The 101535-nt window shown below is 38.9% G+C and overlaps 4 protein-coding genes across 7 annotated transcripts; 2 read left to right on the top strand and 2 right to left on the bottom strand.

The window, feature by feature from the left end:
- Window positions 1-1227: 1227 nt before the first annotated feature.
- On the bottom strand, window positions 1228-40043 carry SMC6 (structural maintenance of chromosomes 6). 3 transcript variants are annotated; one of them, XM_066314763.1, is made up of 28 exons: window positions 39917-40043; window positions 36753-36905; window positions 34192-34313; window positions 32141-32258; window positions 30041-30146; window positions 25987-26123; window positions 25365-25426; window positions 24438-24518; window positions 21717-21818; window positions 21406-21525; window positions 21222-21317; window positions 19320-19466; window positions 18858-18946; window positions 18147-18311; window positions 17252-17430; window positions 16056-16257; window positions 15819-15933; window positions 14318-14478; window positions 13187-13322; window positions 12187-12267; window positions 11396-11566; window positions 9117-9254; window positions 8212-8357; window positions 7397-7522; window positions 6706-6811; window positions 4753-4905; window positions 2987-3084; window positions 1228-1669 (listed from the first exon to the last, which is right to left on the bottom strand). In XM_066314763.1, exons 3-28 carry the CDS (start codon window positions 34306-34308, stop codon window positions 1561-1563), a joined length of 3261 nt encoding a protein of 1086 aa, XP_066170860.1. In that variant the 5' UTR covers window positions 34309-34313; window positions 36753-36905; window positions 39917-40043; the 3' UTR covers window positions 1228-1560. The 3 variants fall into 3 exon arrangements, with proteins under 3 accessions (XP_066170860.1, XP_066170861.1, XP_066170862.1); XM_066314764.1 differs by lacking the exon at window positions 39917-40043 and adding an exon at window positions 39461-39695; XM_066314765.1 differs by lacking the exon at window positions 39917-40043 and adding an exon at window positions 38955-38970.
- Window positions 40044-42665: 2622 nt separating this feature from the next.
- On the top strand, window positions 42666-61287 carry GEN1 (GEN1 Holliday junction 5' flap endonuclease). The gene is given in 17 exon segments (XM_066314762.1): window positions 42666-43399; window positions 45568-45754; window positions 47104-47280; window positions 50821-50931; window positions 51271-51291; window positions 52961-53011; window positions 53487-53580; window positions 54386-54536; window positions 54653-54689; window positions 54791-54871; window positions 55622-55752; window positions 58529-58590; window positions 59126-59269; window positions 59508-60602; window positions 60605-60643; window positions 60646-60743; window positions 60745-61287. Coding segments are annotated over 17 exon segments (2811 nt in total). The 5' UTR covers window positions 42666-43238; the 3' UTR covers window positions 60916-61287.
- Window positions 61288-79153: 17866 nt separating this feature from the next.
- On the top strand, window positions 79154-79672 carry MSGN1 (mesogenin 1). Its single transcript, XM_066314302.1, has one exon. The coding sequence runs from the start codon at window positions 79154-79156 to the stop codon at window positions 79670-79672; it is 519 nt and encodes a 172-aa protein (XP_066170399.1).
- Window positions 79673-87614: 7942 nt separating this feature from the next.
- LOC136358763 (zona pellucida sperm-binding protein 2-like) lies at window positions 87615-101202 on the bottom strand. 2 transcript variants are annotated; one of them, XM_066314761.1, is made up of 22 exons: window positions 101145-101202; window positions 100843-100895; window positions 98636-98728; window positions 97318-97445; window positions 96490-96633; window positions 95819-95902; window positions 95083-95250; window positions 94917-95013; window positions 94602-94825; window positions 93700-93853; window positions 93416-93624; window positions 93211-93328; window positions 92859-93064; window positions 92269-92386; window positions 91583-91752; window positions 90705-90778; window positions 90499-90626; window positions 89497-89686; window positions 88937-89078; window positions 88279-88375; window positions 88065-88137; window positions 87615-87972 (listed from the first exon to the last, which is right to left on the bottom strand). In XM_066314761.1, the coding sequence occupies exons 1-22, from the start codon at window positions 101165-101167 to the stop codon at window positions 87969-87971; spliced, it is 2697 nt and encodes an 898-aa protein (XP_066170858.1). In that variant the 5' UTR covers window positions 101168-101202; the 3' UTR covers window positions 87615-87968. The 2 variants fall into 2 exon arrangements, with proteins under 2 accessions (XP_066170858.1, XP_066170857.1); XM_066314760.1 differs by lacking the exons at window positions 92269-92386; window positions 92859-93064; window positions 93211-93328; window positions 93416-93624.
- Between the last annotated feature and the right edge of the window lie 333 nt (window positions 101203-101535).

The raw sequence follows: 101535 nt of genomic DNA, 5'->3' as shown, positions 1-101535 counted from the left end.
CTAAGGGACACTTCCACCTCAACTGCCCTTCTCCTTACTTGCGACTTCAACCTGCCAGAAGTCAACTGGGCATATCATGCAGCTGATGGGACCCTTCCAACTCAGCATATTTTATGGTTCCACGATTCCACAGGGTGTGTTTCCTTCAAGTCTTACCTAGCATCCATATTTTAAAGAAACCTGCAAGTTTAATACCGTGCTGTGACTGAAAACAAATTACGCTACAAAGTCAAGTTAAAACTCACACTGGTTTATTACACTGTAATAAGTGTTTATTGAGGAACTGCTATTCAGTAAAAAAGTGCAGAAACTGCTGAACGTTGTTCTCAGTAGTCTCAATAGCTTTTGTAGCCACGTATCAGCAAACAGCAACAAAAAATCCCCCAAAACAACAACAAAAAAGAAATGCAGCTAAACTCTAAGAAGTGTTTTTTTTTTTTTTGAAGAATTGCCAAAAATTTCAAGGCCCTGGAGTAAAAATGAACAGGAGAGGAAAAAAAGGTTAATTTGAGTGAGTTTGAAAAATCTGGTTCTTCTTTCTCCCTCTAATGCCCAATAAATGCTTGTGATATCTAAACAAATCAAGTTCTCTAGTCCCAGGAAAACGTGGGAGGGGAGGGAGGGCAGGGACACACAACAAAACACAGATCTACAATGTTGTAGAAAAGTTACTGTATTATTTCCCCAAATTCTTATTCTACTCCATTCCTGTATATTGGAAAGACTTGTGTCTCTTTAGCTCATTATAATAAAATTATTATTTAGACTTACTCTATACTTGCAAACTCAAGAGTGTGTAAGAACCAGTTCACTGGAATTAAGAATCTAGGTTTATAAAGACACAGCTTGCCAGGTTTTGTAAGCTCATGTCCAAAGACACTTAAACGCTTTAGGAAAAGAATGAAAGAACTATTTTCTTGCTAAAATAATATGCTACATATAAATTTTTTCTAATGATGAAAGTGTAAGTTCTAATAGTTTTTCATGCTGTGGTTTCACTGGAAAAGAAACAAACATTTAATAATAAAACAAATAATTAATAATTCTTTAATATTATAAATTAAGTTTATAATAAAATAATAATGATTAAATAAAACAAACATTTTATTGCATGTATTAATTACCTGCCACACATTTAAGAAAAAAAGCATAGCAAGGAAGAAAACAGTATTTTTAAGTTAATGCTAATTTTAAGTGTGTTGAGACACTAAAACATTACCACAAGTATCAGTTCAAACGGTTTATTAAAATATTTTATAGTTATACAAAATATATTTTAACTTTTCCAGAAGAAATAATCAGAACAACAGATAAAAAATTCTGTAGTTGGTAGCTAAAAATATCAACAGAACATTCAAAATTTTCTCCTTGTCCAAACTGTGCTTATTCTTGTTCTGTGCACACACAGTAATCCTTTAAAAAATAATTAATAATAATACAGAAATATCTTCCTGAGAGTATCTAACAAATCATCATCTTTTTCAGCATCAGGAAGAAATAATTTTACATATATTATTCCACATTTGTCTTCAATATTATACCATATTCATACAGAGCTACTTATTGATCTTCATCTCTGTCATTACTATTTTGGAAATTCAGTGTTCTTTGGCCTCTTGGAGGGTCTGGCATGCGGAGGATTCGAATATGGGGACTCGTAGGCAGAGAACTAAAAATAAAGGATGCATCATTTAAACAGTGTTTCTTCTCCAAGAATTTTAGTATTTTCACTTGATTCTTTACATTACGTATTTTCCTTTAAATAACTGCACCTTTTTTCTTTGACAGTTTTAAAAGCAGTAACATGGGGTGAAGTTCAGGCTTCACTGAACTGATCCTGGGCCAAATTTCAATAAAAGCTTTAGGTAAAGACAAGCACTCATTTCAATTTCATGTGATTTCTAACAAATAGACTTTAGTGAACTAAAGAAAAGGTTCTTTTACAAAAACCTCCAAATGAACAAATGAGGAAATAAAAGTAAGGAATTGCCTTAGAGATCCTGAAGCAGCACACACCATACACACATCTAATCAATCTCAAGATACCACGAATGAGCAAAGTTACTAAACATAAGTTTACACAGGCTTCTCCACTTATTACTCTAAATGGATTTTTCCTGAAGATGCCCTCACATTTTCGTTAAATTTAATGATTGCTGAACATGAAACATGGAACAATATAACCAATTCAAACTGAACTTGAATTATTAATTTTTTCAACAGTAACCATACAAAAAATTTCTGGGTATTTTTTAGTCTCAGAAAATCTCTACAAAAGCATTTCCACTGAAATAACAATAGGTACCACTACTCTACTTTTTATACACTTTAGTGAGGGAAGACAAAAACTTCTTTTTGTAGACTGCTTTAATTTCCCTCTCAGGCTTCACTGGTTACACTGGGTTAATCGAGAGGAGGCGGCTGCACAATGTTAGAGACATGATTGTCCCCTTAAACTGGGAATGGCTCTACCACAGTTTTATATAAAAGTTTTGAAAGAATTTTGAACTACTAGATCAAAAATTTAAAAAATGGTGTAAGTTATGAGTCTCTAGATCAGTAACATTAAAACCCAGAAAATAAAAATAACTAAAATGACAAATCCCTTGAAAGAAGTGTAGTATTAACAAAAAAAAATTCCCAAGTCTTTTGTTATTTTTGGGAGGGGAGAAGGACATACAAAGCTAAGCTAAGGAGAGCCTGTTTGAACAAAATAAAACATTTCTAAAAGTTGTTTTATTTCAGATAAACTGATTCAAGTCGCACTGAATTACCATTATATAAGGAAGAGTAAAAAAAGGTATAAAAAACATTAAATTCACAGAACCATCAGCAATGAACTTGTTGAACTACTCAACTGTTAATATTCTCCTGCTGCAAACAGCAACATTTCTTTCTCCTCATATTCAACTTTTTCAAGTTATACTCCTTGCAAGAGAACTCCCTGCCAATTCTTGTATCCTGAAATAAACCACAAGAGTATTACCTCATGCTCAGGGGGGTGAACAAAATGAACTGTCGATGCCGCTGGAAGTCAGCCCTCTCCAGAATCATATCGATGGCAATTCTTCTGTTAAGCATATCCTAAAGACAAAAGATTTGTCAGGTAGAGGCACTGAGAGCAATAAATACATGATTCTAGAAAACCTACCAGGAATAACTGCTACAGAGTCAGGGTTGGCTAAAGAAAATATCTAAGTAAGACTAAAAAAAACTAAAGAAAACTGGAGAAACATTAGGGTAAAAATCTGAAAACTACAAATGACAGCCTGGGAAATTCTTAGACTGTACTTTTTAGTATACATGGGCAATAGAAAGCTTCTATCAGAAAAATCACAGACACATCTACTTATAGTGTTTTTCTATCATCTTTGATGTACATACAGTACTTCTTACTTTATTGATATGCTGAGATGAACTGTACTTTAGCAGAATAATGTTTCCTGCAAAAAATTCTGCCTGCAAAATCACCTGAAAAGATTTAAGGGCTCCATGAAACCTATGATACTATTGTATCATGGAGCTTGTTTTTATTAGGATTATTATTGTTATCATTATTATTATTTTGAATGCAACCTTAGGCATTAGGCTCACCGCAAAGGATGTTATTAGCAGGGACTAACAAAGCTCTGCAGCTGTGCACTGCTCCTCATGAAAGCAGAGATCTCCCACAAAAACACACCGTGGTGTCCTCACGTGGTGGGGCTGCCTGACTACACCAAGAGTAACTACAGAACGTGTGGACAGCAGGGCTGCACTAACTGGCACTGCCACAGAAAGATTAATTGTGTGAAAGAATTTATGGAAGAGATGACATGCAAGTTCTTTGCAAGGCCTACAGCTCTGAGTATCCACCTTTTTCCAGAGAGATGGATAACCTTCTGCACAACTAACTTTTGAAAGAAGATCTAAGATTTGAAAATTGACTGAAAAACAGCTGTTTCACTACCTTAGATTCATACTGTCCTTTTTGAAATTCTTTAATATAAATTGTATTACCTTTGTTCTCTCTAGGTGATTCCTAGTAAATAAATGATTGATGAGGAAGAGACACTGAAGCAAAAACTAAATGAGCTACTATCAAATCCTTGTCTCACAGAAGTAAATATTTTCTCAAACTCATACCACCCTGCCTATTAATAAGTAGGAAATAAATCTTAAAAAATAAAAATAGGTTAGTGGACTGTCCAGGGAAGCTGTACACAAAAATATAATTTATCAGTTTTAGCTAACATTAATATTTACTGTTTGCTATTCTGCACTTCAACATCTTGGAAACATGCTCCTAGCTAAGTATGAGTTTCTATAAAATGAGTAGCAACAGTGAACCCAACTGCTACATTTGTTCTGAAAAAAACCCCACATTGATCTCAAAATTAGCAGAAATCAAAGCACATGCCAAGCCCAGAATGTCTCAGCAACATGCAGAGTCAGCCTCTGACAAACACAGTAACAGCTGATTTTATTATTTTTGTGCTGAGCAAAGGTTTGAGCACATAAATTAACAGAAATGCTCATATTTCTGGATACTAACTTCAGAAACAAAATAAGCTTCAAAAGTCACCAAACAAAGTGAACAAGATCACTAACAAATTTTGTTTTGGGGGATTTTGATTTTGGTTTGGGGGCTTTTTATAATTTACTATATTTTATAATTTGACTATAGTGGTTTTAAATCCAACCAAATAAACAAACTATTTCACAAATTTATACAAATCAGAATGGGAGACATAGTTTAAGTTTAAACTATACCATGTAGACATCAAATTCATCCATGCATCTGAAAGGAGATTCAGTAATGTTCCACAGAGAAAGAATGAAACAAACTGTGGAGAAGGAACGTTCACCTCCTGATAAGGATCTCAGATCACAGTGGGCAGCTTTCTCTTCCTCTCGAGGCTGAACCTTGAAGTAAAAATATTGGAGCAATTTTTAAATCTGAGATGAAGACATACTAACAGAATCATAATTTCAACAGCAAACACATTATACATGGACACACAGATATCACTTGAAAACAATTTTCTACATTTCACTGCAACTGCCATTCTGGAATGGGATGGCTCCTAACCATTTAGTAACACATTTCTAGGATCACTGCAACTTCCTCTATCACAGTCATACACAGTGAACAGATTGAATTACTCTGCCAGATTTTTGTTATTCAAATCTCTATTTTTAATAGTTGTTAAACTGCTTAATAAATGGCAACATAAATGTTTACATAATAGTAAAATCCCCATGGTTACCAGGTACAATAGAAAAGCAGGAAATTGATTTACAGAAGACTTTTAAATGAGGAAGGGATTCTTTACATGGAATACATGAAACATTGTGAACAGCCATTCGGTTGCGTTGATTATGATGACATCTTGTGGCATTCTTCCTGTAAGATGAAACTTGGGCATATTCTTGCCCTACTAATTGCCTTGCCTTGAACAAGTTAAGCAGCCAAATAAATACTTTTTTTTTCAGTTTTATTTTTTGCAACTTACACTCCTTGACTCAACACAGATCTCTTTTGTGAGATATCTCAGATATCAACTATTATAAAAATATATTCTGATAAAGTAATGACTTGATATTTTATGGACTGAGTTTAGTTCCTCAGATACATGTGCTTCACCTGTCTAATTAGGACTCTGCCACGTATTTATGTTGCCACTGTATATTTTTCCCCTTAATCCCTAAAACTGAAGTCTCCCACAGAAACAAAAATAAATAAATCCATGATAAAACTTTTTGGGATGTATGTTAAAAGGTAGACAGAAAAAAAACCCTATTGAAGCTTTCCTGAATTAAGTTATTTAAATAACAACTAGAGCCACTATACAATCACACAAATACTGGTGAACTTCCTATCAGTGAACCAAGAATGAGTTATTTTGAAAGACTGGATGACCAATCCAAATTTATTTCTTGTAATCTAGTAACTTGCCCATTTAAAATGGAAATGTTTTTTTGTCTTTGCTTATTTTCAACAACATCCTGCTGTCACCAAATTGGATGAAAGAAACTTATCCAACACCAATTTGATGTGATTAAGCAGACACTTCTTCACTCAGGCTTTTGGAAAATTCTCCAATGTGTCCTGCTCAATTGACAAAATCCTGTCATTTTTACATACTTTTTCTGCCGACTCATTGTTACATAAGTTCTTTTACACACTATGCATAATATGCTCACTCTTAAATTTAACCTCTGCAATGACTGATTTTTGTTAATCAATATTCTTTTGTTAATCAATATTTTGTTAATCAATATTCTTATCCTAAAACAATCATTGGTCATCTCTACTGAGGTCTACTGATTGAAATCATTGATATTCAAAACAAGTTGGGAAGGGTAGGGGGGTTCCCAAGCAGCATAATCGGTGTGTATGTCTCCAGAGTTCCTTAACCAAAACACAGAAGTCCAGCAACTTCTTGGTGAGGTTTCTATGGCTGCATATTTCAAGCACAACACTCCTAACATTTCTATACCTTTATACTTCATAATTTTCTACTTGTAATCATAGCTAACTCTTTTATATGATTAAATTGATTACTTGTTCTGAATATTTGTAACACTACAACTTAGTGTATCACATTTTGGAGAGGGAAAAATAATTTACTCCATCATTTGCAATGCATTTCTAGCATCTGAGACTAAAACAAATAATAATTCATTATGTATTATGCTAATTGAAGTAATATAATAACTTACTGTTATGGAAAGTGTCTCATTCTTGTGATCAAAAATTATATGTCCAGAGCAACCTCGAAGACGTAATAATTGCTCAAAGTGGAGTTTGCATTGCATAGAAAGGCTCCTTAAATCAAGCAAACAAACATTAGAGGAGTAGGTTTTTAAATACATGAAAAAGTGACAACAGATATTCATCAACAGTTTCACATAATTAAGTACTAAGCCCTCCTCAAATAACAACATTCTCTCAAAATCAACTGCACTCTCAAGTGGGCAACATTAGACTGACTGCAGAGAATCCTTCTGAAGGAAGGCAACGACAATCTTCATGGACAACTATACGATATTAAGAGACTGAAGCAAGAAAGAAGGGGTGCACACAGTAATAGAGAAGAAGCTGTCAAATTAGAGAATCTGAATCAAGATCTTCAATGTTTTTAGCACAGAACAGAGGAGAAGTGTTTGGACCACAATGAAATTACAGGAGCTTAGCATCACTGATTATAATCAATAAAAATGAATGGCAGGCCAGATTATTTGAAGTCCTAGTATGTTGCTGACATTTTACTGATCAAAATATAGGCTCCACTATCTCACTGCTTTTCCAGCTTTCAGTCCAGGCTGCCTCTAAACTCTCAGGCATGATAGGACTGAAACTGGGAGTAAACTTAGGTTAAAAAAATTGTTGTGACCACTGTGTTAAACTCACCTTAGGAACTGCCGATACACTTTGAGCCTCTCTGTCATTACTTCGTCCAGCTTTGCAATAAATCTCCTTGAATTCTTTAATTTACTGCTTGCATCTTCATACCTTTCCTTTGCATAATGAAATTGCCTATTTTAATAAACAGAAAGGTTAGGAGTAATATGCTTTACATTAAAACTGAACTATTGTTGTAAATGCTGAAAATCATTTTGATAATCAAAACATTCAAATGTAAATTTTCTTGTGAGGATTTATGTGAAAGCTAAAAGCATTTAAGTCAAATAAGACACCATTCACAAATGAAACAAGGACAAAAATTACATCTTAATTCTATTTTTAATTCTTTTGAAAATAAATTCTTTCACCAAGGAGAATGAATGATTGATTTCCCCATTCTCAAGAATATCTGAGAGGAGTGCTTCCTTGGAATACACTGAAGTCAAAACTTCAAGGAGCTGCCCAGCTTGTGCAATCGTTACTCAAACGAGAATTATGCTTAATACTCAATGCATCACAAAATAATGGTGAGTTAAATTCATGCAGTAATAACTGGGATACTTCAACACACTGAGAGGGTATCTGATTATTGGTAACATCATATATATAGCACAGATGCTGCTTAAAATCACTGGAAGGTGTTTCAGGACTCTTAAATCTGTTCCATACTGGGAGAATCAGTACAATGCACTTCTACACCTTCATACATATCTGAAGTACCAAAACCACACATAAACATAGAGTAAGACAGTAAGAAAACTCTTCTTTCCCCTCTCTTTTCCATCCTACCTGAACTGTTTTAGACAGTAAAGATGACTTACTGGATTATTTCTTCTCTGTTTCCACGGTGACTGCTTTCTGAATTTATCTTTTCCCTCAAGCGATTCATTTCTGCATCAAGACTTTTAACAGTTCTGCTGACCTTGATGCGCTCTGAGAAGATTTGTCTCGCTTTTGCCATTTTTTCCTAAAGGAATATTTAAAACTCAAGTAACTCTCATATTTTTCAAAAATCTGTTTAGTCTTCACAACAAGTATTTTATGCTATGGAAAAACACGAACTTCAAGAAAGAACAGTATTTTTTTGTTTTCTTTCTGTTTTCATTACAGCAAATCCAGTTAACAATTTTATTGACAACATTTATAAATGGGTAGTTATTTCAGTGCCAAGAACTGTATCCAAGATTTTTAATACAATCACAGTTATTCAGCTAATGCAGATAAATAAGGAACCAAAATCACCATATTTAATTAGGGCAGTCTTCCAAAAGTCTTCGTGGATGTGACTTCAGAGTTAGTTAATAAAGCTTGATTAGGTAAGTCTTCAAAAGACAGATATGGGGCCTGTACAAGGAAAAACGTACCATCCAAGGAACCAAAACAATATTATTCAATTTAACTTAAGCCATAAATTTTAAGTGATTTTAATTCTTTAATTGCAAAAGAAGGAAGAAATGGTCTTAGATGGATGAACCCAAATTTATCTGTCAAGACAGAAATGGTGTCGTGTCAGAAAAAAAGGCCTCGATTCACTTACACAAAATTACTTTACTTGCTTTACACAGTCAGCACAGGACATAGCTGAGAAAATACTCAGGGTAGCTGAGTATAATAATATAATCTGTCTGTTATACAAGTGGAATGATTTATTATTAAATATCACAAGAATCATGACCATCTGACTTCAACAGCTTAAAAAAAAAAAAAAAAACACCACCACACGTACCTCTAATTCCTTTCCTTTAGAAACTAGTAAATCTTTGTGCTTATTTATGCAAGCCACATGTTCTCTCTGTTTGTCTTCATAGTGCTGCAAATGGCGTTTACTGTTTTCCACTTCTGATTCAGCCTGGTTTAATTCAGCCTGTTTGGAACAAATCACAATGTGAGATGTTTGATGTAGATTCCTGAGACTCTCTCTAGTGTTTACTGACTTCTCACAGGTTATTCTAACTTATTCTGCTTTCAGTAACACTACTTCTAGAGTCTGGGAGCTTTAACTACAGTTTATGAGAAAATCTATGCTTAATTTTGACAAGGAATAAATGCATGCAATGATTTTAGGAATTATATCTTGTGGTGATGTTTTCATCTTAAAAAAAAAAAGCTATGCTTTCTCCTAAAGCTCAAAACTGCATTTATTTTTTACACTACGTTCTATGTGGAACTTCTGATGCCTGTGTAACATCACCCAGAACTGCATTTTTGTGTGAAAATTCAGTGTCCTGCTATACCTGTAATATAAAATCATAGAATCATAGCATAGTTAAGGTCAGAATAAAACTTTAAGAACATTAAGTAGAACCATCAACCCAAAACCACCAGCATATACACCACAAACTTCTGACTTCAGTACACAGCCACACATTTCTGAATGCTTCCAGGGATGGTAATTCCACCACTTATCTGGGAAGTTTGTTCCAACGGTTTACAACTCCTTCTATGAAAATTTTTCTCCCCATATCTAAACAAAACTTCGCCTGGAGCAATTTGAGGCCATTTCCTCTCCTGTCACTTGTTACCCAGGGGAAGAGACCAATTCCTACCTCACTACAACCTCCTTTCTGGTGGTTTTAGGGACTGGTAAGGTCCCTTTAGAGCCTCCTTTTCTCCAGGCTAAACAGCCCTAGCTCCTCCCTCAGCTACTCCTCACAGAAATTCTGCTCCAGACCCTTTACCAGCAATTTCTGTAAGTACTGATACTGTTGAAGTGATGTATCTTTCCAGAGAAGCAAAGAGGTATAAAGAATTACATAAATTACAGCATCCTTTTCTTCCATATTCCTGTCAACTAGATGGCTTGTCTTAACAAACAAAAATAAAAAACACCAAACTAAACAACTCAAAACCAACACAACAACACAACAAAAAAACTCAAAAACAACACAACAACAAACAGGAAAATCAACCATCACCAAGAATAACAGATGTTCTTACTTTTTTCCAATCCTTTCTTAAAACCACAACTTGCTATATGTCAACAGTTCATTAAACAACTGCAGAACACTTAACATATCTGATTTAAAACCTTTTCAGGAATTTCAGTGCTTCTTTCGATTGTGTTCTGTACTCTAAATAACAAGCAATAATGTTTTAATATTTTGAATAAATCTCTTTTCAGACAGAGTGGTTCTTTTAAAATATATCATATCTCTAGAATTTCCATATTAGATATATTAGAACTAATACATTTACCTGTTGCTTTTCTGATCTGTTTCCCTACTGGTTTTGTTTGTTCTTTCAATTTGGGCTGGATACACAGCAATTTGCAGTTCAAGTGAGACATGTAAGAGATTCCCATAGTTATCTTCTAAGTTTTCTTCAGTCCATCCTTCTTCCAACTTCTACAAGTTTACAGTACTATAAATGTCCCCAACTCTTACTTCTGTTTTCTATTTTCAAACTGTAAGTTCTTAGTGCCAATGTGAGACTGCCTTCCATTTGACAATATCAAATTTTGTATGTCACCATTCTGTTCTTTATCTTAAATCTTGCTATTTCTCTGCCATTTCCAGGTGCCTTCTGTAGTCTTGAATAATTAAAACTATATACTGGTACCTTCTGTGATTATGTAATTTCATGAAATAACAACCACTTCATATAGAACTTCAAATGCTATTTTGAGAAATGAACAGTTATGAACATTCTTAGCTAGGGTTTCTTAGGAATAAACAAGCAAAAACAACAAATGTGAGGCACGGGAAAGAAAATCAAGGAAACTGTTTTTCTTTCCTTTTCACTCCATGACTAAAGATTATCTGGAAATGAACTATCTTTAAACAAAAAACACTACAGTGACTACATGTAACAATCAACATTACCTTCAGAATATTGCCAAGCTTATTTTCCAACATGCATAAATGGAATGCTCCATTTACATTTTCTAGGTAGACCTTAAGTACATCAGGCAACAAGTTCTTTCCTCCTCCCTCACCTCTTATTAACCTCATTCACCTTGACACACAAATGGAACAAATCAAAAATGCAATATAAAATTATTGTTACCTTAATTGGACCAGCAATTTCTTCTACTTGATGAATTTTTTCTTTCACTTCTTCTAATTTTTTCTCAGCTGCTTCGAGATTATTTTTCAGTTCTTCCACTTTTCTGCTTTGTAGCTGCATGTCTTGTTTTACACATTCCATCCTACTCTTATTTTCTTCAGCTTCGTCTTCCTGCCAAAATGTAATAAAGTTAAGAATAATAAAATAGGACACATTTGTAAACTACTGTACCATATTTTTATTTTACTATCACTACTGATGTACAGTATGATATTAAGTACTAACTCTAGTAAGAATAGAAGCAGCTCAATGTAATTGTCACTAAAGCCCAAAGGAACAGACTGACAGATCTTGTAGGAGACCACAAAGTCTAACTGCAAATAAAAGTTCATATTTATGTGACTGAAAATTAAGAGGATTTTATTTGGGAGTTGTGATGAAAGACTGAAAAGAACAAGGTAACTTCCCTCTGGATCTGTGGCCAACATACATCCAATATACAATGCAATGGAGGAAGAGTAAGTGGATTGTTGTTGTCTCCTAGAAAACAACTCTATTCCTAATAAATTATCATCATAAATGCTTTCTGATTCAAAACAGAAAATATTGCAAAACCTGGGGAAAAAAATTAAATCACCAAACATAAATAGTCACTCAATTTAAAGAAATATTTAGAATTATGGCAAGTGTTACATTCTTCACCATCCAACTTTGCTTATTTCAAAACAACGTCAACATTAAAATACATTATTTGTATGCTGATTAAACATAATTGGATAATCTATTCTTACTAATATATGGACGTCTGCTGACTGGTGCTCTTCCACGTTTTCAAGATCTGCTATCTCTGCATTTGCTGTTCTTACTTTTACCTGAGAAGAAAAAGAAAATAGATGCTCTGAAGTTTAACTAAAGAGAAAAGTTCATATTTGTTCATTTAAGTCATCACAGGAAAGAAGATACTTGTATTTATTAGTTTCATTAGTGGCTAACAAGAGACACAACTCTTCACCCACCTGTGGAATTAATTTTCATGAGATATAACTTGTTCTGAAAGTCATGTGCTTTAATTCATTAGGTTAACATATTTCCAGTCAATATGACAATTGAATGAAATACATTTGATTTTTTTTCCAAGTATCTTCAGCATTTCACACTACATGACAGGGATTTTTTTCTGCTTCTTACTTATAATTTACTGAATATAACCTTATATAGTATGCATTAGCTTACACTGCCTATCTGGAGCACCACTGGCCACCACAAATACATATCCTGTCTAGAAGTACCAGAGACCACAGAAAGGAGGCTAACAGCTGTAAAATGGTTTAAAAAGAAATTAAAATTAAGAAAACTTAATGAAGAAATATTCAGCATATCAAGATGGGTTAAGAATTTACCAGAAGAACATGAAGATAAACAAGATTTTGGGAATGAAGATGCAAGGCCCAATAGAAATAAAGGAGGGAGAAGCATTATATGATGCAAGAGTCTTTTCTTTGCAAAAACTTACTATTAGTGTCAAATAGAGCAGTAGAAATTTGTAACATTTAGCACAAGGGGAGAAAGATACCAAACAGAAACAACATCATATGCTAGGATTGATGTGGCCTCTATCATTCTGTCTTTAATTACAAGAACATATTACAAAAATAAAAAACATGAAAGCAAACAACAAAAGGAAGGATTAAAATTAAAAACTGTCAAGCACTCCAAACAGATTACGGAAGTCAAAATGAAGCAGGGAAAGACTGAGGAAATTCTAAAAACTAACACTGTATCTATTTTTACCTGTAGTTGTTTTTGGTGTCGCTGATGAGCATAGAGATGATCTTTATTCTGCCTAATCTCATTTTCAATGGAATATAAGCGTTGCTGAGACGCTGCCAACTGTGCCTTTTTGTTTTCAATTTCTTTATCCAAGTGACTTTATAAACAAAGTGATATTGAGATGTTGTTACATACTACACAGATATTATTTGTGACAAACACATACAGAAAAACACAAATAAAAATTACATGCATGACAAGACAAATGGTAAAAATGCACTCCTTTTTAACTAGCCTACATCATTCCCTCATAGCAAAACTGCTAATGGAATGCCTTTGAAAGTTAAGATAATTTTTGAGTGAAATTCATTATATACTGATATGAACAAACTACAGTTAACTGACATATTTGAAACCTTTGAGTTTATAGAAATAAATTTTAACATTCAATTCAGTTTATACTATGAGCTATTAATACTAAAATTACCTAATATATCTTTAATATAATATAAGCCTCAGAATGGAAGTATTTAATTGTCACTAATTTCCTTGGTGACAAGTTCAAGTTTGTAATCTTTGAAGTACATTTCACTTTTTCAACTACCATTTTGAAAGCAGTGAGAGAAAAAACTCCTAAAAATATAAAAGGTGAGGGAATTCTCAGAGATACCTACCATGAATGAAATCAAAAGCCTGAGGAAACACAGATGCAAAGTTTGAAACCAGTAGGAGGATGTGTGCTAACAACTTTAGTTTGAATAGTCAGGCCTCCCTTGCAGTAAGCTATGACACCACTGTTCAAATTTTATATATTTTTAAAGAAACAACTTTGACTCCACACTCTTTCTGACCAAGCATAAAAAAGAAGGTAGCTGGATTTCCTGGAGTATTGAACACTGAAAATCCTTCCTTGGTGAGTAGGGTGCCACAAGCTGAAAGACTGAAAGATTGAAAGATACAATGCAAGTTTGTCCCTATCACAGAAAGGCACTGAAACTACTGAAGATTTCCTAGAATTCCCAAAAGGAAATGTAAATCTCAGAAAGAAAATGGAGAAACTAGATAGTAGTGTACATGCAAACAGACAAATACTCAATTCCACAATTCATGCCAACAGGAGCACTTTTCCCAAACATGTTACACGATGCTAACCTGATTTCTGCTTCAACATCTTGACTTAGGAACTTGGGTCTGACATAACTGGAGGAGTAATACCGTCGTTCAAATACTTGATCACCCTCAGCAGTGAAAGCTTCTTTACAGTTTTTTGGGGGCCGATTGCACTGCATCACTTCACGAGCCCTACGGCTACTCTGAAAAACAAAATGGCCTTCTAGTATAAGCAGAAGAGCAACCATAATTAAAGATAAGAATTTAGAAGTTGTCTAGATGTTTTAACCCAGAAATAATTTCAATTCTTAATGAAAAAATACACAGTAATGAAAGAATGTGAAAATTATCTATAATGTCAGGAATCTACTTTTCTTGAGTATGACATTTATGTTCTCAAGAACCCACTAAGTTTAATTGGTCATTCATTTGTGAATTTGGTAGTCTAATCAGTCCCTCATAATTTGCCTTGGGGGAAAAAAATTATTAACCAGAAGGTCACCATGCACAGATATATTCAACTGTCAAAAGTAGAATAAATATAGAGGAAACAAGCTTTCAAAGCAAGGTATGAAGGACATCAAACAATATTCAAATAAAGTTCAGGGAAACATGTTGGTAAAAAAATCCCAACATTGACACTGGCAGACGAAGTGGTCGCAAGGTTCCTTTGTCCAAGGCAACCATGTTATCCATTCCAATATATCCATTTTTCCACAGAATACTTCTTTCAGATTCAGCTGAAATTGTTCAGGTAGGGCCCAAAGATAATAATGTTATGAAAATCACTGGTTAGTTCAGGCAGATGGGGAAGAACAATCCCAACATTCCTGTCATGAGAAATGAGAAAAGCCTTCAAAGTTCAGCTGTTATGTAACCCATTCAGTGACAGCCATGCTCGATAAACAGTCAGCTCTGCTTTAGACAGAGCATGAACTCTTTCCAGTAAGAATGTCAGAGAATAAACTAGGACAAGAGATTTTGGAGAAAAATAAAATTTGCAAAAATAAGGATCATTAGTTCTGCTTAATAGAAAGCAGAGAATACCCTGCTGTCTCTACATAAAAACATATACACCTTATTTTATCTTTGCACATTTTACCTGTAATCTTATCTGCAGGAGCTGGTATTTCAGTGCTAACAGAAAACCAAAAGTCAATTAATATCAGAAATCAGATAGTGTCAGAAAACTTAGCTACCAGCTGCTAGGTAGGAGTGGGTTGCAAATTCTGGTAACTCCCTGACTACCCAAAACTGGCACATCCTGAACCCATCAATTAACACACAGACACGAGACAGAGCCAGCAGTTAGGAGGTTGATTACACACACATAGGCTATTTAGACTGGGAAACTATACTTAAAGACCCAGAAAGGTAGTGGCAAAGAACCCAGAAACAAACAGGGAAAGTCCTGAAACACATGGGGCAGAGAGGGGAGCATAACTTCCTCTACCCGATTTATCCACTATAGACACTACTAGTGAAGGTGTCAAAAATGTTCCACACGTTTCTTTAAAGATCAACAGGGAGCATAAAGCCTTACTTTAATCAGCAGGACTGTTTCTATACCCCTCATATCGATCAAACAATTGGCAACCACTGGATTATCTATTTCCAATGCTGTCAGAACTGATGGGAATTCTGGATGATGAACAGCTCTGAATAAAAGAAAGGAAAACATTGTTCATAAAACTCACATGAGATTCTTCAAAAAAAAAAAAATTACAAATAGTTCTTTTCAACCATCAAGGCTAAGCAATAAGATTCAAAACATACTTACTTCTGACTAGTATCATAAATTTTATTCTGAAATTTATTTACAATTATTTGAGGTCTATGTCCACGTGCATAATGTTTTGACATCAGGAACTGAAGAGTTCTTTCATCACTATGATTATCACAGCAAAATGCCTGAAGTAGGCCTTTTAAACAGGATTCGATAGCCAAGATCAGTTCAGGATCTTTAGGATGAATCAAAGCACCTAAAAAAACATAAGAAGCAAGGCTTTAGGTGCTTGTTCCATGATAGAACGTTCAGTAGAACATTTTTACCATTCAAGGTTCTTGATTTGTTATATTGCAGGGCTTTTTAGGAGTCTAAAATAAACCCTTCCTACAGGTAGAAAAAAAATATTAAGAGGTTGACTAAAAGTTAAAAGACTCTACAACAGACCTGAGAACACAAACATATAATTTCTCCGCCTAGAGACACCTACACATAGTTGGAGGCCTATGTTTTCTTCCATCAGGGTACCAATTTTATGGTAGCTTAGCAGAAATGTATCAAGGCAAAGATAGCTTATCAACAAGTTAATGCTTTAAGGATGAAGGCAGTGGAACAACTATACTGCAAATTAGACAAACATGAAGATTTCCATTGTATCACCTGTCTTCAGCAGCCATGTTTTCACATTCTTACCTTGCAGTAAATGCCATGTACTTTACATCCAGAATATGCTGAAACCTTTCCTCCCATTCATAAACTGAAAATATCAGCCAGTGTCAGAGCAGGACAGAAGCCAGCTTCCCAAGAAAATCTCAGTTGGGTCTGTCTGACTTGTTCCATGCAAAACATATCTCAAGTCTGACAAACCCACAAGTCAGCCACTAGACATTTTGAACAAAATCTGTCCAAAATTTGGACAGTCCTATCCACTGAGGGACAAGTAGTCAAAGCACAGTTCTCTGATGCTTTGAGGGTGTGGGGGAATCAGAAGGATGTACTGAAAGTTTAACACTGTAAAATAGCTCAACAAAAACAGCTGGAAAATGAGGAAAGCCAGCAGCTGTTAGTGAGTGCATGACAGAAGCAAAAGATGATAACCTACCAGGACAAAGCCTTTAGTCCAGCAAGTACAGAAGAAAAAGATATATCTGAAGCTCCTTAAAGAATAAAATTTTCTTTAAAGACCACTATTTACATTAGCAGCCATACCAAAATATCCCACGAGAAAATGTTTCAGCAATTATTCTTACCTAAAGGTCCAAGAGGCTTCTTTCTGAAGCGTCCTTGTTTATAGGCTAATTCAATTGCTTCAAGAAATGCTGGTATATGTGGTCCAAATCTTTTCAAAGTGTTTGTTTTACTACCTTTCATGTCTCTCAGCTGTTTCTGCTGGGCATCCAGTGCTTGTTGCACTTCACTTCTTTCTCTCCTAAGATAACAGATTTTTTTTCTCAGTACTTATAGAGTCTAAAGTGCCCTAAAGTAATTATAAAGCCTTGTTTTTCAATTACTAATAGTATTGTGTATTAAGATGTCAGTAGTTCAATGTAAAGGTAGGTACACATATGCAATAATATTTTTCTAACTTCATGAAACATGAGGAAAAAAAAGCAAGAGAAAATTACTAGTTTGCAACTGTTCTACAAGACTTTTATTTCTAACAAATTACAATAAATTTATTTTATTTCTAATTATATGCTTCAATTTCACTGTCTTCAAAGATCTTCAACAAAATATGCAGTAAGCACTGGTTACAATAATTGATAAGAGGAGTTTAAACTAAAACACCAGGTGCAATAAGGAACAATTCTCAAATCCTTTAAGACAGTAACTGACATTGCCATAATCCTCTCCAATAATCATTGTTCAAGTTCAGGTTTCCAAATCAAAGCCAGAGTGCTTTTTTTTTTCTATCTTGGGCTAAATTAGTATTTGAACCACTCAGCCTCAAAGCCTCTGTGAATCTGCCTTAACTACAGAAGCAGTAATTACTGCTAAGTGTATATATTTTCTTATAATGTGAAAAGGAAACTGAAGCTTAACAGCTCACGGATCACAGATCCATAAGAAGGGATACATAAAAGAAGGTATTTTTCTCTAACTTGGAACAGAGGTAAACAATTACATTCAAAAAGCATAACTTACCCAAGTCTAGAATGTTCTTCCCAACACTTAGATATAGCCTGCTGAAACTGATCCACCTGCTGACCAATCATTATTTCCTCATCATGGAATGCCTTTAACTGTTCCCTAAGGTATGCAATTCTCCTTTGTCTTTCCAATTTCTCAGGCTCTGAAACCTGATTAGCACTAGAAAAGAACATACGTCCATATTTTACAACCATACTGAGGCTTTACAACAGACACAGATTTTATAACTCATAGCGTGCAGAAGAATTACTCACCAGTTACATTTAGGATTCTGTTAACTTGCAAGATCTACATAGCAATAATGCCAACTTAAAATATTTTTTTTAAATTTCTAATCACATGCACTTCCCACCAGTTACATTCTTATCACATTTAGTTTAAGACATTTGTTTTGTACTACCATGGAAGCTAGAGAATATCTATTATCACCAAAACAAAACAACCCCAAACCAAACAAATACCCAACCAACTAAAACAAAAGAAGAACTTTTGCTACCCAGTTGCCTTTTCTTTTGACATTCTAGTCAAAATTCTGGTATGTAAAGAAGAAGGATCAGAAATATTCAGGTATTTAACTGTACCCTGCTAAAGAATAAATAAATATTTTCTATTACTGCAGGTTTTCTCATTAATCAGAAAAGCTCACTTCTTTTCCACCTAGATCTTATAATAAACACACATCATAATCACTGTATCTGTATTTACCAGTTTTTCAGTTCTTCAATTCGTTTGGACAGCTGTTGACTGTCTTTTTCCAGACGTTTTAACTCTGTTTTGGAACGATTATAAATGATCTATCAAGGAAATAGGACACAGTAGTTTAAGAAATAGAAGAAATAATTTCGGAAAGAACTACAGTTTTGAGTAAATACTGAACTGCACCAAACCAGACAAACGTAACTCGATTTTTAAATATTACATCTATTTATTTATTTAGAGTTAAGCTTAACACTGTTTAGCAACTACGTAAAGACATAAACACCAGGAGCCCCCCATAAGATACTACTTCCCAGTCAGGCAGGAAATTTCACCTACTCTGAACTGCACTAGGGATTCAAAAAGCCAAGACACAGGTGTAGAATTACAGATGAGTAGAGCATGGACAAATTTAAAGCTCTAGATTGGTATGAACTTTGAAAGGTTTTATTTTTTTTTCTTTTTGCCTACCTCAGTTTCATGGACTGCTTTTCTTTTTGCCTGCACTTCAGCCTTCAAAGTAATACACTGAGGATGAAGGGCTTGTGCTTCTTCACTTACTGATATCAATTTGTCTTGTATTGCTTTGTACCTTTTTTCTGCTTCATTAACTTTTACCTTTGGTGAAAAAACAACAAAACAAGTAGTAATGGAACAAAATTTTCTTCAAAAACCTCCTAATGTTACAGGACAAATGTCTCTCAAAACATCCCAATTGTCTGAATTTTGTTGTGTTTAAAAAAATAAAGCAAGTCATTGCCACTATGGATATGCTAAGATGAAAATTCATAAATACTCATTCTTGGGAAATCAACAGACTACCAAATCTGTGATGCAGACAGCAACCCCTTTTTCTGTCTCAAGGTTTACTCAAACACAGGACTCAATACAGTTAGATCAAGTGTCATGACATCAAAAGAAAAGAAACCAGCATCTAGACAATGTTCCTTCATTGCTACACAGATATGATCAACTATCCCAGCTGGTAGATGGGGTCCGCCGTTTGGGACCCAGAGAGCCACAGCCACCCCAAAGGATGTCTCGCTAAAGACAACTCCTTGGGGGGTCAGGGCGCTCCTCAGCTGGCAGAGGGGCTTCTCAGCATCAGGCAGAGCAGTGATTTTTCAGCTCAGTGATTTCAGCTCTCAGTGATTTCAGCTCAGTGCTCTCAGCTCATGCCCTTGTGAGTTTGCCCCTCTTTTAGCCGGCCGTGGCGAGAGAGAGAGAGAGAGAGGTCTCGTATGGAATTTCCGCAGGTGGTACTTTATTGAGAGGGTACCAGCGAAAGGGGTCCAGGGACGAGGAACCTCTGCCAACCAGAGGAAACCCAGAGTTTTTTATGGGACACCAGGGTGGGAGGAAAAGGGTACAAAACCAATCAATTGTAACAGATTACATAAAATCCCGAGGGGGCTTGTGGGTCTCCGGACAAGTCACCGTAACTAGAAAGTCTTTTGTCTTAAGGGCTCTGGGTGAAGTTGCGAAATTCTTTCTTAACTCCTCAGCTTGGCCCTCTCCAGGGCAAAGCAGCCGGGGCTCCGCCCACTCCCACAATGAACAAAAGTAAAAATGCCTCAATTGTGAAACAAATACTTTCTAAAAGAAGGAAAAAAACCCTAAAAACATTTTTTTTAAAAAAGGAAAATAAGTGCTAGAAAAGAAAGCTTGGATGAGTTTTAACAGACTGAAAAGTTTGGACTGCTCAGCCTGGAGAAGTGGAGGCTGCATGAAGACCTCATAGCAGCCTTTTGGTATCTGTAGCCAGCCTATAAGGCAGCTGGAGAGGGACTCCTCGTTATCTGTATTGATACGACAAGGAATAATGGGTTAAAACTTTATTTAAAGTCTAAATAAGTTTAAACTTACTTAAAGAGGGGAAATTTAGGTTACATATATGGAACAAATGCTTTACTGTGACGGTAGTGAGGCAATGGCACAGGCTGCCCAGAGAAGTTATGGATGTCCCAAATCTCTGGAACTGTCCAGTGCCAGGTGGGATGGAGCTTTGAGCAGCCTGATCCAGAGGAACATGTCCCTGCCCATGGCAGGGGGGCTGGACCTGGATGATCTTTAAGGTCTCTTTCCATCCACACTATTCTATGATTCTAGATTCAAACTAGTAATGCCTGTTTCTCTGCACAAAATGTGTTTCATATGCAAATGACATATGACAAAATGCAAATTTCATATGACAAAATTATTCTTTCTTGCTACTTACAGAAGTCTTAAGAACCATCCCAAAACTTCCATAGGTCTCCTGAAATCACTGATCTTTTCTAAAGGCAATGATACCCAAGAAAACCTTCACAACAGATTTCTGACTTGGGGGTTAACTACATCTAGAGTGATAAATGGTTCAGACCATATACGTACCTGGCATTCTTCTACCTTCTGAAGGAACTCCGTATTTCCTTCTTCAGCTCTGACACCTTCTTCGAGCACTTCTATTTCTTTTTCCATCTCACTCACCTAAAGAGAAGTCTGTATTAGCATATCCACAGCAGACTGGGAATGAAGCACATTTCACTTAACAAACACATTTTAGCAAGACATGTACCACTGCCCACGCCATTTGATGTTTCAAATCTTTGAGACGACTTTGCATGTCATTCACAAATGCGATGCTTTTGAAAATTTCCTTCTTTTCCAAATAAAGCTTCTTAAGTTCTTCAAGACGCTTAAAAAAAAAAAAACAGAGGTTCAATGACTGCAAAAAGATGTGATATAATATTAAATTTTAGAAGGATTTGTGTTTTTTTTAAATGTAATGACACTGAGAGCTAATAAAACAAAAACTTATGCAGTTTAGCTTCCACACTTCCTTCACTGCTCAGATCTGTTCTAATAATTATTTTAACTTTTACATACCTCTTCCCCTTGTTCTATCTGAACATGGATATTTTTTTTAGTTTTTCCAATGACTGAATAATCTTCTTTCATTTGTTCCAGCTGAGTTGCCTTCATAAAAAACTAAAAAAGGAGTAAAAAGATGTAGATACGAGATCAGCATCATATCTAATTATCTGCAATAATTACAACAGAAATACCATTCATCCCAACATCCCTGCATGCTGAATAATATCCAAAGAAAAACCTAGTCAGGTTGTGATGGTACAACTTCCATCCTCTCCTCAGGTTGCAATGTGATATTTGAAATGTCTTTTAGGCTCCAGCCTTAATGAATAGAAGCTGGGCTTCTATTCATTATCATAAGCTTCTCTGGAGTTTATGATAAACACTCTCTACTCCCCAGAACTCCTACTGTCTGACAAGCTCCTCTTCCTTATAAAGAGACTTTGAAACTTGAAACTTTCCTGCCTAACAACCCAAATGGAACAACATTTTTGTTAGTGAGTTTTCAAAGAAAGTTAGTGACCTCAATTGTGGTCAGGACAGCAAATTACTATGACTGAAGCCCACTCTCTTGTGATTCCTATAAACAATGGTCCCAAGTGAGACCCACTGAGCTCTCCTGGACTGCAGTGGGCTGTGACAGCATCTCCCTCTCAGTGAGACACCACTGTGAGCCAGAGAACTCTCAAGTTTACTTGGAGGACAGCTGTCAAAAGCTGACAGAGCCTGGGCTGATACCCCCACTCCTCAAGGATCAACCTTCACACTCAGAGAAGATCCAAATGCATTTGCCGTGAGTACTTCTCTGAGCTCCAGGAGAATTTTTCACAGGTACTTGTACATACTCTTTAGGTATGTTTACATACAAGTGTGCATATGATATAGCAACTTTATTATGAATATTTCTTAAGATTCTTAAGTACATAGATTAGAGAGAAAATTAGACCTACAAGTGAGTTACCATTGTGCTGTTGCAAACTCAATAAGAATCTTCTACTAAATTGTTTAAATCAGGCTACTAATTAAGTACTGTTACGTCAAAGCACTGTCAAAACCTTTAGGCCTAAACTGTGGTCAAGATCAGAGCTAAGTTTGGCAAGGGGATCCATTCTGAACCTTGTGGGAAGGTCTCTCTTACTCTGATTTAGCCCTAGCTTGTTCCCATTCCAACCTTCATGTAGACCCTTTTAGGCTGATTTTGGTATTTGATTGATTTCAGGTTTTAGTCCAATTTCCTTCTTATGCATCTATATAAGTAGGAAAGTGAGCCTTGCCAACAAACTAAGCCACATGTTCACTTTAATATTAAACCTGCTTTTGCTGATACCTGTGCCATTGGTTTTTGGGTGACTTAAAACATGCATTTCCAAATACAGGGGTATTTCTGAATAATGAACTAACTCAGCAGTCCCCTAAAATTTAAATTTATCCATCTCTACAGAGAGATGAAGCTTCAAAAATATTGTTTGTGCAAGTGGATGACTGGTGCAATCAGACAGTGCACTGCCTCTGGTTAGGATGGAGTTAAAGTTTCCTCACAGCAACTGTTACTCTTGTATTTTAGATGTGTGATCAAAACACTACTGACTACACTTATATTTTAGCTGTTGCACTGAGGCCTCCTGTTTCTCTCTCTGCCCTCCCAGTGAATAAACTAGCACAGTGTGCAAGACATTGGGAGAGATCCAGCCAGGCAGATGATCCCAAGCAGCCAAAGAGAGATGCCACCTCAGAAAATGACATTTTGATGGTTTGGCCCCAGCCACTCACTCAGACATTCACTTTCCTTTGGCATGTGATAGGGAAGAGAATCAGAAAAGTAAAAGCAACAAAGCACATAGGCTGAGATAAAAATAATTTAATAAAGCAAAAGCTGCACATGGAAGCCAAGCAAAACAAGGAATTCATCCATCACTTCCCAGGGCAGGCAGGTGTTCTGCCATTCCCAGGGCTCCACCATGCTTAATGGTGACTTGGGAGGACAAATGCATCATTCAAAACACCCTCCAATTCCTTCTTCTTCCCCCAGCTCTATATGCTGAACATGATGCCATTTGGTCTGAGATATATATATATCCCTTTTGTCAGCTGGGGTCATCTGTCCTGGATGTGACCCCTCCCAACTCCTTGTGCACCCCCAGCCTCCTTGCTAGTGGTGGGAAAAGAAGAAGGAAAAGCCTGGACTCTGTGTAAGCCCTGCTCAGTAGTAATGAAAACATCTCCACATTATCAATACTGTTTTCAGCACAAATCCACAGTGTAGCCCTATACAAGCTGCCATGAAGAAAATGAACTCTAGCCCAGCCCAAACCAGCACAGTCATGCTCAGCAATAAAAACAGATAAGAGCAAGTTTAGGGGAATTAGCCATCTTTTGCTTGGGCATTGGTTGGGCCTCAGACTACCAGTAATACGTGGTGAGTGATTGCCTTTGCATCTTTTATTTTGTTTCATTTTCTTTCTCTCTCCTTCTAGCTTTCTCTTCAGTTATTATACAATTTTTATCTCATCCCTCTAATTTTTTTACTTTTACTCTTCACTTCCCAATGCCCTATCCCAAGCTTGGGGGCAGCACAGAAGGGAAGTGAAAGAGTGGTTGTGTGGTATTTAGGTACTTACCTTAGTTAGCTCAAAACAAGTCATTAAAATTAAGGAATTTGATTTTTTTTTCAAATGCTCTAAAAATTTGCGATCAGGATTTCAATGTTTTATTACTATGTTAAATTGTTTTTCTTACCTTGTACTTGTCACCTTCATTTTTAGTCTGTAAAAACTGTTTGCTCATCTCTTGGGTTAAAATAGACACAGGATTATCTACCTGCAAAAATCAGTAATTTTCATTTTATTTTAATTACAAGTTACCATGTAACTCCAAATCCATGAAAGTGAGCACCCTGTTCCAGTCTTGCAACTTAATAATAAGCTACAGTTTAGAAATCAAGCTTTTTAATCCTCTCAAGTCTTCAAAAACTAAAAAAAAAACCAACAGCAAACAGAAAATTAAAAAACTCAACTATATCAAGTACAAAATAGAACCACAGCAAGGACAACTAAGGAACTGTTTCCAAGAGCATACACGATTCTATAAAAAAGTACCTGTAAGTTCCATTTATTTAACAAAATCACCATTGGAAATTCTTGTTGTATCAAAGTATTGCAATAAATGCAATTAATTGATTCATGTTCTTACAGACATTGCCACAAAATAAAATCAATACATACTAACTGACATTTCTATTATTTGAAATTCTAAGTATGTTGAATATTTTAAATTTCATATGCAGTACCTGATCTTTTATTAATAACTTAGGCAGTAAAATCACACTCAAATTTCTGAAACAGCAAGAACTGAAATTATTAGCAGGAAAAAAACTCTCCAGATACAAAAGAAAATATGTCAAGACTTTTACCAACAGGATACATGACTCACAGGTCAGAGATGACACCAAATACCTATCTGTCTGGGACAGAACCCTATTCTTCATTGCATGCGGTATATATATCTTAATTTTCCTTTTGCTGATGAATTTAATCTTTAAATAATATAGAAGGGGTGAAAACCTCTCCTTTAAGGAACAGTATAATTCTTTCTAATTGAAAAATTATAATATCACATGCCAACATCTCCTTAAATTGCACAGAATTTAAATACTACAACAACTACCTGTATATTAAAGTGATCCAGTATTCCTATGAGTTCCTCTTTCTTTGAAGAAATTATAGTCCCTAGTGGTAAAAAAAGAAAGGAAAAATATCAACAAGTACAATGCCCCAGTCTTTTGTTCACTGTAGAAAACATAAAAAATGAGATCAATCTTTTTGTAACACAGACTTAGGCATAAATAAGCAGCATTGGTTAGGAGTTTTTGCTATTACTATTTTCAATATATTTACATCTGCTCAGAAAGACTTCTAATTGAAGTCCTTCTTTGCCTCATAAATCCTCTGTGACAGAATTTAAATAAACTAGCAAATTCAATAAAAACCTCAAAAAAGACCAAAAAAACTATGTCCAGCCTCCATCACATAAGCAGATTTTTGTAAAAACAAATGCATAATGCAATACCTGACATACTAAATAATACATATCACTAAATTTGTAATACTTTTGACATACTAAAATATTCTTCGTTCAGGATAAAAACAAAAAAAAAAGGACATTTTCCTCATCCTTGAATGATTTTATGAAAATAGAAACATCACCCTTTACAAACATCAAGGCATTCAAAGCCATAAACAAGTTTACAGAACTTCTAAGACTGAGAACAAAGCAAACTACCACCAACCAGATTTGTTTCTCAGCTTGCAAGTTCTGCTTCCATCCTGATTAATGCGCTGATTCACAGTAATAGAGGTACCATACAATTCTGGTTTAAATGCATCTCTTCCTTGGTTTCGCAAAGTTATGGAAATATGTGCAGAACTAAAAAAAAAGTAACAAAAGTAATAAAAAAGACAACTGAAATTAATCTCAAATACAAAACAATGACAAAAAATCAAAGCATTTTAATTTTCCATACAAAGTGTCGTGTCCTACAGGTCACAGCAGCAAGTCAGTCATAGTACCAACCAGAAGAACGTGTATTTATTTGGTTTGAGCCATAACAGCATTAGATACATTGCTGGTTTAAAACCCAGCAGGAAAAGTAAACCCACTCAAGCTGTCCCCTTTCCTCCACCCCCTTCCCATAGCAGAGGAAACAACAGGAGAGATTGTAAGAAAGAATTACAATTTACTGCAAAATCTCAAAATCACAACAATATTAGTAAGAACATACAAAACAGAGAGTGTTTTACCCACAGAAGGGTATTCACCACCAAACAAAAATGTTTCCCCAAGACAGCACATGGCATGGTTTCCCAAAGGCAAAATGCCAACTGGCCCCATGCTGGGCCATGTAGTTAATGCATGAGAAAACAAAGGCACTACGGCAGGGATGCTCGTGGTTTAACTTTCCCCTTCCCTAGCACAAAAGCAGCGGAAAAACAGAGACAAGATAAAACCTGGTGGGACCTGATAGGGCTCTAAAACAGGCCAGAGGAGCCTCTTCCTGGGCCTGACTGTGCACGAGCAGGACTGGAGTGCTTGGCAGTTCTGGCAGCAGCAGTGCTGCACTGCTGCTGCAGTGGCTGCGGTGGCTCCGGTGGCTGCTGCGGTCATGGCGGCTGCGGCTTGTGGTGCTGCTGTTTCCTCTGACATCTTAAGTCCTAGCTTTCATATTTTCCAGATTCTGTACTGCATTGGTATATAACTCTGAACCTCATATAAAGTGTATAAATGTCATAACAAGTTCTCTTAACAGGGTAGTTAGATAAAACCATCTTTTTCCAGCCTGAGAACAAAGCTGTTACAGTGTCAGGCCCAAAAAGTATAAACAACAGGAAACTCAGGAGAGTGATCTTGGGAGAACAGGACTTCAAAACCTGAAGATGTAATTGGACAATTAACCCCAATATGGAAATGGACCATAACGCATGAAAGTGCAAAAACTTGTGACTCATCATCCACCTTGGGTGTAGCCACAGGTGGGCTCCTGTACTACCCAAGGTGTTCCTTTAAAGGCCTTTTAAATAAATATCTACTTTATTCCTTTAACGCTGTCTAGTCTGTGTTCTATGTAGCCTCTTAAGGCATCACCTCCCTTTCCTTTTTCTCTGAGTGGCATCTTGGGCTTTCCAGTGCTGTGTTTCAGCACCAAACCAGAAAAGCCATGGCTTGGAGGAAGAGGAAAGGGGCTGTGTCTTGGGGTGATCTTATGATGATGCTCTATTCCTTACTGTCTGCCTTATGTTCAGAAATGTTTGTTGTGGCTTTAAGGCAGGTCAAGAAGAGGGGCGGGAGCCCTCAGGGGCTCCTATGCAGACTTTGTGTTCAGACTAACTCCCCAGGGTGCTGGGTACAGTGGTTACTTTGTTGCTTAACCAACTCAATTTTTAGTAACTTTATCAAGGTTCCTTTTTCCCCATCCCACCTTTCCAATGGACATCAGCAGCAACCCTTCTGCAGCTTTTCCTTTTCGTTTGTTTTTTCTTGAACTGTCCCAACTTGATTTTGGTCTGAGATCAGATAATCGCCAAGACCGTCAGCGATGGCCACTCCAGCCAGCCCAAAACCTCGGGCAAAGACGAGAACAAGAGAAAGGACCCCAAAATCCACCAGCTTCATCTGCTGCAAGGGGATCAACGTCAAGAGGTTCAACAGGTTCCCACCTGTTTTGCCCAAGCTGCTGCATGAACTTTTTCCTCTTCCCTGAGCAAAAGCCAGCCACCACTTTGTCCCCCCTCTGCCAAGTGGCCAGCCCGTTTATTTCTTTCCCCTGGCATTTTGAGGGTTTTGTTCTGCTGTGGGTGAGGGGGAAGTGTGTGTGTGGGAGGGTAAGGTTCTGAAAGTTGAATACCTAGCATTTATTCAACCTTTCTTTTGTGCTATGCAGGCACTTTGTTAGTTAATAAATGGGTTTTTTTCACTTTTACCCACTGGTATTAATTTTCCCACTGGAAAAAGGGATTACTGAAGCCATTCTCTTTAGAGAAGACACTCATTTCAGAGCATTTTCTCCTAAATTTGTCTCTAAACCAAGAGAGATTGCCCGTGGCAGAGAGGGGCAAAGTCTACTGAGCTGACCCTGAAACCTACACACCCCCTCCCTTGAGCCCAGCAAAAGCAAAAGCGACCCTTCTGCTTTCAGTCCCAGCTTCCTCGTGCTTACACCATGGCCCTGTCATGATGTGGAATCCTACACTGCCAGAAACTCCAGCCCTCTTCTCCATAACCATGACAGACACACTGCTGCCATACACTGACTGCTTGCACCTCCTATGCTTCACCTAAATAATGAGACAAAAGCAAGTATTTGTGAGAGATTTCTTCCATCTTCCCTTCTCATCTGAGAGTGCCCTCATTTTACATTGCAGAATCAAGCTGATTTTTGGTAGTTCTCCTTTTTTCAAATTGGTTTCTGTATAAAACAGTTGTTTGGCTTCTACAGCCTAACCAAAGCAATCTATACCAGAGTGCTTAAGGCATTCTTCTAGAAAAGATGTGATTTCTGTTCGAAATTCCTATTTCCAGTTTCTCAAGTGAGTGCTGAAACCTAATACACATAAGGCAAGTACTATCAACAATTTTACTCTCAAGCACCTCTGAAAGGAAGAGGCTGGCACTCAGAATAACAGCTTCATGGAAATGCGAACTCCTAAACCTTCTATCTTTTTATTGGTTTCCCTAAACACTTTTTCCCCTCTCACAGCAGACATGAATCCACTTCTCACATGTTAAAATATCCAGATGTAAGTCAAGGTCTTTGTACTGTATATTCATTTAACAGAAAGACGGAAAAATAATTAACATCACTGCCTGCAAAATAATGGTAACTAGTCATCTGTGAATTTTTCCAGTGATCTCCATTTTTCTGTAGGATATTCAATTACAGAATGGAAGTAATACATGAGAGCAGGGAATACAGAGGACATCACTATGTTAGCTAGTTCAGTGTCCCAGTTTCAGGTAGGACAGAGTTAAGTTTTTTGCCATTACTAGGAGGGGCAGAGCCCAGAGCCACCTGAGTGTTGTTATTCTATGCCCCACACATCACCCCTGGGGCACAGTTTCAGCCGCAGGAAGAGAAGAAGAACAGGAAGTGGAAGTGACAACACTTTGTTCCTTCATTCCAGGGAAAGCGGATGGCGAGTGAAACAGTGGTGAGGCTCCAGTCTTACCATGGGGTTGGTGTGTCATTGTTTTTCTTGTTTTGGGCTTGGGGAGGGAATTCGGGAGTTTGGGTGCAGATGATTTGTCCACCATTGTTTATTTTTTTCACAGCGTGGGCACAGGCAGTTCCATTTGCCATTTTCTTCTTTTTCTCAGGAGATGCAGGACTCAGGCTATGGTGCAGTCGCCTTGAGTCAGACTCAGTGAGGATTTTTCCTTGTAATCACCCTCTTTCATACACTGTTTAGTATTGTTGCTATTAGTGTTTGTTTTCCTTACATTAGTAATGGCTTTTTTCAGTACATTTTTATTTCAATCTGTAATCTCTACCTTTATCCCTCTCTCACTAGAGAGGAAAGAGACCAGCTGTTCGGAGTTCAATTTCCACTTGGTTTCAAACTACAACATTCAGAAATAATGCTACACTAGTGGCAAAACTTCTGAAGTTTTTTGTTTTCGGGGTTTGGGGTTTTTTTGCAGGGGGAAGGTGTTGTTTAAATATTATGCTTTTTATTCAAGCCTGGTGGACCCCATAAAAAGATGCAGAAAATTAACATAAATAAAAAACTCATAAGCTAACCTCAATCACAATCACTGAACTATATATGTAACTTTAAAGTTTTACTTACGTCTCTCCTTTTTGAATAAACATTTTTAATGCGGAACCTCTGTTAGTTGCAGTGGCTTTTCCACCAAGTCCAACAATTAGTGCTGTTAATACAGAACTTTTTCCACCTGTAATTAAAGCATTGAACTTGTTTTAAAGGGAAGATATTGTAACTTCTACTCTATCCATATTACAGTTTTTTGACTTCTTATATATTCATGCATAAAAAGTCCAAATTCTGTCTTTATTGAACATATAAAATAACAATAATGCTAGTAAAGTATCTGCCATTTTCCAGGTTCTCCCTAAGAAAACCCAACATGCTGAGCCAAACTTCTATTCAGCAATTTGCATTCACCATGTAGATCAGAAGGAAGGAACGTCTCCTTTCTTAGAAGCATACTATAAACATCTACACAACGAAAGTAGTCAAACACATACTACCATTATCTACCTATCAGAAAGGTTTTTAAGCTCTCTTTCAAAATTTATGTTTAATTTTTTAATTCTTTTTCCAGAAGAAATGAGGTCGTATAAAGAGGCATCACTTCCTTTTCCTATAATAGTTTCTATGTGCCCCATATTGCCCTGGGTTAGCTGGGCATAGAGTTCTTTTTTACATAGCAGCTTGTACAAGTGCTTGGGTTCAGCATGAGAGTAATGCCGATAACATGCTTGTGTTTTGATTGTTACTAAGTAGCACAGTCGAGGACCCTTCAGTGTCCCCTGCTCTGCCAGTGAGGAGGTGCACAAGAGGGCAGGAGGGAGTCCAGCCAGGAGAACTGGCCCCAGCTGGCCAAAGGGACATTCCATACAATAGAATGTCATGCCCAGTGCATAAACTGGGGGATGCTGTCCCAGAGCCACTGACAGCTGGTTGAGAACAACTGTTTTATCCATAACTTGTTCCTCTTGGGTTTTATTCCTCTCTTTCTTTCTGCTTTTAATTACAATAATTATTATATTTTATGTTATTTCAATTATTAAGCTGTTCTTACCCCAAACCATAGGTTTTACCTTTTTCCAATTCTCCTTCCCATGCCACTGGGGAAAATGGGGAAGTGAGTGAGTGGCTACATAGTATTTAGCTGCCGAAAGAGATTAAACGACAACAGTACTTTCTAGCACCCAATATGGGGCTCAAAGGGTTGATATAACTGACCAGAGTACGTTAAAATAAATTTGCTGTAAGCTTTCATGATATTAGTTTAATAGTTGCTGATCACAATGCTGCTTTATTTGCAATCAGTTGTGCTGGTTCTCAGAGCTGCGTTATGTAACACCCTCCTCACAACATGCACTCCCTGCTTTGGTGTTTCTCAGCTTCGGGGCCTGGGCTAAGGTTATCATTTTGAAGTACTCTGTAATGCTGGCCGATAAGATATGATATGAAAAATGACATGAAATGACATGACGGAACTGCGAGCTGCGAAACTCGCCTGGTCCACTCTGGCACCACCCCCGGGCTGCGGGAGCCCTCTAGCGGCAACTGCCCACAATTACACCTGTCACCCCGCCGAGCGCCAGCCTAGAGGACACACCTTCCCCTCCTTCTCCCGGCTACAACAGATACAACAGCTTCCACAACAGCTTCTGAGAATTTTGGGTGTCCTCGGGAAGCTGAAAACATCAGGAAGCAGGACGTTGCTGAATGTGGTTCAGATGTAGTTTAGCATTATGCAACTATCAGCAGTACTTCAACCCCCCATTACAAGCAGTGTGGCTCCTCCAAACTCAGTGATGGGCACTGCAGGCACTTGGACAAGTACCGTGCATTTAATTATAAACATGTAAGTACATTTAGTTCAAATAAAAATGATTAATTATTAATTTGTTGGTGATTACATAAATATTAATTTAATATTAAATATTAAATAATTAGCTATTAAGATCTTTATATTCACATTATCTTCTGCAAAAATCTCCAATGTTAAGATCTAATTCACCAGCCTATAACTACTAGGATATACCTGTGTGGTACCTCATTTCAAAAGTGAATCCTTTTCCATGCCTGAAAGATGGCTAGCAACTCTTTTTCAAATAAAAATTACATTAAATTAATTAATTAAAAATTATTAACAGACGTGTTCTTTGACAGAGACACTATGCAATTAGTACTTACTTCCATTGGTTCCAACAACAAAATTGAGATTTGATCCAAACTGAAAAGGCCCCAGATTTGAATGGCACATGAAGTTCTTCAGCTGGATACTTTCAATTATCCCAACTTCACCATCAGGCTAAAGGATGAACAATTAAAACTCAAGTTGCATAGGCATTTTAATGAGATTAAGTTTATGTATTTTAAACGCAGTGGGAATTAAAATTGACAGTATATCAAACATCAGCTGTTACAAGCCGCAAGGAAACAGAAGGGTTTCATGACACTCTGTAAACTCGCTTGCTATAGAGCAATTATGTAGTAAAATAAAAAGAAAAGTTACCAAAGCTCATCCCTCACACATAGTAACTTTCAGTTCTCCCTATTAAGTTCTCCTAACTTATCACCAATACAACATAAAATACTAAGACAACAGATCCACGCAGTTGGCTGACCAAGTCAAAGCATGTTATTAAGGGCATTCATCCAAATGTCTTGTAAATACTGACAGGCTTGGAGCACCGACCACCTCTCTAGGAAGCTGTACTGGCTTTGGGTAGCAGGGGTGGAAGCTGCAGGGGTGGCTTCTGTTAGAACTTGCCAGAAGCTTCCCCATGTCTGACAGAGCCACCCTCAAGACAGATCCACTGCTGGCCACGGCTGAGCCCATCAGCAACAGTGGTAATGCCTCCAGGCTCAGAGTCAGAAAAGGGAAACTGCAACTCCAGCAACAGCAGCCAGACAAGAGAGGAGTGGGAATATGTGAGAGGAACAGCTCTACAGACACCAAGGTCAGTGAAGGAGGGGCAGGAGGTCCTCCAGGCATCAGAGCAGAGATCCACCTGCAGCCCATGAAGAGCCCTATGCTGGAGCAGGTGGATTCCCAAAGGAGGCTGTGACTGTATGGGAAGTCTACCCTGGAACAGGCTCCTGGCAGGATCTTTGGCATATGGAGAGAGGAGCCCATACAGGAACAGGTTTGCTGGCAGCACTTGTGACCCCATGGGGGACCCAGGCTGGAGCAGGCTGTTCCTTAGGGACAGCATCCTGTGAAAGGCATCCTCAGAGCACAGAACAAGTGTGAGTCCTCCCTCTGAAGAGGAAGAAGTGGCAGAGACAACACGTAATGAACAGACCACAGCCCCCACTCCCTGTGCTGTTGTGGGGAGAAGGAAATTGGACTTGAAGATGAGCCAAGGAGGGGTGGAGGAAAGGTGTTTTAAGATTTGGGTTCATTTCTCATTATCTCTCAAACACTGATTTGATTTTATATAAATTCAGTTAATTTCCCAGGCTGAGTCTGTTTTGCCCATGACAGTCACTGGGGAGTGATCTCTCCCTGCACTTATCTCAACCACAAGCCTTTAGTTATATTTTCTCTCCCCTGCCCAGGAGAGGAGGGCAGTGACAGAGTGACAGAGTTGTTTTGGTGCACACCTGGCACCCAGACAGGTTCAACCCGCCCAGAGAAGCCTGGTTCATTGTCTTACGACTCATAAAGAAATGTTTCCTAATGTTTAGTCTAAATACACAGGATAGTATATGCAATCTCAAAAACATTTTTTAAAAATCTTCTATCAAACTAAAATTCAACTACTAAAATGAAAGCAGAAAAAATAATATTCCTGTTTTTAAGCTTATTTTCCATCAAAATTTGCATTTCAAATACTAGATTTTTTTAGACATCTGAAAGTGTCAACTATGCAAAACAAACAAGTATTTGGCACTTCTTTTAGTAAATAATTAGTTTTCCAAATATTTTGTCTGCTTTTACTCCAACCATAAATGAAATATACCATAGTTCTATCAAAATCCATTTCCTTCATTTACTTGACAACTGCAGTAGTATTCCTTCTATCAAATCAGAATATTGTTATTTTTCTGATCAAGTATTATACCTGGAGGACCCACAAGATGTAAGGAAAGAGTAACCCCATGCAAGTCCTCGTCACAGACAGTATCCCTAGTTTCTTTTACCTCTGTTCTACTGATGCCTACATCCAAGACATTTATTTCAATAAGCACTGAACTTTTCTCGTATCTTCGTCTCTATGACTTTTTAAACCACTTACCAACTGTGAAGAGGCACTACTGTCATCAGTATGTATATCTGTGTAATCTGTGTATTCTTTTCTCTGCCTTTTCTGGGACTCAGGATTTGAAACACTTTCTTCCTTTCTCTTACCCATGAGTACTGAAAAACGAAAATAATGAAATATTATAAGTTTCAGTCTTCTAGGTGACAACATACCCGCAGATGATAGCACAGACATACCGAATTATTTACTTTGGTAAAACAAATATTGAAATCACAGCAAACATTGTAACAAATCCTTTTCCAGAACCAAAATCTCAGTAATTTAAGGCTACACTTACTATGAAAGAGTTGCATCAAAACAAAAGAAACACAGACTCATTACTCTAATCAAGCTGAATGTGTTGATCAGAAATAAAATCGACCTTGATTCTGTTTTTCTTGGTACATTAGACTTTGGAATACTTGATAAAATTGTTTTTGGTTAGCAATGGAGTTGAAGATTAGTGATAAAATGTACATAACTAGTGTAATGAGCATCAATACAGGTTTGATTAAAGTCAGCTGCATGGGCAAAGACAAAGCATATTAATAATTTGTGGTTGACAAAAGCTAGGAAAATTAATATGAAGAACAAATGAAAGTAGAATAAAGGAATATTTAGATTCATAGCACTCTTCCTATGCTGTTTCTTACACACAAGGTAGTATAATATGATCACAGTAAACAAAATGCCCCTAATAAAGGATAACTATCCTCTCTATATAGAGAAGACATGTCTAAATCTCCTCTACAAATCAATAAACAACACACAGACTTCCAGCATAATAGGACTGGTGTGAAACAAATCCTGTGAAAGTAACAGGCTTTACTAAAACATATAAAAATTCGTATTTTCTGTAATCATAAGCTTAATGGCATGGTTTTTATTCCCTTAAAAGTACCTATTATGTTCTTCATACCTAAAGACCCAAAGCCCTACACAAAACACAGAACTTGACATACTTGCCCTAAGCAGAAGCAAGGTGGTATTTACACAAATGCAATAGACAATCTTTTTATTTGTCAGTAGCTAAGTCCGCCACCTGTAAGTATCTAAAACAGGCTAAAACTAACATTAGTTGCACAGTTTTCTGACATCAAAACTTTTCTGAAATAGATTATGTTCTCCTACTCAGCTTTGTTTGCTGGAATTTAATCTAGAGCACCCCTCTAAGAAACATGACAACCAACTTTAATGCAAATCACCAGTTCAAGCAAAATTCAGAGGCAATAAATGTACTTAACATTCACTCCTATAGAAAGAGCACTGCATGACATGTGGCCTAAGAATAAGCTGCTTATTTAATTTTTTTCTCTCAAATGTGTGGAGTGCAGGAAAGAATGACCAGCATTAGAGACATAGAGTGCCTGAAGTTGGCAACACGTCTAAACACATTGGGGGCTTAGAGGTCGGAAGACTCCTAGTCATGGATACAGGTGACGACAACAAGCAAGCACTTCGTGTCCCTCAGGACAGGTGGGATGATCCAGGACAGGAGTCATACAGGTCGGCCTAACAGTTCCTAGCTTGATCTCCTGGAGGGAGGTGACATGGTCTGGGAGAGAGCTGGGTGGGGCAGCACACAACCTCAGCCTCACAACCCCAGGGGCTGCCTTGTCAAAGCCCTCAGGCCCTCCCAGAGCTTCTCAGTGAGTCTTGTTCCACATTCTTTCTGTAAATGTTGTAAGATTAGTTACTTGGAGAATCTACAGAGAACTCACTGAAAAAAAGACTGCTGAAGTAAAACTTCATGCTGCCATGGAGAAGAGCAGTCTTTCTTCCCTCTTCTCGTTCTGTCTCACCCCCCTGAGTCTAAGCAGCTCTTTACAAAACAAAATAATAAATCATCTCAAGTCTTTGATTCTAACAAAAAGTAATTCAGGAAAAAACTTATTTCTTTTAACGTTAGTTAGGTGAGCTCCTTAACCACTTCACCATGCAGATCTGTATGCTTGGGTCACTGTGGAGAAAGAGATGCTTCTCTGAGCAGTTTCCTTGTGTCAGCCTAATGTTCTGGTCAAACTATTGCCTGAATTCAACTGACGGGAGGTCAGAGAGCTTATACCACCAAGCGTCACAGAGCATTTATTATAAGTATTTATTACACGAGACATCAAAATTTCCTACATAATTACAAAGAATAGCTCATTTCTAGTCTATATACTTGTTGACTGCTTTATAAAATAGTGTCTTATGATCCTCTCACTAATTTTCTATGACATAGCATCTAAAAGATAAAGAAAAGACAGCAAAAATCCCTTTCCATTATGTGGAATGAGCAAAATTCAAAGCAAATGTAGAAACGCAATAAAGTTCCCATCTGACACTCTTGCAATAATTTTGTATGGTAGGGATTTCTTTATCAAATATAAGAGGAGGAAGAAGATAAGGATGAAAATGCTTATTACTGCTGATTATTATTACTATTATTATTACAGTGATGATCCCCATGAAGTATTTAAAGCAAAACTGTCATATCAACTTTATGTACATAGTTGAATACCACACACAAGGAAATCAAGGAGCAAATACACTTCATCATTCGGCTCACATACCTTTTCTTATGTTACTCTTTGTTTACTACAGAAACATGCCTTCATGCCCAAATTACTCAGACCAGGAAACAGTCACTTGCAAGCTCTTGGCATCCATCCCCCAAATATGAAGACAAGTATTCGCTGAATCTGCTGTTCCATTAAAATCTTCCTCTAAAAAGAAGGGGAAACATAAGCTTTAAATGTTATAATGTTAATAACATCCAAACTGAAGATGAGGGCTATGAGTTCCACTGCTATACTACTTGAACATTTAAGGAAAAGAGAGTGTAACAGCAGAAAACAGAACAAAACAATCTCATGTAATCTAACTATGAGGAAGGCAAAAGACAGAACAGCCTGCACCTCAAAACTGCCGAAGAGCTAGCACTGCAAACAAAATTGAACTGGAGCTACAAGAAAACTGTATTAAGAACCCTCAAAAATTATGACAAATATCAGTGGATGCAGAACTTTCCCTGAGCACAAAAAAGCCAAAAGAAGTGAGAAACTGACCACAACCACAAAGAACCCATTAATAAGAATTTACAAGAAACAGTGTTTTAAAAGGCACAGAAGAAATAATCAACATTTTAAAAAACAAATACACAGAAAATGACACATTTTTAAATTTTATCTTCATATCATCTTGATATTTTTGACAAGAAAAGTTCTTTTTTCTACTGTAATTGCTGCCAAAGCTCTTGCACCAAGGCACCCCGGATTTTTACGTTAAGTTTTTAATTGAAAAAAAATCATTGCTTTCAGTCTCAGCACTACTTACCCTAACTTTAACAACAGTTTGGGAATAACAATTCAAGGCAAAGGAAAGGCAGCTGATCCAACCTATCTGATGGTTATCAAAGTATGCAATACCATACTGGAAACACAGTGGGAAAAGCATCCATCAATATATTTTAAAATATGTAATAGACTACTGAGAAGCCAACAGTGGACATTGCTGACAAATGTTAACAAAAGGATTTTTTTAATGGACCAGGCATCATATTTAAAAACTAAAGTATACAATATACTTAGGTATATTGCAAAATACACTAAGACTGTGGAAATGAAAACTTGTGATGACAAAGTCAAATCAATAATTCAAACAAGAATCCATCTGTCACACAGGAAGAGAAATCAAGAGTACTGATTTAATAAAGAAAATAAATTTCACTATCATGGAATATAGACTATACAGTTAGGAATAAAAACTGGACCTATAACTGGGAGCAAATAAAGGCAAGACAAATTCAACCATAAAAACAATCAAAGCATCACTACAAATTATAACAAGCAATTGTTATGCACATAATGTGAGCAAGAAAGAAAAATGCAAGCCCCAAATGTCCTGTATAAAATGGTAAGGACTGCTACATGTTATAGTAGAAAAGTCCTTTCCCTGTACATATCAAAGCATAGGAAGGCAGAGGCTGCATGCACTGATGCTCACCCATGTTCCAATTTAATCAATGGCCTATCTTTCCACAATATTCACCACAGAGGAGCTCCACAACTTCTTACCTTTTCCCTACCTGGCTGGTCACAGTTTGGCTCATCCAGAGCTGGCACAACCAACCTGCCCTCACCAAACCCACACCACGGCTTTCTAGCAGCCCTTGCTGGCCTGGTATCCATGTAAGACAGGAAGATGTCCCACGTGTTTTGTGGGACATCCACTTTAAACACTCTTGACCCAGCCCAGCTATAACCCTGCCTTTCACCCAGCTGGCAAAACAGAGGTAAAGCAAAGACATCAGAGCAGACCTATGGCAGGATGAACACAAGACATGGGAAGATGCAAAGGGAAGACTAGGAAGAAAATACCTATAGGTATTTTAGGTCTTTAGCTGATGTATAGCACACTACATTAACAGTCACAAAATCAGCAATAAAATTACAAATTAACACCAGCAGTTAATAATAATGAAGGAAGTACAACACTATCTGCTGTACCTAAAGGGAAGTATTTCAGAGAGCTGAAGTCAGAAGCCCAGCCTCAGATAGAGCAGTGGGGTGCTCTACATTTTTGGGATTATCTGAGACAGATGTTCCATGTTAGACTACACGTCTGACATTCACAACTTCTCTCGTAATATATTTGCAGCCAGTGCATAGGAAGCCTATACCACCCCATCTAAACACGGGAAAACCACTGCCTGACCCCCAGAATGACAGAATGGGTAAGGCTGGAAGGGAACAGAGTGAGTCATCTGGTCCAACCTCCCTGCTTAAGCAGGGTCATCCCAGAGCACACAGCACAGGCTGGTGTCCCGGCAGTTTCTGAATATCTCCAGTAATGCTAATCCACAGCCTCCCTGAGGAATCTGTTCCAGCTCGTGTTCACCTGCTCAGTAAAGATATTCCTCCTCACGTTTGGGTGGAATTTCCGGTACATCAGTTTCTGTCCGTTGCCTCTAGTCTTACTGCTCAGCACCACCGAGGAGAGCCCGGTCCTCTTGACACGCTCTCTTTAGACATTTATACAGATTGAGGTCCCCTCTCAGCGGTCTTTTCTCGAAGTTGAACAGGCCAAACTCCCTCAGCCTTCTCCTCCTAAGAGAGATGCTTCAGTCCCTTAATCATCTCTCACAGCCCTCCACTGGACCTCCATCTCTCTCTTGTACTGAGGAGCCCAGAACTGCACTGCGACACAGAGGGGAACTCTGCCTCCGCTATGGAGAGCGAAAACGTAAGAGGGGCAGAAACCCTCTCTTGTTCACCATTACCTGTTGCTTTTCCCAACACCGCAAGACCCGGGAGGATCCCCCACCCCCTAGGAAAGAGACAGGGGTCCCTTGGAAGCCGGAACGCCCGGGCAGCGGCCGCTCCTGCTCTCCGCAGCCAGAGGCGCGAACCCGGGGGAAACGCTCACAGCCGGCGGGGTGCCCACGCTGGGCAGCGGGTGACAAACGCCAGCTCCGACCGCTAACTGGCCCCGCAGAGCCACCTGCGACAGCGACCGCGGCAGCAACCGCGGAAACGGGCCGGAGACAGCGGGAGGAGCGGGCGGCAGCCGTTGCCCCGCCTTGCGACCGCCAGGCCGCCCTCCCCTCCCTCCCTCCTTCCCAGCTGTCCAGAGCGGGGCGCGCCCGGACAGCGTCCGCCAGGATCTTCGTCCGGCACGGATCACCCGCCCCTTCTTTCCCGTCCCTTCGCCCCTCGCCTGCTCCGCGCCCCGTTACCTGGGACAGCTCCCGCTCTCCGCACGGCGGGGCGGGCGGGGCGGGCCGGGCCAGAGCGGGCGGAAGAGCGGCCGCCGTGCGTGCGGCGCCTGCGCGCTCCGCGTCCCGCGGGGCCCGTTTCCGTGTGCGCGCCATTTTCGGGTGTGGGGGGGCGGAGCGCTCGCCGCTCCGGGGCCGGTCAGACCGGGCCCGCCGGGGCTCTCTCGGGGTTGTGCCTGCCTGTTGGTCCCCGCCCGGGCCGACCCGCTCCCGAGCCAAGGCGGACCCGCTCCCGAGCCGAGGCTGGGCAGCCCAAGGGAGCTCGGGCCCGCCTGTTCCTGTGGGCGCGGTGCGCGGGGAGCGCTGGCGCAGCGGGGCGGGAGTTTCAAACGCTGCGTGCGGGGAGCCTGCGCCTCCGGACAGCTGCTCGGGGTGCTTCGTCCAGCGGGAAGGATCCTTGAGGAGGAATCTGCAAAAGCTGGAGTGTCCGGGTGCGCAGGTTTATTGGCAAAGCTGTGCTGGGGTAACGCAGAGAGAGAGAGGGAGAGTTGTTAAAAACGTCTGGGCTTTCGTGTTTCGTCCGCCGTGGTTTTCCTCCTTTTAAAGGCCTCTGGGTGAGACGTGAAATACGTGCTTAGCTGTCTTTGCAAGTTACCTTGGTAATGTGTGAAAGTATCTCTGTATGAACTAAATTTCGGCGTTAAGGGCTTTCTGTAGTTATTTTCAAGTAACTGGCATTTCTGACAGTGTAAAAAATTTAGAGCAGAATCTAGACTTAAAGCACTATGTAAGATATACAGACTTTATAGGTTTAGCACGTTCTGGCCTGAAGAGACATTGAGAAGGTTTTGTACGGGGGTATTTGTGTTTACTGTTAATTCTCTTCCGTGATTTCTAAGCGTATGAAAATAAATTAAGTGCAGTCTTGCTTCTTTGGAAGTAGCCATATCTCTATAGTTGGAGGCTTGTTATAAACAAAGCTCTTAAATAAAATCCAAGTAGACACATTATTCATGTTAAGAGTAGTTGAGCTATTTGTACACTGAATTTAAATATTTTACAAAATGCACTCAGAAAAAGCAAAGACTGGTAGGTTTTGCAGGCTTTCATAACTTGCCCTCAGATATACGTTCAAAGGGATATGAAAAACTGAAGTGCTCAAATAACTATACTTCATTACAATGAAAACGTCGGCGTTTTGTTTTGTTTTCATTTTTTGCACTTTTTTATCATTGTAATCTAACCAAATGTAGGGTTTTTTAGTGTATTTGTCTTTCCTATTAATTACCATGTGATGCTCCATAATAATATTTAAAAACTTACTAACACAGTTGTTTTTTTAAGAAATTATATTGTTACAGACTACCAGAAACCAGATGATAACACCAAAAGGACATTTCCCTTCTTTGTGAGGTGTTCTCTCACTTAAGCTGAATTTTTGTGCTTGTCTTTTGGGAAGGTTGGGGTAATTCCCCTGTGCATTAGAGAAACTGATATCCTGGACTTCAAGAAACTGTGCTATGTCATTGTATGATTAATTTGTATTTTAAACTAATTTTATGTGTTTGACATATAGCAACAAAAGTGATACTTTGTATGCATACAACTAAAATGAGGTTGAATGATTGTAGTAGTTAAGGAAATTGATTAAACACCTAAATTCTGTTGAGAGTAAATCTTAACATGAGAATTTGGTTTAAAAGCAACCTGGAATTGAAGAGCTGCCTTGTTTTAAAACAGAATTAGAATATAAAGGAGTGCACCCTTCAAAGGCAGGCTTGCTGTTCAGGCAGACTGTGGTGTTAAATGTGAAAGACACAGTGGCTTAGCTCCTCAAGTGTCCTAAACAGATCTCCAAGCACTGGTAGGTCATCTAGTCTGATTTATTCAAAGGAGCATTTTAATTTATCTGAGTATACAGTAGTGTCAAAAGCAGAAAGAAATACAAAACATTACAGATTGTATTTGATTTTTATGTTCTAATATTTGGAGAAAAGAGAGAAAATAAATAAGCATGAGAGTTTGTACTGTAAGACATTGCAAGAATAAATTGGTATTGTGAGGGGGAAAGCATATGAGTATATGCTAAAGGCCTCGTATAAAACTGGCAAGGTATGAAAACAGAAGAAAATGACTGGTAATGGGGTATGGAGAGTGATGCTGTGTAAGTAAAGTTACGTAAGACAAAGAATTATACCTTCTAGTGGGTGTATGTTTTTCAACTGGCATGCATTTTTATAGGTAGTGCTAGTCACACAATACCGAAATGGGCACAGTGCAGATACACACTGGTGTGTTTCTGCACGGTCAGTGTTAGAAATGGCCCAACATTTGTTTAAAAGGGAGATTCAGAAGTCATCCTGTTGCGAGCTTAGTAACAAGTTGCTCCAATCCCTTTTAAGGGCTCTGTGATTGCCTGAAGTAGAAAGTTTGGTTCTGTGCCTACCTTAAGTAACAAGTTGATCAGAAATGTAACAATTTTCAGCTGCATGTGGATATCCCTGGCCAAGAATGAAGTGCACCATCTTGAGCCAGGTGTGCTCCTTGGGTGGAGCTACTCCCTAAGCATCCATGGGCAGAATAAAGTAATGCCTTCTTCTTAATACTACATTGCTGTTTTCTTCCCAAATTTCAGTGCCAATCACTGCTGATTCCGTGCTCAGGGAAGTTCCCACCAGCATTGGATTAAAGCAGTAAGGCAGTATGCTGGCTGGATGTTAAGAATGGCTGCAACCTGTGAGCAACCACGGCAGCAATACAATTATTTTTTTTTCGTGAACTCAAACTTGGATTTCCCAAGCCAGACATTCTGGGTATTCACCCTTCTAGTATCATCTTGAAATGCAAGGAAAGTTTAAATTCTGTTGTCATTGTAAATATTCCTCAAATAGCTTTGTGATACTTCTGTTTGAACAGAAGATTTTAATATGAATCCTACCTCAAATCAGGAAGTATTTCCCTTAAGAATCCTGTGGTTTGTTTTTGAATAAAACTTGGATTGTGTTTATGTAAGGCATATGTGAGACTTGGAAATGAATATTTTTTTCTTTTTTTTTCTTTTCCTCAACTAAGTTTGTTTTTGTTTGTGTTCAGCTTATTAGTAATGCAGCTGTTCAGTCCAAAGAAGGTATTTGGTAATAAACCATCTGTGAACTAGAGTCACTATACTTGGAAGACTTGGTTGCGTGTGTTCTTGGCTCATAAAAGTAAAACTGATAATGGCAAATATATTTGTCTTCTGAACCTCTTAGTCATAATACTTCACGTCATATTCTGAAGCTGTTTTATTTTGTTTGGCCTTCACAGTTAAAATCTATCTTCTAACAATAAGGAAGCTGAAACAATGGGAGTGACTTATCTATGGCAAATCCTTGAGCCTGTGAGACAACCTGTCAACCTGAGTAGTCTCAGAGGGAAGACACTTGCTGTTGATTTAAGTTTGTGGGTTTGTGAAGCACAGACCGTTAAAAAGATGGCTGGAGTAGTCACCAAGCCCCATCTCAGGTATGGTATCCATGTAAATTATTTAAGCCAGAAGCCTTGGAGTGTATAATTTAAATGTTACTTATTCAATAGACTTCTAAGAGTAGCTCTGAAATTCATATGAGTGGTGTTTTGATTCAGTTACCACTTATGCTACGTATATAAAGGGTTTGAAGTTAATGCTAAGTAGACCTCCATGGTGAATTGAGTGTGTTTAAATCATTCTTCAGGCCTTTGAACAAACTTGAAGAATGTGTATATATTTTTAATTTAAATGACTTACCTAAGGAATGACTGTGTCTAAGCATCTATAATTTCAAAGCACTGTTTTCTACAAACAGTGCTGACAAAAATGAAAATGTGCACAAATTTTCATCAGTGCTTGTTATTGGTTATCAGTGCAGAGTTACTTAATTACTTAATACTTAATATTAGTTATAACATTAAGTAACTAAGTAACTTAGTTAAATAGTAAATATATTATAGTATATTAAGTTACTTAATATACTATACTATAATATACTTAGTTACTTAATACTGAGTTACTTAATGGTGTTATACACTCCTGTGACTTTTGTTGAGTTCAGCATGATATGAAACATCAGCATGATACAAAATCTCAGCATTTTCTGAGGATAATATCTTAAAATGTTATATACTTACAAGCCCAAATGGATAATTAACTATAAAACTGGCAGCATGACCAAAGTCGTGACATCAATCTGGTAGGATGTCCTGTGTGCAGTAGAATGGAAGCATCAGGCCAGATCTCCAAAGCAAGGCAAAGGGTTTAAAAGATTTCTACCAAAAAATATGTTCTACCGATTTTCATACAGTTGAACATTAAAATTTTTTTGAGAATTTGTATTTTCAAGTAACTTATCGTATGGATCGATTTTTTTACATCATTTGTGAAAGTAGAACTAACCTCAAAAGACATACTTACTGTTTTTTGCCAGTAGTAACTGTACAAAATTAAATCTAGCATAATGGTCTATTCATGTCAGTCAATATTTGAGCTTCTCCTTTTGAAAGATTGATACTGGAATAACTGGTAAAAGTATATGCTGTTTGATATGACTGCTGTTGATTTTACTGTTCTAGTCCAAATATTTACTACTGTAGCCTTGTAAAATTCCACTCCTCAATGGTGCTGATTTGCATATGAAATGCACATGGTAGTGGTATCTATAAGTCGGTCCAATACCACAGCATTCAGTCACTCTGGGTGTACCTGCATTGATAGATTTGGGGTTAATATTTGATATAAACAAATACGTGTTTGGAGGCAGATTTTGGATATTGAATATATTTTTATTAAGCCTTTTAAGTTTGCTTACATCTTTACACCCATAAAAGATCTTTCCTGTCCTTATCTGGGATTTTTTGGGGAATTTTGTAAAGCTGCTACAATTTCATTGTATGACAATTTCAGCCAAAGACAGGAATATAGATCAAAGGTTGTTTAGCTTATGGGCAAGAGAATCATTAGAGTTAAATACTAATGCTACAATTTTTCCAGTGGTAGGGTCAGGAAAATATAAGGGATATAAGTGTGAAAAACGAGATTCACTTCTTTGGTAGATTTTAAGAAATAGGTTTTAATAAAAGATAAGACAATTAGGAGATAAGGAAAAAAAGCAAAGTACGGCCGGCTGTGTGACTTTGCATTTAGCCAAGTCCACAAATTGCTATTTCACGGGCTTTCTTTAAATACCCTTTCTGTTGTATCAGTCTGTTGAATATTCATATTTTTCCATAAACTAGTTTCCATATTCCAGGGACTGTTTTGCATGGCCCCTCCTTGGGTCTGCCTTTTTAGAGCTTGTTTGTTTCTTGGCTGCGTCTTCATTATCACCTCCAGCTTGGGCCTTGGTCCCTGCTTTCTTCAGATGGGAGATGCTGATAGTTGGTGTATCAATAGCAGAGTCTTCTTCACATGTTCACTGGATGTTATCCCGGCCAAAGAGACAGTTTAAGCATACTATATCACTACTACCACTATGCCTAATTTTCTTTACTAACAGCAGAAATAAAAACTTATATCCTTACCACAAAGTTATTAATCATATAGCACACATCTTGTGAAAAGCCAACTTTCTGATAGTCATTTATAACATAAGGAAGATGTCTGAAGAAATCAGTCTTCACAAATAGTTCAGCTTATGGAGCACTTTGCTTTATTGCAGAAACCTTTTTTTTCGGTTCTCTTTCTTTACATCAATGGGAATTAAACTAGTGTTTGTCATGGAAGGAGAGGCCCCCCGGTTGAAAGCAGACACCATGAGCAAGAGGAATGAGATGCGCTATGGGCCTTCAAAGAAACCTGGAGCTGTAAGAACAGGGAGATCTTTATTTAAAGCCATGTTAAAAGAGGTGAGTAACTGAGTGTTAGAGTGTTTTTAATGTGATAGAAATCTTAACCAAATTAAATGCAGGAACTTAAAATAATTGGTAGTTTTTGCTCCAGCCCAGCCTGAAAGGCCAGGTAACTGAGAATCTTGTTATTAGATTCCTTTGGGGTGGATTAGGGTGGAATGGACTGAATGACTGATGTGTACATCTTTCACACCTGAGCCAGTTGTCTAAGTTGGCAAGATAAAAAGCATTATTTCATCTCACAGAATCTATTGATTGCTGGCCTCGCCCAGCCCAAAAACCAACTTGTTTGCTAAACAAAGGCTAGTTTATTGTATCATCCTCTCATGGTGGGTGTGCACCCCCTCTGTCATAGGGATGGAGGTTTTACCAACACACCCAGAAATTCTCCTCCTCTTCCAGCTGGGGGTGAAAACCTGGCCTCAGCAAAGCACCTGCTGCTTTTTTTAAGTGGCCAATTGTTTCAGTCATTAACCCCTAACATTTCAGTCTCTCACAGTTTATACACAACAAATGTAGACAGTATTTGGAGGTTTGAAGGAACGTGCACCTTTGAAGTCAGACCTTACAGCATCTGTTATAGAAGAGAAGTAGTGTCAGAATAATTCTCTCATTTATATGTTCCTGTGCATGTTGTGCTGTTGTGATTGACAACTGTAACTGAGCATTTATTGTAAAATTTATCTTTGGTGTTCTTTTATAGTGTTAGTATCGGTTATTTGTATCCTCGAGCCCCCATTAACCAGTTTTGTCTATTCAAAATTTTATGAAGTAGAATTTATGGACACTCAGGGCTTCACTGGACTATACACACCAATTCATGTTTTATTCTTAAATTCTAAAATAAAATATTTTCTCTGAAGTTTTAAGTATGTATTGGTGTGTCTTGTACAGTGGTCCAGTCTTGTTAGGATGACAGCATTGTACTTTTCTGCTTGATATTCTTGGGGGCTTTAGCACCTGTTGGAAGATGTCTGTTCTGGCTCAGCATTACTGCTTGAGTAAACAGCATTACCTCACAAAGATAAATACTCCTTTGTTACTATTTAGGATGTCTGAAAACATCCTAAATACCTATTTAAAGTGTAAAGATTTTTGTGAAGGTGTGGCCATTAATCATGCTGTGTTCAGGTCTTGTGATTAATACTTAGCTCTTTGTAGATACTTACTTTTCATTGTTACAGGAAATTGTTTTTTGTTAAAGTAGTGCTTTCATTGATGTAGTGTTATATGGCAGAGCAACAGTACTGGTTTTTATATGCACTTGTGTCTGAGAAACTGCATGCTAATAATTGAATTTAATAGCTCAGCATTCAACCTCTTTCCTTCTGTATTCCTTCTTTTAGTGTCTTGAACTGCTGGAGTGTTTAGGTGTCCCTTGGGTTCAAGCAGCTGGAGAAGCAGAGGCTATGTGTGCCTACCTAAATGCTAGAGGGCTTGTTGATGGCTGCATTACCAATGATGGAGATGCTTTCTTGTATGGCGCTGAAACCGTTTATAGGAATTTTGCCATGAACGCTAAGGTAACGTCCTCACCCTGTTCCCACCCTTTCTATAGAGTCTTTACAGAAATGTAAGTAAAATAAGGGACTTGAAAAAAAATTTGTATGTTGTTAAACTTACCTTGTAGTGGTTGGAGTTGTTTAAAATTGTATGTTTAAGACAGGAGCATTTTACATGTTCACTGGTAATTTTTGTTTTAGCTGTGAGAGGAAAACTATTGAGAACAGGGTAATACTGCCTGTGTTTGTAGTACCCTGTGATGTCTCATATAAACCTAAATAGTGTTATAAATGATTAGAAGCCAATTCAAAATAACAGAGTTTATTTAGCAAATTTCCAAAACCACATTAAAAAGCCACAATAAAATTGGACAACATCAATTGAATGCTGGATGGGCAGAGTGACATCAACAACGGTACCATCCAACCTTGGGTCTTGGTGTAGGGTTTTTATACAGTTTATTTATCCTGAGGCTAAGTCCATTGAAAGTCCAAATATTCATGTATTTCTTTAATTCTAAGCGAGATCTTGAAAGGGGTTCCTTTCAAGTATGAAAGTCTGAAAGTATGAGAAAGCGATTCAGGAGCCTTCCTGGATCTCAGTCTTTGGGGTGCTGATTTGATCATCCCCTGGATCCCCATCAAGATTGATATCACATGTCAAGCAGCTGTGAAGTGGAGGCCCATCCCTGATGAATGGGCCATCTCCAGTCCAGCCATGTCATTTCTGTCGCAAATGTTGTGGTTTCACAGCTTGCACCACAGGTCTTGTAATCTCAGAGATGCCCTGGAGTAGCTTTTTAATAGACCAAATATTTGATACACGAATTTATCCATTACATTTACCACAAACTGAAGTGTTCGTTTGTTAAAGAGTACCATTTTCCAGAACTGGTGAAAGGCTACCCCAGTTTTCTATAGCTTTAAATATTCACCTGAAAGACTTGTTGAGAAAATACTTGAGAGATATGAGAAAATAAATAGAACAAAAGAAGTGCACTACACATAATTCTCTCTTTAAAAAAATAATTAGGGTCAATGGAAGCTTATTTGCTTTGGTGATGCCATGTTTGAATTCTTCCTTGATTATAGAAGAATGTATCAAAGAAGGATGTTGGGACAGCAGGCAGCTCTTCAAAATGCTGTTTATTGTATCAAAGATGTTACAGCATTCCTGGGTCCTGGGTGACAGAGCCATGCCTAAAGTTGCCGGCTTCAGCTTTGGCATGCCTGAAGCCACTTTAGCTCTGGTTACAATGCATTATATAGTTTTCTTTACTGAGTATCTTAATACATAAAAAAACATCAGCATCATACACAATGCCTTTACATTTACCTATAGCCTATCACAACTATTATTGTTACCATCTTATGGTTAGTACTATCCAATCACATCAAGTTTGTATGTTGCATTTTAAGTGTAAAGTTGTTTTTCAGTTTTCTTGCAGTGGAAAATTCTTAGACTTTTTTTCTACGAGGTAAAAACATGTTTTTGTTTGCCTAGGTTTTTCTCTTTACTTGGTAAAAGCATGATTTTGTTTGTAGATGACTTATCCTTTGCTCTTAACCATAAAAGTTTTCTTCCAACTCATCTCAACCTTTGTTTAGTAAGAACTAACTGAGTAATCTCTAACTTAAACATTTTTTTATTCTTCTATATCAAAGCTTGCTTTCATTTCTAATGAACCTTCTGCTAAGCATTCATATATCTGTAAGACTTTCCTGTTAAATTTTCATCTTCTCCAACACTTGACCTGATTCTTTCATTTGGCTTCCTTGTATTTATCACCAACAATGAAGGCAAGCTCAATCTTTCAGGTGTACTTAGTTACATGCGTAAGTCAGCATAAAAAATAATTTGTGAGTGTGCGTGTGTTCTAGCAAAATAGATCACTTTGATTTGTTGGCTTTTTGGGGGATTTTTTTTGTCAAGATTGAGGAAGAAGGCAGTGGCTTATGTTTTAATTCATGTTAATCTTGATTCCATTTTGTATCTGAGTCCCTTTAGCTTTCAAATATTCCTTTAGCTTATGCCTAGTATGTTAGGTAACATTTTTATTCTTTTTCTTTTATTTTACTTAAGTAGTACATTGAGATGTTTACATGTATTTTAAAAACTTCACTTCCTGAAATGACTTGCACAGCCACTAGAATTTGATAACGTTAGTTTTGCCACATTTTTCTACAGATAATAAACAATAAAACCACCTACAATTGTAGAATATACTGAGTGGGAAGGGACACATCAGGATCATTGAGTCCAGCTCCTGGCCCTGCACAGGACACCTCAAGAGTCGCACCATGTGCCTGAGAGCATTATCCAAACACTTTTTGAACTCTGTCAGGTGTACCTTGGTGCTGTGACCACTTCTCTGGGGAGCCTGTTCCAGTGCCCAAGTACCCTTTGGGTGAAACATGTTTTCCTGATACTCAACCCAAACCTCCCCTGACACAGCTTCATGCTGCTTCCTTGAGTCCTGTCACTGGTCACCAGAGTGAAAAGATCAGAGATCAGTGTGTGCCCCTCTCCTTCCCCTTGGGAGGATGTTGCAGGCTGCAGTGAGGTCACCCCTCAGTCTCCTCCAGGCTGAACAAACCAAGTGACCTCAGCTACTCCTCACAGGGCTTCCCCTCAAGGCCTTCAGCATCTTTCTTGCCTCTTTTGGATGCTCTCTATTGGCTTAATATTTTTAATATTGTGACACCCAAACCTGCCCCCAGCACTGGAGGTGAGGCTGCCCCAGTGCAGAGCAGAGCAGGACAATCCCCTTTTGCCTGGCTGGCCATGCTGTCCCTGATGTCCCCAGGATAGGGCTGGCCCTCCTGGATGCCAGGACACTGCTGGCTCATGTTCAGTTTGCCACCAGCCAGGACCCCCAGGTCCCTTTCTGCAGCGCTGCTCTCCAGTCTGTGCACACAGCCAGGGTTGCCCCATCCCAGGTGCAGAACCCAGCACTTCCCCTTGTTAAACTCCATAGGATTGGTGAATGTGCATCTCTCTAGTTTGTCTCTCTGCCCTTCAGGGAGTAAACAACTCCTCACAGTTTAGTGTTGTTGGTAAACTTACTTAGTACTCCTTCCAGTCCTGAAATGGAATTAACCCTTTTGCTATTGAGTTCAGGCTGTTAATGAAGATGTTGAGAAGTGGGCTGAGGATAGGAGCCCTGTGGAGCTCCTCTAGTGGGAGGTTGCCAGATTGATTAAACCTCATCTACTGTAACTCTTTGTGCCTGACCTGTGAGCCAGTTGCTCACCCGTCATGTAACATGGTTATCCAGCTGTGTGCTGGACCTCTAAGCTTATTTTAGTTTCTTTCAACAGTTGGTGCCCATACTTGAAGTTCCAGAACTGTAGTTGTTCATGTGGTGTCCATGCATGACATTATAAATTTTAATGGCAGTTTATTTTTTTCTATATGATCTCTCTTTCGGGGTCGACCCCTTTCCTACTGGGTGTGGGTGAATAGGGGTGAGCAAGCAATCCCAACTGAATGCGACTCAGGGCAGTTCCTTCCCTCTAACAGATGTAGCAGAAATAATATGCAATAAATTTCTCTTGCAGGATCCACATCTTGACAGTTACACAATGTCCTCTATTAAAGAGAAACTCGGTTGTGGCAGAGAGTCTTTGATTGGGCTAGCAGTTCTTCTGGGCTGTGATTATCTTCCAAAGGTAAACAATATAACAATATAATTATTTTTTATTTGGTGCTTACACTGTCTTGAAAAACAACAAAGTGTATCAATGGAGATGTGCATATGCAAAGCTTATGCAATGCATGATTACTGAGATTCAGTAGATGTGTAATAAGTTACTGTAAATTCTATTTGTAAAAGGCTAAATATATTCAGGATTGTTCATGAACATTAGTCTTTCTTAGACTGCTTTGTGTTGTTCCAAACCTTTTCTATAATGGAGGTTGAAGGCAAAAGTTTAGATGCTGATTACATTGAGCCAAGGTGTGAGAACTCCATTGTTTATGAGGATTCTTTGTAACAAGTCACATACAAGAGCATCCCTGGCAGAGGAACGGTGGAAAGTGAGAAAAAAATGACTCTGTCTGTGCTCTGTGGAAGACCTAGTAGTGATAGTTTTGAGCTGTAGCTATTAGTAGAGGCAATTCTAGATGCAGTTTGGATGTATTCCTATTCCATTGTTTGTAAATATATAATTTACAAAGAATTAGAAGTGATCTATTTGGAAGAAGTCATTTCTTTGAAAGTCTATCTAATTAATTGAGAGGAATCTCACTTATTGGTACTTCATTTTTTTATTTCCTTTAAACTCTTGAGTTCTTTTTTGAGACTTTGAACAGCCATTGTAATGGCTATTTGAAAGGGAAAAGAAGTGGGATGAAACTTGATTTCCATACAGTTCATCATGTAGTGGCTTCAGGCAAAGGTTGCTACCATTCAGGCTTGGAGTGGATATCTAGTTATTCTTAAATAATTGTCCTTCAATTTGATAAAACTGTCCATTAAATAACTGATAGTGCTGGAAAAAACAAACCTTTCATTATTTTGGTTTTGGTCGTTTTTGTGGGGTTTTTTTGTTTATGTTTTGTTTTTTGGTTTTTTGTTTGTTTGTTTGGGTTTTTTTTTTTGTTTTGTTTTGTTTTTTTAATTTTGTTTCTGCTACAGGAATCTTTAAATAGTTTGTTTTTACTGTGTTAAGAGAGAGAGTGAAAAAAGCAGTGGATAATCAGTGGTTATTTTACCAAAGCAGCTCCTGGAATGTCAAGGTTCTTACATAGTCCTAAAGTGCCACAATAGGTCCTTTGAGTTTTTGCAGCTCAGCAAAGTAGATGAACACAGAAACTTTTAAAGAAAGCTCAATTACAGGAGTGCATTGGGAATGAAGATTGGCAGAACAGGTAAATGAGAATACCATGCTATAATTGCACTTGAATTGTTGAAAATACATCAAAATAATGCTTTCCTTGCAGAAACTGAATATCTGACTTTACTTGGATGTCTGACTGTAGTCCAACAACGACTTGGTTTGAAATGTAGATTTGTTTTATATGGTTGTGTGTATTCAATTGTGCCATTACAGCTGAATAAATATGTATTTCTTTGTAATGATGCTGTAGAAAGTACACTCAATGCAATCTTTATAATCAGATGTATTGATTTTTGGCGCAGTAGGGTAAAGATGGAAAGAACTGGAAAGCAATATGTCTGTCTTAAATCATGGACTGATACAATAGTTTGGGTCAGAAGGGACCTGTGTTCCTAAGTTCCTTTAGTCCAACCCCCCTGCAGTGAGGGACATCTTCAATTAAACCAGGTCACTTAGAGCCCCTTTCCAACCTGACCTTGAATATTTCTGGAATGGGGCAGCTACCAACTCTCTTGGCAACCTGTGCCAGTGTTTCACTACTTCATTGTAACTTCTCTATTCTGAACTCCTTTAGTTTATTATTGCTTTCTACTTACTTCTTTGCCTTGTTTTATCTGAGGTGCTGTTGAGCATAAGAACAGCTTGTGTCTTACACTGGCAGTACAGCTGTAATTTGTCACCTTCTCTGCCCTTAAACTTGGTCAAAAATATATTTCTCAATTTATTCTCAACATCTGGAATCACTTCTTGTCATTTCTCTACACTATGTAATAAAGATTTTTTTGTGAAAATATGAATATTTTGTTTTTAACTAAGTAATATTTCATGTTTCTCTATAGGGGGTTCCAGGAGTTGGAAGGAACAAGCTTTAAAGTTAATTGAGACTCTGAGAGGTCAAAACTACTGCAAAGGTAAAATGGAAATTTATGTAAGTGCTTTTATATTTAAAGACTTAATCTGTAATTCAGCTCCAAGACAATATTTAGGGAGGATATTGCCACATTCCTTACCTTGTATGGAATGCTAAAGAAATTGGGTTTTTGCTAGGCAAGTCTCTTATTTGTTTTAAACATTAGCTGACTCCTACCTCTTGAGCTAGCAGGTATAAATTGATACACTGGAGTGAAAGTTGTAGAGACTGTTAAGACTTGCTGATTTTTAATTGAGTGGTGGATTAGGATTTGAAATACCAAGTGCTTTCTATGTTGTTATCTTAATGTGTGTGTCAGTGCTAGAAATCCAACGTGGTGTACTGCAAAAGAACCCTGTTTCATAAGCTGAAAAACTGTTCCTTGGATAAATGCTTGAGAAGCATAAAGAGATTATTTTCAGTGGTTTAAGTGAAAGCTAAAAATATTTCTTTATCCTTTTAACATTATCCTTTTAGGTTTGAGCAGTGGAAGGAACAATTTCAGCATGATGATAATCCACCTTTGGTCATTAAAAGAGAAATTCACTGTTCAGAGTGCCATCATCCAGGTCAGTGTGAAAAGTGCTGAGCTGTACTTTTAGCCAAAAATGCTTACTTTTATTGTAGGGTGATGGGTTTTGTTATATTGAGTTATGGGTTTTTTCCTACTAGCATTGAAAATGCTTTTCAGTTTCCATTCTCATATTTTCAATATTGTGTACCTGTACTCTTTTTATATAAACACTCTTAAGGCTCAAGACTAATTTTCTTCAAATGTGGAGCTAGTTGACAGCAGATGGAATGTTACCACAATGCTGTTGTGGGATCCCTGGTATTTGCCTTTTTAACATGATCAGTAAAGACAGCATGTTATGCTCTAGACTGCCCAGCAACTATTTCTTTAGTTGCTTGAATTAGTCCTGCATCAAGAGGACAAAAATCTCATCATTGGTGAGGTTTGCAGCAGTGTTTTCTCAAAAAGAAATTAATCCCAAGTACCCTGATTTTGCTATCCTGTTTGATCAGTGAACTCATTCAAATGCATCATTTGGCAAAGGAAAACTTGATTCAAATATATTACTTAAATGTTTTTTCCAGATTATTGCTCATTACTCCTGTAGTTATTAGATAATAAGCTTCCAGATTAAGATCTGAAACTGTTGAGGGAAAAAGTCTTCAGAAAAATGGGAGCCTGCATGCCACCTTCAGTTTTTACTGATCCAGAAATGCAGCTAAGGCGCTCAGATCTGCTTACAGCTGCTGTTCACGTCACATTCATATGTGTTCTGAGCTTTGTATTTGTAATATTGCCTTTATAGATTTGGAGATTTTGGGAACCCCTTTTCTCCTCACTTTGTGTGTCTGTTGCTGTAGGATCTTACAAGGAACATGAGCACAATGGATGTAAATTCTGTGAAAGTGTGAGATGCTGCAAACCCAGTGACTCCAAACACTGCTGCCCTTGTGCATGGCATCGGTGGGAGCGAGTGAAACAAGCAAATGCAGTGGAGGACAGTATCAGAAAGTAGGAATGGCCTGGAAATTTACCTGCTTTTCTCTGCATTCCTATGCAGGGTGAACATTTGGATTCTCCATTTTTTCCCATTTGTCCTCACCTAACACATTTGTTTTTACCTGCAGAAAAGCCAAGAGTTGTGCGGGCTTTCCATTCTCTGAGGTAACAAACAAGCCTACTTAATATCAATTGTTTTAATCAATTAGTTTGCATTTCAGCTTTTTGCCCTCTCTTAAACTGTCTCTTTTATGTTTTATCTCAAGGTTATCCAAGAGTTTCTTGTAAACAAGAATAAATTGATCAGCATAAAGGAATGTCGAAGGCCAAATTTATTGTCCTTTCAGGTATATAACAAAATATTAACTATTCAGCTTTGCAGTCTTTTATTTATTACTAAGGAAGATGTCTGTGATAATTGTGATCTTCATTGGTAATTTTACTTGAAATAGGAATTAAAGAATCTTGCTACATCAAATTGAAGACTTTGGAAAAAATCAATTGCTGTAAATAGGTAGATAAGAAAGCAGAAGAAAGAGAAAGCTAATTTGTCATTGTTTTGTTTTTCATTGTCCAATATTGCTAGATGGGGGTGAGGGTATAAATATATGCACATTAGCATTGTTTTCCAGGAAGGCTTTTTACTTGCTTTTTATTGGCAAAATTAGATCTCTTACAATGTTTCATTTTTTTGTTTGATGACAATGTAAGTATTATGGATAGTAGAATAGACCGCAGTAAGCAATGTGGCTTAAAGAAAATCCATGTTCATTTTTCACATGTGAAATCTGTAACTTTCACAGCTCCTGGTAGAGCTGATGTGAATCTGACAAGGTGTTTAACAACTGTCTTATCCCTGCTGCTGCCACCACACAACTGTTCCCTTGGCTTGTCACTGACAGCTGATGGATGTGCCCTAGGAGGGATGGCTGTTCCCTCCCTCGGCAGTGAGGTATAAATGTATAATTATATTATGCACTCAAGATATTTTAAGTATTTAGCTCAGTCTCCCAACTACATAACTATATAAGCATGATAGCTAACAGAATAAAAAAAGTATTAAAGTCTGGTTTGTTTTTTTTTTATAATACAAACAGCTATTTGCTTCAGAGAAGATGGAATGGACCAAACATTATGCTTGTAAGAAGCTGCTGGCACTTCTGACACGTTATGATATGATCCAGAGAAAATCTGGGTACACAGACTCAAAACAACTGCAGGCAATACGGTAATGTAGCTTGATTTCTTGAACTTAATAACAGATAAAAAGCACAAGGTTTTTCTGAGAAAAAAAAAAAAAAAAAAGGAAATACGGTTTTATTCCATCTTTGTTTCAAGCTTTGTGCTTATTTTTGAATAAAGCTAAAAGTTCAGATCAGTGTGCCAATTCTACCAGTGCTGCACAGAATAATACATAGAGCAGTTTCATTCTGACTGGAAGTGCTTGTGTTCTCGTTCACTTGCTTTTTGTTTCTTTTCCTTGGATCTGCCTAGGTCCTCTGCTCAGGTTCTTAGCAGACGTTGAATTGAATTCTGTTTCTCAAAATAAGAGTTCAGGCTTAGAAATGAGCATCTGCAAATTCAGTCATAGTCTCTGATTGCTTATCAGACCTACCAACTGTCATTGTATTATGTGTCAACATTACTTTTCATTCAAGACTGCTACATTTAGGAATGTAAAAATGGCCAAGTATACTGTTACTAAAAATGAACATGCAGGGAAGAAAAGGCAAGATAAGTATGTAATTACTTTCTCCCAGAATAATTTCCTGCCATCCAGATTTCTGTTACTTAGGCATTTACTAAGCCAGAATTAGTATTTCCTTATTCTATCAGCCCTCAGTGTAATTAATTTTTTTAATGATCTAATCTTTTCTTAAACTTAACTTCTAGAATCTACAGTGTCTGTTGGCAAATCTGGACTTCACTTTGTGGAGAGAATTGTGACTTATTTTAACTTTATCTCATGGTTTTGTTTCCCAAATGAAACCCAAATTCTCCCTGCTTCCCTAATTCTTTTGTTAGAAGATTAGTACTTTTTCTGTGCTAGTCAAGGGGCACAGGAGGATAATCAATAGCAGTGTGATAGTATCACTTCTGGGTTGATGTGTCATAGTCTTGAATTAGTACTTCCAGAGCTGCTGATTTTATTCAGTGTTATCTTTCAAAAGATTGTGTTGGAAAATGCTTTTTAAATAGATTGGCAAGATAAATTACCAGCTTTACCTTGATGAATGAATTCATTAACGTTCCCTGTTTATAACACTTTCTGGAGTTTCAAGAGTTTAAAAGACAGATGGTGTGTGCTCTCAAAGATATTTTTTGTTAACAAGTGTTTAAAAATGCAGTAATGTTTCAGCATAGGAAACTAGGGTGTTGATAGTCTTTTTAGAAAAATCTCATAGTGATTGACAGTCCCTGCTCAGTTCAAGTTCTCTCTCTCCTTATGCTCTCACACAAAGGATATAAATGACCCTGTCTGGTCAGTCAGACAGAATTCAGACTGTCCAGGACAACAGCCTTATCTGGCATTAGTATCTTAAAATCATAGAACCATTTAGTATGGAGAAGTCCAACCGTTAACCTGGCAGTGACAAGTCCACCATTTAAACATGTCCCTCAGTTTCACATCTACACATCTTTTAAATCAAATATCTCCAGGGATGGTGGCTCAGCCACTTCCCTGGACAGTTTGTTCCAATGCTTGACAACCTTTTCTGTGAAGAAATTTTTCTGATATTCAAGCTGGTCCTCCCCTGGTACAGCTTGAGGCCATTTCCTTTCCTTCTTATCACTTGTTACTTAGGAGAAGAGACTGACCCCTCACTGGCTGCAGCCTCCTTTCATGCAGTTGCAGAGAGCCATGAGGTCCTTCCTGGTCTAAACATCCCCAGCTTCCTCAGCTGCTCCTTTCACACTTGTGCTCCACATCTTCATCAGCTCCACTGCCCTTGTCTGGACATGCTCCAGCACATGCAGTATCACCCATTGTGCTGAGGGGCTCAGAAATAGACACAGGTTTTGAGGTGCAGCCTCACCACTGCTGAGTGCAGGTGGGCGATCACTGCCGTGGTCCTGCTGGCCACTTTATTGCTGTTACAGGCCAGGTTCCATTGGCCTTCTTGACCACCTGGGCACACTCTGGCTCATGTTCAGCTGCAGTTGACCAACACCTCCAGGTTGTTTTGCTCTTGACCACTTTCCAGCTGCTCTTCTCTAGCCTGTAGCACTGCAGGGGTTGTTGTGACCCAGGGGCAGGGCCTGGCATTTGGCCTCATTGAACCTCATACAATTGTCCCTCAGCATCAGTCCAGCCTGTCCTGATCCCTCTGCAGAGCCTTCCTGCCCTCCAGCAGATCAACACTCATGCTCAACTTGTGTGTGAACTGAATGAGAGTGCACTTGATCCCCTCATCCAGAGCATTGATAAAGGCATTGAACAGAGCTGGCCCTGGTACTGAGCCCTGGAGAGCCCCATCAGTTACCCCAGCTGGATGTAACTCCACTCACCACCACTCTCTGGGCACTGACCATCCAGACTATCTTTAACCCAGTGCACCTAACCCAGCCATGAGCAGTCAGTTTCCTCAAGAGAAAGCTGTGGGAAATGGCATCAAAGGTTTTACTAAAGGCTAGGCAGAGAACATCCATAGCCTTTCCCTCATCCCCTTGTGTGGGTCACCCTGTTGAAGAAGGAGATCAGGCTGGTCAAGCAGGACCTGTCTTTGGGGCAGGATGTTTGTAGGAGACTGCATTATGTTTGTCTGTTACAGAAGAGCTTTTTTATTTTGCGTAAATGCTTTTCCGAGTGTCAAAAATGTTTCAGTGCTCAAACCTATACTCCAAATTTTACTGTATACAGAGTAGTGTATTTTTAAAACATTTTTTAAATTTCTTTATAAGGTGTAATAACTTCAATTTTATGAGAAAATTCTTTTTCTCTGAATCATTCCAAATTAGAACATTTTAGATTTAAGTCATTTAATGGACTTTCTGTTTTACAGGATTGTTAAGACACGTGTTAAAAATGGAATTCCTTGCTTTGAAATTGAATGGCAAAAACCAGGTGGGTCTGGTTTCTATGTACATTATGGAGCAAAGCAGTTCATAGAAAAAGTTCATATAAATCAAGCTTTAAAGAGGAGAAGAATCTGGCAACACTCTGAGGCAGTGGAATGTGAGTGAGACTGGAAACTGTTCTGTGGAAATAACAGGAAGTGTGCATCAAGTTTCACACACACTGAAATTAAAAACAATACTTTAAAGAAAAAATACCTAGAAAGCAAGGGACTCAGTCTTCAGCCACTTTTTCTGGTACATGTTAATAAGACCTGAACTGTGTATTTCATACCTTATTTCACTATGTACCTGAAACTGTCGCTATTTACTATCCATGCTGCCAGACTCCTCCCCTGTAGTATGTCCATTTGTGCCAGGAGACTGGCTGGAAGAACACAACTTTACTTGTAGATAAATCTCAAATGTCTTACTATTGACTTTTTATGTACCTTCTTCGTACTCAAATCTTTCCTGTTTGGTTTTTCATTCCCTACTTTGACATGTGTATGTTCATATCAAAAGTACATTCATTATTTTTTCAGAACATTATGTTGATCCAGAAGATGAGCCTGTGGAGTTGTTTGTAGTCACAGTAGAAGAAGAGTCTTTGTTTCAGGCTGCTTATCCTGATGTTGTTGCCCTCTATCAAGTGGAAAAGTCAGAAGTTCTTCAGAAGAAACAGAAAAGTAAGTCCAGAAGCTTATTTCTTATGTACATTTATGTGAATTTATGTATCTGGCCAGAATGCAAAAAAGAAAAAAAAAAATTTTCAGTATTGAACAATATCATGCCAAAACAAGATGAGGTCGTGATGCCTCGCAGGGACTGTGCTTCAATCTTACTGTTCTATATTTTTGCACTAAGAAATATGAACTTTGATTTATATGCTATTCAAAGTGCACTTTTTATTATTTTTCTTTTCAGAAAAGAAAGACAGACCAGAAGAAAAGGAATTACCAAATTCTTATGATGAAGTTACGAGTCTTCTGTCTCAAATTAGTTTAAAGCCTATATACAGAATTCTTCCTGTGCAACACTCCATGTCAGACACAAAAGCTCCCCCAGAAGATCAGACACAGCAGAGAAGTACTGGATCAAAAGATGTAGCATTACCTTCAGCTTCCTGCATGACAGCAGTTCACATGTCAGCATCAGCAACTGCTCTTGCTGGCTCATCTGTGTCCTCACAATGCACGAAGTATTCCGGGATAGCATCCTCTTCCTCTGTACCAACTGGTCTGCAACTGAGCAGTGCTGATAGGGAAAGAACCTCCTTCAGCACTTTACCAGCCCATGGAGGGGAAGACCATGATCCAGCAGCTGACTTAACCACGTGCATAAAACACTCACATCCACTACGCCGTGAAACAGTAAGAAATAGCTCAGAATATTCTGATGTTACACAGTCTGATAGGCATTCTGATAGTGAAGATGATTTGTTCTCAAATGATGCTATGGGACAACTGCAGGAGTGGTCTTTGAGCCAGCGAATACTTAAGAAGGCTCCCATTCCATCACAGCTTTTGTCTGAAGATGTAGTGCCACTGGAGTCGCTGAATTGTTTTAAACAAACCAAAGAAACACTGAATCCTGATAGAAATCATGTCTCTTCCTCATGCCAGTTAAATAACCTAGTGAAGGAAAGTAAAAATGTTCTATCAGAAAACTCTGCAAGTGAATCCTGCGTGCATATCTATCAAGATGTGTGCCAAAAAGCTGACACCCTGGCTGAAATGGTGCAAAAAGACCCTTATGTTAGTGGTTCAGCGTCTCTAGCCTTCAGTGGGCAAACAACAAAGTCACTTCATCCTGGGTGTGAGATGCTTCCAGCATCTCAAAAGCCAGCAGATGCAACTGGATGTCACATTAAAGAAGCTTCTATTGAAACTACTTGGAAAGCTTCTTTTAAAAAGAGTGTCTGTCAGAACAGATGCTCTTCTAGTGAAGACAGTGATGATGGGCACATGGATAAAATCCTGGTTTCTGAGCAGCAGAAAAGGCAGCTGAACCCTAGCCAGTTTAAAAATGTTTTACGAAGAAAAAGAGTAGTGTTGTTACTAGCAAAGGACAAACAGTGACTCAGCCCTTATAATTAAAGAGAAGAAGAAAACCACTGATTTAAAGAAAGCTCTTGATAGTTTCTCACTACAGGTGTCTCTAAAAACCATCCTCTGTAGAGGAAGTTAATTGTTCCCGAAGTCCAGAGCAACCAATTGAAAAGTTGAGTTCTGATCCCACACAGCAAGGCAAAAGTACAGTTCTAACTTATGCATCGGCAGACAGTCCCCTTCCCCTGTCTGAAAGACTGAAAAGAAGAATCAAAATCAATTAGGTTCTCCATAAAATAGATTGACAGCAATTAATTATCAGTTAACTATCAGTTAACTGTCAGTTCTTGAAGGCTTCCTTCTCAAGGTTTCTGCAGTATGCTCTATCAATCTTATGTGAACACAGTTTTGACGAATAGGAAGTGCTGAAGTCACTGGAGCTGAAGTTTGGAACTAAAATGTTAACTAAAGTACCAAACAATTATAGGCAAATACCAGTCATTCTGGGTGTGTTTACATTCTGAACTTGATATATAAGCATCAGGATACAGTATGCAAGCATGAGGGAGATTTATTTAAGAAAAGGTTTTTTTTCCCAACCAATTGTGCAGATTTTGTGTACATTTATTAGTACTGCTTATAAAAACACTTAGAATAGTGCCTGCAAAGTGATGCAGAATTTTTTAAACTGAAGTTTCCTCCTTTGGCTCCGATAACTTAATATTCAAGTTTTGAAATGAGTTTTGAAATGCTGTGTTCTGGTTGACCATCTTTGAAGGACCAAATAGAGACACACAGCACACAGGCTCACAGGGTAGCTAAATTTATATCTGCCATGCCCCATAGTAAACATTTCTTTGGGGGTGTGGCCTCTTCTCAAAGAGTGGGATATAAGCCATGTAAGTATACTCTGATGTTGTAGCTGTGATATCTAATATCTAAGGAAATTTGATTACTGTTTCAAGTAAATTTATTTAATTTCTTCTTGGGCATTTTTTCTTAAAGACGGTTGAAATCTCATCTAACATTCACTCCAATTCTAATAGAGTGAAAGATAAGTTACAGAAAATCTAATTATCAGATTGCAACTCTTTGAATATGATGTTTGGAGTTTTTTTTAAAGGGGAAACTGGAGCATAATTGTAGTTTTGCAGGTGCTCTCCTACCTCTATTATAGGAGTAATCTCTGTTCATACACTAGAAAAAGTTGCCTCTTCAACAGTTTGCCTGTTGAAGGAGTGCCTCCTTGCCTGCATCTAGGTGCTTGTAACTCTTTCTGTGCACCAGGCAGAAGGAACACTACTCTTGCCAAGGTAATATTGTTAACAAGAGCTATTTAGAATAGCTCTTGTGAAATATGAAAATGTCAGTTCTTCATAATGGTCGAGGACCAAGTTTGGAAGCTGAAGTCTGGATGTAGTTAAGGAAGACATAGGTAGCCATTAGCTAATACAATCTGTAATTAGCCAAAATGGTAGTTTCTTAGTTTATTCTGTGGGAAGATAGAATTTTTTTTAATTTATAATTGATTTTCCAAATTAGAATATATTCTGGAAATGAGAAAAAAAATTGGAAAAAATACTGGAAAATATATTTTGGTTTTGACGATGGTCTTTGTCTTCTTAAGACTTTTATGCACCCAGCTGATATGAGAGGGTGGCTGGAAGAATACTGTTGTAAAGGAGAATGAGAGTCACCAGGGAATTTTAAGGGAGAGATTCACAGCATGACAGAATTGTTTGAGTTTGAGACCTTAAAATCATCCGTTTCCAACCCCCTGCCATGGGCAGGGAACCACTCCTTATGCAGTGATGGAGGACCTGAGTGGGGGGCGTTTTGTGGAAAAACATTGTTCTTGGTTATGTATGTTTTATGTTTTTTTTTTTCCTTCCTGAGATTTGAATACTGAAAGTTGAAATCAAGCGTTAAATTCTTATTAATAAAAATGCCAACACTGTGTGTGAATGAACTCACTTTTGTTCCCTCCCAGGGCATGGAATGTGCACTTTTGCTGGGAGGATTGTTCAGTTTCACCCACAATGTGTGGATTCAGTAGTTTAGGGCTTTCTTTAGAATGGGGACCAGAGTTGTATTTTGGAGGGAATTTTCTTTGTTTCCCAAATCTGCTTGAGACTGCTATTAATGGATGAGAAGGTGAAAATATTGTCAGAATTTTGTGACTGATCAAAGTCAAAAAGGAGATACAACATATTAAGAACAGCAGAGGAAAAAATATTATGTGATTTTTTTTCCTGCTAATTAATTGGGTTTCACAAGTAAAAGTTCAAGCATGGAATGCAGAAAATTTTCAATTTTTTCATATGTAATGCATCCAGATTTTGTGCCAGTTTTCTGCCACTATTTTAGAAGCACAATAGATGTGGAAAAAAAAAACCCAACTGTGTGAAGTACTCCCTCTATTTAGGCTGTAGCTGTGCACTGCAGTAAATAAAACCAATTATTTTTGGGGTGACTGTTGCTTGAATTAAACTTGTGATTCATTACAGAAGGATAATTGCAGCTTTTTAATTGTTTTGGTTTCTCATCTTTACGTATTTACAATCTAAAGGTTAGAGATGCTTTTTCTTTGGAGCTTTTTATTGAGCTGACTGCTTTGCGGCCTCTCACACTTGTGAGAATGATGTTTAAATAAATTGAGGGGGTCTAACGTAACTTTCTTCTGCAGGGAATGTTTTCTCCAGGATTATGTTAACTGCCTGTAAGAATAAATCAGTTGATTGCATCAACCTCATGAGCCTGCACAGATTTTCATTTGTCATCTGTCCTGATCTGTCTAAATAGGCTCTACCAGGGTGCTTCATACAAAGTAATAAAACTGTACCTACTGTGAAGGTAGGGGCAGGTAAGGGGCTCATTGTTCTTAAAGTAGTTTTCTGAAAAGTTTTCTGCACAACTCCTGTCCCAGCCCAACTACTTTACCTGATCTATCATGCTTGCTGGCATCCTTCTAGCTTGAATAGTGCTCACAGAGATCTAGAGCAGAGCCATAGGTTCTGTCTTAGCAGTGTAAATATTATTTCTACTTATAAACAGTATTAAACATTAAATGCAGCTCATTTCGTCAGCATAGCTTGACAAAGGGAAACATTTACTTTGAATTTCTCACTATTTCATGTCCACAATCAACAAGAACATAAATGCTGTTTACATGGAATACATACATAGAGAGCTAGAAAAAAAAAATTAAAATATCACCTCTCAATGTCTCTATCCCATTGTCATTTTTCCATTGGCAGAGGTTATTGAAATACTTATCCAAGTATGAACCTGCCTAACAAACACAAAAATTTGATGAACGCAATAAATCTTTTGCTAGTTAACCAAAAAAATTCCTAATTTGAGAAGGGATTTATTTAACTTTGCATGTGCACAGCCTCAGCTCTGTGCTCTTGTGTCAAGGGAGATGCTTGGAAATGGAGTGGCAAAGGAGACTAAGGGCAGCTGTTAGTTGAGACAAGATAGTCTTTTCATGTCTAAAAAGGTGTTAGGTCCTGCCATATTAGAGCAGCAGATGAAAGGAAACTGCAGTTAGAATATTACTGGGAGTTGTTGTAAACCCAAGTGCTACTGACGAAACCGTAAACTCAGTGCAAGATTTCGCACTTTTTCCTTCAGGAAACAAAACACTCTAACTGTTTCAAGAAAACAAAATTACGATGGGTGACAGAACCACTCTGCAGTTCTGCTCATGTATCCTGCATTATAGCTACCATCAGTACTGAATCTAATTTAATTTAAGATTATTACATAAGAAACTTTGAAAGTTCTTTAAGCCCAAACCTTGTCTCCACCCCTGCCCCACTTTCCCTTGACCAAGTTGTAGAGATTTTGCCACTTCAGAGACTGAGCACAACTGGAAAAAATCTTGTTCATTAAAAACAGTTAGCCCTACTAAAATTCCTGAGAAATATTTTATTTTCGCTAGCTGCCTGAATGAAAATCAGTTAAGAAAAATAAGTTAATCAGGAATATTTTAAATGCCAACATAGTTTAGAAGTAGCTCTACATTAGTATTTTTTATTTTAATATCTTATTTTAAAATGCAATTGCTCTGCTAGAGCACCTCTTCAGCCAAGTTTGAAGCCCAGCTAGTTGTCTCACCAAATATTTTTCACAAAGATTGGATCTGTGGTAAGTTTTGGGTGTTCTTTGGCACATGGTGGAAGAAACTTTGAGTGTGGCCTGTTTTGGATAATTTCATGGGCAAACTAGATGACCCCTTACATGCTGTCTTAGTCCTCCATCCCAAGATTGCAGTGTTGCCCTGGCAGTGGCACCACATAACAGTCGAGATAAGCCCTAGAAAAAGTCCAAATTTTATCTGCCTCAAAACCATGAAATTTGTGGCCCCCTTTGAGGCCAAATTCAGACGCTTTCCATCCAACATGAATGCCACGTCCCAGAGCAGATTTAGCCTTTAAACCTCTCTGTCTCTCAGCGCACTGCAGTGTGTTCTAAATGTTTTCTTTGAACCTTTTGCATTTGAGAGTTAAATTCACTGTTTGGTCTACAACTGTGTGGGAAAGAGCCCTGAACTCGATCTCAGAATCCCCAAAACCTGGAGTTTAGTGGAACAAAAGGCTTCATGAGTGACAGCCACATGCCTATCTTATGTACAGTGGCTCCATAGGACTATATCTCCAGACTAGAGTGTTGCTGGTTTTTCTAATTATTGAATGGCTTCTTTACCAAAGAAGCCAGATTTGCCAGTTAGAAATGTGGAATAGAGTCTGATTTCTGCTAATTAGTGCCATGCCTTCTTGATGGAAAGAAATCAGCAGTGGCTCTGCTGACAGTCCACTAAGATGTGTTGTGGGGCTGTCTTTGGCTGTCAGTCACATCAAAGGTTAAGGGGAGTACAGGAGGGGTACATGAGGATGTAAAGGCTTTGCCTTTAGAAGTTATCAAAAAACTGAGAAAGGTGATGCTGATATTAGAGAAGCTTAGGAAATACAACAGAAGAGCAGGAAATAGTACAGTGGGGTGGCATAGGGCATATGTGAATCCTGAATTCCTGAGCACTTGTGTTGCCAGATTTGATATCACCTCCTGGGAAAAGCCCAAGGCATGCAGATCAGCATCTCTGCCTTTGTACAAACCCAGCCAAACTCCTGTCCTTGCTGGCTCCTACAACAGCTTTTAGTGAGGCATGCACAGTCCAACTCCTGCTTTTCTGTTACCTTTAAACCTAAAAAATACAAGTTTTTGCATGGTTTCAGGTAGTGATTTGTGTTCTCTGTGTCTGTTATTTATCCTGAGATGTGTGGGATTTGTAGTTGCTCTCCCTATCAATCAGGTGCAAGGGAAGTTGATGGGTTTGTACTCATGCATCTCCAAGCAGAAATAGACCTTTTTTTCTGGCCTCTAATGAAATGCCATCATCAAAGAGGATATAATTTTGTTTCCCTTTCTAAAAATCCCTTTTCTTTATGCAGATGGCTTAGAATTTGCAAGAAAGATATTTGAGAAAAGTTGCAGGCTCATTATTTTTGTTTGTTGTTTTTAAAGAAATACTGTTTTCAGCTGATGGCATATTGTCGTTTTCCCCCACTATTGAAGTCAGTTGCTGACTGCTATGGTTTTTAGTATGGTAATGGTAAAAACTTATACAATATGTTATTCTGCTATTCTGTTTTAAGAATATTCTTTTTAGCAAAACCAGAAGAAAACACTGCAATAATCATAGATAAGGTGTTCTGGATATAATAATGAAAGCAAGCAGGATGAACAGCGACATTTTCTCTTTGGGGTTGGTGGTGGCTTTTTCAGCTTCAAAGGCCAAGTTTCTATTTACCAAACAAACCTTTATTCAGAACCTTCTAATTCAGCACCTTCCACATTGTAATCTCTGGTGTTAGTGTTTTGGAAAGTGGGCTGAAAAATATCCTGTAATCATCAATTGATTTCTGCATAACAACATAGCATATTTAATTTAAAAAAAAATTAAAGGCCATTAATTCTTTACTTGTTCTGTTATCAACAGCTTACTACTGAGGTCTTATAGAGAGAATATTCCTCTCCCCACACTGATAAACTGAAGAATAATTGTGTAAAATGAGCATGTGTCTCTGGCATTGAAGATGTTTGAATTTTCACAGAGAACTGAACGAACCCACCAAGATTATATTCCTTCCAATAATAATGGTGTTATCATACAAAAATTTCTCTGTGATAGTAAATTTACCTTGCAAGATACCAGCAATCTGAGTTTGTGATTTTGTTTTCTTTTCTACTATAAAACCAATCTGCTTGTGCTGGGAGGCTGTAAGTTACAGATGCAGAAAAAATCTCTATCAGCCATCATTGGTGTCTTTCAGTGGCCAGGCCACTCTCACCACAGAAGCCAAAGACTTGGAGCTGCTCTGACATGACAGTGAACAGGGGGACTTCAAAACTCTGGGGTCCTCGTCCATGCGAGTATCCATATGACCTGGTACAGCCCTCCTGTATGGAAATCTTACAACTTTGTTACTTGTGCCTGGGGAGAAGACCCGAGTTTGTATATTGTGATTAACTGGTGGTGTAACTCGGAATATAACCTGGGCAAGTGACTGTGGTGGGATGAATGTTTCAGAGAGGGAATATATTAAAAATCTGACCAACTGAAGAACCAGTGAGGTACAAAGTGTCCATGGTGCAGATAGAAGTTACCAGCACAAGTGTTCTGGGAAGTCCCTCCAGACTCACCCAAGGATACCTTCTGAAGAAGATTGTGGAGCTCAGGGTCCCGACAGCTCCTCCCAGACATTGCCTTGTCTAACCCAACCAAGAGCTTTCTGACAGTAGTCTACCCTCTTTCAAGTTCCAAGTAAAGTTCACTTAACCTTTCTGCAGCTGTTCATTTCATAAAATAACAGTGCTAGGATTTCCCCCTATAAATAAAGTACAGTGCAATTGTGAGGGTTTATAACTCTTGCTTTTCTACTCAATTAAATTGATCAAATGTTCTATTACATCACTTGTAGGGGCATCTGTGGACGGCAGTGACAAGGTAGTCTGCAGACCTGAGATATTCTAGAAACACATGGTTCTATTGCAAGGGTCGTGGGCAAAGAGGGCTCCTTTCAGCCACCAGCCTCGGCTGAAGGGAAGCCACAAAGAGAGAGGGGGTATGAGGTAAGGGAGGTCAAAAAGCTACGAGGGGTAAGAGAGGGAACAAGAGTGCTGAGGTCAGGGCAGTAGGAGAGAGGGAGGTAGAAGAAGCAGAGGGAGAGAGCGGGCAAGAGAAGGGGCGAAGAGGAAAGAGTGCAGAGAGAAGAGAAGAGAAGAGAAGAGAAGAGAAGAGAAGAGAAGAGAAGAGAAGAGAAGAGAAGAGAAGAGAAGAGAAGAGAAGAGAAGAGAAGAGAAGAGAAGAGAAGAGAAGAGAAGAGAAGAGAAGAGAAGAGAAGAGAAGAGAAGAGGAGAAGAGAAGAGAAGAGAAGAGAAGAGAAGAGAAGAGAAGAGAAGAGAAGAGAAGAGAAGAGAAGAGAAGAGAAGAGAAGAGAAGAGAAGAGGAGAAAGAAGAGAAGAGACAAAGGTAAGAGAAAAGAGCGAGGACCTTGTTCCAACACATTATATCTCCTTTTATGTTGAGTATCCTAATTTACAGTGACCAACCAGCGCAAGATACAAAACCTACGAACTTTGCATACAGCCTATGAGAACTGCTAAATTACCATCTCATCCTATATTCTAAACTCTAAAGACTACTCTTCTTATCTACTTTTTCCTTGATGCCTTGGCAGGGTGGAGGTGGGCTGCATCTTTGGGTCCTTTTGTTTTCTGTCCTTCAACCTATCTCCAGTTAATCACCATCTTCCTGCCTGCCATGCCTACATCTCAAAGCTGGCCTTCATTTCTATTTCACTCACAGATTTTATATCTCCCGTATTTCTTACCAGATAATTATATCTATAAACCTTCTTTGTCCCATCTTTCCCAACAATCACTCAAACTATTAATAAAAAAACTTCAAGGCATAGCACCTCTTAGGAAAGTATGTTTGCAGAATGACAAGCCAGTAGTAAGGACGGGTACAGCATCTATCTGGAGAACACACAATTTAGGAAATGCACAGTAAAAAATTCCTCTAAATGTGATTCAAGCTAAAAAGCCAGTTGATAATTGCTATTAAATCAATCACAGTAGCTCATAGTTTGGCAAGGAAAAGGAGTTGCTTATTGTAAGTGCTCTTTTATCAATCTATTGTCACAGATCTCACTTTAATAGCAACATTATGTCATCACATATTTTATTTATGGATCATTTGAAGAATCTGTTATGCAGATATTCAGATTAGTGGGCTATCAAACCATTAGCCAAATAAATCTAAAGGTAATAAAACTCACAGGAAGATAGATGGCTTTCTTTTTCTTGTTCTTTTCAGCTAATTCAGGCTAATTTAAGCCTTTCACAGAATGGTGATAATGAAGGATTTGTTCTCAGCAGCGTTATGGCAGGAGATTTGCATTTGAAAGTTTGACACATTTATATGCCTTTGATCTTTTCCCCTCAGTGCTCGTGCCCCTGCCAGACACCTAAGTGCACATTTTACCAGGTGGAAGTTCTAGGAGCAAAAGTAGCTCTGAGAATCACCCTGAAGACGTACACTAGAAAAAAAAATAATTAAACTATTTATGTCCAGAATTTTTTTTATTGCTGAATTTAAGTGGCCAAATATAACATTAGAAATAAAATATATTGAGACTTCTTTTATTCGAGTTTATTTTAAGTTAGAGAAAGTCCTCGTGAAAAAATTTAAAGAATACAGTCTGATGGCCCACTACCTATAAAGATTGGCTTCTTCTATAGGTTTGAATTTATTACCGAAAGGAACATCTTGATGCAGGACACTTGAAGAATTTTGACACCAAGTGAGAAAAGACAGTGGCAGCCATGTAGCCACTTAATAAATATTATTTAAATTTTTGCTTTGCTAAATAAAAGAAAACAAAAAATAAACTCTCTGGGCAGGAGTGCTATCTTTGGGGTGAGAGAGGAAGCCTTAGAAAAAAGAAAAATCAGCCTGCTCCTGGCACCATGAGCATGTGTGAGCATAATCAAACGCACAAGCCTAGAATATATGCAAAATGTTCTTAGTATTTCCTATCTGATCGCAATATAAGTAGGAAGTTTAAGGATTCAGTAGGAACATAGCAGAGTATTTGAAATAGGAGTATTGTATCCCTCATGATTTTTTAAAATTTCACATAACTAGCTGATTCCTCTGCTGGATCGTAATGATGAATTCCACGTGTGTGAGCCAGTGCCTCATTTCATTCTCATCTCAGATTTGATTCCTAAAGTAGTCTGAGTTCACTAATTAAAAATTCCCTGGATGGAATTCCTTCCTGTACCATTAGCAAGTGATATTTCTACAAACTGAGCTTTTCCTCTGAAAGAATATAAGGCTTGGTAGGTTCCTTGAAGGAGGACAGCCAGTCTGATCTCAGGAAAGCTCCAAGGATGGAGGTGTCTGACCAAATAGCCTCAGGCTCTGGGTTTTATTTGGGAGGATGCGGGTCACCACCCCAGAATACTCGGCCTTTTTAAAAGCTGTGTAATGAGTACTGATTAGCCATTGTCCGGAGTACACTGAAAGTAGCAGGGACTATGTAAATGTTAGCTTACTTTGGATGCACATCAATAGGGAAACCTCAGTCGCCCTTCTGAGTCCCTGGGGCTTTTTTCCTGCATCTCCTTTAAAAGATGTTCCTTCAATCTAAGAGTTAACTTCACGTTGAGTGCACTTGAAAATTCAGTTCCCGGTACATTTTGTTCTTCAAAAGAGAACGCCATCCATCTGTGTTACTTTGCTTTCAACTCATCACAGAATGTCAGATACCAGATAAGAGCGAGACACTGATGAATGCGCATCCCAGCCTGACAGGGCAGGTCAATGTCAGGGAAATCAACGTCATATTTTCTTTTTTTTTTCCCCTTCTTTGTTTTTTTTTTTTTTTTATTTTTATTTTTACTACAACCCATTTGCCAGTATTTACTCAGGAAGATCACTTCTCTGGAAGCTGAACTGGCTTAAAGCAGTATCAACAGGAGAATTTAGATTTAATGGCTATTTCTGTCTCCGTTCTATAGAGTCTTTTAAGCTGACCGCTGTGGCGGGCACTGTAAAGATCTGTGCAGAGGGGTAATCCCTCCCCCGGCACAGCCTGTGTCCAAGGAAGGGAGAGATTTGGGGGAGCAAGAGCAGAAGACACAGCCTCTTTTTAATCATGCAGGACAGTGGCAGGGCTGAGAACGGGGCACTGGTGACCTGATTTCCCGTCCTGATTGTTCTGCCTCTGCAGACAGTGCTTTACTGTTTTCCCTGGATTGCAGCAAACTGGATCCTAAGGGAGAGGAGCTTTAGCCAGGACCAGCTGCCTCCTGGATTTGCATACCTGTTGTTGTGAGATCTACCTGCTTATTCATGCATGCACCGCTTTTACACATCCCAATTACCATTAACTAAGCAGGAACTCAGGCGGGGTGCAAACCAGATGTCTGTGTCTCTTCAGAGTGATGGGGACAGCAGCATACAGCTCAATGGGCTCTCAGAATTAAGGCAAGCTAAGGGTCTGATTGCTAATCCTTTTTTTTCCCTCTAGTTCTACATTTTATCTTCTCTTTGCTTGACCTGATAGATTCATGTTGACTTACTGGCCCATACTTAAATATCCTTTGGTAGAAGTTTAGGTTTTTTACTCTCTTTTGTGTTTAAAATAGAAATTTAAACATAGTTTTCTAAACAGTGGTGGCCTAAAGTTTTTCAACTTTGCAACCTTAACTGGGTCCGTATCTGTAACTAAATACTATAACAATATAGTTAGTTCAACTATTTGATAGGCTGCGCTTAGGACTGCCTAAAAAGCTTGTTCCTAGTGGATAATTAAATGTTTCCTACTCCTAAGTTAACTTTATCCATGCAACTGAGTAGATAAAGGATGTAGGATTTACGTGATCAGGAAATGTCAAGAAAAGCATCATTTTTCTACTGCCAGTACTAAGAAGCACCAAAAAGAGTGAGACACAGAAAACCAAGTAGATGAAACCTTAAAAGAGAGAGAGAGAGATAGAGAGAGATTAAATTAATAAAGAAAAGAGGAATAGGAATATTATTTAGTCATAGAACAAACTAGAAGTAGAAAAATTGAGAAGGGGTGGAAAATAAAAGCTGATCATGAGTGAAAGAAAACGAGTAAGGTCTTCAGTGGTAGAGAACATAGACCTCTGCACTATGGCCTTGTAACCCAAACACAACTGTTCAAAAATATAGTCAGGCAAGAAAAATATCTGTGTCTTCCATCACCAGCAGGAAACCTATAATGCATCACTGAAAGGTCAAGGGTTTTAAGACTCAGAAATTGTGTTTGTTGCCTCTTTCCTGCAGTGTGCAAAGAACTTGGTTGCTCTTCTTTTCACCTCCCAGCAGGTAGCTGCAATTGCAGGCAGTGGTAAGGCCTGAGCCCCCTGGGCAGACCCAGCTCCCTCTGCACACACACCACATTCACTGGTCCCCTGGCCAGCTTGGTGCCCTTTCTCTGGACTTGCTCCAGTGTTTTCACCCCCCAGACTTCCCAGCTCTTTTAAGAAGCTGCTTCCTGGCTTGTCTCCCTGAGCCTGTGCTGCTGCATGGGTTTATCCCAGCCAGCATGGGGATTTGCCTTTGTGTTCTTTGCACATCCCAAAGTTGCTCCCAGGTAGATTTCTCCAATGTCTCTGATAGAAGCTCTGCTCTCCAAGACATTAACCACTACCTACGCTTCAATACCATTTGAAAACCTCTGCATATGCAGCATTACCTATAAAAAGTGTGAACAATTTTAGTCAAATATATTCATGGGACTCTTATAAAGACTGTGTTTAATTTGGTACACAAAATTCATGGATGCACTCTGAGCAAAAGAAATCTCCAAAAGAACATCCCATTCAGATTCATCAGTAGCCTGAAGGACAGACTTGTTTGTTTGTTTGTTTGTTGTTTGGATTGAATGTGATTGAAATTAAGATTTAGCAACTCACCAAAAAATTTATGATTGCGGTTTGAAATCAATGGTCCTTATCCATGGGCTAAACACATGCCCTGAAAGGTAGGTGCTCAAACAGACACAGAGCATTTAATTTCAGAATGTTAAATATGTAAGTGCTAAATAAAAATCTGTAATCTAACACTTGTATGTTGTCTCTCATCCAGACTATTGATCCATTTTATAATTATTAAATGAACTGAGACTTTACCCAGAGAATAACTTCATTTAGCTTGGAGATGGAACATGGTTTCTGTTAGCAGCACTCAGCAATTCTGCACATCAGTGCTAGGATGTGGGGGAAGAAGAAATGAGCAGATACTGATGAGGAGGTTCAGTGGACAAAAAGGAACAGCCTGAGCTGAAATGCAATCACAGAAACTGAAAAACAGCTCCCTTCACAAACACCCAGCTTCAGCTCTGCAGCTTGACTACAACAGTCACAACTGAGCTTTTAATGCAATTTCCTGGCTATTGGAATTTCTTGTAAGATTTACCTAGTTTTGGAAAATCCATCATGTTGAAAAATGAATGCATGAAAGCCCATTTTAATAGCTGGAAAGCAAGAGTACAGGCTCTTGGTGCTATCCCCGTTTTTTAATAAGGCCTATGAAAGCACTGTTACACATGGCAAAAACAATCGTCCTGCTGTACATGGGACAGTAGAAGAAACACTTGGGATAAAATGTAATGTACTTCACAATTTATTAGATTTGAATGTATGCTTTTGGGTAGGAAAGGAGGTACTGCTGATCTTGAAATACTTGCAATAGGTAACCCTCCACATCTCTCATGAAAAACTGAGAATAACCACTCCATTACAGCAGACAAGTTTTTAAAACTAAATGTAAAGCTGATATAATTAGCTGCACCGAGTGATAATAGAGTTTTCCTGCAGAAACAGCTTCTATTATTTTGATAAAATCTATTACTTCTCATTTCTAAGCAAAATTATTAGGCTCTCCTTCCCCCAACTTTGTCCTTTCTTTCTGGCTGAAGTAGCCAGTGGACATTAAAGACCAACCACGTAGTCGAACCTTCTTTCAACTTCTGTTAACAGGGGTATTAAAAAGACATTCTGAAATATCAGCTGAAAACCACTAGGTAATAAACTCTCTACTTAAAAGGTGGGTAGGTGTAAATTCCACACGTAGGGCTTTTCATCTGGGAAGCCAGTTGCTTGGAGATCAGATGTTTTAAATGAATTGCGGAGCTGATGTCACTTGTCAGTCGATGCAGACTGACACTATTTGGAGGATCAAATACTTACATTTGAGGATGTAAAGCAAATAGATAAGTCCTGATCCTGCCAGCCCAACACTAGAGAGATGCTTGCTCACTATGCAAAGCCTTGGAGAAATCAGTGATACTCACTTGACTGTTTCTTCTCTATGAGCAGGGTCCAGTCTGGGTATTTTGGAGTTGCACCCTTGAAAACATGAAAAGTTTTAAATGTGTATGGCAGGATTTTTTAAGCAGCATTAGAGCTAGACTATTTCTGGTCTTACTACAAATTAATTACAACATTTTCTCTTGTGCTAGCCACAGGTTTGCTTGACCGAAGATGGTTTAATAGTCTAATAACAATTAGACATCCAGTTTACATATTATTTTCATTATGGTAAGGGTTTTGGGCTCCCTCTTATAGGGCTGGACTAAGAATTGGTCCTTGTTCTCTTACTGCCTTCTTTCTATCTGAGAATTGTTAGTGGCTATGCATCTACATTCTTTTGCATACTGACCTCAAAAAAAAAACCAAACCCAAATATATGGATTTCTTGACCAGCTTGCTTATTTAGAAGTCTTATTTGTTTCAGTTAAGGTTGGACCCAGATTAAACCTTCTTCCACAAGTAAAAAGGAAGTTTCAGGGTCTAAGAATTCTTTAAAAAAATTTATTCTGTCCAAACTGAGGCAAAGCCTTAAAAGAGAGAAGCATGTCTGGTGGCTAATGTTAGTCTGGATAACAAATGTGGTGGATCCTTTCCTTCCTTTATTGCCAGCTTGGGTGTAAACAGAGGTGTTCAACACTGTTTTTCAGAAGTGTTGAACACCTGCTGCGTCTGCTGAAGTTAGTGAGACCTGCAGCTGCATGCCTCACATTTTATATGTGGCTCTTGGCTCCTCGTGCAGGATGGCCACAGACACCTCCAGAGCGAGCGGGTGGCAGTGCAGCCAGTGCTTGGGGAACCATTTGGAAAAGAGGAGCTGAAGTGACTTTAAAAGCTTTTGGGAGATGTATTTTTTTTTATTTCATATTACAAACTGCAAGATGAGACTGTATCATTTAAGTGCTCTACAAGGATGTTTGTATGATCTGCTTCATGTGAAAAATAAGCCTAGATTTCTGTCCTGATTGTAAAGGGGGTTGATTGTGATTAGTGTTATTTAAACACATTTATCCATGTTTACTCAGTTTCAGCCTACATTCTTCCCAGCCACTATAATTTTTCACTCACTGTCTGTCTCCCACCAAAACAACAGTATGGTGGAAATACATTCTAGTATAGGGGAAAAAAAATATCAGTTGTAAATTACTGTACACAAAAATGAATTTGTTTTACCATATATAATCATGCCATATAATCTGGACTTCTTATTTTAAATTCAAAACCTGAAGGTCTAGAAATTTTCTATGCCATGAGTGGTGTGGGTTTTTTTAAATAGAAAAATTTTTTGCTCCTTCCATGCATCCATGGAATGCATGTGATGAATTAAAAGAATATGAGCAGGGAACATTTCATTTTAAAGGAGATGAAGATTGAGATATCAGCCTTTGTACTGCAGAATAGATTACTGAAATGAAGATCCAAACTACCAGTTGAGAAGAAAATGCCTTATAATTTTTTGTCAGTTCATATTTCATTTGTGTTAGCCTAGTATCTCACTTGCCTTCAATGTTTTGACATTATTAATGGACAAAAAGGAGATTCCTAAAATTTGCAGGAGGTAGAATAAAATAAAGATCGCAAACCTCCTTTCCCTCCGCCTTTTCTTTGTGAATTTACTGTCCAGGAAGAGCCCACCTGAAACACTAGACTTTCTTATTACTTTAATGAGAGCATTCAATTGCCATAGGGTTTAGAAAAATAAGCCTGGTATCCAGGCTGTAGCCTTGCCTTCCTCTGTATGATGCTTTTTAAAGTGTTATAAATAACACAGAGAATTGTTCTACCATTCCCATTGATTTTTGCATGTTATAATTTCCTGTACTTTGCAAGATAATTTCGTAAGTGAGAATTCTCATTCTTGTGGGTGCAAATGTAGCATTGTCCAAAACTAATAAATCCAAGAGCAGCTACATACCACGAGACTCTGCTGACTTACGCAGGCTGTGGATCACACCAGGATCACAGAGAGGTGTTACAGATTCCAAATTCAGCCAAAACTGAGGCACACTTCATTCTAATCTGTTTAGGGAATCTGGGTGCTGTAGCCAGAAAAGGCCTAGTTTTCCAAACAGAACCTCTGTCTGCCATGTGCCAGTGGAGCAAACTCGGCACAGCCCCTTCTCTGGCTCTGAAGATGTGTTGTGGCAACACTTGCTTTAGTCTTGGGAAACTCTTTGCTCACCCCTGTGCCCACGGTGGCCTCTCCTGGACCACAGTCAGGCAGCGGACATAAATAGGTGTGTCCAAGCTAAAACTGTGTCAGGGAGCACAATGGCCACAAAAAGGATGCATAACAACTGCAAGGCATTAGCCCCACATTATCTATTAATACAGAAAAGCCTGTAATTCTTTTCTTGCTTGTGTAACAGTTCACAAGAGCATACCTTACAAGATCCAGTGATTTTTCCTGCAACCAGAGTAGTTGTCTGCATACTCTCATATTCTGCCTTGCTTGCTCTAAACATTTACTCATAGGAGATAAGAAAAGATATAGCTATCGCTATAATTTGCATTCCTCTTCCCTGCTTAATCTCATCTGAATCCCAATATATAAGAACATAGACATGAAATCAGAATGTGTTAATCTGCCATTCACTGCAAAAACCTCTACAAAATCTTGGACACACACCAATTTTTCTCCCCCCTTGGTGTCTGGGCAACACTTCCTATGGTTTACCCATAAATTATCTGGTGGGCTACATTATTTATAGTCAGCAAACACGCGACTTGTTGAAGTGTATGCTTCTAAATTTGATTGCATTAAATTACTATTTGGTTCCAAAATGAAAATTGCTATACAGAACAGTTTATATACATGCTCATTATGTGTATTTTTAATATATTTCTATATTCCATATGCATATATTATGTACATGCAGACATGTATACATGCACATATACATACATATGTTGGGAAACTTCTTTTCCTTTTCACACCTGGACAAAAAAGTTCCTTCTCTTACATCTCCCCCTCCTTATATTTTTGTATTTCTAGTTTTTAAATTGCTGCGTTAACGGGGAAAAAAAAGAAAAAAAAAAGAAAAAAAAAAAAAAAAAGGACATGAAATAAGAGCAGGGGCCCTATTAAATGAAAGAGACACTATAACACAAATATAGGGAGGAAAAAGAGTGGGACAAAACAAATTCCCTATTTATGCACAATTAGCACTTGTGTCTAACTTGTGCCATTATGACCGTTTCTTTGTACTCAATGAAACAATTCAGATCACTGAAGTCACAGAAAATATCTGCCATCTTGTCCTAATTTTAGTTTTTAGCAGTTTCAGCATCTCTGTGCTTCTTAGGACCGTTTCACCTCATTTTCCCTAAAGAGGAAGAGGTCAGAATATGATGAGATACTTATGAAACACGAGGCAATCCTGTCTGTAGGAGCTGTGCCCTGAGTTCTTGTGTGGGGTAGATGTCATAATAGTCAAACTTTCTCAGCCTTGGTTGAAATACAAAAATCCTTCACCTTTTGGTACTTTCTTATTCATCTCAGCATAAAACCAGTAAGTGCCTCCTAACCATAAGATGCCTCCTAATGTTTTGATGTCTAACTCATAAAAACTCACAAAAGCCTTCCCAGTGACTGCACTGAGTACTGGATTGGATTTTTTTCTGTGTGGTTGTAGCGAGGATTTCACAGAAAGAAGTGGCACGTTCCAGAAAACCTCAGCATGCTCTGGCTGTGTGCCATGCTGAGGCATTCCCTGCCTTTGGAGTGGATTATGGAGCACACAGAGATCATTACACAGAAGGAAACTCTAAAATAAATCCTACTATTATTTTTCCTCCAGGTTGACACTCTTTCTCCCCTTCTTTTCATTATAAATTACATTTTGCTTCCATTATGTGCCAACACAAAGTCATGGCTGGCAGCCAGGCTGCTCAGCAGCTGCAGAACTCAGGAGTTTTGGACCATTTTTCTGGCTCTCCTACTGCTTTGCTCTGTGATTTGGGGAAAGTTCCTCCTTGCCTCCACTTATCCATTTCCCCAGAGTAATAGAGAACATTAATCATCACTATAAGCTGCACTGAACTTAGAGATGAAAAGTGCTTTTTATTAATGATATTAATTTGTAAGTTATACATTTTCACTTGAACTGTGTAACATATAACCACTGTTGCATTGAACTGAGGCTGGGAAAAGGGCATTTTTGCCAGAAGAACAAATTCCTAGAGGCAGAAAATTTTACAGAAGTAGCTTCTAGTCTTCTCTAACACATATATAATCTGTATATTACTTTGAATTAAATTTCCATGGAAAACATTTGTCTGGACCCAAAGTTTATACACTGCATATTTTGCTTCCTAGACCTTTCTTTTTAATTACATTTTCCTATTGTTTAATGGGCCGTTGACTTTGTTTACAGTTACAGATTTCCTTTCTAATTTCCCAGTCATGTATTAAAATAGCACATAAAGCTACAAACTGCAGGAGAATGCATTGCAGTTCTTTCCTCTTTTCTCATATTGAAAACCAAAGTGATTGGTTTCTCTTGAGCTGCAATCTCATGAGAGGAGAAATCCACAGAGACCCATAATACACACAAATCCAAACAAACCATCTTTGACTTTCACAATTAACATGCAGATAAGAGACCCAGCAGTCAGCATGGGTCACATATTCACTGCTCTACTGCCACCACATTCAGTTACCAGAAATCAGGGCTCAGTGGCTTAAATTTAGGGTTTGTGTTAGCAACCAATAAATTATAGATTTGTAAATTGTTTTGTAAAATGGCTATTTTTCTTTTTTTCCTCTCTCACCACTTTTCCTTCCAGCCAACACTCAATGTAGATGCGCAGCCTTAATTGGTTTAGTTGCAAGAAGATAATCTTTTTTTCTCCCTTTCTTGCTGTTGCCTGTTAGCTTAAAGGCTTTTTAGCTGAAGGTTGATAATTATCACTGAGAAGAAACTAGCACATCAGGAGTTCATTTTCTATCTTAGCACTTCTGGCGCTCCTTTGAACTCCTCGCACCAAACCCGTGTTCCCACTCTGTCACTTTCCTCCCTCCATCATAAAAAGGTCTCGGCAGCCGGCGGCTCCAGCCTTTGCTGGTGGGCAGAGGACATCGCTTCTCCCGAGTGCTCCTCCAGCATGGACAAACTGCACGAGTCACTGATAACCATGGAAGACGCTTTGGGTTCCGAACACTCCGCCTGCTTGTCATCCTGGGACTGGAAGAGCTCCGCTGGGTCTTTGGAGCTGCACCCCATCTCGCCCCCGCACAGCTTGTCCCCGACGCCCTCCTTCGAATCCTACTCGTCGTCCCCTTGCCCGGCGGCGGCCGAGCCCCCCTACGGCAGCGGTGGCGGCAGCGGCCTGGTGGGATACGGCCTGGTGGACTTCCCCCCCGCCTACCTGCCCAGCCCCGGGCAGGCCCGGCTGCCCAAGGGCACCAAGGTGAGGATGTCTGCCCAGCGCAGGAGGAAGGCCAGCGAGAGGGAGAAGCTGCGCATGAGGACCTTGGCCGACGCGCTCCACACGCTGCGCAACTACCTGCCCCCCGTCTACAGCCAGCGGGGCCAGCCCCTCACCAAAATACAGACCCTGAAGTACACCATCAAGTACATCAGCGAACTGACCGAGCTCCTCAACAGCGTCAAGAGGGTGTAGAGCCAGTGGGAGCGACTGCCCGGCACGCTCAGGGTCTTTACAAACCAAAAAACCATCAAATCTCTTCCTTGTCAGAGTGCGGTGGGGCCTGGTGTGAGAGGAGGACGGTGTGAGGGGAGGGGAGCCACCGCTGTACCTGGGACACAATGCTGGAAGGTGATGTAGGATTGATTACCTGAAAACCTGAGCTGCAGGTTCCTGAGACACAAGTCTTGCTATTTACCTTTTTTTTTTTTTAATTATTTTTTTTGTTTTCCTAAGATTTGAGAAATATTAAACATAGTCTGATATGAAAGTAAAAAAAAAAATCCATCTGATCTTCCTGGGATTTACATATGTATCACTATTCTGACTGAGCTTATTTTATAAGGACGATTGTAAATCCATAGGTGTTAAAATGAATTTTAAAAATGACAACTGCTTCATAAGAATACTAAGTGTATTGATTTGTAGGCACTTTAATCACAGGATGAGGAAGAACATGTATTTAGTTCAAGTATTGTCTATTATCCATGTTTCCACTGTACCTAAAATCAAGAAACTAAGTAATAGTAAGAATATCCTTGCATGTAAACAAATAAATGTGTCATAGTCTGTATCCTGTATTATAAGTCTGAGTGAAAGATAAGTAAAATCTAGTGAAGACTGCTAAATATTGAAAATAAAATATAAGCAAACTGACATTTTATGTAGATAAATTGCTGTTAAGTCCTCTCTTCTTTATTAATATATACAAAAGTATATAATTTTTCTATATTTAATGTGAAAAAAACCCCTTCTTCAATGCCAATAAATGATTGGAAGACATTTTTACATTGTGTTTCTTAAACAAATAAGATTAGTTTGAGATGTCTTACTCTCTGACATGAAATAAATTGATTCAGGTTCACAAAGATGTGAAATTCTATTCTCAAGGTGTACTGAAAGTTAGGAGGGCTTTGGTAATCGTATCCTTTTACTAAAATCCTGACGGCTGATCAGCCATTTCCTACAGCCAGTCACAGTTCTGTAACACATGCACACAAAGATGTAAAAAACAAAAACAACAACAAAACAACTAAGATGTAGTTTTAATCTTTAATTACTTTGACTTTCAACTGATGGGCACCACACCACTTAAAGTATGTGCTACTTTGTTAAATCTCATTGTCTGACTGATTCATAGGATTTGGCATATGAAACAAGCCAGAGAGGAGCAAACCCCAGTTGTGGGAAGCTAATTAAGTCATATTAGCTTTTTCTGCTGGGGGAGCTGTAAGGCATAGAGAGCACAGCAGCTGGAAAGTAATGGGTTTATCTCCCCACACAGCAGCTAGTCTGTGTGGCCTGATGGTTTAGGTTTGTGGATAAATCCTGTAGCAGAGAACCACAAAGCTAAAATTTTGTTCTCTTTTTTTCTTTCCCTCTTTCTGTTTGGAAGGAATTACAAATTATCTTTGTACATTTTTTCCTCCAAGGATCAGCCTAAGCTGATTCAGTGCTCTTCTCACATGGTATGTGCATACTGGATCAATCAGAATGAAATGCAGCACTATCACAAAAAAGCAACTACCCTCAAATTTATGCAGGTACTACTGTCACTTGGATGTAACCACATTTAAGCATATCACATATGCTTCTGTCTGTAACTAACCCATGTTAGATTTGTTACAGGTTTTAGTGCTTCAGCAAGAATATAAGGAAAATACCTTTTTTAAGCCCCGTAAAATTGTCAATTAGATATATGAGGTGGCAACACTGATGTCAAGAGAGTATTTCTCAGTATAAGTCTATGCAGCTGATCCAGATTTGAGCAGATTTGCCACATAGGGAAGGTCAATCTGGGTCTATTTTGCAAAGGATTGGAACTAGACCCTACCCCGGGACTTTGCACAGAACCATAAGTGAAAGCCTGATCCCACATTCTTTCTCAAAGACCTAAAAGGCTATTTGTGGGAAGACTTTTAAATTTGTCTTTTGAATGTTCTACACCTGCTACAGGTGTGAGACTACAGGTAGAGACTGCTCTGTAGAGACTGCTCTCCAGCTATGGAAGCCTATAGGGTCATGGTTAAAGCAGAGAAACAAGGAGTTAGAAGGATCTTCTTTCATTGTTATTTTATTTAGCACCTTGGCTGGTCATCCAGCCTTACTGCCTTAGTTTACCCATCTGCAAACAAAGACTGATAACTCAGAAAGCTGCTGCTCACAAAGCTGAGTGATGCTGTACGGAGAAAGTGTCCCAGGAGGAGGTACCCTGCACCTTGGAGAAATGGCTCAGTCAGCATTCCCCACCACCACAGTGAAACAGGGAGGTAAAGGTCCTGAACTAGCTGAGCTGTTCTTTTTACTTGTCCAGGGAGTTCCTCTGTCTCCTTCTAAGTCCAAGGTGGAGCAACAGCTCATGGGTAACCCATGAGGCAAGGCTCTGAGTCTCAGAAGAGCATGGTACTTTCAGTGAACCAGACCTTGGCTGTGTCTGCTCCCTGGCCCCAGCATTCCAGGGGCCACTGCCCCAGGCTCCAGCATGACCGGGCTGCATCTAAGCTGCCCTTGGGGAAAGAGCTGCACTAAATCACTCCCTGTCCCACACTGGGGCCAAAGCCCACATCCACAAGAGAGACAGTTTATTAAAATACATTGTACTCATGTTCCAGTTAACTTATTTGATCTCCTTTCAGGGGATCTCTCCTTTCACTTGGGGTAGGAAAGGGGGGGAGAATGGGAGGAAGAAGTAGGTTTAGTACCTGCCTGTGACTGAGGTTTCCCAGGATGTGTCAGGTTTGTTCCTTCCCTCCGGAAAGAAATGAATTCTTGTTCTGCCTAACATAAAACATCTCTATAAGCCCCACCTTTTGTAATGCTTCCCTTTGACACACATATTTCACCAATCCAGAGAAAATAATCTGAATTATTGTATTCATAGTACAAGACAGTACAAGGCCTGCTGCTATTAAATGTTGGGTTTTATTGTTCTCAATAAATTTGAATACAGTTAAGGTTCCTCTTCTTTTTGCTATAGGCCCAGGAGTTTAGGATATCCAAGTGAAAGAGAGCAAGTTCCCTACTTACAATTATAAGATCTAACTTTCAGGACTATAAGGTCCATAAAGCTGTATTTAACTTTAACAGCAACATCACAGTAATCTGGAGAAAAGTGGCAAAAATTTGAACCTCAGTCTGAAAAAGTTGCACAACTGACAGAAGCAGAGAACACTTCTCACATATGAGCACCTTCTCTCAACACAATATGTTAAAAATATGCATAGAAATAAATCTAAAATAGTTGAAAGGCCAGGGACAAAAAATTGAAGTATGCTCTGATAGACTTGTTCACCATGCTGAAAAAGATACTGGAGAAGGAACTGGGGTTAATCCTACTTAATTAACTTTTTTTTCCTCAAGGGCTCACCCTTTTGCAGATAAGCATGTCACAAATTCCTTAGTAACTTGCAGAACAGAACATGGATCCTAACGAAAAAAACCCTAAAATATAGTTTTCTACTGTAGTCAATGCTCTCAGGTACATGAAATCATATTTCTTAAGTGGTACTAACCATAAAAATGAAAGGACAGAAGAAAAGTCTTCAAATGCTGAAAAGGAATAAAGTATATTAAAAGATCTTCTACAGAAATTAATTAATTTAAATGGATTTTAGAAGCTCAGGAGAAAGAAGCCTTGAAATACAGAAGGCCTGGCAATTTGGTTGAACTACTCCTTCACTCTCGGTTTACCAATGAGGTGGTTACCATCAGTTGCTGCACACAAGTACATTTTTTTACCTTTTAAACGAGTATTTCTGGGCTTTAAAATACACACTTTTCACTGAGCCAGGGACAAACAGCCCAGAAGCAGGCTGAGGTCAAGAGAAATAAGCAAGTGGCACCAAATCAGGTGAGACAACTGGACCCCATCAGCTGTTCTTCATGCTAAGAGTTGTGCCCCTGCCTCCTCTCTGGGTGAATTGCTGAGGGAGACCAGGTAGAACCACAGACTGCTAAAAGTTTCAGTAGCCAGGGAAAAGAGGGATAGCAGCCCCACATCCATCCCAGCCCTTTTATTAGTGAAGAAAAAGGCAGGGCAAAAGAGGCAGTTAGATACAATAGATTTTATACCAGTTAACTCCTTTGGTGCCATGAGCCAGGCAGTTGGTGCTGCTGGAGGGAGCAGTTGCTGGTACCAACGATATCAAAATAGACTTGGGGTTTCATTTTCTACTTCAGGGACGAGAGGCTGTTCTGGAGCAGCTGGAGGGACATGATAGTGCTCTATTTAGCAGGAGGCACAGCAATGCAAAGGAGGAGGCCTTGCAGGCAGGGCATTAGCCCAGGATTCAGGAGGCTTGCACAGCCTCACTCAGCAGGGCAGGCTTTCCACCTGAATCCAGGAGCAGGGCAACTTCTCTGCCTCCTCTATCCAAAGGATGCAGCAGTGTTGTCTGCCAGCGGCAGCAATACCTAGACATAGACCCTGAGGAGGGCAAGGAGGTCAAATCACTTCTTGAGGGTAAGAATAAGTACCTTGGAGAGAATATTCCCCAGTGGTTAAAGGCTCACACGTGGGAGAAGTTCCCGAGGCAAGCCCCAGCTCGGTAATGCACAGAACTCACCCCCACTCCCCAAAGCAGAGGGGAGCCTGGGGCCGCCCACACACACACAGGGCTTTGAAATTCTATGCTGAGGAGCACCATGTAGGTGCCAAGAGGTTTTATGGTGACACATTTGGGCTGCACATAGGTGTGCTTGGGACAAAGAAAACCTCCTGCAAATGGGCTTCAGCCAGTTCCTTGGGAGAGCTGCTTATCTGGGAGCTGCCATATCCCCTCAGACTGGGGAAGCCAGGAGCTAGCCTTCCAGCTTGGCCTAGCAGTAGCTAAAAAATACTCCACAAAAACATAAATACACCCCCAGCTTCTAAGGGGCCAGTATCTGACTGACTTCTGCTCCCCAACTTATCTGCCATACAACCACAAACCCTCTTATTGTCTTTAACAAGCAGGAAATTCAAAAGAGAATTCACAGATCCAATAAAGCTGTCTGTTTCTAATGAGCTATAGAGGCTGGGTCCTGCTGAACCCCCTTCCCTGATCAAGACCCTCACTTTTTCTTATTTATACACCAACCTCAGCCCAGGCTTGCATTCTTACAGTACTTTATGCGATGATAAGGAGAAAGACTCTCCTTATTTATACTTTGAAGCATTTCTTTCCAAGCACATGTCCTTCCAGCATTCTAGCTAGCACTGTGTTTAGGTGTTTCTGGATCCACAGGCATAAATAGAAGCAGAAATTACATGGAAGTGGCTAAAGACTCAATTAGACTTATGGCAGAAGCCAAGACTTGAACTTCCTTACACTTTCCAAATCAGTAGAACTGTCAGAACATGTTTTCCTTTGGATAGAGGTGCACAGCACTTACTGAAGACTTCAGTATTTAAGAGAAAAAGCAAAGGAATATTCCAGTGAGAGAAAATTAACTGGGACAAAAAAAAGTAAATATCAGTTTTCTTAGTTTTTCAGTATTAATAGGTTGCTGCTACTTTAAGTTACCAAAACAGTGAAGTTTTAAAATACTAGCTGTCATTGAATATAGACTATGGAAAAGATGAGATTTCTGCCCATCAGTGACCAGATATGAGGTTACTTATTAGCAGTGACTTACTAACACTTATTTGAAATGGAAATAACTATCTGCAGTACATTTCTGTTATTGTTCCCATTTTCCTATAAAAACAAATCACAGACTTCTCTTTGCCGTTACACTTTTGTCATTCACCTGCTGAAATTGCAGAAGACGTTAAGCATAAACAAAGAAGATTGATCTGCTTTCAACTTGTGTTAACAGGGATATAAAAATAACACCCCAAATACCAGGGTAAAAGCATGTGGTCATAAAATATCCACTTAAAAGGCAAAGAGGTGTTGATAAAACACTTGAAGATTTTTTTTCTTTTTTATATATATATATAACCAGGAAGGCAGTTCCTGAATTTTAGTATAAACAGACACCTCTGAGCTAGAGCAAGTACTACTATCATGTCTTTAAAAGATTTTACTGATATTCAAATGGATTTTGTGTATCTCACAGAATGTTGGAACATCTGACAAGAAGCTTTATATAATCCTTGTCCAGCCAGCGAGGGAAATGTCCCTGAATTTTCCCACATATCAGAAAGGTTAATAGAGAAGATGATTTTTTTACATACACATCCTTCAAAATGGCACTAAACAAAGCTTTTAGAAGTGCTGAAGTGTAGAGCCACCGTGTACCTGGACATCACCTTGCTTTTCTACAACCCTTAAAAGCCCATCAGCAGATAAAGCATCTCAAGGTGTGAAAGCTTATGAAGCTTTTACGAAGCTTTTATGAAGCTTATGTGTAAGCTTATGAAAATAAATGAAGGTGCCTTAGACTAGATTGTAAATACCACATTTCTCTGCCTCATGATGTCCTTGAGTCTTGGTTTGAAGAAAAATCTGAAAACCCAGGAAACCACAACCAAGACAGAGTTAACAGTACTGAAACAGGCTGCTCAACTGCAGGCATGGTTCTCACAGCAGTCTCTAAATGTTACACTTTTCTCCCCACACAGATGTAAGAAAGAAGGTGCCTCAGGTTGCTCAAGGCAGCCTGTGCTGTGCTGGTAGAGCACTGTGAAGGCAGATGAAGATTGTCACTCACTCAGCTGAAGAAAACACTGCTTACCAATCTCATTTCTTGGGGAAACAGCACAATGTAAGACACAGGGAAGTCACCACACTGCTTAGAGCACCTATAGTTGTGTTCTCTTAGGTGCAAAACCCTGGCAGCACATTAGAGGCATCTCCCTTGATTTCTTAACGGGTTTTGCCTGTGGACTGAGCATTACCCAGTCCTCAGAGCAGAGGGTTAACACAGGGGAAGCACCAAGTCACTGACTTGTCAAACTTGCAGTCAGGCTTAATGTGTTCTGCATTTTCCTGCTGTTCCCGTGTTGCTATTCCTCAATATCACAACTCCATGGCTTTAGTCTCCACCTACAACAGGAGCAGCAAAATGAATCCTTCATCACAATAGCCTTCTCTACTGGAAAACAGTCTTGATGTGTTCCTCATCATGAAGCTCACACAGATTTTTCCAGAAATGACAGTAAGAGATCTACTACAGATATGTTTACCAGGCAACTGGAAGACAAACAAGAGTTACATGAGCTGCAATACAGCACAAACTCTTTAGTGGGGTCTTTGTATAGGCAGCAACAGAAATACGATTTTTTCTACTCCGTGATGTTGCACAAAGTGCTAACAGATTCACAAAATACATTCTTTCTCAAGTTAGCTTTCATAGAAATTTCCTGTTATATAATTCTCTTTAATCTAAAGTTAAAAAGCATCCACTCATTTTTGTGTATTTACCCCTAAGGGATCAAGATTCATGATAAGCAGTAGCTCTCATTGGAACAGGAGAATACAATATTGAATCCAAACTCTTTTCACACCACTGTTCAGATGCAAAGAAGAAACCAAGAAATTTTCTACCCATTTAAAAAAAAAAACAACAAACCAAACAAAAACACACGCAGGAAAATCTGACAGGACCCCTAAGCATCACATCCTCTAGTGAGGAAAAATCCTTAACACTTTGCAGATAGAGTCCATGTACTGTCAATATTACTATTACAAGTCTTCACTAAAAATTGCTCCCATTTAGGCTGACAGGATAGTCAGCTAAGGAGTCACTGACATTACCTGTGAGTGATTTAATCCACCAAGGGAAGGCAACTTGACATTGCAGAGCCACAACACTCCTGCAAGAATCACAGTTTACAGCCTTCCTGTCAACAGCCACTACAGGATCAAGGATGTTCATCCCATCATACTCAAAAAAAAAAAAAAAAAAAAGTGCATTCTTTTACTGACATTAAGCTCCCTGCAAGCCTTTATTCATACAGAAGCTTTAAAAAAAAAAAAAAAAAAGCGCGAAGTGAATTATAATTAAGTTCATACTTGTTACCATCTTCCTCCCTTACTCCAAAGCCAGATGCTTCCAAGTGCAAAGCAACACAAGTTTCAGATATGTTAGCTGAGCAGAGTAGGCCAGATGAACACACAAAAGACTAAGTTTAATGCTGTAGAGGAACAGAGAAGAACAATACAATCATTTAATTTAGAGTTACACACAATATTGGTTAGGTGACCCTTTTCTCCATAGACACTGACAATCTATTTTCCCAATAGATACCACTGAAACAATTTTAATGGTGAATCTTGACAGCAGGCTGTGCTGTGACTTCATAAAACAAAGTAGTTCTTGTTTAGTCAGTCAGAAGTTGGTACATTCACCTGCAGAGAGAACAGAAATACACACAAGTCTGTCATATTAGAGCAGCAGTACACTTGTTGTTCCAGTAGTGTAATTTAAGATTGACACCAACCTCTCCTTATTGTTTTTCTTCCTAACAAGCACTGGTCCAGATGACACTTGCCCATGTGGATGTGCACTGTGGGCTGTAAGATATTTCAGCTTTTAATTCCCTGTACAGAATAATCTAGGACTAGAAGTCTGTGAGCTGACACAACTTGTGAGAGCACATACCAAATTGCTGAGCAAAAACACAGGAGAGACTTGAGACATGCCTGTTTTCTTACCAAATCTGGGTTTCCCAGGATTGCATCTACTTGGACAAAAAATGTCTAAAGGCTGTTGCTTAGTGTTGCAGATCACCACACTGCAGTGGAAATACAGCTACAAGACAAAAAATACTTAGATTATTTTTAGGGAAGTCTTATTTGGAATCCAATCCAAAGGATATGAAGGTTGTGTCAAGGTGGGGGATGGCCTCTTCTCACAGCCAGCTTGTGACAGGACAAGGGGAAAATGGCCTCAAATTGCACTTGCAGCAGTTTAGATTGGGTATTAGGTATAAGTTTTTCACTGAAAAATGGCAAAGCATTGGAACAGTCTCCCAAGGAAAGTGGTGGAGTACTATCCTGGGAAGTGTTCAAAAAATGAGTAGATGTGGCAGTTCACAATATTATTTAGTGGGTATGATGGTCATCAAAGGCCAGTCCTGAGAATCTTGAGGGTCTGTTCCAACCTGAATGAGTCTATAATTTTGTTCTGTAAACTGAACTGTAGTGGCTGGTCTTTATTCACCCCTTCCAGAGTGTTGTGCCTTCAAGGAGGTGTTCCACAGCCCCAGGAGCACTGGCCAGCTGAGCCCTTACACAGCACTGGCTGCATGCACCACCCCAGGCTCACCTGTTGGGGCTGCCAACAGTCAATGACAGAGCAGAGACATCTCACCTGCTCTTGTAACAGAGATGTGTCCTGGACAAAGCTGAACATCCTCACTTCAAATCTCTTGAGGTGCTGAGGAAATTTTACTCTGAGGCTGTAATTTACTTTGTGGAAGACAGTTCTATAGGAGCCTTGGTCGTTTTCACACCTGTTCAGGAAAGTGAGAGAAAACATACTTAATTTAAAGCTTCAACCAGATCTCCAAACACAGAAAAGAGGTGAAATACAGCAAAGCTTTCCTCTCCATTTTCCTTGTGTCATAGGGAAATGAATGACATGTCCTGAGTTCATGGATCCCCGCCTTTGGCCACAGTCAGGGTTGCTTCTTGCTCTTTCTTTCCAGCCAGAACTGTTAGCTAGAAGCCCTTCTGGCGACTCACATGACCTATTGCCCCCAGAAGGCACAGCCACTGTGCTGACACCAACATGTGCCACACTGATTAGCAGCAACTGCATAGAAGGTGACCTCTACCACTTCCACCTTTGCCTCTTCCCCTTTCTTCCCACCTGAGGCACAACACCTTGTGCTGAGCAGTTACCAAACAGAGGAGGGAAGCCTTCCTCACCCATGTACAAGGATGTGCCATTGAGGGAAGCTGTCCTGGCTTTGGGAGCTGGTAGCCCAACAATCATCGAGGTTTAGGTCCAGTCTTGCATCTTTAGGCTGGAGCAGTTCAACTTCAAAATACAGAGCCTCCCTGAGATATTTTACCACAGGATATTCTGATTCCTGGTAGGGCTCTGAATAGGATTTCTCTGCAAGAGAGTATTGATATTAGGAGCTCCCTTTTTATGGAGAAAACATTCACAAGTTTTCTACTTCACTCTTTTTCCCACTACCATTTACTCTGGCACAGTAATACTAAAACCTGGGACAGCATACAAACGTCAAGAAATGGGGATAGAATGGCAAGAAAGCAAGAGGAGCAATGAAAGCAAAAATCTCAACCATATTCCCTGGCTCTGCTGATCCAGAAATGAAATGCTCTGTATGCAAAAGGCCATTAGAGTAAGATTTTTTTTATTCAAAATTGTCTCAAAGGGAGTAAGAAGGAAAAATCAATTTAAAAAGAAATCATAATGGCTATTCCAGTCATTGTGAGTGTTTGGTTCAGGCTTCAGTCAGCCCTTTCTGCTGGCATCAGTATCATTTTAAAGCAGTATTGCATCTTTGACACAGGGTTACAACTATTGCAGTGAGTTGCTGAATCTGCTCAGCAACACTTCAGGAATTGGTAGGAGAGAGAAGCTGACATCACATTCACAACACAAAACTTACATCAAGCCCAGATGAAGCAGGAAAACCATACAAGTCTCAGTGATGCTAAGTCTGTTCCACTACAGATATTTGACCATTTTTGTTGCATTTTGGAATAGAATATTCCTGTTAGAGAGCTTAAAAATTTCCTACTTCATCCTCTGATACATTTAAAATTCATCTAAACATGGTGCCGGTCAACATTTTCTACACTGCACTGCTTGAGCAGAGTGAATGACTAAGATCAATCTCAGGTCCCTTCTAGCCTCAACCATTCAGTGATTTTATATGGTCTTATCATAGATGTTACCTTTGAAAAGCTTCAATGAAAGAGCAAGACAGCCAAACCCAGGCTTGACACTGGGTGGTGGGCTCTTCTTAGATTCATACTGAACATCAGCAGTCTGCTTGACTGCATACGAGCAGAGAAATTTCAGTCTGAGAGAAGAGATCTAGCATTAGATTTTTTACAGCCAAAATAACATGTACAACCTTTTGTTAGGGAATGACACTTACTGGTATATGGGTGTATCATTGCTAGGTCTGAAATAGAGTACCTCGTTTTCATATGTCACAGTTGTGCTGTTGAACTGGAAGATGTACATCATTACAAATAGGACAGTCACATTAGAGCCTGATTAGTGCTTGACACAATATTTACATTCCCTCCCCTTTTCTGGCAGATTGCATTGAGCAGAGTATGCTTAGAAACAGCCAGAAATTACCAGCCAATAGCCCAATGCCCACTGTATTAAAGCTGACCATAGCTGACAGGTATGCCATAGTCAAGAAGAAAGTTTATTAGCTTCAATATGATAGAACACTCTAGAAAGGGAGTGTTCTATCATATTGAACACATACTGAGTGTTCTATGTGTTCTGAGAAAAACAACAGCTGTGTCTGTTTACTGAATCAGTGAGTAGAATGAAATGCAACAATTCAGAAACAAGCTGCATTTATGATGATCTGAACTCAGGCATAATCTGCTTATTTGTTATTTTGCCTATTTGCTATTGGTACTGTATTTGGTGGTAGGAACAGTACCCACTCTAGTCTTTGGCCATATAATCATTAGCAATACCCAAAGAGCTTCTGCAAGGTGTACAAGTATATCTGAGCAGCATAAACTCGCATTCAAGCCCACCACAAAACAATTCAGAAGTGTCAAACTGAAGGCTAGTTTCAGAAAGCACCTCTGACCTTAATTTTTTTTTTACTTAATAAGAAATTCTGCTCAACTGAATTTAGTAAGCTCAGAAAAAGAATATAGATGTACTACTGTGCTGGTTTCAGCTGTGACTTCTGTGCAACTTCAACTCACCTCTGAACCTCTGCCAGGTCTGGCAATAACCCTATGCCAAAGCAGAGTAAACTTCATGTGACTAAGACTTTACCTTTCTGCTTGTTCCACAAGTGTTCACATTGAACTTGAAGATTGCAGTCTTCTCTGTCACTAGGCTGGGTTTGCACTGTCTGTCCCTCAAGACAAGCAGAGCAGTGTCCAGGTCTTCACCACCTACCAGTTTGATTGCAGTAATAATTACAGTGCCATTAGGCAGGCACTCTGAAAGAGAAATACACATTTTCACACAAATCAAGAATCAAAGTCCTTTTATAGCCTAACAAAAATGTTCTGAATGGATTTGCTGGCAAGTTTTTTGCTGCTCACAAGGAGCTCTCAATCTCTTCAAAAGGATTTTTCTAGCCAAGATATTCAATACATTTAAATATTGACGAGTAGCTTTAGAATTACTAATTTATATACTGATTCTCCCCCCATTCCACCAAAACCCCCAACTTATCCAACCCTCAAAACGACCACAAAAACGCCTTTAAAAGGCTTCTTGATTTTGGAGGTGTGAGGGAAGTAGACTTTCCCACTTCCTTCCCCTGTTTCTGTACTTGACAGGATAGTCACTCCAATATTTAATTTTACTTGCCTTGTGGCATATTAACTGGTAGGGAATCTGGCAAGCAAACAGAGTGCCACACAACTCTAAAACCTAGAAGCATTTCAGACTGCATGGCTTAGTTTTGCAACTCAAATAGCATTAACAGCTAATCCCCAACATGTTATTACGTATTAGCTCTGAAGGTGAAAATATGCAGGAAACTGAGAAATCTCTCCTCTGAGCCAAGGTGATGCCATCCTTCAAGGTTAAGTAGAATGAAGCCTTTATTGCAGAGGTATGAAATCCCTAGAGATGACAGTCACAAGTTAAACAAGAGAATTAAGACACACTATTCGACCTAAGCAATCAAAAACCAAGAGGGCAGGTTATTACAAGCCAAAGATAATGCTGCTTGAGCCAAGTCAAATCCACAGGATGTATTTAAACAAGGTGTTTTTAATCCAGAAGCTCACACAGTGAGATTTTCCAGATGTTTTGCAAAAAAATGCAATGCAAACTTCATTGCAGCTATTGCTATCCTTAAAGACACTCAGCCATAAAGTAAATGCAGAATATGTTTCTTCTTTCCTTGCCTATTTCTCTCAACATCGACAAAGGGAAATTAAAGTTTTCTTACAAGGGCAGAAAATAATCCTCCATTATACCTTTGAAGACTGTCTCAAAGAGAAGTTTTATTTTACTCAGAGGATATACTGTGTCTTGTTGACATCTCACAGCCAGAACATGCCTTTCAATTGCTACACATTGGGAGCCTTACCTCATAGCTCACATGGGGAGAAAGGAAAGGGACAGAGATTGCCAGGTGAGTGCCATTGTCCCTCAGAATATAGTTGTACTTCTGTGCAGCCTCTTGGGTCAGGTGCCAGTCTGAGATGAAAGGTAGCCAGTTTTGGTCCACATTCCCATGAGTGATAATGAGATGAAGGCTCCTCTCATCACAGAACCCTCTTGCACTGGGCAAGACTGCAAAACAGCCAAGAGTCAGCCAGCTGCCATCACTTTAATCAGCTCCCTGGGACTGGCAGTATCCCTGGCTGAAATCAGCCCAGTTCACAGCCAGAGTTTGCAGCCAGGTTGGTGTAGTTTAACCCTAGCTCCACAAAGTTTACCTGCATCTTTCACAAGTGACAGCACAATTACTGGGATGGCAAAGGTCTCTCTTGATGGATAGGTGATGAATGTGAGTGTGACATTCAGGGTGCATGTTCTCACGTCCTCTCTCATGTACTAGGAAAATCATATTTAGACATGAAAAATCACCAAGTGATATCACCATTTCTATACCATGGGATGCTGCAGTGTCTTAGCACACACCTCTTTTTTAACACTTGGTGCATCAAGCAGGACTTCTATTATATATGCTTTGCTTCCATTAGCATATCTGGTCCTGTGTATTAGGTAGCCATGCTGAACAGCTTCAGGTACAGCCACAGCAACCCCTTCAATGGTTAAGTTCACAAGCTCAACATCTGGAAGGAATGTTCCCACTGTAACATTCATTAGCCTCGCACTCAGATTTAAATCTACAAAAGGAACAAATAGCATTAAGCACTTAACAGTATCAAAACCTTTGGTAAATTCAATGTTCAGCCACTTACTACTGGTTATAACAACTTCCGCTTGTTCAAATGGTGTTTCTATTTCCTTGATGATAGTATTTTTGGTTAGTCTCCGTTTGTTGTCTTCCCACTGGTGTTCCAAGAACAGGTTGATGGTGTATTTTACCCCAAGCTGTCCATTATCCACAGAAGTCTAGAATTTCAAATCAGCACCCTTTAGTATGGCTTGATTTTGCATTAAAGTTATGTTGGAACATCCCAAGTTCAGCTAAATCCACAGCTCCAACGAATTGCTCTTTTTGCTCAGGAATCCTGAACTCTTTTATCTCTGTTTAGATTACCTCAGAATACTCAGAAGACTGAGTGGAAAATGATTTCCCACTCCCCAAGGTTCAAAGCAGCAGGGGACTATTTCACAGTGAATAGGGCTGCTCCTGCAACTTCACCAATTCAGTTGCTATATTTGCCCAGGACCCCATGCAGCTAGATTTAGATGTGTAGCCTCAACCCATCCCAAGAGTATGTGGTCTTCTGGACTAATGAGTTATTCCCATTCTCTTAAGTGGTCTATGTGAAATACAGAGAAAAACTTAAGAGAATGGGAAAACATGCATGCTTTACAATCCAGTTTGGACCATCTCCAAGGAGTATGACATCAGGACTAATAGGTGAAAGCTCTGTGCTGAGCTGAGGAAATCACGAATCAATAGTTCTGTGTAGGATTCTGTCTACCTGCACTTGCAAGAAAAGAATTTCTTCATAAGGTGGTGATTATAAATACTATCTTAGGAGGTCTGGAGGCTTCTGGAAGTTTTAAGATACCCTTTGTTCTCCCTCAATCCCACCTTTCCTGTGAAAGGCACAAGATGAAAAATAATTCCTCATCAGAAAACAAACATCCCAGAATATTGCTTGCATGGCACTTAATATAAGTCACCTACCTTGTAATAACCGCCTTCAGCACCTATTGGAATCTTCATTGTAATTGCTTTTAACTCATTCAATAACACATATTTCCTGGAAGCCATTTCCTTGGCAGAGAGTTTGTGTAGATCCACACCAGCTTCCACGAGCACATCCTTAGAGGTAGTGACTCCAGCAGAGAGAGGTGGAGTGTACTTTGGAACAGTCCAGGTGATTGTTTTGTTTGTGTAGTCCACACCATCTTAGGGACAAGACATGAAAGCTGTCAGCTCACTAGTTGTGAGTCTGTCCCTGCACATTTTGTCATTGGAGCACGGTACCACACTCCTTACCTACAGGACATGCCACAGCAGTGTCCAGCATCAGGATCACCCGTTGGTATTTGTAAAATGTACTTGATCTCAGCACAGAAAAGGTAATTCCCTGATCCTGTAAGGAAGGCACTTGGTTAGACCTGCACAGCCTGGCAGCTTGTTGGGCCAGCAGGAGCACACCAACCTCAATCAGCTGAACTTGGGCAGCAGTGTACGGCACTCGCAGCAGAACCCTAGAGTCCGTGGTGTTGAGTCCATAGCCTGCACCCCAAGCATTGCTCAAAAGCAGAGCCCTTTTTTCTTCTGGCTGATGAAATACTATTTGCCATATTGAGGCTTCTTCTGCCTTTGCCTACCCAGAGAAATTCATCAGTAGTTTAAACATGATGTTCAAAGTAACAGGTTTACTGCATTGAATGATTTACTGAGTTGAATTGCTCAGAAGTTTTGTTGCCTTACTTTAAATTTTACTAGTGGGATATCCCTCCAGCTTTCTCCTTCTCACACATACAGAAAACTTTTCACATTAAGGGCATCAGAGAACAACTAATGTCACTAACTGCACTGCTGCAGACTCTGCACATACAGAGTCCAAGAAAAAAAAAAAAAAAGCCTCTTCACAGTTTTTATCTGGGCCATGGCATATTATTTTGTGGTGGTTTTTTTTTTTTTTTTTCTTTTTTTTTTTTCCCCCCCCCCCACAATCTCTTGCCTGGGGAAGACATGATTTCTTCCTTGAAGACATAGCCTACAGCTGTCTGTACTTCTAATCCATAAAAATATACTAAAACCATTTGATACAGAAGTTCTGTTATTGCTACTTCATTACTTTTTGAAAGTACTGCATGGTTAAAGAAAAGAAGGACGATTGTGCCAGAGGTAGCACTAGCTTTTAGTAGATAGATAATCTGTAGTTTTACTTCTGGGAATACAAGACTCCAGTCCTCAGGTTCATCTTGAATAAAGTCTTTTATAGTCTGTGGAACCTCCCTTCTGACAGAAACCTGAGGGGAAAAAACATCTGTAAGGGTTTTGCTGATTATTTCCTTATTCCTTGTCTTCAACACCATACAGCCTTTTTCAAGGGACATCAGCATTTCCTAGATGGAGATGCCACCATGCCTGATGATTTACCTATAGTCTGCTTGATTTCAGTTTCTTTTTATTTTTCATCTATCTTTTACTTTCTATTTCCACTTAGACCAGAGTGTGTTCTTGACTCCCATGTCCTCTTCCAAGAGGAGTCCATTTCCCCTTCTGCACTCCTCCCCTGCAAATTCAGCTGGGAAACTTCTTTTGTTGTCTCAAATAAGATTTTTGGGGCAACATTCAGTGAGTTCAGGCTATGAGCTTAACCGTTTGAATACTATTTCATAGCTTTATTAGCTATTATTGCTAATATAGGTTATACAATCATAATATAAATGTATCATTTAATTTAAGATGCAAACTGTGCACTCACTAACAAACTGCTTATGGTGGAACAGTCTGAAGCTGATTAGTTTCTAGGAATATGCATTGGAAACACAGTCTAAAAGAGCATCTTGCAGTACTTACCTCTTTGCTTTTAGCACTTTCCATAAGTACTTACCTCCATGTAGTTACTTTCACATATTAACTCCCTGGGACTCCATGGACCATAATGGCAACTTGCACTTTTCAGATGAGTAGTAGCATTGCTCATATCAGGAGTATGAGATGCTTTGATTTGTATAGTTACTGTGAACACATCTTCCTGCATGGGCAAAGGGAATTGTTTGCTCGTTAGACTGATTTTCTCTAGCTGAGCACCACCTATCCTTGTGACCCTAAAGCAAATTACAAAACTCATCCACCAGCCTCTGCACAGAAGAGCAACTCCATACTGAAGCATTATCACTTTCAACTTCATTAACTACACAAGATAAATGCACATAAGGTGTATAGCTACAAAGCAACATAAATACTTCAGGCAGCAGGTCTGTTCTTTTGCACCGTCCCAGAAATGGACAAAAAGAAAACAAACAGACTAACCTAAGAGATAGCTGATTTTGTGTTTTATGACATATTAGCAGTGAGCCAGTAACCAAAGTTTGAGTTTTTACTGTGATGTGTCTCAAGACACTAAATATTGTTAGGACAGAGTGCAACACGGCTGCCAGATGCAATTTCCTTATGTAATCCACAAGAAAATTGTTGCACTTTAAGGGCCCATATACCATGAAGTGGTATACTTCATGTGTTCACCTGTAGGCCCTCCAAATGGCAGTACCACAGAATAGTCTCAGACCTCTGGACACATTTGAAGAAAATTAAATTATTCTCTGCTAACAGATACTCAAAACATTATGACACTGCAGTTAATGTCCATTAATAATTCTGTAATTTCTCACAAAGTTAGTGTACAAGAGCACTGTAGTCAAAATGTAAACAGACTTACCTCTAAGTGAGAATGGCAGCTCAGTGCAGAGGCACGGAACTCAATGCTCCTCCAGATCCTGTAAGTTACTGTATAGCCACACTGTGCTGCCATGGCCTCGTCAAGCTCCCAGGCTGTGCCAGACTGATCTACAGACAAATAAACAGCAAAGAGCTGTATTAGCAAGTATAACTCCTGCTCTGCCAACTCCTTGAAAAACCTGGTCTGGGATAAAAGATTGAACTCAATCTGCTCTGAGGCAGCCCAGCTGCATTCCCTGGGCTCAAAAAATTGCAGAGTGGGGAAAGACCTGTGCCAAAGTCCAAAGAAATAAAGAATAGTAAAATTACAGGCACACTGGAACAGGAAACACTTCAATCACCAACGTGGTGACAGATGACAACAGCAACATCAGGACTGTGGCTGGCACAGGCTCATGTTTCTCTGACGCCTGCCCAGCAGAGTCTCTTCAGGAGACAATTCACCAGGATGATGAACACACTAAAGACCAGCTTGGATGCTTTTAGTAAGCATACAATTTTTATGTTTTTGAGATTTTTTAGCATTTTGTGGTTTAGTTGTTTTGGGTTCTTTCCTTGCAAAAGGAATCACTTTATGGTTTAAGATATATGTATCGCAGCAGCAGAGAGTATTTGTGTATGAGTGAAGATGTCTGAACAAAGAACACATTTCAAGTGGGTTTTGACACAAGTTTAGCCCTCCAGAGAAATGGATGGTATGGAGAGCTTTTTCAAGGCCAAATTTACATTTTATACATATAATCTTACAGCAGGTGTTTATAGCCCGGAAGTATTATTACTGTGTCCTTCCAGGACATTCTGTGATGCTTTTCACAGAAATGTACCATTTGCTGACTACTAAGTCCATAGGTAGAGGGCCCAGCTAATTTTTCCTAAACTTCAGTAAGTATATGCCTCCACCCAGCTGAAACCAAGAAAAGCCACTAGTGCAAAAACAAATAATGTGCCAGCTTCAGCTAGTGAATTTTCAGGATGGTATGTGCTCTTACAAAAAACATTCTCATCACAAAGAAAAGCCACCAGCTTTAACATGCTTAGAAACCACCATGTACATTTCAATTTGAGCCCAAAGATAGCAAAATCAAGTCTAATCATGGCTAAGTTATCAAAAAACAAGTTGACAGTAAAGGCTATATAGAAATCAAGGCAGCAGTTGGGTTTACTTATAATGAGATCCATTCTACTAAGCTACATAATAGTAGAATAATCCAGGGAATTCTATTATAGAAGCACTTCAGAGAATTTTAAATATTTCACCATGTGTAATTCTGTCACCAAGTTCTTCTGCATCAACTTACCAATAACAAAAAGAGATAAGTATTTGTCTTCCAAGTATTCTGCACTCAGTGTTATCCTCAGAAGGTTCCCTGAGCACTCTAAACTCATGAGTCCTGTAGTGGATGTATTAAAAAGCTGGTAAGATGGGGATCCAAAATAAAACACAAACAAATCTGCTACTTTCCAGATTGCTTTATAAAGTCAGTGTTATGCCAGTCATATATCTCTGGTCAGGAGGGGTGAGAGTTTCTTTTTATACTGGCAGTAATTCCAGGAGAAAAACTAGCTCCAAAATGAGTATCCTATTAGTAATGCTGCTTGATGATTTGGCAACATTACCTGCAAAAGTCTGTCATGGAAATAGGATTTTGGAACAGGGCTAAAAAGGTACTACATTGGTTGTCCCAATCTGAGCACCTTAGATGGAATAAAACAGAATGTGAAACTCCCACACACTCCTGAAAAGAGAAAAAAACCCCAAACCTCTAAACCAAAAAATCTCAACCAACAAAACCTTAAACAAAGCATGAAATAATCAGAAACCTCCACCTTCACCTCTCTATTCACAAGAAGAGCCAAAAGCCAGTTTGAGTGTAGAGCAGCCACAGAAGCAGTCCATCAGCCCACCCTGGTCGCTTGCCCAGGTACCTGTGCCAGAAGCCAGCTGGCTCATACTGGGAAAGGAGCATACAGGAGCAAAGGCAACAGCCTGAGAAGCTCCAGTCCCAAGGTAGCGCCACAGCATAAACCAGGCCATGGCTCCCAAACTCTTACAGGCAGGAAACAGGTACACACTGTCCTAAGTGTAGGACTAGAGACCAGGGAAGGCTTCTCTCATCTGACATGCACGCATAATTAATGGGGATTTGGTGCTTCAAACAGGGGTTCAATGGCATCATGAGCTAACATTAACTAGACCTTCTACAGTAATGGTCATTTTAAGGGCTGAGAGGATTCCTTTTCCTAGAGAGTTCAGCACTGTAGACTGAAGTTTACTAGTGAGGCAATTCCCACGTCAGAGATGGTCACACTAAGGAGCAGCAGACAGATGCTGGTGAACATGATCCTATTCCACCCATACTCCAAGCTACCAACTGGATTCAGTGCAGAAGCTAGATAATTGCTCCAAGCTGGACAAAACTTCTCCAGTATCTATTTACTTTGATCTTTGGAGATTGCCCATGCATTTTATACAGGACCCACAGTGAGTGAGGGCAGAGAATCCTAGAAACAGCTCTCTGCATCTGCTGCTTCAGGACTATCTCTGTTTTGTAAGGAAAGACTTTTGGCTAAGAAATCGGTTTCCTCTGAGATGAATCACTGTTATCTTTATAATATTTTGTCCTTGTTTTGGCTGGGATAGAGTTAATTTTCTTCCTAGTAGCTGGTACAGAGCTGTATTTTGGATTCAGTACAAGAATAATGCTGATAACACATTGAAGTTTTGGTTGTTGCTGAGCAGTGCTTAGCACCAAGCCAAAGGGTTTTTAAGTGGCTCATGCTATGCCAGGGAGGAGGTGCACAAGAAGGCAGCACTGTCAGGACAATTGACCTGAACTGGCCAAATGTCTATTCTATAAAATAGAGTGTCATGACCTATATATAAACTGGGGACAATTGGCTGGTAGCACCAATCACTGCTCAGGGACAGACTGGGCATCAGTTGTAGTGAGTAACTGTATTGGGCACCACAAATTTTTCTTAGGTTTTATAACTCGAAAAATTAAAATTATCATTATAACTAGTATTGTCATATTTTACTTGGCTCAAATTATTAAGATATTGTTCTCAATTCACAAGGCTTTTCCTGAGTCTCCTCCCCATTCCACTGGGGTAGGAGGAGATGAGGAATGAGCAAAGAGCTGCCTGGTACTTAAGCTGTTTCCTCATTCCTCATCTCCTGGGTTAAACAATGGTAAAAGACTTCACACATAGTATGGTGACTAACAACAACTACACTCAAGAAAATAAGAATAAAGTCCTTATTGATTCATCAGTACTTGTTACCAGAGTGAGGAAAGGTAGAAACATTTGCTTATTATAGTGACATATAAAACTAAAGAGTGTAGTTTCCAGCAAATCCCTGTATGTTTAAAGTTTCTCAGAAAAACATGCAGGAAAGGCTGCCACAAGAGCTTCAGAAGCTTCTGTAACACACACATAAACCTAGAAATCACCTATGGAAAAGCTCGGAAACAGATATGAAATCAGCTTAAAGCAGCATTACCTGATGTCTCCTGAGTCCACACCCCAGAGAAAAATATCCCTGTTAGTAGCAACCTGTAAGAGAAGACAGGGATTAGAAACAGTTTCAGCTGTGACAAGTTGATAACAAATTTCTTGCTCAGAAAGTTTTCCTCAGAATATTAAGCTAGCCTCAAGTTTAGAGCAACAGTTCTAGACAAGGCAATTAGAAAAAGGGACTTTCCTTAGTCATCACTAGAAAATTAGGGAAAGCAAACCAGAAAAGTTAATACATTCAATGTTTTAAGTAAGATCATTTATGTTTAGTAGCCATAGCGCTCTCACCTCTGCACCAGGCTCAGCTTCATGGCTCATTTGCTCAGCCTCTATGCGTGGTGCTTTTTTCTTTATATCACAACACAAAAAATACCCAAAAAAACAAACAAAAAAACCCAAACAGCAACTCTTTCTCAGTTTTGCATAAAAAGCAAAGCCTTTCTGGCTTTTTATCTTGTCTTAAATAGAAAGGCTACCACGTTTATATTGATGAGACCCTTTCCAGCTGTTTATCCTCCTAATTATGCACCTGTAATTCACATCACCTGATTGTTTGCTTTACTGATTAAATCTGCTCCTTCTTGGTTACTAGGTCTTTTTATTTTTATGTCCATCAGCTCCTAATTACCAGGTTCTCAAGACTAATTTGGTTAGAGCAGGTTGCTAGTAATGCCAGAGG

This window comes from Sylvia atricapilla, chromosome 3 (assembly GCF_009819655.1).
Source record: "Sylvia atricapilla isolate bSylAtr1 chromosome 3, bSylAtr1.pri, whole genome shotgun sequence".
Classification (NCBI taxonomy): Eukaryota; Metazoa; Chordata; class Aves; order Passeriformes; family Sylviidae; genus Sylvia; species Sylvia atricapilla.
The sequence above is the reverse complement of the archived record's forward strand: the minus strand, read 5'-3'. Positions and strand labels throughout refer to the sequence as shown.

Excerpts from the sequence above, each read along its gene's own strand:
- SMC6 (XM_066314763.1), bottom strand. The coding sequence starts at position 34,308 with ATGGGTAAGAGAAAGGAAGAAAGTGTTTCAAATCCTGAGTCCCAGAAA. Across the intron at positions 24,519-25,364 it reads TGGATCACTTTAATATACAG|GTAGATAATCCTGTGTCTAT; the intron begins GTAGTTGTTGTA and ends TGATTTTTGCAG. Across the intron at positions 18,947-19,319 it reads AAGCAGTCCATGAAACTGAG|ATCATTTATAATCGTTCCAA; the intron begins GTAGGCAAAAAG and ends TTTCCTTGATAG.
- MSGN1 (XM_066314302.1), top strand. The coding sequence starts at position 79,154 with ATGGACAAACTGCACGAGTCACTGATAACCATGGAAGACGCTTTGGGT.
- LOC136358763 (XM_066314761.1), bottom strand. The coding sequence starts at position 101,167 with ATGAAGCTGAGCCTGGTGCAGAG. Across the intron at positions 93,854-94,601 it reads CTGAAGGCGGTTATTACAAG|ACTTCTGTGGATAATGGACA; the intron begins GTAGGTGACTTA and ends TTGAAATTCTAG. Across the intron at positions 93,329-93,415 it reads CACCAAGTGTTAAAAAAGAG|TACATGAGAGAGGACGTGAG; the intron begins GTGTGTGCTAAG and ends TGATTTTCCTAG.